Source organism: Corvus hawaiiensis, chromosome Z (assembly GCF_020740725.1).
Source record: "Corvus hawaiiensis isolate bCorHaw1 chromosome Z, bCorHaw1.pri.cur, whole genome shotgun sequence".
NCBI classification, from domain to species: domain Eukaryota; kingdom Metazoa; phylum Chordata; class Aves; order Passeriformes; family Corvidae; genus Corvus; species Corvus hawaiiensis.
In genome coordinates this window covers 22,055,534-22,177,429 of record NC_063255.1, presented here as the reverse complement: position 1 = coordinate 22,177,429, position 121,896 = coordinate 22,055,534, and the positions used below count along the sequence as shown (strand labels likewise).

General features: G+C 43.5%; 2 protein-coding genes across 3 annotated transcripts; both read right to left on the bottom strand.

Annotated features, from left to right (window-relative positions):
* Positions 1-2,582: 2,582 nt before the first annotated feature.
* Positions 2,583-19,824, bottom strand: LOC125320464 (urea transporter 2-like). Of its 2 annotated transcripts, none has more exons than XM_048292833.1 (9): positions 19,782-19,824; positions 10,865-11,027; positions 9,961-10,150; positions 9,434-9,562; positions 8,152-8,344; positions 6,381-6,528; positions 5,649-5,783; positions 4,652-4,701; positions 2,583-3,631 (listed from the first exon to the last, which is right to left on the bottom strand). In XM_048292833.1, exons 2-9 carry the CDS (start codon positions 11,010-11,012, stop codon positions 3,455-3,457), a joined length of 1,170 nt encoding a protein of 389 aa, XP_048148790.1. In that variant the 5' UTR covers positions 11,013-11,027; positions 19,782-19,824; the 3' UTR covers positions 2,583-3,454. The 2 variants fall into 2 exon arrangements, with proteins under 2 accessions (XP_048148790.1, XP_048148789.1); XM_048292832.1 differs by lacking the exon at positions 19,782-19,824 and adding an exon at positions 16,997-17,094.
* Positions 19,825-27,894: 8,070 nt separating this feature from the next.
* On the bottom strand, positions 27,895-68,525 carry LOC125320465 (urea transporter 2-like). The gene is made up of 9 exons (XM_048292835.1): positions 68,432-68,525; positions 39,544-39,736; positions 37,511-37,700; positions 36,961-37,089; positions 34,453-34,645; positions 32,705-32,852; positions 31,101-31,235; positions 29,794-29,843; positions 27,895-28,534 (listed from the first exon to the last, which is right to left on the bottom strand). Exons 2-9 carry the CDS (start codon positions 39,707-39,709, stop codon positions 28,265-28,267), a joined length of 1,281 nt encoding a protein of 426 aa, XP_048148792.1. The 5' UTR covers positions 39,710-39,736; positions 68,432-68,525; the 3' UTR covers positions 27,895-28,264.
* Between the last annotated feature and the right edge of the window lie 53,371 nt (positions 68,526-121,896).

The following is a 121,896-nucleotide window of genomic DNA, read 5'->3' as shown; positions in this document are numbered from 1 at the left end:
GCATTTCTTTGATGTAAAGACAAAAAAAAAAAAAAAGAGAAAGGTTTCAGTAATGAGATAAATTAGTTCTGTTAGCAAAGACAGTGTTTTGAACGATAATGGGAAAAAGCATAATATGCGTGTTCTGACTGACTTACATGTCAAATCTCCAAATAGCTGTTAACATGGGAAGAATAAATTCTCTGGATAGTGTAAAATGTAGAATTAATTCTGAACGATGTGCAAAATCTTTCTAAATGGCTGGGACATGGCCTTAATCTTTGGTTGTTTTTCAGTTCTGTGCATATGATTTCTTTATGGTACTGCCAAAATGTCCCTGTTGCTCAGCAACAGCAGGCTGGAATACCACCAGTCAGAGGAAATCTGCTGATTTACACTGGACATAAATTATGTTCTCTTATTCGGGTGCACATTTTGACATGAGTGAAAGCGGCCTTTGTAGATTTGCCTCTCCGGGCATGGTCCTGGGTGGGAGATCTCAGTTCAGACATTAAAATACCCTTTTACACTATGTTTTGGTAAAGCATAGAAACAGAGAATGGTTTGGGTTGTGCTGGACACCTAAAGGTCATCAGTCTAACACCCTACAATGAGCAGGGACATCTTCCACTACACCAAGTGGCTCAGAGACCTGTCCAACTGGACCCTGACTTTTTCCAGGGATGGAGCATCCATCATATCTCTGGGAAACCTGTGCCAGTGCCTCACCACCCTACCCATAAAAAGTTTCTTCTTTTTATCTGGTCAGAATTGATCCTCTTTTAGTTTAAAACCATTGCCCCTTTTCCCATCGCAACAGGCCCTGATAAAAAGTTTGTCCACATCTTTCTTAAAGAGATCTTTAAGTACTGAGAGGCCACAATAAGATCTCCCCAGAGCCTTCTCTTGTGCAGGCTCTCCTAGCCTGGCTCCAGAGCAGAGGGACTCCAGACCCCAGGGCATCTCTATGGCCCTCTGGTCCTGCTCCAGGTATGTTCTAGATAGAACACGACCTCATCTAACCCCAGTCTGGGGGCCTGTCCAGCATCTCCCTAGGAATGAATCACTGCCTGGTCTGGAGGAGGATTTTGTAGCTCTGCTTACAGCTCTGTTGGCCCAGTGCTATGCCTTGGGCTGATCCTGCCTCCTGTGCAGAACTTGCACCTTGTTTAAGAAGGTTTGATGCAGCAAAATGCCAAAAGACCGAGAGAGCTGGAGGTGTTCATCCTGGAGAAGAGAAGGCTCTGAGGAGACCTTAGAGCCCCTGCCAGTGCCTAAATGGGCTCCAAGAGAGTTGGAGGAGGATTTTGGCTAAGCCTCAAATGGCAGGACAGGGGGAATGGCTTTACACCAACAGAGGGCAGGGTTAGATGGGGTATTAGGAAGGAATTCTTCCCTGTGAGAGTGGTGAGGCCCTGGCACAGGTTTCCCAGAGCAGCTGTGTCTGCCCCACCCCTGGAAGTGTCCAAGGCCAGGTTGGACAGGACTTGGAGCAATGTGGGATAGCGGGAGGTGTCCCTGCCCATGGCAGGGGGGTGTAACAAGGACCCTTTCAACCCAAATAATTTTGTTATTCTATGATTCTGTGATAAGCACAAAGAGCAGAACTTAAAAGTTTCCTATGGATCCCACACACCCTGATTTAAAAATTTTGTTTTCCTATGTCTTCTACACTACTTGTCTAAGAGGTAACCTATCTTTGGGAGAACTTAATGATAACAAATAGAGAGGAACTTATACCGAACTCAAAAAAGTATGAATGTTTGTTTGAGAAATTAACCCCACAGAATATTATGTAGATATTTATTAAGTTAATCATGGAAATGCTACATTTTACAAGTGGGTGTCAGTCATACAGAAATACTGTTGAACATCTGAAAACCTAAAACTTCACCAGAAGATACTGCCAACAGTTCATCACAAATATTTTACACTCAGAACTTTGTGATGTATGCAAAAATACATGGTTTGGGGGCTTTTTTCCCTTCCCAAACTCAAAAATAATGTTAGATTTTATTTCACCTGCTACAAGAAAAACAGGTTTCGATTTGCTTTTCCTGGAGTGATGTCACTGCGTGTAGGCTCCTGTCAGCTGAACGACCTGAGCATATGCAATATTTTTGGTGAAGGTATCAGCTTCAACATGAGACAGAGTATGTCAGTGAGCCAGGCAGAAAGGTGGCACAGTTAATGCCTGTTGAGGTGATCAGCACTGCTGGGTGCAAGGCCAGCTTCCCCCTTCCCTACCTGCGTACCCTGGGAGCCTGGACAGAGGCGGCACATGGCTGGTGTCCTGCAGAGCTCTGCTGGAGTGGTCCTGAAACATCTCCTTCCCACTGTGAGGCAGAGAGAAATGGCAGAGCAGCAGCTTCACAGAATCACAGAATTGATGCCAAGGCCACCACTAACCCATGTCCCCAGGTGCCACAATCTCAAGGCCTTTAAAACCCTCCAGGGAGGGGGACTCCAGTGCTGCCCCAAACAGCCTGTTTCTAGGCTTGATAACAATTCCTATGAAGATATTATCCCTAATATCCAATTTAAACCTCCCCTGGCACAACTTGAGGCTGTTTCCTCTCATCCTGTCCCTGTTCTCTGGGAGCAGAGTCTGAGCCCCCCCGGCTGCCCCCTCCTGTCAGGGAGTTGTGCAGAGCCACAGGGTCCCCCCTGAGCCTCCTGAGCTTTAACAGCAGGCTGGGACAGTACAGCATTTTGCTGTTTGATATTCGTGGGCTGAGGGAGGCAGCGTAGGGAGAAAGGTTAAGAACAGCTCAAATTAGTTCTATTTGTGCATTGACTGAACAGACCCATTTTACTGCATAGAAAAGGGGCAGCAATGACTCTCTTGCTGTCCCCTCCTTTGCTAACCCATCACCAAGTTCAAGTATTAAGAGAAATCATGAGATTAAGACAAAAATCACAAAAATCATGTCTGTCTTATGTTTGATGATTGCTAATGAACATCTCTCTCCACGGGGTTTCAGAGGCCCTCCAGGTAGAATCCTTCACAATCTATTTTTTACTTGGCAAAGGGTGCTCTTTATTCCATTTCTCTGCTACAATGAAACTCTCTAAGATGCTTTGCTGTCATAAGCTAGTTTTAGCCATTAATTTGAAGTCCCCTCAGATGCTGAAAGATGCTCTTTATTTCTTTACGTCTGATTGCTGTGTCTTCAATTTCACAGAGATTTTTCTTTTCCGCTTATAAGTCATTTTTCCTGCTGCTTATAATTCAAGTGTCTTTTCAGACATGTGTGCTTTAAAATCATTACAGATTGATCTTGGGAAAGATCTTTCCAGCAAAGCACAGTCCTACCTAATAGAAATCTTCTTAATAGAACAAACAGATGCGGTGGAAAAAGTCTCTCCACGCAGAAGGTGGTGTTGGACTTTGTAGCACACAAATCACAGTCTGTTGGGGAAATACCTCGTGCTCTTGCCTTAAAATCTGCTGAGTATCTCTATTCTTGTGTCTCTATGCCTCACAGCAAGACCTCTCATGTTTCTTCATCATCAGATAATAAGCTCGGTTGGCTTCTGGGTAGGTGACTTTGGAGAGTGGCAGCTTTTGGATTGCAGAGTGGTTTGTGGTCATTAGCAGGAAGGTCAGTGCAGACAAGCAAAAGGGCCAGGTTCCTGATGGCACCCCAAACTGCAAAGAAAATAACAAACCACCTATTTACTACATGTCTTTGGTTTATTTGAGTAACATTCAGAGCCAGCCACTTTGGAACAGGGTTTCTGAAGCAAGTCTAGACTCGGTTTTACATTGAGTCTTTCCTTAGGGAGACTGAGTTTCTTTATGAGGTCTCAACATTGTGCACTAGCCTGCAACATCTACCAGCTCTGGCGAGAGGGCTGCCTGCCCTTTGTGCATCTGCCATGGTCTTGGGCGGACATGAGGTAGGAATGGGTGGAGATGAGACAGGAGAGTGGATACTGGAAACATTCAGCTTTTCCCTGGGCTTTTATACTGACTGACTTCTGGCAATTGGGAGAATAAGTTAACCCAAATTTAATGTTTCTTTACACATGTGCAGGGCCCTTTTTTCCAATTGCTTCAGGCACAAAGTAAATCTCTGAAAGAAGGGAGATGTTGTAGCAGTCTGCCAGTGCCTAAAGCGGGTCCAGGAGAGCTGGAGAGGGACTTTCGGCAAGGGCCTGGACAGGATAAGGGAGAATGGCTCTCCTCTTCTAGAGGGCAGGGTTAGCTGGGATTTGGGGAAGAAATTATTGGCTCTGAGGGTGGTGAGGCCCTGGCACAGGCTGCTCAGAGAAGCTGTGGCTGCTCCATCCCTGGAAATGTTCAAGGATAGATGAGGCTTGGAAAAACCCAGTCTAGAGGAAGGTGTCCCTGCCCATGGCAGGGGTAGAACTGGATGAGCTTTAATGTGCCTTTCAACCCAATCTATTCCATGATTTTGTGATCTCATAAGTGTCTAGAGCTGAGCTGCGGAAGTTCATGCAATCTCTGAGGATGGAAAGTGGTACATGATGATTCCAAGTGGCCTGTTCCAGTGGGAATCACACCAACCTGCTGGGCAGAGAGTAACCCCTCTCCCAGACTGTTTCTGCCTTTGCCTGAATTTTTCTCCATGTCTTGGTGTTTTGTCTGACAAGCCAGGGAAAAATTCAGCGTTGGAAACCAGCCCTTAGCTGATACACTACTTACCACAGACAACATGTGGGTCACTGCTGCTCCCAGGTAGGCACTGAAGAGAGCTGTGAAAAAGAAAGGTAGTTCCTGGTGAGTTCTGTTGCTCATGGAGTAGAACAGCAAGGGCAAACATCCCTCATTCTGCCTTGGGTAGCTCAACCAATGACTATGACCCTTGTCTGGACAGTACCCTGCTAAACCCTTTCCTTAACACTGTGTCCCCTCCAACCTGGAGCTTATGGAAAGGGCAAAACAAACAAACAAGCAAGCAAACAGAAAGAACTGGAGTGATGACAAATGTGCTATGGTATCACAGGCTTTTGAAAAATGCACTGACATGGAAAATATGTAGCTTGATGGATAGGGTTAAATAGGAAAATAACCCTTCCACCCTCATCTGTCCTGCCTCCAGGGCTTGAAGGTAGGTCAATGACATATAGAGCTAAACCTTTCTTATATGAGCACTGAATCAGCAATAGCTTCACTCCCAGCTCACTCCGATACTGAAATTTCATATGGAATTGCCTTATAAATAATTCTTCCGTCCTGCTGTGTTGCCCAGCTCATGCCTTTGATCCATTTGAAGAGAATGGGGAATGTGTACTGTCTAACTACAGCTGCGGACAGATCTTGAGCTCCACTCTTCTGAAAGATTAGGCATGTCCTTCTTCAAAGAAGGAATTTGAGCTGGTATCTATGGCTGGAAGAAACCAGCGTAATTAATCCAGCAATGAATGAACAAACACAATTAATGACTCAAAGCATCTGATTTCAAAGACCTTAGTTAACACACATCCACTGATCACAGCTCTTGCTTCAAACATAGCTCTTGGCCGAAAATGAAAGCACAGGGTATGTTAAAGCCATGGCTTCAACATCCAGCTTCACCACTCGTCAGCCTCACGTACATCCATCTGCCTGCCTGGAGGTGCTCATCTGGCTCCAGCCCACCTCTGCTGCAAAGGCATCCTGTCTCACTTCAAGGGGAGATGAAAACCTGCCGGGTACCTACCACAGGCCATGGCCAGGAGGTGTGTCTGCCAGGTAAGGGCCAAGAACATGCCCCCAATGGCAGCGCAGGACAGGGAACTGTTGTAGCCCCACAGCCCCGAGTAGATTTGGCTAAACGGTGTTGCTAAGCTCAGCCCTGGAAAATAAAGTCAGAGATGTGTCATTCCTCAGCCAGAGAGATAGAAGCGATGGAGAAGTGGCATGAGCACAGATTTTCAAGGGTTCTAGCCATCATTTGTAGATGGAGTTGCTGTTTGTAGTCATGTTGCTACAGTCTAAGGGCTAAGTCATTTTAATATAGCAGAGTCATGGCAGAATTTCCCTGTTGCTCCTGAGCTGAATTTAGTGATGACTTCAACAAAACATATATGGGACTATGTGTGAATCTTAAGGCCCTGAGGCCTGCACATTCAGGATGATGGCTCTGACTTCCATTGATCTGCCCCTAAAACCACCAGGATACACCCAGAAATTAAGTATTTCATGGTAAAAATTCATCTCAGCACAAAAGACACTAATTTGTTCTGAAGGTTTCTGCCATCATAAAACAGGGTAAGAGAATGGGGAAGTCAATCAAAAGAATTCTTAAAACAGAAGGCTGAATATATTTTGTTTTCAAGCAGCCATTCTCCAATGGGTGAAATACTTGTGATTTTAAGTGCTCCACTTATTGTAGCTTCTGTTTTATTCTCCATGCTTTTATATAAATCTGTGACACAAGCCAAATCATTACCTGCCATCATCCCCACTGCTGAGCCGATCACTGCATGGACACAAATGAGTGGAGAGGAGATAAATAAACCAATCAGGAACATTCCCCCAGCCCAGGGGTTGTCACAACCATAAACCTGACCCACGCCGACTGGAATCGATTGCAGGAGCTGTAGAAATTAAAAAAACAAACCAAACAAGACAATTTGTTATCAGATTTGCAACCTTTTTTTTTTTTTTTAACTTGTTTTTCTTGGCCAGGCTCATATTTGGCATTTGTTGGATGCAGTCTTTCTTTCTAAGCGGAGCATTTGGACACGTCTCGGGAGACAGCAGGGCATTTCCACTGGGTTTCCCCTTCAATGAAAATGAGTCATGGCTTGTTCCCTAGCCCTGAGCTCCTCTGCCAGGTTTTTGCTCTAAGATCAAGAGTAAATATTTTGTGAAAGGGTTTAATCATCCTCTTTACATGTGCTGCTGACTTGACCATTTTTACATATCCATATGGACCTTGACAGGGAATCTAGGGGATGGTTCCCTTGGGATCCACTAGGAATATGAGCAGGAGTTGCTGGGCTGGTGGGACAGAACCCAGATTGGTCACAGCTTAGAGGTGGTTTTGAGGCACTATTCTGTATATAGTCCCCATAAAATTATGCACCACGGCAAATGTTCTTTGAGAAATGTCACTTGTGGGTTTCCATTGAGTGTAAATTAACTTCCTTTTCTTAACCACTTCCTGGGAACCTCTTAAAATAATCAGCTGTACCTTAGAAGAAAATAGTTACTCTGGTATCTGTATTGTTTATGGTGTAATGCAGGAAAAGAAAATATTTCTTTGGAAAGGTCCCACTTAAATATAAATTAAAAATATGTCAATGAGTATTTGTACCCAAGCTTATAACCATTCTACCATAGTAATATCTTCTTGCTCATGTATAATCAGAAAAATGCAATTTTATAAACAGGTTATATCTGAAAAATTAATATTACCCTGTGAGTTAACTGGAATTCTCAGCACAACCTTAGCTATGGGGAGATGATTAGTATATGCATAGAAATAGAAATGGGTAATTAGATTCAAGAGAGTTTGAAGATTATGATATATACACTTAGATCCAACTGCAAATGAAAAGATCCTCATTTTCAAGCTATCAAAAGTGTTAATTCCTAGAATAAACCCTTATATTTTGGATAATACCCATCTTCTATATCAAATTTTGTATTGCCAGGCCATAATGCACTCACAAAGGAGGTGGACTTATTGGAGTGAGTCCAGAGGAGGGTGACAAAGATGTTCCAGGGCTGGAGCCCCTCTGCTCTGCAGCCAGCCTGGGACAGCTGGGGGTGTTCAGCTGCACAAGAGAAGGCTCCAGGGAGAGCTCAGAGCCCCTGGCAGGGCCTAAAGGGGCTCCAGGAGAGCTGCAGAGGGACTGGGGCCAAGGCATGGAGGGACAGGACACAGAGAATGGCTTCCCAGTGCCAGAGGGCAGGGCTGGATGGGATATTGGGAAGGAATTGCTGTCTGTGAGGGTGGGCAGGCCCTGGCACAGGGTGCCCAGAGCAGCTGTGGCTGCCCCTGGATCCCTGGCAGTGTCCAAGGCCAGGTTGGATGGGGCTTGGAGCAACGTGGGATAGGGGAAGGTGTCTCTGCCCACGGCAGGGGGTGGGACTGGAAGGTCGTTTAAGGTCCCATCCAACCCAAGCCATAGGAATTTATAAAGGCAGATAATACATTTCTATAGTGTTTTTAATTGTAAGTGAAGGAGACTGTTATCCTGAAGACATCCTACCAGTGTGATTTCAGCATCTGCCCAGGTGATATTCGGTGCTGCCGTGGCAGGATGAATGACAGTTGTAGGGAAGAAGAGGTTGTGTGGTCCTGAAGCAGCCAGATAGAGGGTCAAGGCCAAGTTGAAAGGCAAGGTGAGAACAGGCAGGTCCCACTTAGAGAAAACTGCACTTAAAGCGCTGGTGAAAATAGGGCTGAAAGAAGAACAAAATGGTCTCACTAGAAGCTTGTCAGATAGGCAAAAATCACACCAGAACCACATCCAGCCCTAAACCCATCTCCAGAAAATTTGGTCCATTTAAAATAAACAAAAAAACCCACTCCCCTCCTCATAACTGTTTAATTTTCTCAGTCTGACTAATCAAATCAGAGATTAGAAAGGGTCACTCCATAAATTTCCTACCCCCTCTAAAGGCAGTTATCAATGTACAAATTCCTGTCGTGCTATGTCAATATATATGGTGAATTTGGTGAGCATGAAGGAGACAGGATCCAGCACTTTAAAGGAGTTATTCCCCCACTCAGTCCTAGTGTTTACCTTTTTCTTTTTAGCACCTGAAGTGGACTGAGACTAGGACACCCATGCTGGGTCTGAGTGAGCTGTGAATGTGCCTGTGTGCCCTTGCTAGAGCTTGTGGATCAGCAGTAAAAGCTGACATCAAAGGGACTGTAACACCACATGAACTTCAGGCAGACAAATTACACGTGTGGTTTTAGCAATCTTCAGATAGACATTTTGGGGTCAAAGATCAGGTTTCAACATTTTTTTCTGTCCAAATACCTAGCAGATTATGGTGCCATATATATGAGTAAAATATTAGTAGTTGTTTGTTTTGATTAGTGTCAACCATCATGTCTAGGGACCACCGAACTGTTTCTGTGCCTGGAGAAGTAAATTTTCATGACATTTTTATATGGTGACTTAAATAGATGAAGCTCTTGTGGTTGATGATGGTAGGAAATGGTGAAAATAATGTTCCTCTTGAAACAGAAATGAATTGATGCATCACAGCAATATGACTCACATTTAGAATATTGAATTACGCATGATCAGCCATTGATTTTTGTTTTCCCCACTGGATTATTTGTGATTATGTGGGTATTTTTATTTGTTTCTGGATTACATCTGAGTTTAAAAGTGTAAATAATGATGCAGATTTAGCAGTGCATATGTGTTAGTTTTGTTCCCTTTCCATTGCTGCCTGCACAGAAATGCAACAGCTCAGTCTCACTTGTGGGGACTCTGGGGCTGGAAGGAGAAGCAGAGGAGACATCTGACTTACCAGGTCATGGACACCAGTGTCACTGGCAGGAGGAGCCACCAGTTGTAGTCACCATCAGCAGAGAAGACGGCCATCAGCAATCCCACCAGGACCCCGTTGTACCCATACAGGCCTGCTGCTATGGCTGATCTGTGTGGAGGGAACAGCTGTCTTGAAATCTTCTCCCCTGAGGATGCTGTGCTCACATCAGCCCTCCCTCCCCACCCAGCTGTGGCTCTGTGTGGGGACGACCTGCTGGGACATTTGATTTTGCACGCTTGGGTTAGCACTTCCCCCTTCTGCAGGTTTATCCACTGTCCCTCTGCACCAGGTGTGGCTGCTGGGAGGATCTGTCTGGTCCTACCAGACCAGATACACAAAATCATAGAAGATTTGGGCTGGAAAGGACCTTAAAGATCACCTTGTTCCAACCCTCTGCTGTGGGCACGGATGCCTTCCACTAAATTCAAGCTTTTCATTCACATCACACATCTAACACATAAATCAGCACTGAAGTGGCTGCTCGAGGTGGAAAAGGATGGACTTACCTGTCCTGACCAAGAATAAGTGCTGTTAAAGTTGAGACAACTGTTCCCACACATCCTGTGAGTGTCCACCATGGGTTCTGCAGCAGGAGGCCAGCAAGGATGACCAGCCCACTGAGGGGATTGTTGACAAACATCACCTGGGATATCCCACGCAGCACCCAGTCAAGGAGCTGGATCATGAGAGGTTTGTCTGGAAAAGATCAAATTAAGTAGTAAAACAAGCCCCCTAAATTCTGCAGATGGTACTGATTTGGGATGTATTTTTGAAACTCAGGAAGAGTTTTGGCAGTGGGACTTGGCACCATGACTGAAGCAATGAATCAACGAGACTGTAAAACCTGACAGGGATTTATTATGGTCTGCACTGAAGTCTTACAGCTGGAAAACTGAGATGAACAGCGAGGTTGCCAGAACCCTGTGTTATAAAGTACCCTGGACCAGATTCATATGAACCAGCTAATTTATGATGTCTGTGGCTCAGATGGCAAATAGTGTGTGTATCCCACTGCTGATTTATTACAGGGACCAAACACACCTACCTATGTGTAATTTAACTTCACAGTGGCATTAGGCTTGACAGAAACTGCTCAGCTGAAAGGACCTGGAGTGTTATGAAGAATGACAGAGCACAGAATAACCATCCAGGACTATGTTCTGTGGGACTAAACTCGCTTTGTACATGGCATGTTGGGAGGTAAATGTCATCTCAGACATCCCCAAGATTTAAACAGTATGTGGATCTCTGCACAAAGCTGATTTCTTCCCCTACAAAATGGACATAAATCAGGGTAGAGGTAGTTTCTGTACTACTCTAACTTGAATCACATCCCTGAGAAGTTACTACTCCTTTCATGTACTTTTTATTTGGAATTTGATGTCATTAGTCACGATGAAGTAGGTTTACCTTTTAGCCAGGTTCCAAAATCCTTCATGTCTCCAGTGAGGTAACCCACAGCTCTGCAGAAACTCTTCCCACCTTTGCTCAGTGGATTCTGCTTCACTGGCATTCTTTCCCCCTTGGTTTCTATCTTGACATCAACACAGTTTTCCATGCTGATCTTCTGAACCTTTGGTAAAATGAAAGGGGAAAAAAAAGAAAGCTCATCACAATGTCTCTTTGGTCTGATCTTTACCACATAACTGCTCACCATGTGCTACTTTGGAGCCAGAAAGAGGAAAATCCTTACTCTGAACACCTAATTCTTATGTCTCCATGAGTACATTCCCTCTTCATGTGCTCTGTCCTCCCAGATTTCCATGCAGTTATAAGAAGATGTTTCATTTATTAAGTTTCTCTGCTGCTTAACCCATATTTCCAGCTTGAACTTATCCATCAGGCATCAATATTAGGCACGTAAATTCAGTTTCATAATCACCTATTGGGACCAGTTCAACCTTTCTTGTGAGCATGGGCTTAGCCTGGGGTTGTCCACGGTGCCCTATTCCATTACTCACATGCATTCATACATTTCTTTTTCTCATTTGAGTTGTACTTTTAACTGCCCAATCTTTAGAAGTACCCAGCATTGATTCAAGAGTTTAGCGCCCAAATTCACAGTTCTTGCTTTCCATTCTGCCTTAGTCATGTCACCTTCTTCTCTGCTGGGACAAGATAGGGGACCACATGTTGGAACATGCGTAGTAAGAAACCCTCAGGGACTAATGAAAAGAACACTTACTGAATTTAGCAGGTGCTATAAAAAGTTTAAATAAGGTAGGGGACTGTTATAGGCCCAGCAAAGGTGTTTAGGCCTAGATAAGGTGTTTGGGGTGCAGGGCTGGGAGATGGGGTGCCCTTCGGGACACACGTCCCTTGGATAAGGAGCTGCCGGAATACCTTTGGCACCTCATACAGCCTAGAAAGGATTATTCAGGCACGTGGATCAGAGGCTTACACCTAACAGTAAAAAACAGTGTCTACAGCCAAATCAGTGTTTGTCTAAGAACCAATTCTAAATAGGAAGTCAGCAAATTAATAAAAAACCCTGTTCCTGCAGCATACTCTGTTTACTGAACTAATTCTTGGTAATTATCCAGCAAACACCAGACAAAGTGTGTTGTTGTGTGAATACAGAACCAGAGGTGCTTCAGGTTTCACTGGTGAATAGCAGCTTGTGCAAGAAGCAGTGAATTTAGGTTGGGAGCTGATAGTCTAAATAGGATGATACAGACACAGAGATCTTGTGTTAGTCCTTGACTCACTCAAAACTTTACTAAAAAACATCGTGGGCAGCTGGGGGAGAGAACCCATAGTTCAGAAACACAGGTGCTGAGAACTTAAGCTGCTTCACCCCTGGGCATTGCACTTCCAGACCCTCCAGTGTGGTTAATCAGCTCTGGGTCTGTGTAGGGGAATGCCTGGTTAATGCACATTCTGGCCAGTTTCTCACTCTTATGTTACTGGAGGGCTGGTGGTGACCTTACAGGAAGCAGTAAATATTGGCATAAATAAGAAATGGACATTTTCTACCTTCTGGAAGAGCCCAGCTAATACAAGGACAGGTTTCATATGAGAGGTTGATTAGAGGACCAGTATATACAGAAAAGTGTTGAGTTTGGCTTTTGTAGGACATGAAGGTAAGGATTTTAAGGAAGGCAAGAAAAGAAAAGAGAGAAGAGAAAAGAGAGAAGAGAGAAGAGAAAAGCGAGAAGAGAAAAGCGAGAAGAGAAAAGCAAGAAGAGAAAAGAGAAGAGAAAAGAGAAGAGAAAAGAGAGAAGAGAAAAGAGAGAAGACAAAAGAGAAGAGAAAAGAGAAAAGAGAGAAGAGAAAAGAGAGAAGAGAAAAGAGAAAAGAGAAAAGAGAAAAAAGAAAAAAGAAAAAAGAAAAAAGAAAAAAAAGAAAAAAGAAGAGAAAGAAAAGAAAGAAGAGAAAGAAAAGAAGAAAAGAAAGAAAAGAAAGAAAAGAAAGAAAAGAAGAAAAGAAAGAAAAGAAGAAAAGAAAGAAAAGAAAAAAGAGAAAAGAAAAAAGAGAAAAGAAAAAAGAGAAAAGAAAAAAGAGAAAAGAAAAAAGAGAAAAGAAAAAAGAGAAAAGAAAAAAGAGAAAAGAAAAAAGAGAAAAGGAGGAAAGAGCATTGCTGGGGATGGTGTCTTGATGCAGGAAGGCTTTTTTTGGCTCTGTTATAATTTATTATCTTAATTCATTAACCTTTACTTTTTTCATACTTTAGTCTGGAATAAGTGAGTTGAATGTACTTTCAATTAAATCAAAATTTCCAGCCAAGATAAATGCTCTCCATTTGGTGAAAGTGCATTTACATTTTCCTTTTAAAGGATCTCCCTCTTTATGTAACTTGGGCTTTTGCTGTTGCTAACATGTAAAATGAAGTGCTGCTGCACAGCAGAGTGTTACTGTGTGACCCATGCTGGCGTTCCCTGGGTGTTTCCCTGCGCACTGAGCGAGGAGCTGTTTGCACTCAGGAGTCTGCAGAACAGGGTGTAATGTGCATGTGAAGTGCTGGAGTCACAGCCCAGTCCACTTGCACAGTGGAGGAAAAAATTGATGAATCTGAGGGCCTGAACTCACCAAAACTTGATGTATTGCTTTGCCATTAAAGGCAGTTAAGTGCATGCTTAGGGCAGTAATGCAAGTGTGAGCTGGCCGTGCTCCTCTGCTCTGGGTTTCCATGGGCAGAAATGAAGCCAGCTCACCGCAGTTGGCACGGCAAAAAGACCAGGTGATCTGGTGACTCACTTGCACTAACCTGTCTCAAACCTGATACTCAATGAATGCCCCGCGTACCAGAGTATTCAGAGACACAAAGGCTGCGGGGTGATCGTGGTTACCTTCTGCCCAGCAGTGCTGCTCAAACTCGTGTTCATTATGTCACAGAATCATAGAATACTTTGTGCTGGAAGGGACCTTTAAAGCTCATCTAGTCCAACCCCCAAGCAGTCCCATTTGATCTAGGGATGTGTCTCTCTGGAGAGGAACCACTGGGAATTCGTCAGCTCTGTAGTACATGTAGCGAGGACAGGACAAGGGACAATGGCTTCAAACTGACAGAGGGCAGGGTTAGATTAGGTATTAGGAAGAAATTTTTCCCTGTCAGGGTGGTGAAGCCCTGTCAGAGATTGCCCAGAGAAGCTGTGGTTGAACCGTCCCTGGAAGTGTCCAAGGCCAGGCTGGACAGGGCTTGGAACCACCTGGGATAGTGGAAGGTGTCCCTGCCCATAGCAGAGGGTGGGACTGGATGAGCTTTAAAGATCCCTTCCAACCCAAACCATTCTGTGATCATTTATGCTAAGGGAGAATGAAATCAGTATTGAACAACCTCCTCACCTGCAGAGCAGCTGGCTGGAAATGAGTGTAGGCCAAGAGAACCTTTGGTTTTGGATGGGGTCTTCATGACACAGTAAAGACCCAGATCCAGCCCCACTGGTTTCATGGCCTCTCTGAATCCCATCCCAGGCACTGTGAGGGGGCTACATCCTGTGTGAGGGGACTGTGTTGTCACCACAGCCCTGAGGCTTTTCCCACCTGTTCAGAAATGCAAAGTATGAAGGACTTGTGTCGCTGTTGTCTCCAGGGACACCGATAATCACCACATGGAATTCCAGGAATTATTTCATTAATTATCCCCTCGTTTATACAATTTGGTTCGCAGTAGAGAAATGACATTATTGGGTGCTTGACCCTACACCTCCCAGAGTGATTGGCTGAATGCTACGATGCCTATTTCAAAATATTTTCTTCAGTAAACCAAAACAAGATCGTGCAGGTGCAAGAGAGAGAGTTAGTTTACAGAACCGTCTTTCACTGTTTCTCAGCTAAAGCATGAGAAAGGAAAACTTCACAAAATGCTTCAGCAGTGGGAAAATTCCTCTGCTCCTGCTTTTTAGCATCCACAGACTTGCACTACTGCTACTGAGATGTCCGATGAGAGTGTAAAGAAGTAGTGAAGCACTTGGAAACTGGCACCAGCATAATAGTTTTTAGGCATTTTTAGTGATTTTACAAAGCAGTACCTACCATTTATATGCTCAGATTAATGATTTGTTAACACATTACATTGTTTCAGGGCATAGGTGATAGCAGGTATTTAAGAAAGGAGAGAATACAAAAGGTGTCTTATCTCAGAACTGTGGAGATGCTCAGAGAATCTTAACACAGCGAAGTCTGAATATTAATGCAGACTGAAGTGTACATGTTCTGATGGGGATTCCATGTGTGCTGGTCTGCAGCAGGTCTTTTGAAGACCTGCTATTAAAGTTGTGCAAACACATAATTTTCACTGAAAGTGTTATTTTTTCTTAGTGCACAAAGGAAGGAAATGGAAATAATTGCAGAAGGAGTGTTCTGCTGGAACAGACTGCTTGGCTCCCGCAGGGGGGCAGGTTTGGTAGGTTTTTTTTTTCATTCCTGATTTCTACTAGTCTGGGAAAAAGTTTTTTTTTAAAGACTAAGTCCGGTTCTCAGACAGACAGCTTGGAACACACTGCCTCATCTCATGTAAGCTCTGGAGAGGTGTTCCAGTCTTGTAGCGCAAGCTCTCAGTAGTGGTTGGTGTGCAACTGGTGAGATACAGGAGCAGCAGCAGAACCCAGGCAGAGCCAGTCTGAATGCACTTTTCGTCTCAGTGGTGCAAGTGCAAGTGATTTGTAGTGTGCTGTGAGTGCAGAGAAACTACTTAAAACTATTTCCATGGGAAGTGAGAGCTTCCCATGAAACAAAAGAGAACACATAAAAGATGATTCTCTTTTACAAAGATTAAATCATCACAGGGCCGAGATGTTAATCTATCCTGTTTTTTTAATCATCTTTTCAGAGTTAATAAATGTCCTGTAGCAAAGTACTGATGTTATGCAACCCCGTGTCTCCCTAAATCAGTTTTCCTTCCACTTGTGTGCACTTCCTCCCTGTCACGCCATACCCACGCATCTCAGTCATGCCTTGTTAAAGCTGCCGTGGAGCAGGCTCCGTGCTGGGGCTGCACTCCTGCAGCATCTGGCCCTGCAAATACTCCTCTATTCACCTGCTGAAGAGGGAAAAGCCTGGCCACACCTTCGTTTTGTGTTGTGCATGGTAAGAACAGTGTTGTGCTTGCAGCTGGGAGAGGGACAGTGTCTTTAATTTGGCTAATTAATACTCCCAGGTAATGGGTGCTTCCAAGCTGGACACTGGGCTTTTACCTGTGAAAATGCAGCAAATTTATCTAGTGCTTTCTCTTCTTTCTGGAATTTTCCTCTCTCCCTGCCAAAATTCAGGTTTCTCTGAGGGTTTAATTTATGGTGAGGTATTTGTTTGTCCAAGGACCCGAGGACCTGCTACCGCACAATTGCAGCGATTGTCTCTTGCATTCTCTGAATTGTTGCTGTGAAGTCTGCGGGCAGCCAAGCTCTGTGTGCAGCCTGTTTTTAGAGGAATTCCTGCATCCAAGCACAATAGCAGGAAAGGGCCAGACTCTCAGCAGCTCTAATTCCAGCATAGCCCGTGTAATGTTACTAGGGGTGTAGTAAAGCTGGATTAATATTGTGTTAGGCATAGGAGCACAAGCATGCACAAGCACAATCCTCGAAACAGGTTATAATGCACTTGACCCCCACTGGAAAAAAAGAGTTCAGGTTCTCCCATAGAAGATATATTTCAAAGTATTAGTTCAAAAGAAAGCTTACCCCTCAGATTTAAATATTCATTAAGCCCACATGCAATTCAGTTTTCAGAGATCTGTTTCCCAGGGGCAGAGAAATACAGAGACACTATCACATCAACTCTGTATTTTTACTCTCTGGGCATTTTCATTTGGCAGAATAGAAAGGCAGTAAAAGGAAATGTTAAAGAGTTCTGGCTATTTCTTTTTCTCTTTTTCTTTTCTCCTTCTCCTCCAAGGTTCAGCTGCCTGGGCTAAGCAGTACTATTAAATCCTCACCCCGCTAGCAGGTTGTTGATAACTGATATTCTTGTGCCCCTCCTGAGCTTCAGATGTTCTCCTTCAGCAGGATTACTCAAATGCTGCTTGCCAGGTGTTTTGAGGGAGAGGAAAGACCCAAGTAAGTCAGTAACATCGTGCATTAGAAGGAAAGAACAGAGTGCTCTTACCTCTCTGATGAGCTCAGGAGTAGCTGTAGGTTTGCTGGCTAGGACAGAAGTAGGGAAAAAGAAAATGTCCCACCAGCTTATATAGGCTAGCATGGCTCCTGTCCTGATATTACTGATTTGTTTCTCCTCCCACTTGGAGAGCTCCAAGTGAATGTTAAGAAGGTTCCCCTTTGAATTCTCCACCTTTCCTCTTGCTCTCTCCTGGGTCTCTTGCCAACAGTCTATCCAAATGTCCTCTTCCCTGATGTAGTTTTCTAAAAATTATTTTATTTTATTTATTTTTTAAAATTAATTCTCCTTTAACTCTGCCTTATCTCCTCCTCTACCACTTAAAAGGACTGAGGGCTTTAAAATGGACTTTCAGCGTACCTGAGCTTGACCTCTCCAGCATTATCCTCCTTATCCAGCACAAGTTAGCATCTTTCCCTATCAAAATTCTGACCTGGGAATGTACAACACAGCATTTTGTGTTCAGCAGCCTGTCAAGTTTTCCTGTTTCTGGGTAGTTTTCAGAAGCAATAGTCTGTTAATGAAATGCAGTGAAAGACCTGGTGATCTTCCATTGTTTAATTGATTTTTATCAATTAGTTGAGAAATTCAAGGGGTATTTTTCTTTCTTTTCCTTTTTTAATTTTTTTTTTTAACCTGTCCTCCCTACCCTGCTGGAGGAATCTGAAATATCAGAAGTGTGGCATATTTGAGAGGTTTATAAGGCTGTGAAAGTGCTGCAAAAGGCAAAGAGGCTGGAGAGGGTAGTCTTGAAGAGTAACATAGGAGAAAGGGCAGAGAAGGAGCTGGTGAACTTAAGGGACCTTTTAGGCTAATTTAAGCCATAGTAAATTTAGGACTCTTTCCCAGTGATGGCTGAGAGAAGCAACCTTGCAAATTGAGCTGGGTGCTGGAGAGAATGATTTATTGTTGAACCAGAACCCATCTAAACTTTATGGCTTTGCCTCCTCCTGCCCTGTGGAAACAGTCTTAGCATGCACATGAGCTGGAGTGATTTTATTCTCACTGTGCTCATTCCCAGGGTGCATCTCTTTTGATGGAGATGTTTTTAACAGCAGACTGCAGTTTTTTCTCCCCTAAGAGGAGGGCATCTGATACAAGCTGTCAGCTCAGCATTGCTGCAAGAGCCAGTCTTCCTCTGATCAAATAGGCAGCAGCTCTTGTGAGTGAACCAGACACTGCCATCCTATTCCTTTGCACCCAGTAGAACATGAAATTTTGCAGGGGAAGCTGCTTCACATGTGCAGTCCACATATTTTCCCTTTACAATTAATTTCTCCTTGGGTTGCCTTTGGTTTCTTACCAGCGAGATGAACCCTTGCATGTCCAGAGAAGGGAAATGCGTTGGGTAATTTGGATGGGAGAGCCTCACAGGAGGTCTGTTCAGACTGAGTTTTAAGCTTCACACCTCTCATGTTTCAGGGATGCCCAGGCCTGGCTTCAAGCTGTTTAAAGCAACATCTTTTCAGCTCTCCCTCCAAGGGGTGCAGCACAGAGTGCAGACGGGGCTCACTCCTGGGCTGTGCTGCTTCCACCTGTGGAGCTGTGGGGTATTTCTTTCCTCCAGGGAATCACAGATTCACAGAATATTCTGAGTTGGAAGGGACCCACAAAGGTCATTGAATCCAGCTCTTAAGTAAATGGAATACAGGGAATGAACCCACAACTTCAGTGATATTGGCACCATGCTCTGACCAACTGAGCTAATATCAGGGTCACAGAATCCCAGAATGGTTTGGGGTGGAAGAGACCTTTAAGCCCATCTCATTCCATCCCCTGCCATGGGCAGGGACACCTTCCACTACCCAGGTTGCTCCAAGCCCCGTCCATCCTGGCCTGGAACACTGCCAGGGATGGGGCAGCCACAGGCAGGGCCTGTGCCAGGGCCTCGCCACCCTCACAGGGAACAATTTCTTCATAATATCTGAACTCAACTGCTCTCTGTCAGCATGAAGCCACTCCCACCTGTCCTGTCACCACATGTCCTGGTACAAAGGAACCAGATTCAGGACCTCTCTGTCTGATTCTTGTGCCTTAATGGAGTATTTGACAGGTTGGAGTGACACAAAAAAGGCACTGGCTGGCAGGTCAGTGATGGATGTCTTGGAGAGGTGTATTGTTTAGATTATCAGGGCTGGTTAATAAGTAACAGGATCACAGTCTGCTGATGCCTGCGTGGGAATGAGGTCCCTGGCAGCAGCCTGCTCTGGGCTAGAGGCAGAGCAGGGAAGATCTCCAGTGCCATGTGACAAAATCACTGGATCCCAGGTGCAGCCAGCTCCTGGAGAGGAAGGATGAAAGAATACCTGCCTGCAGCTGTGTGCCCTAGGCAAAGCACTCCTGGTTGCCTGAGGACTGAGATTCCCTCTGTATAGGATTGATGTGGAAAGGTGGGAATGATAGAAAACCTCCCAGGTGTAACTCAGTGCCAATTCCGGCGCCCATCACTAACGTCCAGGGTGGGCCACTCAAGGATGTAGGTATCCTTTGGGGTTCAAGGTGGGAAGACTGGAGCAGCAATGGCCATTCCTAGGCGAAAGGATTGCGATGTGCCATGTGCTTGTCACATAGCTGTCACCTATCACCTGCCTGGGAGTGGGCCACCAGCTCTGGGTGACCATGTAAATGTGTGCAAATTGAGCATGCCGGTAGCACAGAGGACTAGAGAGCTGCCTCTTGATTTTAGGCATGTGTGAAGACCGCTTGGTGCTGAGGACAAGGCAGCTGGTGTTGGTGTCTGGCAGCTAAGCTTAGGAGGTCTAAATCTGTGACTTACCTCATCAGTTCTCTGCTGGCAAAGCTGATGAATGTTTCTTCTTCTGTGCTCTGAGGGAAGGTGTCTCTGAGAACATCCCTTGGACCAAGCCCAGTGCTTGACATGGTCAGAACAGGGGCTGGTCATTGGATCTCAACCAGACGCAGCACCAGAAAAATGCTGAATGATCCCTGACTGGTTTAGCTCGCCAGGCAGGAGCTGTCTGGCTGCATTAGGTGGGTACAGAGCTTGAACTGGTCAGCTGTGCCCGGAAAGATTCTAATGGCCCTAATTCAGCTTCACACACTTTGGCTTCACTCCTCTCTCAAGGCTCAGTGGCCTTGAAGAATTAAAATTACTTGGTAGCAGATTGCCTTTTACTGCTGTTTTTGTCTGTGCTCCTTGACTCAGGTTTTACCGATGGGACTAGGTCTGCTCAGGGAGCTACATCAGCTCTTGGACTCCAACAAGTGCTTTAAAATGGTGTAAATCCGTGTGTGGAGCTTTGCAGATTGCTAAACCCTGAGTCCTGGTCTGCCTTTGCTAGACTGGGTGTGAATATGTGATATGTGACCAGAGTTGTGAGTGAACGGGAGGGATCCCCTCCCTGGCAATGTTGACAACATTCCTCCTAATGGTGCCCAGGGAGATACTGGCTATCTTGCCAAGGACACTTTGCTGGACTGTGGTCACATTGGTGACCACCAGGACCCTCCAGGCCTCTTCTGTCATGCTGCTTTCCAGCTGGATATCCACCAGCATGTATGGATGGAACTGTTCCTCCCCAGGTGTAGGACTCTGCACTTCTTCTGAAACTTCAAGGGGTTCTTGTCAGCCCATATTTTCCAGCCTACTGAGGACCCTCTGGATGCCAACACAGCCTTCTAGTATACCCAACACTACTCCCAGATTTGTGCCTTCCCCAAATTTGCTGAGGGTGCACCCTGCTCCGACATCCTGGTTATTAATTAGGAAGTTAAACTTATTACACCTGGGTTACCCCAATAATTACTGGTCTCTACTTGTAATTTGTGCCAGTGATTATAACCCTTTGAGCCCAATCATTCAGCCAATTTTCAGTCCAACTTGCTGCCCACTTATCTAGCCCATACTTCATTAACTTGTCTGTGAGGATGTTATGGAAGAGAATGTCAAAATGAGGTGATGCTCCAAATCGGCTACAGTGAGGTAAGGGACCTTTGCAGCTCATCTGGGATGAATATGATCAAACCTAATGTTTCACTTCCAGAATTATTGCCAGTCTGTGGCTCCTCTGGAGGTGTGTGGAGAGCTGGCAGTGGTAATAGAAGTATGGCAGGAGTGGGAGAGATCCACACAGTGCATTGAGAGTGAGTGGTGCTCAGCCCAGGTCCTGGCTGAGGACGCAGCTCCTCTGGCCAACTATGGACTGACCTGTCCCACAGCCAGAGTACCTGGAGGAGCAAGGCTGCCCCCATCAGCGTCCGTGGCCACATTGCTTTTTATCTCGTTCCTACGAGCGAGTGAAGAGTAGAAAAATCTGTTTCAACACAGAGCACCACAGGGTCTGTCACAATCTTGGACTTGTTTGCTGAGGGAAATAGTTTTGGGTGCATACAGGGTGGCTCAACAGCCGAGTTGATATGGGCAGCTTCTATCCCTGCATTTTGGCCCGTAAAATTCTCTAGAGAAAGCTGCTGTTTGGCATTCCTCTGAGTGGCAGTGGGACGGGGTTGGGTGAGTGGCTGGAGCAGAGCACTGGCTTCTCCGGTGTCCGTCTCCCTCTCGTGGTGTGACTCCAGCACAGCCACATGTGCAGCTTTGGAAATCGCAGCGGATCTCCCGTTTCAGAGGGCTCACAAGCAGCAGTTCCCTGGCCCGGGCACAGCCCAAACTCCTTGTGCTTTGAGCCTACCTGCTCTTGGTGATGTATGCTCCCAAAATTGTCCTAATGCACTCACATCAGTGCCCTCTTCTGCCTGCTTTCTCTGGAGACCCACTGTCTTCTCTGTCCACCTTGACAAGCTCTCATGACTCACCTTCTCAGCCCGTGCAGCTCCAAGAGTGCATAAGTGATATCTGGAAACCAGCTTATTGATTAAGAGCAACAGTCTCTGTATCCTGGGAGAGGGTGAAGAGTGGGCTGTAGTTGTCTTACAGCTAGAGTAGTGTGGAAAAAAGCTCTGCTCTGTGATGGCAAGTAGGTGCCAGCTTCAGGCAGAGGTGCAGACTCTCTTCCTGCAGGCTGATGCTCTGAGTGCTGGGGTAGAAAACAACTCCTCTATTTCAGCTGCAAGTTTTTCAAGGTATTTGTTCAAAATGTTGCTGCTAGTAGGAGTGGGGAATTGTTTGGAAAGGAAGTAGTTAGCCAAGGCCAACACATGCAAAGGACTGGAGGTTCAGCAGCTTGGGGATGAGGACCTGACTCCTGGAACCATCCCATTCACCAAGGTAGAAGTGCCCATGGTGTCCAGCTCAGGAAATGTGTCTGAGGCTCCAGGAAAGCCAGGCAGCCATGTGTGTCATGAAACCCAGTGAAATACAGGTCAAAGAAAAGCCTAGTGCGTTGCTCTGGCAGGTTCCACTTGTTTGGTTTTGTGTCCCCTTCCCTTTTTCCAGCCAGGTGGATCATTTTTCCCACCAGCCATGGACATTTCTCTGGGCTGGCCTGGATGCCTGTGGAGATGAGATTGAGTCGCAAGCCCTGGGACTCAGGAGCTGAGAGAGAGAAAAGCTCTCTGGTTCCTGCACGAGTCTGAAGCCCAGGGCTGTTTGTTTTTCTGGTCATCTCTAGCGTGGCAGACTGAATCAGCCCTATTAGAATCACAGCATTACAGAATTGTTGTTCAGAGAAGACCTTTGAGATGATTGAGTCCAGCCATTATATTGAAACAATCTGAAATACTGGAGGGGTTTGGAAGCCCGAGGTTGACTGTATTGCTGTATTTCAGTAAAGATGGGAAAATGAAACTCAAATAATTCTAAGTTTCAACTTCAAACCCCTAACCTGTTCTCCTGGCTCCAAGGAAAAGCCCAAATTCAAAGAGGCTCCTTTTCCAAACCTACCTCAAGGCAGCAGGATCCCGTTAGAAATGCCAAAGCTGGTCAGACTTGCCTCTTTTTTATGACACAAGGCAAGGTGTTTTTCTGCTTCTTCATTCACTTTTTCAGTTTCAGAATCAATTCACTTAACTTCCCTGCATCTACTCTCAGCTTAATAAACTTCCCCACCCTTTCTTCTTCCCTTGCCCTGATGGTAGGGCTGTGAGTCTCACCCAGGGCACGGCTGCTTCCAAGGAAATAATCCATTCTCACAAACCTGTATGTTGTAGGAGATGAATGTGTTAGGCCTTAACATAGAGCAGAATATTATAATTGTTCCAACAAGAAACTTCCAGCCTATAAATCCCAGCGATTACTACTTTCTTGCCAAGTATTTCTTAATAGAAGTGGAAGATGCTTTACATAGCATGGGTTGCTGATCAACAAGAGAAAGAGGACTGGGAGCATCAAGAAATGAAGCACCAGACGGTAGAAACAACTGGAAATTAATAGTCAGTGCAATGGATAGAGGGAGAGTTACCCTGGCTGTGGGTGGTTATGGAATTTTGCAAGCAGTACTGTGGAGCAACATTTTCATGCACAAGCACAAACAGGTATAAATCCCTTTGCAGTAGAGATGCACATTTGGGGGTAGGCAAAAGAAAAAAAAAAGTCATATCTGTCGAATAGCTCAGTTTCTGCCAAGGGAAAATGCCCTAAACATGATTTAATTTGCACAAGTGAATTAACTTTGCTTGGCTGCAGTAAGAAACCATCGCTGGCTGACAGTTTGTTGTCACCTCTGACTTTTTTGTTTTCTCCAAAGATGGGAAGTCTCTACCTGATTTCTGGCTGAGTAGTTCTGCAGAGCAGAGATTTTTGGATGATAGAGCAACAGAGCTGTCAGCACTTGGATGAAATGAAGGAAGTGGGGAAAAGCAATGTCAGGTACAGGATGGGGTGTGCAGGGAGAGAAAGACTCCAGACCATCCTAAGCTGCACAGGTCAAGGAGGCCTCTGTCCCTCTGCTTTTGCCTTTTGCAATTCAGTGTACGGCACAGTTTAATTTGCAGGTGCTGGGATGTGCTGAACAGCCCCAACACCTGTGCATTTTGGGTGGTGGTGCAGTTGGATTTTTTTGGAAGGGCTTCTGCACTCACTTGGTGCTTCAACCCTGATGTGCTGTGTGAAGATGCACATTTTGGGAGCAGGGATTTGGGTCTGCGTCAACTCTCTATGCAAAACGCTGCCCCTGGAGATGGATGTGAGGATGCAGTTCCATGAGACCTTAGGCTATTAAATGCCTTGAGGTAACTGAGTGCACTAAACAGCTGCTGAGTGAGATGTCAGATACCTAAACTCACTGCCAGGTAAAATGCAGTGGAAGAAACCTTTGCTTCCCACAGAGCCATCCCAGGTCTTTTTATCCCACCACTGGGATGTGTGAATTCCAGCTGTGGCAACAGCTGTAGGAGCTTGTAAAAGACCCCCTGAGAACTGTAAAATCAACTGCAGTCAAGGGCTTGTTTCCTGTTTGAACTCCTTCCTTCTCCCAAATTAAAACTGGTGTGGAGGAAGAGGGAGTGAGGGAGCAGCATTCAGCAAACAGGTCTCCCTCTCAGAGTGGTGGTATTTCTGTGACTCTGGAAAATGTGATCTACAAAGAACCGAAATCATTCTGCAGTGCTGGGCAATATGTCTGTCATTGCAGACTGGAGATGTCTGGCATGGACAGACAGAGCACAGACCAACTCCCCAGCAGCTGGATATTTTAAGGAATTTTCTTATTTGGACAAGTTTGAGAGTTTTGGGTTTTTCAGCTTGTAGAGAGGCCCTGTGTTGCTGGAGTGCCCCTCTGGAACATAGAGCCCTTCCTGGTATTTTCTGGTGCCTGCTGGGCTGCTGGCTGGCTCCCTGTGCCAGCAGCCTAGGGGCTAGGATGGGACGCACACTCTCCCTGTGTCTGATGATTGCAGGCTCCTACCTGCACTGAATACTAGCAGGTATGGGAAGAAGAGATATTGTGTTGCAGAAAAAAAGACTATTTTTATTTTAAGCTTACAGCAGAGTTGAACAGGGAGTAGGGCCCAGGCTCTGCTGCAAAGCAGCACTGGTTTCTTGAGAGTAGATAAGAGCAAGGAAATCTGTTCATCAGGCTTTAACCCACCATGCTTTGCCTGGCCTGTGCAATGCTGCAGCCACTTCTCCCCATTACTGTTTGGAAGCACAGCACTGGGTTTTCCAGGTCTGCAGCTTTGGGCGTCCTCCCTGCTGTCACCACCTCCTGTTGTGGTCTCCACCTGTGCTGCTCTTCCCGTCTGCTCTTCATCCCTGTGGTATGTGAGGAGGTGGTTGTGTCTCAAAAAAGATCAGATGATGGAAACCGATTTTAGACTGGATATCAGGAAAAACATCATTGTGGAAAGGGCTGTCAAACACTGACAGGCTGCCTGAGGCAGTGATGGAGCCCCTGTCCTTGGGGGGATTTAAAATCCGTGTGGATGTGGCCCATGGGAGCCTGGGTTAGTGTCAGGTTCAGCAGTGCTTGGGGAATGGTTGGCCTTGAGGATCTTAGAGGGCTCTTCCAGTCTAAAGGATTCTGTGATTCTATGAATCAGGAGGGAAACTTCATGCTCCAGCAGCTAGGATGCTCCAGTGCAGGTCCTCTGCTACAAACAATGTCCATGGGAAAAGCAAATCCCTTCCCTCCATGTTCCCTCCTGCAACTTTGCTAATTGTTCATGAAGAGTCACTAAGTGGTAAGTCATCCTGGAACCACCAATACCCAAGCCAGCACATCCAAAGGACTTGCCCCAGCTTTTCCTGTATGAGTTCTGTGACTGATCTTGTCAACAGAAGCACTGAAGTCTACAGAAGAGCGAAGATGCATTTTTTTTTATTTTATGGGGTATGAAGCAAACACAAGAATAAGAAAAATTATATTTGGAGCAATAAGGTAAGCATTTTTCTTGGAACCACATAGTGCATATACTATTTTTTAGACTGAGCACCAGTTATAACAGAATTGTCTTTGTTCACTGGCGAGCTCTCTTACGGTTCCTTCACTTTGCTTAATCTGTTCTGCCTTTTAATTTTTGAAGGCAAATTTTTAGGAGGTTGGTTCTTTCATGTGCTATGGCTAGGCCAGGTGTTGGTTTGTACAGGAACATTTATTTAACATTATTTAAGGTGGAGGTGAGCTGGGTTGAGTGGCGGCTCTAACTACAGAAGAGGCTTTTTTTTTTCCTCCTTTAATGGCCATATTTGTTTTATGTTAGATCTCTGGGAGCTGTCTCAAAATTATTAGTCCCACTGAAAACTATACATTTTATCTCTCTTAATGAAAATTTTTATAGAACTCTATAGGTATCAGGCTGCTGGGCTACCACTGATAGCTTCAGTTAGTGCTTTTATTGTCTGCTGCTCCCTTGCAGGAGACACTTGATTTGTCTTGCCTGTTTTCAAGAATTATTAGTACTGGCTATAGTTACTCAAATTCTTTGATTAGCTAGAGACTTAAAAAAGCTATTTATACTCTATTTTTTATGGAAGGCTTCAACTCTAGAAATTGCTTTACTAATTGATTTCAGGATGGATTTTCTTGTGGCTGAGGAATTAATGCTTGCAGTGGCACTTACATGACAAATCCTTTCCAATAGCCATATTGTGCCTGGGCTTCACTCTTGTTTTTAGGAAAACAAATGTGTTGGGCATAACTAACTGCAGTTGGGGTTTTTCTTCACATATATGACTCTAGCATTATTTTGCAGTAGTTTTTGCAGTAACTTTCTATTGCTGCTATTCAAATATTTCTCTAACGCTGGACTGTGCATGAGCTAAATTAAACTGTGCATGAATAGGCTCTTCTAGTTTCTATGTGCTTCATATTTCATTGACTGCTGTAGAAGGTCTTCAGGCAGTTGTGTGTTACCTCTTGTGTTGTTCTGCCTTTCTTTGGCTCTCTACAGCAGCAGCAACAGGGGGATGTCCCTGATCTTGCAGTTTGTAGTGACCATGAGAGACTGTTTCACTTGCTAGCGTTGGTTTGCTAAAGTCATGGCTCAAAGAGTGTCTTGGCAGACAGAGGAGGAAGTAGGACCTAAATTTTTCCAGAGTTCCTGGAATGGCCTCACCTGTTTAACAGAAACCAATCTGAACATAAACAACACCATGTTTTTTGTCTCCCAGGATGAATTCAATCTTGGATGCTGCTCCTAGGGGACATCTAGAGGGGCAGGCAGATGCTGCTGCTGCTGGATTTTTGGTGATAAAGGCACAAATAATTCCATGAGCAGCACACAGGCTCACCTTTTAAAAAAGTGGGGTTTGGAGCTGGGATCCCACCTGCTCAAAAATGCTCACATGCATCTGCAAAACAGCCCTACATCACGAGGCAGAGAGGACAGTGTCTGAGTGTTTGTGGTTGCACAGTCCCTTTGGATTTTAAATCTTCACATCCTTTGGGTCTGTGATTTCAAACTGACTACATACAACAACTTTAGATTGAGGAAGCCTTTCTGTCAGGCTTCCTTCACAGAGGTTTTGGAAAAGGTTCCTGAGAAAATCCTCCTTGGAGCAGTTGGAACTTCCCTGTTGTAAGGGCTTGGAGGAGGCATAAAGTGGCAGTGGAAACCTTTCACTTGTTAATTTCTCATGGTTGAATGGAAAGTATCTGCCCCTCTAGGAAAGGGAGAGAAAAAACTGCCACCAGCAGTAAACATTTATCCCATTCTTTACATGAAGTTTTCCTGTTTCCCACTGGATGTGTGTAGGGATTCAGACTTGCTATCCTGCAATCAGCAGGAGAGAGAAACCTTCTATTTGTAAGACAGAAAATTATTCAAGGAGAAGAAGAATGTTTGATCGCTGCTAGCTAGTCACTCTTCTAGTCTGATTAAAGCATATGTATTCATTGCCTTGGCACTTAATGAGGAGCCAGGAGATGGCACTGAAAATGCTACAGGATGTGCTCTGTAAGAGTATTTACCTGTGCGTGTTGTAGCTGTAAAGTGGTATTAAAAGGGTTAGATACTGATGGCACACAAGAAAGGAAGAGAACAGTCTGTTTATTTCACTTTCAAATATACATTTTCTTAATTTGAAGTGCAGCTCTTGACTTAGTTCTTACATTATTTATTATTATTAGGCACCAATGCCTTCTCAGCATATTTATTTTGTTAAATTACACCTCTGAAATTAAATGCCTTTCATCAGCTTTAATGTTCTTCTGCCTATTCTTATAATTATCATTGATAAGAGGTGACTTTCAAGTTAACAGCCAGTGGATTGATAAGGCAGCTGTTATTATGTTACCTGAGTGCTTTTTGGAAAGCTTAGCTCAAGGGCAAACCATGATTTCTCCAGTGTGGAATGCTGAATCCCCAGCCTGCAGATGGCTGGCAAAAGTGGTCTTTGTGGCTGTGCTGTGCCTGGGTGACGTTTGACAAGCTGCCCCCAAATTGCACAGCTGTGTGTACCTGAAATCAGTGAGCGTGGCGGCTCTTGGGGGTGCACAGGGGGGTGCCCCCAGTGCTTATTTTTGAGCTGTCAGAAGGTTTCTGCTCCTTTCGCTTCTGCTCTTCCCTCCTGCTCTCCGAGGCCCTTCTCTTCATCTTCAGGTAGTAGATCCGGTTGGCTTCTGGGTGGGTGACTTTGCAGAGGGGCATTCTGTAGATGGCCGGGTTTTCTGAGCTGATCAGCAGGAAGAGGAGTGCGGAGAGGCAGAAAGGCCAGGTGCAGACTGGCAGCCCGAGCTGGGAGGGGACAGAACAAACACAGGGGTGCACTTTGGTACCGCTTTTTGGTCTCTCTGCTTACATCTGCCTGCAGCTAAATTCTTGCGTTTGGGACGCTGGGAGGGTCTGTGTTTTCCCTGAAGGCACAGTGGCTACCACATGTCAGTTCAGCTGCCCACACAGAGGTCTGTAGCTCACCTGGGGTGTGTTGGGGCTGCACAAAGCATCTGACACTGCAGACCTCAGCCCTGTAAGAGGTGCAGCTTCAATTTTGGTGCTGAATGGAACCTGGCACCAATGCTGAAGCAACTGAATCAGGCTTCAGAGCTCTGGTGACTGCAATGAAAGCCAAGACACCCAGCTCACACGCAGACACTTGAATTCTCTAATAAAAGAGCCAAATTCTACCCTCTCTGCTCTGTGAAATGTCATGTATTGAGGGTATTATTCATGAATATTCACTCTGCCCAATGATTATATGTCACTGCCATCACATCCAACCCTCAGCCCTCTCTGTTCCCCCACCTCTTGATCTGAATTGAGGTCTGCCAAAAGCAAGATCGCAGGGATAAAAAGTGGATGTCCTTCCTGATGCCTCCCAAAAGCAGGTGTGCTTAAAGCAGCCCATATGCAGGGACCTACACGGTACTGAGAGGGTGCCAGATGAAAACATTTAGTGCATGGAGCTGCTAGTTCTAATCCTTTTTTTCTTTTAAGTTAGTAAATCAATTTAATTATAATATGGTTTTGTTTTAATCTCTCAGATCTTAAAGAAGAAACAAAGCCTGGCATTTCTGTCTTCACTCCTTTCTTGATTTGTCCAAATATAATAACTTTGTACTTAAGAGAACAGTCTCCCCCTCATTTTAGTTCTCATACCCAGTTCAAACTTCAGTAATATCTGTGGGCAGGGTTGGAGAAAGACTTTGAAAGAAGAAAATGAAAATTTAGATCATTTGGAATTGCTGAAAGATAATTTTCAACTAAGTATTTAATCTCAAACCATATGCTGTTGCTGTAACTCACATATACATGCACAACCCTGTTGCGGATAATATGCTCCAAAGGTCTTTGAAATCTTATTATCAGATATATAAAGTCTTGAGGGACACAATTGAGAGTTTGCACAGCTGGCTGCAGCATTCTCATTTCAGTGTTGTCAAAGATGACATGAAGAATTTTGAGGCATTTCCTTAACATTATATCGGAATGAATCAAAATGCAGTTAAAACAAATAAACAAAAGAAACCAAGTAAAACACAAAACCCCATACTTACCACAGAGAGGGCATTAGCAAGAGCTGCTCCGGAGTAGGCACAAAATAAAGCTGAGAAGAGAAGACCAAAGAGAGCTCAGGATGAGAAAAATGTTGCTCAATTCTCCAAAGAAAATATAAAAAATAGCCACATTGTCCAAATGCACAGCAAAATATCCTCCCAGCTACCTGGCGTGAGGGTCACTGCTAGAATTCAACAATTAGTTGAAATGTCCCAAGAGAAAATGGCCTCAAGATGCACCAGGGGAGGTTTATGTTGAATATTAGGGAAAAATTTATTCACACAAAGGGTTGTCCAGGCCTGGCTGGACCTGCCCAGGGCAGTGGTGAAGTTCCCATCTTTGGAGGGCTTAGCAGCTGTGTGGACGTGGCACCTGGGGACATAGGTTAGTGGTGGCCTTGGCAGGGCTGGAGGCATGGTTGGACTTGATGATTTTAGAGGTATTTTCCAACCCAAATGATTCTGTGGCTACATTTCACTCTCTCTGCTCTGTAGAGATGGGTGAGGAATGAAGAACATGGTTTTGTCAAGAGCAAGTGATGGTGGCATTTCTCTAATCTTTAATTTCTATTTCTATTATTTGGCATGACCTGACCCACATGCAGTGGGAATTGCAGAAATTCTTCAGTAGAACTGGACTTTCAGAAATTCTCTGTCCTATGGCTTCACACCACAGCCAGTTAGCAGGGGGACTCCTTGCCCCTGGATGCCAGGGATGGCTGAACAGGAGGCGAGGTCAGGTACCCAAAGACTAAGTCAGAGAAGGAAAAGCTACTGAGAAATCCAGAAACTGTCCTCAGGACACTGAGATAAAGATAACTGGAGCCTGGGTAAATCTTCACAGGAATGTCTTAAATGGCAAATTTCTTGTCTTAAACTCTTCCCATAGTGCCTGGTTTGGGCTCCTGTTGGAGGTGGGGTTGTCAGGTGGGTGGATTTTAAACTGGCCTGATGCAACAGCTCCCTTCTTATGACCCACTTCCTCCAGTGATACATATAATTATGAAAAGGCTGCTTCCGTGAAACTGTTGAGTTGCTAATTTGTTAAACATGCTCATGGATTAGCTTGTGTTCATCTCACAATCAGTGCTTCCACCCTTTCTAGATGTTTCCATGCTATCAGGCTCTAACACTCTTCTCTCTGTACTCGCACAGTCAAGCCCAACGCTGATGCCACCAGAGAAACAACTCTTGCACAGTACCTGCTCTTGGGATAGACAGAGCGATGGTTGACTCCAAACCTGCACTCCTCATAAGCTGCCTGGCTGCACAAATTTTTGCCTTCCCTTTATGTAAGGGATACTCACCACAGGCAAGTGACAGCAAATGGGTCTGCCAGGTCAGGGCGTAGAACATGCCCCCGACGGCGATGCAGGCCAGGGCGCAGTTGTAGTTGTGTAAGCCAAGGTAGATGCCGTCAAACGGGGATGCAATGCTCAGGGCTGCGAGACAAAGGGCAAGGCTGTGAGGTCAGGCGTGAGAGGTACCTGCAGGAGGAGTCTGTCATCTCTTCCTCATAACATCAATGGGTTTATCTGTGCTCACACATGCACATGAGCACAGGAGGTTGAAGGAGGCTCATTATTTTGGAGCTCTGATAATGTCCCTGCAGTGGAATTTGGCCCAGTCTCAAAGGTTTCATTCAGACAAAACTTTCTGTGTATTCACCGAGTGTGATGTATCCACACACACAGGTGGAGGATCCACCCAGAATCCAGGCAGGACCTGGGTGTCCTCCTTGCAGAAAGCTGTGCTCACACACTTGTTTAAACCTCATACATACCCTGATTTTGAATATCAGAGGCACAACTTCATGCCTTTGTGGGAACAAGCAGAGTTTTCCATCTCTTCCTAGTGACCTTTGTGAGGTATGGTCTAGTTACTGGAGGTGGTCACTTCATCTGTGCAGTGGAAATTCTCCACGGGGATGGGAGCTGAGGGTCTGCTTCAAATCTGACCTCTCAGAAACTTCTGCAGGATTTCTTATGGGATTCAGGAGTAACAGTGAAAAGGAGAGTTCAACATGTAGTGCACCGGCCACCTTCCTGACAGTTGTAAGATTAATGCATTTCCTGCTATATTGTCCTCATCTGTTCTCTGTTTTATCACCATGCTTGTCCCCAGAAACTTCCCCCTGACCTTTCCCTTCTAGACTGAATGTCACACCTCTACAAGACCTGCCATATGCTCTTAGTCATACAAATTGTGGACAGTCTTGTTTAAAAACACAAAAACAAGACAGCTCACATCTTGTAAAGAGTGCTTCAGAGCACAGAGCACTTGTTGGATCACTGCCTTTTCCAAGGAATCAGACTACACTTATTCCATCATCTGTTCTTATTAAAATCAGCCACTTAAGTGGCATTAATGTTTTCTAACCTCTAGGGTCTGCTTCAAGTCTCTTAATATTGTTTCTCTCTGGTTAGTGGAGAGACAGGATATTTTTAGTGGCCTTCATTTAGGTATTTTGAGAAATCCACAGCAGGATTGAGCAAACTGCATCCCAGAAAAGTCTTTCTTTTCCTTGGCTGATTAGTTCTGAGGCAGACCTTTGCTTGTGGTGGTAATTTAAACAATTGTGGTGGCAAGAGATCACTTCTGAAACTCTTTCTCTATGTTTTCTTGTGATCTCTATGGGATTCATCACACCCAGTGGCTGAAGGGTTAAGCAAGGTGGAACAAGCCACTTTCCTGAGAGACAAATCTAATAACAAATGCAAAGTTTAAAGAAAACCTGCTTCTGTTCTTGCCTTCACTGTGCTGCGTGACCTTTAGAAAGAGCTTTCAAATTTAGAGAGTTTGAAAAATGACAGTCTTGTCCCAGCTACTGCCAAGACTGTAAAGTCTGAGCAGAATCTGGCTTGGCTCAAGATACCTTAGCTGCAAAAAAGATTTGGTCAGTATTTCTTACCTGCAAACATCCCCACAGCTGATCCAATTGCAGCATGTAAACAAATCAGTGGGGAGGAGATGAGCAGAGCCACAAGGAAAATGCCTCCAGTCCAGGGGTTTCCACAACCATACACTTGACCAACACCAACTGGGATGGATTGTAAGAGCTGCAGCAGGTGGCAGAAAAGGGCTTGTTATTGTCTGTCTGTGCCCTGAGGGACACAGCAGTTTTTTGTCCAGGCTATTGGCTGAAAAGGGAAGGAAGGAACCCTGGCTCTGAGTTGGACTCTGGGTAAAGTCATAGAGTTATAGAATGGTTTAGGTTAGAAGGGACCTTAGAGATCATCTCATTCCACCCCCTGCCATGGGCAGGGACACCTTCCACTAGACCAGGTGCCTCCAAGCTCCCTCCAACCTGGGCTTGGACACTTCCAGGGATCCAGGGGCAGCCACAGCTTTTCTGGGAAACCTGTGCCAGGGCCTCACCACCCCCAGAGGGAAGAGTTTTTTCCTAATATCTAATCTAAACTTACTCTCTTTGAAATTGAAGCCAATTCTCCTTGGAGGGAATGGCTTCAAATGTCCCTCCAGGCTCTTGTAAATAGTCTCCCTCCATCTTTCCTATACAATCTCTCCTGGTATTGGAAGGCCTTAGTTAGGTCACTCCAAAGCCTTCTCTTTTTCCAGGCAGAATAAACCCAATTCCCTCAGCCTTTTCTTATACAAGATATGCTCCATCCCTCTGCTCATCTTGGTACCTCCTCTGGACTGGCTGCAGCAGCTCCAGGTCCTTGTGCTGTTGTTCCCCAGGGCTGGGGCAGCTCTGCAGGTGGGGTCTCACCTGAGCGGGGCAGAGGGGCAGAATCCCCCCTCCCCTGCTGCCCACGCTGGGGATCAGCCCAGGGCACGGGGGTTCAGGGGCAGGGCAGGTCCAGCTCTCCCCCACAGAACCCCCAGGTCCTTCTCCTGGGGCTGCTCCCTCTGCTTATCCCAGCCTGGATTGATCCTGGGTGTTACCCTGACCCAGGTGCAGCTCCAGCACTTGGCCTTGTTAAACCTCAGAGGTTCCCATGGGCCACTTCCCCAGCCTGTCCAGGTCCCTCTGGATGTCACCTCATCCTCCAGGTGTCAGCTGCACCTCTCAGCCAGGTGTCATCTGCAAATTTGCTGAGGGTGCCCTTGATGCCTTTGTGTCATTAATGAAGATATTCAATAACACTGGTGCCCATATGGAGCCCTGAGGGGCACCACCTGTCCCTGATGTCCACTGGGACTCTGAGCCACTGACCACAACCCTCTGGATCAGTTACCCTTGTTCTCCTTTGGGAAGGTGACCCTCCAGAGAGCTAGACCTAGACATGAGGGGACTGGGTATAAATGAGTTTCTGGCACTTTGAAATCCTGATGTTTCCTCTGAATTTTCATATTGCCACTGACTGTGCTGCTGATGCTTCTTCAACCATATCTGGATAGCAGGAGGGCATATCCAGATGTGTTCTGGATGTATACTCAAGACTCGTTTTGGGACAACCCAAGTTTGATTGGAATGAGAGGCTAAGGTTTTCTGTTCCCTAAGGCTCCACCAACTTTTCTGCTGGATCAACAAGGGATTCTGTGGCACTGCTCTCTTTGCACAGAACCAAGCCATGTATTTCTGTGAGTTGCTCCTGACTCCTTCTGACCCACAGGAAAGTGTCATCCAGAGGTGAAAGCCTTCCTGCTCACTTTTTCAGTGAAATACCATAAACTTGTAGGTGTGAAGCTTACCAGTGGCACGTTGATGGCAGACCAGGTGATATTGGGCACTGCAGCTACAGGCTTGATGAGGGTTGTGGGGAAGAAGGGGTTGTAGTGTCCTGTGGCTGCCAGGTACAGGGTCACCACAATGTTGAAGGGCAGAGTGAGAACAGGAAGGTCCCATTTGCTGAAGATGGATCCCAGAGCACTGGACAGGACTGGGCTGAGAACAGGAGAAGAAATACAATTGTAATTTGTTCATCTCAATTTATAGTGGTGAAACATGGTCACAAAATGGTAATTTTGGCAATTAAAAGCCAATACTGTTCCTTTTAGCAACTCTAGGTGGTGAATCCCTTAATATGCGTCAAACAAAGCGTTATAGAAAGCTGTTCATCTTTCTGAAAAAAATACTCTCACATCCATGCATGCATCCAATACAATGTTTGAGCATGGACAGAGACAGGCAATCTGACTTCCTATTCAGCTGAAAATTTGAACAAGAAACAGAAAAGGAGATTTTGGGAATGTCACGTGAAGAACTCTGGAGAACTTTAGATGGTCTAAAAAAGCTGCTGTCTTGAGGAGGCAAGAGGGAGTTGGAAATTACCCAATTTGCCTTTTTTGTTTGTTTGTTTGTTTGTTTTGTTTTTTTTCTTTAACAGTTTGAAAGGTATCAGGGGATGGCTCTGGAAGAGAAATAGAGCAGAAGAGGTGATCAAAGGGGATGGAAAATCTTCCATTAAGAAGGGTGGAAATATTTACTATGTTAGACACTAATTTTGGGGACTATGAGGCCCAACAGAGTATAAGATGGAGCCACCACTGTAGCAGAGCTGGGAAAGGTGTTGGTACCAAACATCACTCAGACCTTGACTGATGTCATTTTGTGCTGCCCAGGTACCATCCAAAATCATACAGCATTTCCTGAAAACTGAGACTTGTTTTTAAAAAGCTTGATTGAATATTTTTAGCATCTAAAGTACTTGGGGTGACACTCAACCTAGAGTCAGAACACAAAAACCATGTAAACCTTGAAATACCATGACCTTTTCCAAAGTTCTTGTCTGTAGAACCTGGGGTAGAAACTTTGCCTGACCTTCTTGGGGCATTTCCACACTGCCTGATTTCCACTTGAAGTGTGTGTCCTACATGGAGGACTTTATGGGAGCATGTTGGCAAGGTGATATCTGATTTTCTTGGGGCCCAGAAAGCTCAAGGAAGAGAAGAACTGGCCAGTCCTTGGTGGAAATGGCCTGTGTTCTCCTTCCAGCTGAGCTCTTCCAAAAGAGGTGAGCTAAATAGCTCTTATGGTCAGCTCCAAGTGGCAGTGAACATTACAGTTTATAAAAAATCAATTTAAAGACTTTAATTTTTCAAGGAGCTGCATGTGAGCCCTAGAAGGTCATTAAGCTGGTTATAATAAAAAAACACCCCACCCAAATTATTTGACATTTCAAAAGCAACATCTTGTGTCCTGCTGTATAGATACTATCAGTGGGAAAAAAGCTTTGTTCTCCCTGTGTAATCTCAGATGAAGCCTATTCTTTTTTTGACAAGTTTGGTTCCCAATGGGGTTTACAGATTTCCTTGCTTGCAGCTGCAGGGAAAAAAAAAATCAGTACTTCAGTGAAAATGGTGTCCTAATTTCTGTGCTGAAATACAAAGCTTCTGTCACTTACACATCTTGTCAGGAAAAAAGGAAACAGTTAAATAAATGCTGACTTCTAAAGCTGAAATTCAAAGTATCAGTTAAAAAATCATTGAAGTGTCTGATTTTAAAATATTTCAGCTCTACCCTCAAGTCTTGTGAACTAAACAATGAAGAAAATTTTAAACAAAAAGCCTCAAGGAATTCTGGCAGATAAGACAATCCAAACATTCTCGCAACATGTCCTGGGTTTTGAGAGATTGTTACAAGATGACCTTTGCTGAGAATGACTAAAGAAATGAAATATAAAACAAATCTGATCTTAAAAGCAGTGAAAATCCAATAATGGCTTGCATCTTACTGCTTACAGTGATTAAAATGTTACTATTAAATTAATTTCAGTTAAGGCTGTTAAATAGATTCTGCAGTGCTGTTCTGATCCATATTTAAAAATGGCAAAATTTAATCCTGGAAGGACATAGCCTGTCCTTTGGAGCTACTTGGAGGAATTAATTTTGCTCATGACCGGTTGCATATCTGAGAAGGGGAATATTGAATTCAGGATGAGCACAGGGTTGATTTAGGGCCTGGATGAGGAAGAAGCATTGTGGTGTTGGGTGCAATGACCTCCAACCCGCGTATGTCGTGTTTCTGAGGGCCATTTTCAGAGGACTGGGGTGGGGCTGCTTTGCCTGTTTGCTATAATCAGTGTTTCTGTGCCCTCAACTCCTACCACAGCCCCCACGAGCTCTGTGTGTTGACGAACACAACTCTCCAGTGCCATCAAGCCTGGAGTTACTGGTGTAGGGCAGAGGGGGCCTCAGTGTGTCTGAGCTGTTTGTAGCCAGACCCATCCTTTGAGAACTAGGAGGAGCAGTGGCACTTACCAGGCCATTGATATCACTGCCACGGGGGAGAGAAGCCACCAGTAGTAATCCCCTTTGTCAGAGTAGACGGCCATGAGCAGCCCCACCAGGATCCCGTTGTAGCCGTGCAGCCCGGCTGCGATGGATGACCTGTGATGGAAGCAATTGCAACGTAGAAAGCTCTGCTGAGGGTGGCCCATCACTGGGACCCACTGAAATGCAATTTTAAGTGTCCTGCCCCTGGTGAAGGGATGAAAAAACAGTGCGATTACTGATGTACTGCCTTGCAGTGGTGTGTGGAAGGGGAAAATTTGGGGACTGCTGGATGATGATGGTCTAGGGGCATCCTTGTGGCTCAAAGGACCTGCACGGTTGTGACAATGGCTATCAAAGAGAGAGAACTGTCTGTTTTCAGGAAGACAGACAGACACAGGGACAGGCCAGCTCTTCTTGAGCCACAGCTCTGCCTTCACCTGAGTCTTCTAACAAGAATCAGTGACCCATCAGTGGGCTCCAGATATCACAGCCATCAATTTTTGTTAAGTGCACGAAGACACAAGGTGCCACCTACCTGTCCTGACTGAGGGCCAGCGCAGTTAAGGTGGACACAGTGGTTCCAGTGCAGCCTGTGAGCATCCACCAGGGGTTCTGGACGAAAAGTCCCACTAAAATGATCAGCCCACTGAAAGGGTTGTTGACAAACATCACCTGAGAGGTCCCTCGCAAGATCCAGTCCACCAGTTGAACCATTAAGGGCTTGTCTGGAGGACATCAAAGGAAAACACTGTTAAAAAGGCATCATTTTAGCAAAGAACAACCTCTGCAGCCCCTTTCTGGGCACAGAGCAGAGGTGATGTGTTAACAGTTCTATAAAACAAGGCTCTGATTAGTTGTTGTCTCATATTTTGTATCTGGCACTTGAGAATTAATAGGGATGGACTGGGCACTGCTGTAAAATTCATGGAGGGACAGAAAAACAGGTGATTTATTTGTGGTGGTCAGAGAACAGTCAAAGGATTACTTTCATGGTAGATCACTTTAGGTTCTGCTATAAATCTAATAAGGAGACAGATTCTTTTTGGTGTATAATTCAAATGCAGAGAAGAACTCTGAAACTACTTTGTACATATATAGGAAAATAAGAAAAGGAAAAAATTTTGCTGTTTTAGGAAGAAAATCAGCAACCCTGAACATGGAGGTATGGTGGATATAGGAGATGGGGTCAAAAGTGTCTAAGAAGTATTTCAGGAGCTAAAGAACCTAAATTAGAAAACAGTAATTATAGCTTGGACTGTACTCAGGGCAAAGAGTCATTTCCAGAGGACAAAGAGTTATTGCTCTTTAGAGAAGGTTATTGAACCTGGGCAGAGCAAACAGACACCAAGCACAGATACCTCAGGTGAGTGCAGGGGGAAGATGGGATGAGGCCACTGCAATAACTTTTTGAAGCTGGTTCTCCTTCTGCAAATTGACTTGAATTTTTCTTCTGCCTCTCCTCAGGGAAAACTGCAACCATTTCTGAACCACTGTCTGTTATTAAAGGATGGTACAAAGAGAATGGACGGGAAAGGGGAGCTGCTTGCATGCGCAAGATATTCAGATGTTCGTGCAATGTGCATATGCAACTTTTATCTTCTTCAAGATTTGAAATTAATTGTGTTAATTAGATTGTTCATTAGATGCAGCATAAGGTACGAGGGTTCTTTCTGAATATGGGCAATGACTTATTCCTAAGAACTCGTTCCAGGCAGCATTAAGGAGGAGGAACGAGGAGGAGGAGGAGGAGGAAGGGGCTCCTTAGAGTAAAATGACCAGGCTTGTCTGAATTAATTTTATTTAGTATTTGGTGTTGAGGTATTATTATTTATATATTTATTAGTATTTGGTGCTGATGCAACAGGCATCAGCAATACACTTAGTTTCAGACACAAGTATTATCTGCAAAAACTCAAATATAACCAGAGGACAGTGGCCAAAGCTTTCCAGAACATGGAGTAAGAAAAGCTGTCTACAAAGTGTGGACGACTGGAGTAAAGAGAAAGGAGGAGATATTCTCCTGTGTCTGGGGATCACACTGGCCTGGAGCTGTACTGCTAACAACCCTAGCCTTGACAGAGGGCCCACAGCCTTACACAGCCTCTCAAACCCTCGCTGCCAGTAATTGGACTGTCTGCTCATGCATTGTTCCTGTCTGGACAGTGAACCTTTGAGATCAGTCTTGGCATCTGTTTTATGGCTTTGTAACACCCGCAGTGCTTATTGCTCCCCCAAGGCTGGGAACTCAAGAGTCTCTGCCTCTATCAGGAGGCAATTCCCCATCATCAGCCCACATGTGGATGAGAGGCAGTGGCTGATCCAAGGCAGTTACAGATGAGATTCATCCCCCACTTCTGATGTGTGATTCTGGGCATCGCCATGTGAGGTGATAATAATGACATGTAACTGATTAAGATTCTTTCTGAGAGTGAGATAATTAAAAGGCCAGAGTTTGCAATGAGCTTGGACCATGGTCTGCCTCAGGGGTTGAAACACGCTTCACTGGGAGTACTGTTGGAAATATGGATATCCCCAGCCAGAGACCTCCAAACACCTCCTTCTGCTTACTTTTCATCCACTCTCCATATTCCTTCATTTCTCCTGTGAGATACCCAAAGCCATGGTGGATCCAGTTTCCACCTCTCCACGGCAGGTCCTGGGCTCTTGGCATCTCCTTCTCGTAGAGCTCCCTCTCACTGTGATGTTCAGTCACAACGATCTCACCGAGGTCCATCCTCTTTTGGGTGATGGTAAAGGATGACTGTAAATCACAGAGACAAAGTCTTAGAAAAGCCTTTTGGGTTGGGGCCTGACAACCTTGTGAACCCAGTGATATGTTTTATCAAAGATGAGATGTTTATGGAAAAGGGATCTGACAGATCCACAGCTGGGAGTGGTGTGTGCTACAGTGGTGATGGGGACCAGGCAGTACCCTGCTGCTGCCAAGGAGCTACAGGGGGAAAGAGGGATGTGGCATGGGTGCCTTGCAGCACCCCACCCTCACTCCAGCTCCTGATACAGCCCGTGGCAAGCTGCTGGTTGGACAAGGGACCTGACATCTGCCAAAAAACTGAGTAGTACCTGTGTGATGACCATGCTTGCCTGAGTGTACCTACAGTGGCAGGTGCTGAGAAGGGAGCCTGCTGATACCTGTCCAGCAGTGAGCTGGAGGGAAGCAATGCAAATTGCCAGGACAGCAGCAGAGAGTAGGGGACAAGAAAGTACAAGAGGAGAGGCTGAACTGTGTGTCCTTTTTAATGTTTTGAATTGGTGCTTTTGTATATCACCAGAAACCTGTGATGCTCCTCATTCCACATCTGCCTTTGATAGACCATCAAGAGCAGCCTGGGGTAGCATCAAAGCTTTGCACAGAAATCAGCATCCACATGTGGCTTTTGACAAAGGTAAGAACACTGGCTCAGGGCTGCGTGCTCCTTAGTTAGCAGGTGAATATTCAGCAGGAGTACGGGTTTATTAATCTTCCAATTATACTTGCAGGGCCTTGCTCATTAAAAAGTCTATTACCACATAAACCCTAAAGAGAAAATACACAAATACACTGCACTGCAGCCTGGTGAGGTACACTGCAGGTCACACCATCAAAATTTCATCCCCACTGCCTGAGGGAGCCTGGCATCAGCTGTGTGTTTTGCTCTGGTGATTTTGATATAGTGTGGCTGGGTTTCTTCTAGGTGTTGCCCCAAAGTGGGCTGTGCTGTGAAGGGCTTGCCCCCTGTTTAGTGGAATATAGGCACCATCTTCTGGTGGGAGCCTGTTTTTGGGTAGCTCAGACAGGCTGGCTCTCAGCGTTGGAGCCTGCAGCAGCAGCAGGAAGGGATGCTTGGCTGCAGGAAAGGCTGCTTTGCAGAGAGGGACACTGATGGGCAGATGGCAAAAGTATCGGTGGCCCTGGATGCTCTCAGAAGAAGGTCCTTGAGCACCAAAAGCTGCTTTCCCTCCGCCCCTGGTAGCACGATGCTGAGCGCAGCCCTGCACGCACGTTGCGCGGCGCCTGTTCCCCAATGCTCTGGCTCTCTCTGCCGGCAGCTCGTCCCCACGGCAGCGAGAGCCTTTGGGATGTCCTTCAGCATCGACGTCAGCCTGAGGAGGGCTGCACCAGCAAGAGAGGCTGTGTGGAACCGTATTAACAAACCCAAGCATCACTCATTTGTTTGAGCCTAAGGGAGGAGGATTATAGAAGATAGAAAATGGTCTAAAACAACAACAACAACTTGTGGTTATGCAAGGAATAGACACCTACAAACCTTGAATCAGATAATCAGGGAATGGTTTGGGTTGGAAGCAACCTAAAAGCCCATCTCATTCCACCCCCTACCATGGGCAGGTGTCCTTCCACTATCCCAGGTTGCTCCAACCTGGCCTTGGACACTTCCAGGGATGGGGAAGCCAGGGCTTCTCTGGGCAACCTTTGCCACAGTCTCACAGCCAAGACTTTCTTCGTTATATCTAACCTAAATCTCCCATGTTTTAGTTTAAAATCATTCCCCCTTGTCCTGTCCCTCCATGCCTTGTCCCCAGTCCCTCTGCAGCTCTCCTGGAGCCCCTTTAGGCCCTGCCAGGGGCTCTGAGCTCTCCCTGGAGCCTTCTCTTGTGCAGCTGAACATCCCCAGCTGTCCCAGGCTGGCTGCAGAGCAGAGGCGCTCCAGCCCTTGCCCAGGGGTTCTTCATGGTGTTGTAAACAGGGAGGTTTTGAGGTTTTGAAAAGCTGTGCTCAGTGCAGGAACAAGCAAGGAGCAAAAGAAGAGAGAGGGAGTGGTTTTATTGTCCCTCTTTATTCTTTTGATTGGTTATCTGATTCCGGCCAGAGCTGAGTCCAGTCCCTGTTTTCATTTTGAGGCAGCCTTGGTAACAGCCATTTTTGGCTTTTCCTTGTGGCAAGCCAGGAAGACTTTGGTGTAGGGAACATTGATCTAGAGTTCCTCTTCTCCTCCTGTGTGTCCTCTAGGCTGAGGGAATTTGCAGTGGTTAGATATTGGGAATTTACATCCCCCTGAGGTAAGAAGTGCCCAGGTCCTACTGGAAAACCAGATATTTCTGCCTGGATGTATCCCATGAGCACTGGGGCTTTGTAAGGTAATTTCCTTGGGTGTAGCTCTGGGCACCTTCAGCTGGAAGTCAGGCCATCTCAGCCCACAGCTGCCAACAGAAAGCTCCTGGTATTCCCATGGACAGCCTGGGTGCTGCAGTGAGGGTACCCAATAATTTTTGGGAGGGACATGGGGTCTGAAATCAAGAGCAGAAGCAGGGAAGAGGCTCTAAAGCAGTGCCAGGCCAGCACCTGGCTGTCCTGAAGGGTGCTTTTCTCCAGAGGTTAATGGTCATATTTAGCAATTGATCTGGTAACAGAGATAACCCTCTGGTGAGCACTGTGCTGGAATCACCATCCCTAGAAGTGATCAAAAGCTGTGTGAATGTGGCACTTGGGCACGTGGGTTGGTGGTGGCCTTGGCAGTGCTGGGTTATTCTTGGACTTGCTGGTCTTAGATGGCTTTTCCGACCTAAACAAGTCTATGATTCTGTCTACTTTGTTTATTTGCTCATGTTCTCCCTGGAGTGTTTCCAAAGGATTTCAAGGGGTGAGGTGGGCTCAGAGAGCTGCACTGGATCCATGTAAAGGAGACTGGGACATCTCTTGTGGTCTTGAAGTCTTAGGGATGCCTCAAAAAAGAAGGGTGAGTGGTCCCTTTGCTGTGAACAGCAACCACCATGAGCTGTGCAGTACAGCTGTTAGCAGCAGGGAGAATTAATGCCAAGAGGTTGTGTCTAAGTCATCACAGCACATGAAAACTTATGCTCATTTTAAACCCCACCAGGAAAAATTACTTGTGGGTTTTACAAAGCAGAAACATGACTTCAGAGCTTCTAAATCCTGTACTTAACAGGACTGCACAGCTCAATTACCTCTGAAACTGAGATGTGGGACCTGTGTATTTTTAAAATTCTTGTCTTGCTCACATCATTTAACTGTCAGGGGTTAAGGGCAATATTGTCATATTAGACCCCTTTCCAGTCAATTCCTCTCTGGAGAGAGAAACTAGTCTCTCCAGAGAGTGATTGGTATCTCTTTTACCTAATATACCTAGCTGAGCTGCGAAAAACGAAAGAAAAAAAAGGGTGTTCTGCCTCTCTTTTTCCACTGGCTGCAGAGGGAGCCTGGTGGCTGAGCTTTTAGAGGCCTGTTTGCAGGCAAGAAAAGTTCCAGCCTAAGAGATTTTGCCAAGGTCAACCTTGAAGTTTTTGGAAGTGGGATCTGTAGTCCCAGGCCAGTGCTTTTAAATCACTGAGCCATCTGTAACACCCTGTAATCTACATCAAGTTGGGCATCAAAGTTCTGGGACTAGGAAAGAAAGACCAACTAGACCATTTTTATGATTCCTGTTTGCTTTCTTCTTATGGACTGGAGGGAACTCAATCTTGTCTTGAATGAAGCACACTCACCCTCCTCAGATGGGAAGGCAACTTGAGACATGGCTGGAGGAGAAGGCTGAAGAATTACCAAATTTGGGGCGAAAGAAGTAGTGCCAAAAAAAAAAAAAAAAAAAAAAGATTTGGGGATGCTGAAAGCTTTTGTGGTGAATTGTGGGGCTTTACATAAGAACAGCCCGAGGGGCTGCAACAGCTGGGTAAGATCCTGGAGGGCTGTGATGGGCACAGTGATCCCTGCAGGATCACTTCATCCTGGAAAAACACCTTTTCTTCCCAGAGAGCACCTGTCAGTCTCTCGATGGGCTGGTGCTCAGTGGTACAGGCTGCATGAATAATAGAGAAATCATTTTAACAATTATCTAATTAAGGCTAATGAGAGCCTGAATCACTTATGGCACACCTAGGGCTGATGAGGAATTCCTTGAGAAAGGGCCTTTTGTTAGCAAACACCGATTCATCAGTGTGGTAATGAGCAGTCCTGCTTGTTAAGAACATTTTCCAGACTACAGGGTAGTGCCAGGTGGTTAGGACTCACCTCCAGACCTACCTGTGCCTGCTCATCCCCCAGCAGACAGCGGCTGCAGCCTGCTTTTGAGGCGCAGGGTGCTGACAGCACAGAGATGTGTATTTTTTAAGCCTCCAAGATCAAGATCTGGGTTTCTCTTTGGCTTGTGCTGCTAAAGAAAACGTTCCAAGCATAGCATCATCACGCTGCTTACAGTGCCCTGGTGGCCTCATGCAAAGAACAAAACCACCAATTTTTTGGTCAGAACAGTGAGATGGTGCATGACCAGCATGATGGGTGATGAGTAACCCTTGAGCCAACTTCTCTACAGGGCTGCTGTTTGTGTTGGGAGCTTGGCCTTGTGCTAAGGTACCTGAAGCCAAGCCTGGATAATTTATCTTTCCCCTTCTGTGCTGAAAGCCCAGTCAGAAAACACGCTGACTTCAAGGGATGTGGCCTCACCAGGGCCTTGAAAAGAAACAGTTTGCAAAAGCACATTTCTCTCATAAGAAGACATAAAGGAATAGAGAAGAAATACCATGTACAGCTAGAGGAAAAACTTTGGGATGGTGACAGAACGCTTGGCTGAGTCGTAATGACTTTACCAAGTGAGGCTCTACCAGGGATCAACCTGTGATGTCGAAAGCAAATGAATAAAGCAGGGCATTTCAAAACAGTCACTAAGGATGAATGCAACACTGTTTCTGAGAGTAGGTACAAAACCCTCAGCCACAGACCTTTAAAATAAGAAAAAAAGAACAAAAAACCAAACAACCAAACAAAAAAACACCCAAAAGGAAAAAAAGGTGCGCAAGTGACCTTGTTTCCTACAACAAGCATTAAATGAAGCCACATCCCAGAGCAGTTCTGCCATATCTTGTGCTGCTTGTACAGCAAGCACAACTACAACAATTAGCAGTTGGGATAGTTTAATGGGGCTAAATATGATTCTTACATCCTTATTTAGATAATCGGCTTTTACAACGTGGTCTTTCTGTGTCTTTCCCAGTCTCTGTACTATGTAATGCAATACTTTGCTCCAAGGCAAAAGTTTACGACTTCTTCTTTCCCCCTCTGCTGCAGCAGTGTCTCCCACTCTGGCAGCAGAGGCACAGAATTTATTTAATGGATTTTACTCATGTCTGTGGTAGAAGCTGTGCTGGCACCATTTGTATTTGGGTTGTCTGCACACCTACAGTCACACACACACATGCACTGTGTGTGTAACTGCGAAGGAGGAGGCTTTGGCTTCCTTACCACGGGTCTCCTGAACGGTGTTGCTAGAAAGGGATTCATGGACTCATAAAATGGGTGGGTTGAATGGGATGTTAAAGCCCATCCTGTCCCACCCTCTGCCATAGGCAGGGACACCTTCCAGGCCTTGGACACTTCCACGGATGGGGCAGCCACAGCTTCTCTGGGCAACCTGTGCCAGGGCCTCACCACGCTCACAGGGAAGAATTTCTTTTTAATACATTATCTACCTCTTGTTCTGTTCCTCTTAACTCCCTATAAATATTTAAAGGCTTATATCTATGTCACCTCTCCATGGCTGGCATGGAATGATTGGTATCATCTCCAGGAAGATCACGCAGTTGTGTGGGACATCATCATTGGGATGGGATGGATTTACTTCCAGAAGTGTCTGCCTCATCCTTTTAGTGACACAGAGAGATTGAGATGGGACCTACGAGGGTTGGTATGTGCAGTGTGGACGTCTGTACCTGAGCATCTTGACTTCCAGTGAAGAGCTGGTCAATGTATGCATCTAGAGCATGATTCATCCTCTCCCATCCTACACAGATGAATCATGTCCCAAATTCTGTCACATTTTCTGTCTATAATGGGAAAGACAGCTCAGATGCACACAGCTGCACCATGTGTATGCAGGGAGAGGGGTGATGAGTCTCAGCTAAATGACTGTCCTAAGGTTATTCAGGAACTCTGTAGCTCACTGGGATATCAAACAAGGACACCTTCATGTTTGAACTGAGTGCCTCATATGTGAAGAATTTTTAAAATGCTATCTGTTTTTTAATAATAAAAATAGTCAGGTCAGGTAGATATTTTAAGACACAAAAATCCTGTTTTCCTGCATAAGGTTTCAATTATAAAACCAGAGGGGAAAACAAATAGAGAAAATATGAAATATAAAAACTGTAGCTTCTAAACAGAATATTTTTCAAAGGTTTCCATGAGGTGTTGGCTGTTCGGCAAAGCAGACTGTAAAACAATTTTACAAGCCACATTTATTCTAAGAGCTCCACTTATTGAAGTACAATTCAAACTCTTGTTCTGCCGGCCAAGTTCCATAAATTAAACACTTGTCCAATAACACATACCTCTCCACTGTTTCTTTTTGGCTTTTGTGTTTGTGTGTCTCTCTCACTCCTTTTATTTTTTTTTTATCCTTTGCAAATGGAAACAAAAAAGGTTTGCTTGTTTTAGGAAAGGATTTAAGAAGCAAAGCAGTAAAAGTAAAAATAAGGTAAGGAAAAAGAAAACAGGTCAACAGAATAAAATGAGGCTTTTGTTCCATTATTTTGCATCCTGCTGACACTGATTTACAGCTAGGGCTAAATCTGTGGTGTGAAGCCGTGTGATGTCAAACATGCAACTAAGGCTGTGCCTCTGGATAGTATGAGAAACCAGCCAGGTGACCTGACAGCTAGGAAGGGAGGTTGGGTGTGTGTCCTGCCTTCAGAGAGAACCCAATATCCTTCCCTTCTCTAGAGTGTTATGGCCTTAGAGCTGCGACCATCACCAGGACCAGCCTTTTCTTACAAGAGAAGGGACAGACATTCCTGTCTGATCTGGAGCAGGAATGGGCCTGCAGATATGTCAAGAAAAGCCCTGCCAGCAGTGCTTCTGGGATCACTGTGCCTTCCCTTCCCCACTTTTTTCCTCTTTCTCTCTGCTGTCACACACCATCAGCTCTCGCTGCTCTTTCAGTTTGGTCTAGAGCCTCATGTCCAGGCTGTGTCTAAGTCTTGCGGATTCTTTCATTGAATCATAAATGTTGGAACAAACCTCCAAGGTCATTGAGCTCAAACTTTGACCGATCCCCACCTTGTCACCCAGACCAGAGCTCTGAGTGCCACATCCAGTTGCTCCTTGGACACCTCCAGGAGTGGGACTCCAATGTTTACCAACCCTTTCTGTGAAAAGTTGCTGTGTCCTCTTGTCCTGTCAAATCACTTCTCCTTTAGCACAGGACCTGTCCTGGTGGTTAGACCCACTCTGTTGTGTCAGCATCTTCCCGAGTGTAACTTTGGTGTGACCCCCTGTCTTCCTCCTCCACACTGACCATGAGCTACATGTCTTAATTTTCAGAACCAGCCACTGCTCCGTCTCATCAGGGGGAAGAATTAACTCCTACATCCCATAACACTGCCTCTACTTGCCAGAAGTATTTCTGAAGCTCCTCTCCTGTGCTGGAAAGTTTAGACATCTTAACACGAGCTCCAATGAAATTAAAGCCTTCTTTAATCCAGCAAGTAGTGAGGTGGAAACAATACAGCAAGAAACGACAATGTCTCTGCTTTCTTATTAATTCACAGTGGAAACTCGGGTAAGCCAGCTACTGAATGTCTTTCATCAATTCAGAGGTGACCTCTTAAATGAGAATAAATCCTTTTAACTCACTATAGTGATTCAGGGTCTTACTCTGTAAGGCTTGAGTGTGATGGTCATGGGCAGCCAAATGTGAATCACTTTGCAGCTGCCAGAGAAATTACTGCTCTTTATTGAAGGCTAATACCTCTGCTGGGCTGAGGTACTATAACTGATGGGTGTGAAAGAGAGGACAGGGAAGGAAATGTGCCTTAGGACATTTTAGTGTGGAAGAAGGCAGATTTAATTTGGCTTCTGCTGAAGGTGATTTTAGGCAGCCTGTTCATGTTTCAGTAAGGTTGGAGGCAGTCTTGTGGTCAGTCTCAAAAGCTGGGACTGAACAAAAGATGGTAGGGACATTAGCTCCTTCAAAGGGGCAGTGGTTAAGGGTGATGATTCCTGCTTCAGCTGCCCGCCCAATCTGCAAGAGCTCAAAGAGGGCTTTGAACAAGGAAGCTTTTCTGGTTTTCTGTGTGGCTGCTTAGGTGGTCCCATGTGGTTTTCTCACATCAGGGCAAGGCAGGGTTGGAGCATCTATGACTCCATCACTGCTCTGCAGACAGGTGATGGGTGATCTGCAACACCTGTGCTCCAAGATCAAACGACTGATGTTAACATACACTGAGAAACTGTGCTTGTTCTATGCAAAGTTTCCTTGTTTCTAAACCTGTAAGCTCTTCATCTGGGGTTGGATATCCTGTACAAGCCTTGGGGAGTTGGCAAAGCCTCTTCATTGCGGTGTGAAATACCCTGCTGGTTTTTTGTAGCCTATCTTAGCAAAGCTTTGTCTGTAAATATTTTAACTGCAAGTACAATCACATGGTGTCTGCTGTTCCTGGGCTGATCCAGCTGAATACTGGGGTGTCTTTAGCAATGCATGGTAAACCACAGGCTGTAAAATGCTAGGTGCTGTTCACAGTGAATTAAAATGTCAGAGCTTGGCCATTATTTGGTTAATCTTGGGACAAAGCACTCAGCATTTTAATATGGTAACCGTAAAGGCATTTCCCCATATAGTTCACATTGCTTGCTCTTTAATAGAAAGTTAATGGGGATTTTCTTTTTTAGATAGCAACAATTTATCATGTGTTTCCCTGGTAACTACAACATCGTGAACCTTCCCTGAAAACTCCATTGGGATTCTGCAATGTTTGTGAGCATAATGAATGGTAAGTGTAAGGCAAACCCATTGAATCACTTTATTTTAAATTCTGGCAGAGACATAATTTCCCACAGTTCATAAACATTTACAAAAAAGGAGTTTACATGAAGAAAAACAGTTGTTTTTATCACTCAGATCAAAGAATACGTTTATCTGGATGTATGGATGCGTTTTCTGCCAGCTTTTGATAAACTCAGGTGACAATCTTTAAGAGGCTTCACAGACTAATGCAGAACCTTTGAAGTCTGCAGCTTTGCTCACCTGAAAACGCAGACATCACTTCTGCTCTCTGTTCTGTGTGAGTCTGAAGTTTGCACTTCAAAGATTGTAAATGACAGGACAAATTTCCCTAGCTGCCAACTCCAGACTTACTGGAATAAAATGGGACAGTGTGGTGTGTTGCAGGATACTCAGGAGCAGGTTGGATGGGGCTTGGAGCAAGCTGGTCTAGTGGAAGGTTGTTCCTGTCCATGGCAGGGGGGTTGGAACTAAAAGACCTTTAAGGTCACTTCCAAATCAAACTGCTTAAGGATTCTCTAATTTGGGGTGTTGTCTTCACACCCCTGTGGCAGCTTAGCTGCTCCTGTGCCATGGGATTGGTGTTTATGCACTGGACAAATGGCATTATGACTTTTAGAAATGCAGTGCAAGGGACTCTCTTAATGTTAATGGTCTTTTCATCAGACCTAAGATGGCAGAGATGGAGAGGAGTGAGGTCTGCAGATAAAAGCTTATGTGATGGTGTCTGACTGTCATCTCAGGTCTTATTCCTCCACAGTTAATACAACATCACTTATATAAACAAGAGAAGAGTCATATCTATCAGTCTCAGTGGAGCTGCTCTGGATTCTTCTTGTTGTACATAAAAAATGTTTCTGGTGCTGTTTGCAAGCTGGGGCTTGTTTACTGCAGGAAGGAACAAGATTTCTCTTGCTCTTCCTTTTGTGGAAGATTTTGAAGGGCTGTTGCAGAACAACCCTGTTCCTTTACAGAAACTTCTAACCAGAAAAAAATTAAACTGATATAATCTTTTTTTTAAGTTTACATCTTTCAAAATGTTTAATTTTGCTTTATTTTTTTTTAAGATAATATTATTTATCTACAATATCACACGCAAGTGTGCCCTCTGGCTGTGAGGCCAGTGGGGACATTGCTGGCTCATTATGAGGCTGCCTGGAGTTGTGTCAAGCGTTCTCCAAGGTTCAGCCTTAACCATGGATGCAGGTGTTGCTATCCCCTCTTTCCAAACATGCTCCTGGTCCAGGACTTGAACTAAGATCAGAATCTGCCTCCTATCTTCTGGGGACTGACTGAGTTATGGATTTAAAAACAGTCTCTGGGTTAAGATTTGGGAAATTTAGCCTAGCACATCCCAGTGTATTGATTTATCTTCTTTTGTACACAGGGCATTTTTCACTCATTTCACTTGGCTGTGTTGGCAGCTGGGGCCAATGGATGCCCGGTCCACAGCTAATGTTGGGAATGGGGTTAGTACCCATTGTACAGGGGATAAATGAGGCCAGAATCTATGTAATTGTATATTTTAGGCAAAATGTCCACATTCGTGAGGAAAGGGAAGGCAGACAAAAAAGAAAGAGCATTTTGCCAGATCTCCTTCTGTGTATCACTTGCAAGTGTGAGTGCTGTGAATTCCCCAGACAAGGCTTGGAGACGTGTTCAGTTTGAGCTTCCAGAGAAAAATGTCTGGAGATCCAGCGGAGGTCAATGTTTGGCTCTTCCAGAGGAGAGGAAAGGAGGGAGTGAGATATAGGGACCTGATTAGAGTCTGTGAAACAGGGAAGTGGAGACAAAGTCATAGCCAATTTCTGCAATTAACACCTAGTTGTTCAAGTGGAAAAGAGGTAGAAATGTGGTACTGGTGTCTCTGAGTAAGGTACTCCCAATTTCACCCTGTGTGTGTGAATAACATTGGGTTCACTCTCATAGCTGGGTGGGTAAACCGTTTTGGGGATCACCTTTAGGCCGAACAGAGCTCACTGCCTGAGGCTGGGAGTTAGTTGCAGGTGCAGAAGTGATTTGGAAGAACATGGAGGCAGGTATTTGGAATTTAAAATTGAAATGTAATCATTAAAGATTTTTTAAAATTAAAAAAAAATCAGTTGTCTAACTGATTCATGATTTGTGCAGTTTGAGCTTTTTTTAAAATGTTGTATTACTAGTTTTTGTTTAGCTGTAGGAGCATGTAAGAAGATAGTGTTCAGGTGGGGTTATGAATATAAAATGAGTTACTGCAGAATGATGGTTAGGGTTGAATTTTGTTCATCTCATAGAGAAAAGCTGTGTGCTGCTTTGTAGATTTGGCTGCCTTATTCTGAATTTTTTCTTGGCATGTACTCCTGCCCTTATATCAGGGATAACCTCTATGAAACTGGTGGCTACAGAGCTACACTTATTTTCAAATTTGAAAGTCCTGTGATGGAGAACATTGATATCACTTTGTTTGAATACTTTAAGCTCTAGCCTCTTGTTCTGCTTTATGCCTTTTTCATTCTCTGTATTATTAGTAGAAGTTATTTTTACAGGATTTGAAGGATGCATTGCAGAACCTTACTGCTGAACTTTGGCACGCTGGTGAAGGAAAATACAGAGTTTGCATCAGCTTGTTTTACTCACAGTAAATTTTCACCCTGAGGAATATGCCTTATCTGCAGCCAAGGTTAGGTTTAGTGCTGGGTTCTACTGTAATGCTCAAAATGCAACATTTTGTTTCAATGAAGGCTTCCAGCTATGTGGAGGAAACATCTAACTAGTGTGAGTTATTTAAATGCCACACTCTTAGGCTTGTGCGACCCTGAGTGCTTTCTGCGTAGCCAGTTCTTGGGTAATATAGGATTTATGAGACCAAAGGAGGCTTAATGAGGCTTACAATATAAATTTGCCAGTTGTACTGAGTCCAGTGCAAAGGTTGGGATTAGTTTGGAGGTCATGAAAAGTTGATTTGGAAAGCCAGGCTGAAGCTTGCCTGATGTGAAGGGAAGAGCCAAGGCCTGCTTCCACTTGCTTTAAATCCTTTAGTCTGAACCTCATCTGAGGTGGGGTTAGACTTGGGGTTAGACCCCAGGGTCCTTGCTGTGGACCAAAATACCTTTCCACAAGGGTGCTCTGGGATTTCCTGTGTTTCCAGGAAATCATGTGTGAAGAAACACACTTTAAATAATGTTGCCCTTGACATTAGATATGTCACCTCTGTGCCATGGTTATGTTTTCCATGGCTACAGAACAAGTCAAATCCCATGGCTGATTCCCGTGCCCCATCATGAGCAAACACTTAGTTTTTCACTATCAGAGAGGAAAAGGTTAGATCTCTTTCTCTCTTTGGATACAAAAGAATAATTTTAGAGAGAAAGATGCCTTTTATTGCTAAAAAAGCTGTTTCAGGTCACTCCACATCCAGAAGTAACAGCTGTATTTAGCAGAGTACTTTGTCAGAAGAAAATAAAAAAAGATCAAATGCAGAAAGGGGAAATAAAAGAGTTACAGTCTGCATGTTTTAAAGCCTAGTTTAGCTAAATTCAGTGATAATTTTTCAAAGGAGGAAAGTACTGCAATAAAACATTTATTGTGTTTTTGTGCTTGTTTTCATTCCTTTGAGAAAAATGAAACAGTTTTAAGACCCATTCTATACTAATTTTTTTCATAGTTTTTCAGTTCGAGCATTAAACAAACAAAAAAATCAGTTATTCACACAGTTCTCATTATAGATTTTACTAGAGGAAAAAGTTGTAGCCTTCTGGACCACCTGACCCATTCAAGAAGGCATCATTTGGTTTAAATGGATACTGGCAAGGTCCTTAATAAGGATATGAATCATTAAAGAAAATCAGATATTTGGAATTGAAATGAGGGAAAAAATTAAAAAGATCTGAGTATAAAAAACCCTAAAAGACATGTGCTAGGAATAACTCATCCACATGACTTGTGCTCAGACCCATTTTGGCAGAGAATTTCTGAGGCCTGAGGCAAAAAAAGGATGTTTGTGCAGCAGAAGCCATCTTGGAGGCTGTAAAGTGATTTGTTTCTACTTCCTTGTATCAATTTAAACAGTCAAATCAGCTTTACAGCTCTGAAATAAACACAGTTGGGAGTTTATGTGAGTTCAGGATGGTGTAACTGTATGTTTTGGACATGGTAGGGAAAGGAGAAGAAACATTTGCATCCAATTTGCCAACATGTTCCTCAACTGACATATCAATGAGCCGGTTGAGGTAGTGGGAGAGAGAAGTATTTTAAATTGTAGTAGTGCAAGAAGCTGAGAACATGGAAAAGGGAATTAGTTGTGAAGTTCAGCAGTCATTCATAGCCAGATACAGGGGATGGTGTGAGGGGACCTTGGGCACTGCTGTTCCTGCCTTTGTCCTTGACTCTTGCTGGAGGTGGCTGCTCCTGAGACCTTCCTCCAGTAGTGACTTGGTGCAAGGGACTTTTGACTCATTGGAAAATGGACATGCACGAGGCAGAGCACAGGTGACCTGTGGGTTGCATTCAGCCTGCCAAAATATCATCCAGCCTGGCAGCTGCTTCTCCCTGACTCCTGTCCCAGACACAATGAGCTGCTCCACCTCTGCTGGCAGCTGGTTCCTGGCTGCTCCTGTTTTGGGATGAGACTTGATCAGAAAATACTTCTCTTAGTTTTCCAGCCAAACATGGAAGAATGTCTTACTTGTTTTCTGAGCTGAAAATGAGGGTGGCTGAAGGGGGCATCATGATGTTATCAGACCTGTATTAAGTTCATGCTTTTCTGCAGTAATGTGAGTGCCTGAATTCTCTGGTTCCAGTGGGGTCGGTTGACGATCAGGATCTGTCCAAAGCTCCAGGATTCGTGACTCAAAGGCATGAAGTCCCTGCTCAAGCCCCGCTGAAGTCTGGGGACTCATGGATTGCTCTGTTGTCCTCTCTGGATTGGGCACTGGAACAGGCCACCTACTGAGATGAAGCTTTTGGCTTTTCTTCAGTTTTAAAAGTAATTGATATGAATTGTGATAATGACTGGTTTGTAGATCTCGCCTTTGGCTATCCACAAAGCTGCTTAGAGAATTGCAAACTTTATATGACTGCGGATATCTCAGCCGTGTTGCTGAACTCAAGGGCAGCAAAACCTTCAGGTTCAGGGATTTATTAGTACAGAGAAACTCTTCCTGCTTCTGAAAGCCTCTTAAAATATTTTATGCAGCATATACTTACTTATCCCTGGACTTTCTGAGCATGGTACTTCTGTTGCCTAAGGCCTCAGTCAGCTCTAGAAACAACCCTGCCCTTGCTTCTGAAAAGTGCATGAAGTGCCTTGTTTCATGATTTACAGGTGGGGAGCCTAAGAGTAGGATCATTTAAGTCTGACATGTTTGCTTGTGATTATGGAAATATCTGTAATCAAACATTTTAACAGTCAGTGCTATTTTCTAATCTCTGTGTGTGCAGTCTGATGTCTTTTGAAGGCAGCAGGAGGCAGGAAGGCCTCACAACAGGGAAAATTAAGCCAATTATGTCTGAGTAGATGTAAGGACTAAATGCCCCAATTTTAACCTACCCACTTCAATACCTCTATCATTCAGCCTTTCCCTCTGCAGTGAAATGCGAGTCACACTGCTGGGAGCTTGGGGCTGGACCTCAGGGAGGGAGATGGGGGTTTAAAGAGCTTTTCAGCCCTTCACCTCTGTGCTGACAACCTCTTCCAGCACCAAGGGAGGTGTCTTGATGTCCCATGGATGGTATGGTGGCGATTTGCCATCCCAAGCAGGGCTTAGCTCTGATCACAGGATCACGCAATGGTTTGAGCTGAAATGGACCTTGAAGACCATTTCGTTTCTACCCCCTGCCATGGGCAGGGACACCTTCCACTATGTCAGGTTACTCCAAGCCCCATCCAACCTGGCCCTGAACATTTCCAGAGGTGGGGTTGGGCTTGTGGGGTGAGCTGCCATGGTTAAACCCTCTGCTGTGGGTGATCCTCCCAGGGGTGGGCTGATGAGTGTCAGTCCTTTCCTCCTGCCTGTTCAGACTGGGACCCAAGATCCTCTCCATTGTTAATGACAGCATATTTTGGCCAAAAGTCCTGTCCCTCCTGCAAGACTGCTGCTGTGTGTAAAGTTTATTTCTGTATCATGGCTAAAGTACCTGATGAAATTTATAGAGGTCAGCACAGATAAGTATCTCACAAAAGCCCTGTTGTAGAAGTTTAAGTGGGTTTAAATATCCAAGCAATCTCATGTGAAAAACTTAGTTTCAGGGATTTTGGTATTGCTATTGGTTAAATAGGTTTCAGGTCTTTATTATGCTATTGAAATACTTGAATCACCACTTGAACTAAATGAAAGCTTACTGTGTGTGCATATAATTGTTTTTCTTGCTACCTATTACTTGATTGGGGTTGAGTAAGGTTAGCAAAAGCATTAAATTAATTTTCTTGTAAAGTTATGCATTATGAAGTAAGAGGTATAAAAGTTACATTATATGTGGCAAATATCTTGGCGGTTTGGTTTATAGACTTGTTTATATTTTTATTTTAATGATTATTGCTTTCTTCGTGTCATTTCCACTTTTGAATCTCCATACTCATTACATTTTTATTATCTCTTTTATAAAATAAATGGCAGCAAACCAGAGAATTTTGTTCTTGAAATAAATAGATCCAAATATATCTCTCGATAAATTAAATGTTGTGGCTGCAAGAAGGACATTTCTGAAGTCACCAAGCTGAAGGCAAAGCCGATTAATAGCTGGCCTTTCATTTTTGTGGACCACGGCATGCAGCACATCCATCTGACTTGGCAGATTTGAAATTTTCCAAGACATAGCTGAACTACATTTAAAGATATGTCAGTAAAATTAGTGCTTGTGGAAGGCTACAGATCAACAGCCCTAGAAATCAAATTTTCGTGAGCTACATGTAAACCCCACTGAAATAATTTTGAACAATTTCTCTTGACTTCAGTGGGTTCTGTGTGAAGGTCTCTGCCACCACAGCCTTTTCAAGGACTAAGCAAATTTTGGCCAGTGATTATCACTGTGGATCTCAACTGATGCATATTCCCAAACATGTTGTGAGACCTGTAGGTGTAGCCTGTTACTATTTGGAATCTTTCAAAGCACCAAACAGAAGCGTGTCTATTGTGGAATCACAGAATTGCAGAATGGTTTGGGTTGGAAGGGACCTTGAAGATCATCTCTTTGCACCCCCTGCCATGGGCAGGAACACCATCCACTAGACCAGTTTGCTCCAAGCCCTGTCCAGCCTGGCCCTGAACACCTCCCAGGGGCTGGAGATAGAAAATAGGAGTTTAATTTGTATATCTGCAGTACAAGTGCAATTACTCTTCATAATCTTGTGGGTGAAGGGTCTAGAAAACCTGTCAGCCGCTGAGGGAACTGGAGGTGTTTGGTCTGGAGAAAAGGAGGCTCAGGGGGCACCTTCTTGCTCTCCACAACTCCCTGACAGGAGGGTGGAGTGAGGTAGGGGCCGGTCTTGGCTGCCATGTCTGAAGTGGAAGGATGAGAGGAAATGGCTGTAAGTTCTGCCAGAGGAAGTTCAGAAAGATATTAGAAAAAAAAATTTCACTGCAAGAGTGGTCAGGCATCGGAATAATTTACCCAAGGAGGTGGTGGAGTCATCTCTGGAACTGTTCAAGAGGCATGTGGATTTTAGGGGTGATTGGGATGGTATTGGTTGATGGTGGGACTATGCGTTCTTGAATGTCTCTTCCAACCTCTGTGATGAGTCTGTGATGAAATTAACTGGTACTTTTCATACGCAGCCTCTGCTCTCTGTAAAAATTTTTTTTTTGTGTATAGATTCTGTTTTTAACAGCCTTTATTTTCTTAATATAATTTTGTTGTTCTGAAACATATCTCTATGCAATTGTTTCATTTGGGTCTAAAGATACAGTCCCCACTATATATAAACAACAAGTCCTGGGCTACCAAGTCCTCCTCCTGGTTGCCACCCATAAATCCAATTTATAACCTCATAGATAAACCCTTTCTGCATCTAAGAACCAGCCAGGTTTCTCCCTGGGTATTTCCATGTAAAATCTGTTCCAGAGCTTTGTCAGATTTGATGTTAATCACTTGCTTCAAATTTTCTCTTGTTCTCCCAGTCTTCTTCAGGCTCACTGAGAATATTGAGCCATGGTGGTAGTGAGACTAATTGCGTTGTTAGGAATAACTGAACTGATTGAAATCATCCCAGTGGTGTGAACAGTAACATTTGGTAGCAGTCAGGCTGTGGTGTGTTGAGCTTGTGCCCGCTCAGCTGACCAGGTTTGCCTTGTATTGTGCTCATGCTTTTACATGTTTGTCTGTACCAAACTTTTCCTTTGTTCCATGTTTCCATCCCAAACTATCTTGGAGCAGAGCCATCTTTTTGGACTGAGTGTGCACAGCATGTGGCCTAGTGGGCTTTATTATTAAGGCTTCCAAAAGGAGCCCAATATGAATAGTAAGAATAATGTAAATAATACTGAAGCATATAAGCTTGTTAGAACAGCTAACATAAATCCTATATGTAAAAATAGAACACCAGCAAGAGAGTTCAAATTAATTTAAAGTAGGGTGGTTTGGGTTTTTTTTGGTCACTGGAATTTGCAAATGAATGGGGAATTGTATATCAAAACCTAGCATTTTCCCTTATAAATTTTCTAAAAGGGAATTTTAGGAAATAACTGTTGAACTGTGCCATCCCTGTTACTCCACGGCGAACACCCCTCCAATGCATAGTAAGTAGGAAGCCAGTAATGATACTGTTGTTTTGAACTCTCTTGTTGGAGTTCTGCCTTGGGCAGCAGGGTAGGATGTGGGATCTGGTGCCTTGTGTGGTGGACAAAGCATTTAATTGCATTTAAGCAATAAGCAAAATATTTATTTTTACACAATCTTATTGTTGTTTGAGAGGGGGAAGAGAGATTGTGATCCAAAAGCCTCTTAAATGGGATTTGAACTGATGAATAGCTGTGGTTATCGAAGTGAGAATTTACAGAGCCATTGGCTATTGCTGCCAATCCTAATGATAGTATTCCATCAGGTAGTGTTATTTGCATGGTGGTAAAAGCTCCAGTGTTCATCATGGAGCTGGGGGGACTGTAATACACTGCAAGAATGCAGAACCAAGAGATAACCTTTCCAGAGGTAAGTAGGATTCTGGTTCCACAAAAAGACTTTGATCCAAATTGAAACCATGAAGAAATGAGGAGAGAGCTTAGGTACAGAAGTGTGTGTAATCCATTCTTTTTTGGGGGGCTTTCCATTTATTTTAGAATCATGGAATCACAGAATGGTTTGGGTTGGGAGGGGCCTTAGAGAGCATGCAGTTCCACCCCTTCCCATGGGCAGGGACACCTTCCACTAGACCAGGTTACTCAGGATCCCATCCAGCCTGACCTTGAACACCTCCAGAAAAGGGCAGTCTACAACCATTTTTTCCTGTCAGTCCAGGCCCATGTCCCCAGTCCCTCTGCAGCTCTCCTGGAGCCCCTTTAGGCCCTGCCAGGGGCTCTCAGGTCTCCCTGGAGCCTTCTCTTGTGCAGGTGAATACCCCCAGCTCTCCCAGGCTGGCTCCAGAGCAGACGGACTCCAGCCCTGCAGTATCTTTGTGGCTTCCTCCAACAGGCCCATGACCTTTTATATGCTTTGTTATAGAAGTAAAGAGTAACAAGGTTAAAGACCTTTGTGAGTTCTATGGATTGTGTTCCTCATAACCACGGCATCTCTGGAAACAACCTGTAAATCCATGTTGGTGAGGCTCTGGTCTGAGATGGCTCACATGGCTGGAGAATTTGGGAGCTCTGGTGCTGCGTGGCAGGATGTGACATCTTGGCCAGGGATGGTAATGAGAGCACCAGGGAGCCTGATGTCACCTCTGGTTCATGTTCCTTCCTGTGTCAGGGGGCTTGGAATGACAGGCACTCAAATGCACGTACACTGGCCACTGCCACCAAAGGTAGCCCTGCAAGGGGTGTGTCCCTGCCAAAAGGGCTGTGGTGGGTGTAACCAGCAAGGGCTGGGGTTGGAGTGCAGAGGCTAGGACAATGCCAAGGGTATGCCAAATTTTATTTTCCCTCAGCTTGCTCACTGGCTATCCAGTAGAATATTCCCAGGCCATTTCTGTCTGTTTCTTTTAAACAATCCTCCTTGCCAGTAAATACACGCTTCCTGTAGCTGCCACTTTTTATATCGAATTAGTAAAGCTTATTAAGTCCCCCATTATTTTGTTGCATGATGAAGAATACAGGTGTTTTTCTGCATAAAATGTTCACATGACACAGCAGGAGTAGCACTTTAAACCTAAATGGCATGCACTTTGTTATCTAATTTTTGCACATTAATCCTCTCAAGATGTCTGTTAACACAAACCTCACTAATTAACTTTGCTTTAGTGTCTGCAAATGTATGCTTCAGTTTTTTTAAAGGAAACTGGAAGACCACAGAGTATTGTACTATGAATCATAATATCAATGACATTTAAAGATATGTAAAGTAACTTAGCTGGTACATGATATTGAACTACACCACACTAACCTCATCAACAAAAAAGTCATATCTCTGATACACCCATTTTTGTTTATGTTCTTAGACAATTACTGCTGTACCAAGACTTGCGAAAATATCTTTATTTCAATGTGTTTTTGTAAGGAAAAAAGAAGGGATTCTCACCCAAAATAAATGTCTAAAAAGATGTAGAAGTCCAAATAAGTTACTCTAGACTTCCTTTTTAGTAAGTAGAGATATACAGGCACCTACAGAAGGTAAATCATCTAATTTAAACCTAAGAGGATTCACATCTAACCCTTATGCAAACAACAATGTTGAAACAAGCTCAAGTTCAAAACTATTTATACCAAAAAAGTGAGTACTTAAGGGACTTTAGGCATTCCTTTCCCTTCTTATTTGGAATGGGAAATAGGAGACGGCCTGTTGTCTTTGTTTTGGCATACCTGAGGCCAGTGAATGTGTCAAACGTGCACTGTGGTCCTGAAATTTAAGCCTTTATTTCCGTTCCAAAGGGATCTGGAATTTTAAAGTTACAGGGACAAATTTCTGAATATTTGACTTGCAAAGCAATTTCTAGTCTTGACTTGATTTGTTGCTTGCAATAGAACTGTTCATCAGGAAATCTGAACCTAATTAACAAGCATCCAGCCTCCATCTTTCTGTCATCCACTGACAGAAAATGCTCACAACAGAAATGGGAAGCCTTGTACCAAAATTGTGAAGAAATGTTCAAATATAATCACCACTTCTACACAAAATCTTATGAATTATTTGTGGATTTCGTGGAGCAGAACTTGGTAGAGACTTTGGACAGAAAAGGATGCACCTTATCACAATTCTTTCTCAAAAAATTGGAGTTAAGACTCCCATGGACAATCTTAACCACAGACATACAACTTAAATCCTACTGTTAGCAATATTATCTTAAACATCATGGGTTATTTATTGCATGGTAATGTTTTTTACAGAAGGACTGATTAGCTGTTGGAGCAATCTACCAGAGAAGGCTCTTCTGTTGAAGATCCCTCTTCTCTTGAAGTCTTCATCTCAAAACTGGAAGTCAACATTGCTGTGTTCAATACAGCAGCTACAGGATGAAGTTTACAGTCAGTATTACATGGGCTGAGTGCTCAAAGGTCCTGTCTGGCCTAAGCATTTATGAATCTCAGTGTTTCTAAAGTACCTACAGATCCTTGAATAAAAGATGCAGTTGGAAGTACAGCGTATTTTATGGGAGAGCTCCGTCTGCCTCACGCGGAGGTAAGGAAAACCTCACGTGGCTGCACGGTGAGCTCAGGTACAGCCACATTTCATTAAACTTATTACAACTTTCAGCCACGTGGGTGCCTAGACATAAATGAGCAAGGGCAGGCCAGCTTTACTAAAATACATATTTTTCTCACTCTGACAGGCACGCAAGGGGCCGCAACTGCCCGTGTCTCGAGGACAATTTTAACAGCAAGAGCTTTCTCCTCAGGGGACTGCTCTCACTTTTTCATTTAGAAGAGGAGAAAAGAAACCCAATCCTAAACATATGATGATTTTATTATGTGAAACTCAATAGGAAATGAAGTAAGAATATCAGGCTGCTTTCAGTTTCCTAGCAAGGGATTTTGTTTTAAGTAGGAAGAGGGGCAGCTGTGTAGGACGCTCACTTCCCTCTACCTAAACATCAGGACCTCTTTAATTGTTGGGGTCATTGGGTGAGTTGTGTGGTGCAAAGACAGAGAAGGCTTGATGGGAACTCCTGAGCTTTAATCCAGGCTCTGCTGTTTTGGAGAGGAAGATTCAGTTGAAGAAGCAGAGGTTAAAGCACTGCAGCAGCTCCTGGTTGTGTCTTGGCACGCACACAGGGATGCCTGAGTGTGTACGTGTGTGTGTGTCTGTGAACACCATAAGCAAGCCAGACAAATTCCATCTTCACGGACAGTTCAATGGAAAGTTAGCTCGAAAATGCAGTATATTATATTTCATGAATTTAATAGGGTTTTCATGATTTTACAAAGTGCTTCAACCAGACACTCATGGCTGGAGGCTGCACAGCAGGAGACCTAAAACACTGCATCTGTGTTTTTCAACTCTTGCCAGAATCTATTGAATTTGATCCGGAATGACTATGCATCTTTGGAATGTACATTCACTTTTCTCTTGCCTTATCCAAATAAAAGAGGGAGATGGGGGGGTTGAGGGGGAGGGAGAAAAGAGTCCTATGAGAATTCCATATGGAAACACTAAACTAGCATTATAAAGGATTTCCTATAAACAAAATTACGGTCACAAATTTTGGACTTGGACCACATTTGAAACAAAGGGCCCTTTGTCTCCCTCTTTGTAATATATTATTTTATCTATGTTAACACACGCATTTTTACTTTTTTTATGGCAATAGATAAACAGATGTACACGTATACACTCATGCAAAAATGAATGTATATATTAGTTTGAGGTCCAGTTGCAATTTCTCGTAATTTTTTTTTCGATTGCAGAACTCCTAACAAGAGCAAACTTTAATCGTTCTGTGCACTAAATCCCTTGAAAATAAATATCCAGGGCAACTTCAAAAGCCCTTAATTAGAAGCACATGTGTGGTGTTACAAATTTCTGGCTGAGGCGGCTGAGTTGTAATTTAACGTTATGATCTGCCATAAATATTATCCATAATGAGCAGACTTCATGTTACACTTCTGTACGTCAGATAACTGCAATATTTTTTGTCTGCTTTTGTTCAATCACTGAACCTTAAGTGAGGTTTAAAATTAGAAAGAAAGGAAAAAAGAAAGAACCAGTTTTCCCACTGGGGAGCTGAATATTTCTGTCCTCCTAGTTGTAAAGAAAGCTATTGATTTTATTCTGTTTTCTTTGCTACAGTTTAAAAATGTGGTTAACAGATAATAACTTGGAGATGATGGGGGAGGTGGAATGATAAGGATTGGAAGTTGGTGAGATGATGGATTTTTTTCCATAACTTTGTGATAGCAGCTTCCTGGGATATTTGCTGTGTTCCCCACTCCCAAAGCAAACTCCAAAACCCCATAAGCTTGTTTCTACATGAAAATCTAAACTGTTTCTGGCCTTGTGTTGTATCTGAACCAAGTCTATCACTCTGCAGAAACTTGATGGTTGAGGATAAAACTTCCTGTGTCAATTTTAGGCAGTTTGTGAGTTGGTTCTGCAGCCTTGGCACAGACTGAGCATGATTATATGTACGTGTGTGTGTGTGTGTGTGTGTGTAAGCAGAGGGTAGTGAACCAGACAATAAATTTACAGTGCAAATGCGCAGCTGTGGGGATTATGCACTGGTTGCCTAAATGTGTGTGAAAAAATGCACAAATAGCATGGGGCTGTAGAACAAGTCCACAGATTCCTGACTCATATAAAGAAGCAGTTTGGTTTGGACTTGGACCAGACACATGGGCCGAGTGTTTTTTGCCTTGAAGAGTGCCCTGGGACCCTGTACCTTTTTAAAATGACGGCCTTTATCTGGTGTGTCTGACTTCAGGCATCTGAGTCTTGCCTTGGCAGGCTGTTCATGTGGCCACAGACATATCTTTTTGTTCAGCCTGGAGAAGAGAAGGCTCCAGGGTGACTTTATTGCAGCCTTCAAGTACCTAAAGGGGCCACAGGAGGGCTGGAAAGGGACTTTGGACAAGGGCCTGGAGGGACAGGACAAGGGGGAATGGCTTCCCACTGAGAAAAAGGCTGGGTTAGATGGGATATTGGGAAGGAATTCCTGGATGCAGGGAGGTGAAGCCCTGGGACAGTTTGCCCAGAGCAGCTGTGGCTGCCCCTGGATCCCTGGAAGTGTTCCAGGCCAGGTTGGATGGGGTTTGGAGTAACCTGGTCTAGTGGAAGGTGTCCCTGCCCATGGTAGGGGTGGCACTGGATGAGCTTTAAGGTGTCTTCCTACCCAAACCATTCTGTGTTGATTCTGTGACCCTTTTAGCCTGAATGCAGGGCACAGGAGTGCTGCTCTCTCCTGGGATATCTCTCTGAGACAGAAGACATTGAGTGTCCTCAGCCTACACTCCCTCCAGCAGAATGAGCACATCCTGTCTCTTCTCTCACTCACACCAGCATTTTCACTGGAACTGCTTTTCTGCTTGATTAAAAAAAGAGAAAAAGTACTTCAAGAGTGGGTAAAAATCTCTGTCCAAGTGCCTGGGGTGAGGACATGTCTCTGTCAACTGCAGCATCTCAACATAAAGTGTGGCTCCTGCAGCTACATGCTCAAGGAGCAATTCAGAGCAGGGAAGTGGTGAGCAGAGATACAGCAGCTCCAAGCTGCAGGCACCAGAGGCCCAGATATAAATCAAATAGGTGGCTGGAAGCAGCACACTCTGTGGGCATGGTAACAAGTGGTCAGACGTCTGTGTGGTATTGGTACCTGTCTGTTTGGTTTTGGCCAGATTCTCTGGCTGCTGACACTGCTGCTGGGGAGAGACTGGGGTGTCTGGGATTATAACTCCTCCCAGGAGATATCAGGCTCTCATAGGAACAGTATCAATTTTTGTGGCAGCAGGAGGAGCTGCAAATCCAGTTCACTGGGGTTTCCCCCACAAGACTTTTTGTCTCAGCTCTGTCTCTCATTCCCAAAATGCCTGTATGCAATTTTTGCCTCTGCCGTTGCAGAGCCTTGAGCTGGATTACATCCTATCAGTTCTCATAGCTCATATCAGATACCGCAAGCTGCAAGCCAAGTCCATTCCCTGTGCTACCTCCCCTCAGCCCAGCTGAGTTCACAGGGATGGATCTGTACGTCTCCTCACCTCCTTTCCCTTGTTAGGTAGTCCAGAACAGAAGCAAGGCTATAAACCTTCCAGGTGACAGGTTATCTCCAGAAAGGTTTGCCAAATTACTTTATAAACTTCAGATATGTAGGGGAGAAGATAAAAGCTGTAATGTTGCCCTTCAGAACCCCATGGTGGATGTGTTGCTCAGTCTCTGACTGTGTTGGATGTATCTGACCAAATATTTCATTACGATGGCAGAAATAAAATAGCTCTAATCTCCCCCTCCCCTTCCACTTCCATCTCTAGTTTCTGGATCCACAAGTGCCAAGACATGGAGAATCCGTTGTCAAGGTATTTCTACCAGGGATGATGGAAATGCCCATTTCTCTGTGACTTCCAGCATCAATCTGGAGGGTCCAGATAATGCTTGGGGACCTCCAGAGCTGTGTTTCTGAATACAATCAGCCCTCAGAATCATCTCCAGTAATGCTTTTAGAGGCACATTCAGTAGTTTGGGCTACTTACCAAACCAAATTTAAACCAAACATAATGCTGGAGAAAAGTTTCCCAGCCCTTGTTTCAAAATGACATCTAACACTTCATGATTTGCTTCCAACCAAGGATCATGAAGTTATTTAGAAGTATGAATCATTTCAGTGTTTCGGAGCAACCCCTGAAGGCACCCACAGCCACCACCACACCTCTGTCTGACCACGGAGCCTCAGGTGACTTTCCCAGCATGGACTGGAGCAATGTAACTCTGCTGGAAGTGGAACCTCTCTCTGTTGTGACCTTATTTGACATCAGTTATTGGGGTGTGTGCCATTGTGGGTGAAATAGGGATTATCTGACGCACTCCTTCAAACATGAGCGTAGGAAAGCTGTATGTGAAAGATGCTAAGAGATACTTAAAGTGAAAAATACTTCGTAATCAAGGTCAAACTCTAGTAATAAGTTTGAGCCAAATAAGAGCTCAGATTTCATGTGGCTGCACTATTTTTCATCTTCATTTCTTCACCTCCCTGTAGTTTACCCTGTTTGCCTCCTAAAGGTTGTCCTTTGGGATAGCCTTCAAACCAAGCAGTCTGGTAATGATGGTCATGATAATTCTTCCTTTAGGCTGGCTTGCTGTCATCTTTTCTTAAATAAAACACAGTTCTCTGTCACAGCCCAAAGAATTAATATCCAGCTCAACACAGTAGAGTACAGTTTCTCTGACCAGCTGTCCTGAACCCGCAGAGGTCAGTCATGCCCCTCAAACTGCTAAAGCAGCGCCGTGTGAGGGGCAGGGGTCACCTGTGAGCGTGTGCAGGGCTGTGTGATGCGCTCAGGACAGACGAAGGGACCTGCTGCCCCGGCCGCTCATTTTTTCAGGACGTCGATAGGTGGAGCTGAAGAAACAACGCAGAGCGTGCGAGTGAAGGCATATATGGGTGTGTTTGTCTTTTTTAGTGTGCTGGGAAGGCACTGCGCTTGTGAAATGACAGAAGTGTAGCTGTGCAGTGGAGGGAGGGCGTGAGGGACACAAGGCTGCTGAAGAGAATGATGGAGGAGAGACGGAAAAGGAATGGAGGGCGTAGAAACCTACATCTGGGACAAAATACCTTTTCTCTTGTCTACAGGCCTCCCCAGGGTATATTCTGCATCTGATTCAACTTCTACATATAGAGCATCAAAATAGACTTTATTTTTCCTGGTAAATCTTGCACAGAATGAATTCTAGCATATGATTTTGCATATCTAGCTTAGATTAGACAATCACTCAAGAGCTTTTTGTGTCAGAGACGTCCAGCTTGAGATGATCTAGAACTCAGTTAAAGGCAGGTCAGGTGCACTTAACACGTCCCTCTGCCTAAATAAATCACCTTGTGAAAGGAGCCTTAGTAGTCAGTGTAAATAAGGATTCTCATGTCATGGTTTGCTTAGTCTGCTAATCAAAACATGTAGCTCTGAGCACTTACCATTTAGTGCAGCTTATGAAAATCAAGCGTCATTATTGCTGTCTGATACATTATCACCCGCAGCCATATAATGGGCAAAATGTTCCTGGGCTGGAATGAGTGCAATTTATGATTCTAAATTGTTATGTATAAAGAAAGAAGAGTGCAGCTGGATATTCATTAGACACATTCAATTTAATGTATTGAAAACAGTAAAGAATATGTTTTAATTAATAAGCCAAGTGCACATGGCAATGGAATATGTAAAGAGAGCCCACAGAGCTCTGCAGCTCTTACTGGGGAGTGAAATGGCAAAGCTGCTCCTTCCTCTAGAGTGAGGTGACCTGTATTCTCCTGCAGAACACAATTCACCTGCTTTGGTTGTCACAGCTTTATTGCCACATTTAGAGGATTTTGCCCCTCAGAGCCATACAAAAGACATCAGATGTTTTTATGCACCTCAGTGTTTGGACTTTCAGTTTGAAAATCTGTTTCAGGAGGAAGATAGTTAGCATATTCCAAAAATGAGGGCTTTTGGTCAAAGTGCTTTCAGAAATGGCACAAAAGAAGGGTTAAAAAGACATTAAAAACATTGCAAGTGTTGCCTCTGTGCTGCAGTGTTGGAAGGAATGAATAGGAAAAAACAGTACATCATCAGCAACTATGAAGTTCATGTCCCTAGATGACCTTCAAAATCAAAGCTGCATCACTGACATTTCCCCTAAGAGTTTGAAAATGTACTGAAGATATCAACCAAATGATCTCTTTCTTGTGAGGTCTTCTTAGGAAGACCTAAAAATAGAAAAACAGTAGCATGAACAATTATTAAAGTTAGTCTTTGGAATGGAACTTTCATTCTAGCTCAAAAATCTTGATGAAGAAATTTTTGGCACCTGAAATTTACCAGGTTTTTTTAGAAGCCAGTAAGTGAATCACCTTGGAAAATCTGAACAAAATTTTCTTGGCTGCCATCATGCAAAGGCAGATGAAATGTATTTCCAAAATATAAGAAATTTTTTATGTGATTGTTAATTCTTACTAACTAGCTCAAAATAAGCCAATATTTGCAGTTTGTAATTTAAATAGAATCTTCTTGACTCTTACTGAGTTGATAATTTGTTATTTGATAGAGAGGGAGGGGGATGGGTTACACTGTTATACTGTTCATATTCATCCCTAGGAAGGGCCTTTCCTAAAAAATTCCACGAGTCAGATGTGACCATTACCAGCCAAAACTGGGATCTCTCACTGCCAGGGCCCACGGAGTGAGGCCGCTTACATCCCCTCAGGGACTGACTGTAAAAGGTGAAGCCATTTCTCCTGAAACACTGTGGGTCACACCACTCACGGAGTGCATGCTGAAGGGAACAACCTCGATGCCCATGCCCTGCTTAACCTTTTAGAGATTAAACCATGTCAAGAGAAGCTCAACATGACCCATCAATGTCCACTTGACCCCCTAAAGCCAGCTGTATCCTGTGCTGATCCCCAGCGTGGGCAGCAGGGGAGGGGGGATTCTGCCCCTCTGCCCCGCTCAGGGGAGACCCCACCTGCAGAGCTGCCCCAGCCCTGGGGAACAACAGCACAAGGACCTGGAGCTGCTGCAGCCAGTCCAGAGGAGGCCACCGAGATGCTCCAGGGCTGGAGCCCCTCTGCTCTGCAGCCAGCCTGGGACAGCTGGGGGTGTTCAGCTGCACAAGAGAAGGCTCCAGGGAGAGCTCAGAGCCCCTGGCAGGGCCTAAAGGGGCTCCAGGAGAGCTGCAGAGGGACTGGGGCCAAGGCATGGAGGGACAGGACACTGGGAATGGCTTCTCAGTGCCAGAGGGCAGGGACAGATGGGATATTGGGAACAAATTCTTTTTCTGTGAGGGTGGCGGGGCCCTGGCATAGGTTTTCCAGAGAAGCTGTGGCTGCCCCTGGATCCCTGGAAATGTCCAAGGCCAGGTTGGATGGGGCTTGGAGCAATGTGGGATAGTGGAAGGTTTCCCAACCCAAACCATTCTGTGATTCTAAGGAGAGAAAGCCCCAAGCAGAAGCTTTGCTACCACAGGCAATGTGTGCACACAACTCTCCCTTCTCCAAGTAGTAGTTGTAGTGAGAAGTGGTGGCTTTTTAGTTATAATATAGCTCTTGTACCACCCCATCTTCCCATATATCCTGCAATGAACTAAATAGGTTTTCATCTGGAGAAATAATTGCTTCTTACAACACCCTGAAAGTGACCCTTGAGGGTGTCTGAACTACAGGGTGGACTGAGAGCCTTACTACAGCCTGGATGTGTTCATAGTGCTGCAAACCCGTGACAAGGATCCTCCACCTGGTGTTGTGTCTGCCAGGGTGTTTTCCAGTGAAGGTGTGTGATTGGCTGTGCTTCCCTGCACAGTTGAGAAACTACTTTGAAAGGCAGCTGGGAAGGAACCACCTTCTCTGCAAATTAAATGAGTTTTTGGCCTGAATGAAAGTGTCTGGCCTAGCAGAGAGGTGAACAGCATACTCAGATGAGAGACTTCCGGGGGCAGGAAGAAACACCCCCCCACACACTCAGGGAGCCTGAACTCACCAAGGAAACGTGGGATGATTTTGTCCTCTGGCAGAGTTGAGCCTGTCTTCTTCAGCCTGCAGTGTGTTGGTAACTCAGGATGGCTCCTGGTCACGTCTTCCTAAAGCAAAGAGATACAGGAGTCTGAAATGTTGGACAGCCACAGAGCAAGAGTGACCATAGGATCATAACATCAGAGAATGGTTTGTGTTGGAGGGACCTTAAAGACCATCCAGTTCCAACCCCCCCTGCCATGGGCAGGGACATCTTCCACTATCCCAGATTGCTCCAACCCCCATCAAACCTGGCCTTGGATGCTCCCAGGGATCCAGGGGCAGCCACAGCTTCTCTGGGCACCCTGTGCCAGGGCCTCAGCACCCTCACAGGGAAGAATTTTTTCCCAATATCCCATCTAACCATACACTCTGGGCAGTGGGAAGACATTCCCCCTTGTCCTGTCACTCCAGGCCCTTGTAAATAGTCTTTCTCCATCTTTTTGTCATTGCCTTCAGGTATTAAGAGCCTCAATTAGGTCGCACCAAAGCTGCCTCTTCTCCAGGCTGAACAATCCCAATTCTCTCAGCCTTTCCTCACAGCAGAGCTGCTCCATCCCTCTGCTCATCTTGGTACCTCCTCTGGACTGGCTGCAGCAGCTCCAGGTCCTTGTGCTGTTGTTCCCCAGGGCTGGGGCAGCTCTGCAGGTGGGGTCTCACCTGAGCGGGGCAGAGGGGCAGAATCCCCCCTCCCCTGCTGCCCACGCTGGGGATCAGCCCAGGGCACGGGGGTTCAGGGGCAGGGCAGGTCCAGCTCTCCCCCACAGAACCCCCAGGTCCTTCTCCTGGGGCTGCTCCCTCTGCTTATCCCAGCCTGGATTGATCCTGGGTGTTACCCTGACCCAGGTGCAGCTCCAGCACTTGGCCTTGTTAAACCTCAGAGGTTCCCATGGGCCACTTCCCCAGCCTGTCCAGGTCCCTCTGGATGTCACCTCATCCTCCAGGTGTCAGCTGCACCTCTCAGCCAGGTGTCATCTGCAAATTTGCTGAGGGTGCCCTTGATGCCTTTGTGTCATTAATGAAGATATTCAATAACACTGGTGCCCATATGGAGCCCTGAGGGGCACCACCTGTCCCTGATGTCCACTGGGACTCTGAGCCACTGACCACAACCCTCTGGATGCCACCATCCAACCAGTTCCTAATCCATCTAATAGTTCTCCCATCAAATCTATCTCAATTTAGAGAGAAAGATGTTGTGGGGGATGGTGTCAAAGGCTTTACAGGAGATCAGTAAATAAAAGGTGAATGTATTTATAGGGCAGCATACCAACAACTTGTCTAGGTGTAAAAAAGCTTTGAGAAGCACCAGGGGCCCATGGGATAAAGCACCCTATTGCTGGATCCACTGTGAGGGTCTGACAGGTCCATCCCCAGGAGGTAAACAGAAAGTAGTTCCTTTCTGCTGGGCTTTAAAAAGATTTCCCCAAGTCAACACAGACACTTTGGTGCCTTTCCTTGTGTACAACACACCCGGCCTGCACTCAGAGGAGCTGTGGATTTCTGACCCAAATGCTCACCACTCATATTTCAGCACAATGAAACAGACATATGCTTGTGGAAGGAGTTTCTTTGCATAGATGGTCCAGAAGAGTCACAGGTCTAAAAAGTCTCTAAAAGGTTTTTTTTTTTTTTTTTTTTTTTTTTCCCTTTTTCTGTCAAAATATGATGATTTTTGGAAACTACAGTTTTAATGGAAGAAGTGTCATCTTTGCTAATATCTTCAACTGAAGATATAAGTGGGAACAAGCTGTTCCATGAGCAGCAGAATTAACAAAATCATGTTTCTTGTGGACATGTGTCTCAGGTTTGAACTTTCTGGTTAAACTAGGGTGCCAATTTAAGATTTTCCCACAGCTGTGATATGAATAATGTCTCTGCCCAACACAGATTCTCCACACTCTGATAAAGGGTAACTGGAGCCTCTCTTATTCTGTCTGGTGCAACTAATCAAGTCCCTGTCTTCCCCCAGGCTGTAAATTTTCATGAAACATGTACAAGTCTAACAAATTTTGTTGAAACAGGTTCAAAAGTTGTCAGGGGGACACGAAAAGATGAGATGATACACACATAAGTTGGATCATGTAAGTCCTTGTTTTCTTTGGAAACCAGGGTAGAAACATTCTCCACAGGCAGCTTGTAAGGCAGAAAATGGCTATTTATGGAAATCTTTGCACTCTTTTCTGTCCTATGAAGGGATAAGAAAGAAAGGGATGTCGCTTGGCTTCTCTCCTCTGTATTATTTATGATGCATAGGAGAAGGAGTGTATAGCGGTAACCTACAAGGGTTTTTCAGCAATTGTCCCTCTTCCTCTTACAAGTTTTCTAAATTCTTGTTGTGCATCCTTTTGACAAACAGAACCTCAACAATAGCCTTTCATATTTTCAGTTCTAGTATTTCACTGCTTGTCCTTGCTGAGACTTTCAGTGAATACTCTTTGAGCTGTTTTGCAAAGGCCGTGTGAATCAATTCAAGTGCCCATATTTAAATTTTAAGACAGGTTTTCTGAAGACCAAAGGTTAAGCACTGGTGTTACATAAACACTTAACAAAAGTTCCCCCTTCAGATACTTTTCTTTTTCTTATCTTACATTTTAGTAGACTGTCTGTCATCAGAGAGTACTTTAGAGTAGACATAATAAAAATACAAAAAATAAGCTATTTAAAAAAATCCATCCATTTTCTGTCTTTATATAAAAAAGAAACATCAATGATGCAAGCTCATTTTCCCACTCACATATCCTCTTTCTTACCTGAAGGAATGGTGGAAGACTTTGGCTGCCCTACCCCTGGAAGTGTTCAAGGCCAGGTTGAACAGGGTTTGGAGCAGCTGAGACAGTGGAAGGTGCCCCTCCTCGTGGCAGGGGTGGAAGTGGATGATCTTTAAGTCCCCTTCCATCCCAAACCATTCTGTAATTCTATAACAAAGTTTGAATATATCATCTCAAGACAATGTCTGCTCAAAGCCTATTAGATTTATTTTTCTCTTCTTGTCTCTCTTCACTAATTCAAGACAAAGGAGTGATAAAAACATCACTGTTTTGATTTTCAACAGGCCACTCTTCCTAGAAGCTGGACCTCAAAGCTCCATGTGTCCTGGGTGCACTGCAAAGGCCAAACCTACTCCTTATAATTTCCGCTCTTTTGATTTTCAGACTGTTTTTTTTTAGCCAGTCCTTGTTGTGGCCCGTACCAAAGACAAGGGAAATATTTATAGTGCTGAAATCAAAGGGCCACAAGGCAACACTAACAGCACTCCATCACTTCCTTTTTCAAGGGAGGGATGTAGCTGCAGACTTAAAGATCACTCATCACGATAGGAATATTTATCTCTTGTAAAGCCTTTATGTTGCAACTGCAGGGCAGTGAAATGAGCACTGTTTTTTTTGCATGATTCATAGTTTTTCATTATCCAGTTTGAAGATTGCTGATTGAATCAGCACACTGTTTTTTTTTGATGGAGACAGTGGTGCACAGGGCTATTCCTCAGGCTTCTTCACCCACTGTTTCTTGAGCTGTCTGTGCACTCAACCTTTCATTTACTTATTCTATTTCTTTTCACACAACTCCTGTTTTTGTGGTTCGTGATGTTACACAACAATTCAGAGGGGCAGCTCAGATCTGTAGGTACCCACAGCTCTGGTGCGTCACCATATGTCCTCAATGGCTCCAGGCTCTGAACCTAAAATCAGAGGATCAGCTTCATCAATCCCTAAGATCCTCTAATCTGGGTTAGTGTTTGTCTCAGGCCACCCATATCAGGAGAATGACAAAGACAGGGCAGGAGAGTTTGACATGAGTTGGGGTGGAAAAGCTCTGGGAAATGTGGGAGATGCAGGCAGGAACTGCAATGTGGATTGTCACCTTACACTGAAAGGTTCAAAGGTGCAAAATCTGCAGGGCCATATCAACTTCTACTTCGTGTCTCTCATTTTCCTCCTGCCCTCCTGCACCAATAACCTGTCCTGAGGAACTGCCTCTTTTGCCTGTGCAGGGAGCTGGCCCAGGCTGCACCACCTGGTCGTGGCTGTTTCCTCTCCCCTCTGTGCCAGCTGCTGAAAACCTGGCAACAGCTCCATGGAGTGATGGGAGCCTGACAGAGGGGATGTGAATGGCTCGCTCTTGATTGACAGCCCCTCCACAGAGTAGTGTGTCAGATTAATTATCTGTATTTCAGAAATCCCTGGAGATCCCATCACAGGGTGCTGTAGAAACATATCATGAAGTTCCAGCCCCTTTTTCCTGAAATGGCAATCTGTCTCCAAGATAAGAGGCAGCAGGTGGAATCAGCTTGTGGGCGGCAGTAAGGAAAGAAAAAAGGTTTTGAAGGGTTTGGGAAATACACAGACACCACAAAGTGGTGTTTCCCTTTGGCTAATGGCATCAGAGTTTCCTCAGTGTCCTCTGAAAGTAGTGGTCTCCAGTAGCTGACCACCAGCCTGGGTCTTGTTCCCCATCTGGGTGGGTGTGCTCCAGCCATGAGGTAGCAGAGAGCATCATGTTGGATGAAGGCCCAGAAATTTGGGTTCCAGTGCTTGAACCTGCAGATGTTCACTCTGTTGATATAGAAATAAGGCTAAGATTTTTTATTATTATTATTATTATTATTTCCAAAGCAGCTGTCAAAGCGAATTTGAGAAAAGGCACTTTTAAGTAGTGCTTACATGAGGAATTACTCATGGAAAATTCCTCCTCTGAACTTTTCCAATTTCATTAACAAAGGAATGTTTACAAAGCAAAGCCCTGCGCTAGACACTGACATTTCTAAGTTTGAAATTGCTCTTGTAGCAGTTGAAATGAAGTTCATGGATCTGTTCGAGACCAGGTACTACATCCAGGTGGAACAAGGACCTACTTGTGGCAATCAAGAGAAAAAAATATTCCTTGTGAGACAATGTGGCAAGCACTGAGACTATGAGTGAAAGCATCTGAGACAGCCTGGTAAAAGCAGTTCCTTGAACAGATTATTTTCTGAAGTCACCATTACTTAACAAGAATAAAAAATTATTTTTATCTTGAGCAAATATTGGCAATCTGTAAAAGAGAGATGAATCATAAAATGATACAATCATGGAATGGTTTGGGCTGGTAGGGATCTTTAAAGGGGAAGGGGTCTTTAAAGATAATTTGGTTCCAAGCCCTCTGCCATGGGCAGGGACATCCTCCACTAGACCAGATGTCTCCAAGCTCCATCCACCCTGGTCTTGGACACTCCCAGGGGTGGGGCAGCCACAGTTTCTCTGGGCAACCTGTGCCAGGGCCTCATCACCCTCATAGGGAAGAATTTCTTCCTAATATCATAACATCAATCTAACCCTGTCCCCTGACAGTGTTTCCTCTTGTCATTTCCCCTTGTGCTATCAATCCATGCACTTTCCAAATTCCTTCTCCATCTCCTTCTCTCATGTGGTTTATGGACTGCCAGTGCACATTGATGGATCATATTGAGCTTCTCATCCATCAGCACTCCCAAGTCCTTCATCTCAGAGATTCTGTCAACCCATTCTCTGTCCAGCCTGTGTGTTTTGGATTGCCCCAACCCAGCTGCACAGCCTTGCACATGGCCTTGTTGAACTTCATCAGCTTCACCCCAGTCCAGCTCTCAGGGCTGCTGAGCACTATGAATGTCATATTGTTTGTTACCAGTAACTATTCAACGTCTGCCTTGAGGCAGAGGTTTCTTACGCAGAGACAAAATTCCTGATAGACTTTCTGGCCTATAATAACTAACATAATAGTTTTCTTTTGTTTTCTTGCTTTTTGTAGTTCAGCCAATGCTGCTCTCCCAATATCCTTCTAAATTATCTTGTTCTAAAAGCCAGCCAGCCTTAAGGACCATCCTGTGTCATTCATGGGCTCATGATCTCTAAGGGGTAGGTTGAAGGTTTTCTTTTATCAAGTACCACATGCTACTCCCAGAACTGAGCAGTGATTTGAACTTTCACATCAGATTTCGCTGAAGGGTGATGAGAACATTCTGCAAACATAAGGACTCCTGTGCCCATTTTGCTAATGGATCATAGAGATCGAAGGGCTCACTGAGGCCACATGTCAATGGTGTCAAACACAGAAGCACCATTTTTCAGTCTATAATTTCCAGATTCTTCTGGTCTCTATTATTTATCAGCTTCTAAAACTCATCTCGCCAAAGCATATTCAAATTTAATGAGAAGTGAAGAACTGGAATACCTCATTTATTATAAAGAAATTCTTCCCTGTGAGGGTGGTGAGGGCCTGTCACAGAGTGCCCAGAGAAGCTGTGGATTCCCCCATCCCTGGAAGTGTCCAAGGCCAGGTTGAACAGGGTTTGGAGCAACCTTGGGATAGTGAAAGGTGTCCCTGCCCATGGCAGGGGGTGAAACAGGATGAGCTTTAAGGTCTTTTCCAAACCCTTCTGTGAGTCTATGATTTTATAACTATTTATAAAATCATTTTGATTGAGATTTGGTGTGAAACACACAATACCTGTGATTTCTAGTAGAAATGGATAACAGTCATGAGAGTAAGAACATTTGGCAAAGTTTTTGTTCATAGTACTTGTAGAAAAAGGCAGGCAAGGATCTCCTAGCATGAAAAGCAGATAAATAGGCTTCAGGGAAAGAAAATTTCTCAATGTCACCTTCCTAAGAGAAACTTCTGAGACGGCAAATATAGCTTCCCTGATGCTAATACTATGCAGAAATGAAGCTTGGGCTATGTCACCAAGATACTCAGCAGTTATGAGGTGTATATTTTAGAAGATCATGTGAGGAATTAAGCATGAAGATGCCATTTAATTATACATTTATGCACTTGCCCTTTTTTTTTTTTTTAAGCAGACTCTTTGCTGAGCATTTACTTCTCTGAGTTAATGACAATAATTACATGAAAATCCATTCAGGCTTCTCAAGATGCTGAATTTGCAAACTGGCAATACAAATACTTTAATGCTCATTTAAATACACTGTAATTGCACTTGATTCTAAGTAGTGGCATTTTAAAAGCCGTGCCATTTGTAAATATTAGATGTCCCCCTCCCCGCCCTCACTTTAACATCAACCCTTACTGTATCTGGTTGATGTCAGTCTTGATAAATTATTCTACTGAAAGAGCTGACCATTAAGAATAACATTTTCCATTAAAAATTAATATATTCCCATGCCACAGGTCCTTGCGTAAGCACAATACAATGGTCTGTATTGTCTGTCTGTCAGCAGATCCATGTCTGATTTGTGGTTTACCTAGATCCTACAAAGTCCTGAGAAAAATACAGTTTTGATACATGTCATTCATTAGTAATATTTATATTACTAATGTATTACAATATTTCCCCACTGGCAAGTGACACCTGCAGTCTGGTTAACTGTCAGCCAGGCTCACAACACGAAAGAAAAGAAATGACTTTTCCTCCTTATTGAATGAAAGCACCCAATTTTTGCTGCCTTTCCCTCAGCACTTGGTTTTCTGAAGGGATTTCAAGTGGCTCCCTGGTGGTTTGGTTTAGGTCAGGCACAGCTTTCTGCAGCCCTGGGGAAAACTAGAGCAACAGGAAGAAAGTCATCAAGCCCAATTCCTTACACTGCAGGTCCTGATTTCACATCTCTCTGCTCAGAAACTCACTGGGTATCATGCAAAAAGCAGTTAGAGTTTCTCCCCTCACCTTCCTTTTGCCATGATGGACATCCTAGGACCTAATTTCCTGTGTGCAGGAATGCAGCCTTGGAAATTTTAAACTTCTCCTTTTTTGGCAATATTTCTCTTTCCTTTATATTACTTTTCTGTGTACCTAATTATTGTAAACGTGGACAATTTTTTTATTCCATATTTTCAAGGAACACTATTTTGCTTATGTACACATTGTCTGTGTATGAGTTTTGTGCCAACCGTTTAAAAGATGCATTTTCTTTCTCCTTTGCACTTCAAGCTGTTCGGAAAAGTCTAGCTGAATGATGCCTCACCTGTGGAAGTGGCTTCGCTCAAGTGCTAACACTTGGCAAAACTTACTTAATATTAATGAGGTTTTGTTTCATAAGGCTACCAAAGCAAGTCTTAAGTAATCTATTTGATTATTCTCTGTTTTGATTTTTCTAGTTTTATGCTGGTTGGCAATAATGCAAAAACCCAAGAGAATGTGATGCAAAACACTTCATTTTGTAGGAAAGAGGTTTTCATTATTTTTGTGAGGCTGTTCCCAAATGGAATGAAGACAGCTGCTGAGAAATTAAACATTTTGCAACTTACCTTCTGTAGAAAGAGAAAAGTGAGAGCTACCTGTGAGGTCAGGCCAAATATTAAAAGAGATCTTTGTAATGAACATATTCTAAAGAGAAAATTGACTCTCAGTCAGCCCAAGGATCCTACATTTTCCATTCTATTATGTTAATAGATACAGGAGTGAAATATCTGTCTCTCTTTCTTTTTCCCCCTTTTTCTTTCCCTTCTCCTTTCCCTTTTCCTTTCCCACATAGGATTTGTTGCTTTCAGGGATTACTAGCCCCTTCAGTTGGATAGTGTCCTGGACTTTCATTCTAACTACATATTTTATATGAGAGCAAATCAGAGTTTGGAGTCAGCCCTGCTCACATGAAGCTGAAGATCCATCAAATATTTTGTTCGTAGAAGGTGCACTCTCTGTATGACTAAAATCCCCCAAAATTTCTTGTTGTGTGAGGCAGCTGAAACCAATACGGTTTCAAAATTATGTTTAAGTCTAATCTAAAGAAATCTGTTTCACAGTGAAAGTAAGCAAAAATGTGTGTTGTGTGGAAAAATTTGCCCGACAATCTACCAGCCCTTGCACATATTTCATTGAAGTTCATCTGCCCTAGCTCAGAGATCTCTAAGAGAGATCTGAGGAGGTCACCCAATAACTGAAGAGCTATCCTAGGTAGAAGGGGTATCAATATAGTATGTTTCAAGACATATTCTTAAATCGTGTTTTACATAACTGCATAACCTTTGTGTAACTGTTGTAAATACATAAAATAAAAATTCCGTGTACACCTTCTGTTAAGAGTTATTGCAGTTTTGCTCAAAAGCTCATTCCCTTGTGGATAATTATTGCACCACACACCCAGAAAAGTGTCCAAATATTCCTATGCCCCACATTTTCCATTCTTTCTTCTAACAAGAGAATTGTCTGAAAGACTGGTTATTTTAGCAAAATGAAACACACTGATATGACATGCTGATACCCCACATATTGGGAAGAATGAAAGGATCTGCTTTTCTGTGAGAACTCTTTTGGTAAACTCACATGCTCAAATGATTAAACCCAAGGATTAAAATATCTTTTACAATGTGTAATTTTTTTCCTTTCTCTCAATAAGTTTAACACGGGAAGGGAGAACAGAGGAAGAGACAGAAATGAGCTTATATTCTTAACTTTCCTAACCCATATTCCATTCCAGAACTATAAGATGTGATAAAGATAGGTAAGCAGATTAATTTAGCAGACTTCCAGACTTCTGAAGCAAAAGAGGGAGGCAGAAACATTTTATCATTTCTGACATATGGAGCATGTAGTTCTGACTGCAATATGGAATGGATGATCAAAGTCATGTTTTCAATAGATTCTAGGAACATTTTTAGCCTTAAAGTCATTAGTAAACTTCAATTTAGGAGCTGAACCCTAAAACCTTAATTTGGACAAAGCACTCCTACTTGGGAGCATAGGAACTCACTCACAGGTCAAAATTTAATATAATTCTTGAACCAGGCATCTCAATGTCTTGGAGAAAATGACTAAAAAATACTTAGAAAATACCTTCAAGGGATGAGGATGAAATTGAGAACTAAGCACAGGAAAAATAAGAACTAGGGCTTTCAAAGAAAATTGAAGCTTTGGAGAGCCTTCAACTATTTTGATTTATATTTAAACATTTTAGAGATTGGAGCTTTGATTAGCTGAGACCCTCTCCAATTCCCCTTCAGATCTGATTTATGGGCAGGCTGAATCTCAGTAAAATGAAAGCTAAATGAGGTGTTCTTTAAAATTACCTTTGAACACTTAAAGAAGGTAAGGAAGAGGGCAACTTGGCTGGGGCTTACATGAAGGGGAATGGGATATGAGTTTTTTAGGAGCTGAAGTATTTTGAATACTGGAGAGGGGGAAGGAGCGGAAAGAACAGGATGTCAGGGTGTTTCTGATTGCTACATGTGATAGCAGTTATATATACATCACTTTTGACTGGGAGATGCACGAAACTAGACTTGTTAGCACAAACAAGGCTGTTTGTGCATATGTAAGATGGAATTTGGTGGGGGTTTTGGTGGCTTTTTTTTTATTGTTGGGAAGAAATTTTTTTCTCAATTTACTGAAGAAATGGCTTTCTCATTTTGGTGTTTACAATTGATTGTCTCAGCCTATCTAAGGTTATTCTGGTAGAAATTTTGTAGCTCCCAGGAAGCAGCTAGATACCTCCAGGTGAAATTGTGCAGGGGTGATTCACGGTGAAAGACCCCACTGGCTCAGCATAGAATTATAGAATGGTTTGGGTTGGAAGGGAACTTAAGGATAATCATGTTCCATGCTCTTTGTCATGGGCAGGGACATATTCCACTATCCCAGGGTTCTCCAAACCCAATCCAACCTGGCCTTGGACAGGGATGGGGCAGCCACAGCTTCTTTGGGCAACCTGTACCAGAACCTCACCGCCCTCACAGCCAGGAATTCCTTCCCAATATCCCATCTAATCCAGCCTTTTTTCAATGTGAAGCCATTCCCCTTTGTCCTGTCCCTCCATCCCTTGTCCCAGGCTCCTCTCCAGCTTTCCTGGAGCCCCTTAAGGTATTCTCTACTCCAGGCTGAACAACCCCAACTCTCTCAACCTGTCTTCCTAAGACAGGTGCTCCAGTCCTCTGACAATTTCTGTGGCAATCATCTTGGACTAGCATCCTTTAATAATATGGTGAATAGAAAAAGTTCTGTACATGACCATGGTCTTTCCAGTCCTCCTCAGGTTTTGCTTTTCACGTTGCCATTCTATCTAACAGATACACACTAACTAACACTGGCATTATCAGAAGCCAGCCAGAAACAGATAAAAGTGCCCCTTAAGGCTGTATCCAGGTCTACAAATGTTCTCAGCCCTATTTTCCTCACAGCTGCTGGCGTAGGAACTGGCTCTGCTCAAGGATGTGCACTTTGTGACCGTGGCACACAAAGGGTCAGAGTCTCACCCCACCAAGCTGCTGCAGTTGTCTCATCCCTGCAAGAAAAATATCAGGTGCAGAGGAAATTGCACATGATAATTGCTTGAAAACATGTCTCTTAAATGAAGTAAGGAATGTGTCATGAGCAGATGATCCCTGTGAGAGTGGTAGCTGCCAAAATCGTGAGTTAGGTCATGATGTTTGTAGAAGATTTTAATATTTTGCAGCTGGAATGTGCCTATAACGACGTATTCCCACCCCACATTCTTGCTGAGTTCGAAGGCATGGATACAAATGATTGCTGACTGGCTCAAAAACTTCCTTTCAGATACTGTGGATTTGTGTCTTGACAGCCTTTATCATGGCAAGGCAAACTGTCAAGGTATTATGAGTGCAAAAGATTGAGTCTGACTGTGGGGGAATGTTTAAGTTTTCCTAGTTAGTTAAACAGCCGCAGGGCATCTTGGATTGGGTTCAGCTTCATAGCTTGGACATGGATCTCAGTTATCCTCTATTCTTGGCACTGGTCTTTGCCTGCCTGACAGCCTAGTGATGGGGATCCAGGATCTTCAACTATATAAATCTGTTCCTGCATAGGTGTCACCTCATTCTGCAGTTGCATGCTCAGCATTCAAACATTTCCCCTGGTCGTTTCTCACTGACAACTGTTTCTTCCCAGAGGGGAGCAGATGAGCCATGGCAAGCCATTATCACTCCTCTAAGATGATGCTGAGTGAGCTTCGACATCCGTCCTGAAGATAACCGTGGTCTTGTGCAGTCAATGGCTTGGGTCTTTTCCTCTTTGCCAGAATATTGTCCCAGGAAGGCAGTCTCACCCTTATCAACACGAATAGCTCACATGCATACCCTGGAATGTGCATATGGGTGAGTAGAGGCCTTCTTGTGATATCTGTTGTGTTCCTTGTAGGGTTTTTATTCCAGACACATGCAACAATTTTGCTGCCAGTGATGTGGCTGTTCACAGCCAGTTTAAGAGAGCCACTGTGTGCTGAGGAGCATGGTTACTATTTTTGTAACTATTGGCATCAAATAATAACTTAAATGGTGTTGCTTCTGGAATTAGCCGGATCCCACAGTTTTTCATCTTTATTCTTGAGATATTTGGCTTCCCCTGTCTCCCTAATCGCTTTCTTATGTGTTAAGTCAGGGTTGAGCCTTTGTGACGCAGAGCACTCTTTCATGCACAAGCCATAAAGTCACACAGAGTTTCATCATGCTTCCAGACAGAGAAATGGCAGCTTCTTAGGAGAATTGCATTGGGACTGAAACCTCAGTGCAGAAGTTCCCCCTCTCCACAACTCCTGGGAGACAGAAAAGGCCCTAAGAAGGTCACCAGAGCTTCCTGCCTGCCTGAATGAGACCCATGGCTGAACCAAAGAAGGAGTTGGAGTAGAGGAAAAAGATCTGTGCAGGCATGCAATATCCAGTCAGAGCAGATGAGGCTGCTAATCCTGCTGTCTCTGAATGGCAGGTGTCACTGGTATTTCCTTTGGAAACCTCTCAGTATTGGGGATGTCTTGTGTCCAGTCCCAAGGAGGCTGCTGCCAATCCCAGGGAGCACATTGCAAGTGGTGATGGGGCTGCCTGAATGGCAACACACAGAGACCCCCACGATGATGTTCCCTGTCTGCCACCCACTATCACACACGGAGACTAAACGGATGTCTCACTTCTCCAAAAAACTGGATTGCTTATTTCTTTGCAAAGACAGGATAGGCAATAAAAGGATTGCAAAGACAGGATGGACACCACCAGTCTGTGGCTGGAGAGTATGAACTGGGGGTATCTAATGGCTTAAGTCGTCATGCCATAAGCACTCCTGCAGGATAAACAGGAAAAAAGTAATGCCAAGGAAAAGTTCTGAAGCAGTTCAGAGGTTTTAAGAAGGAGAAAGTTGTGCATTTCTTTGTGCCTCAGGTCAGCAACTAGCTTTGTCTATCTGCACTCATTCTCACTTAGCTAACACCCATTCAGCAAAGAATTTGGCGATGTTTAAACCCATCCCTGTTCAGCAAAGCACAGAGGCAAGTGCTCCATAGGAAATATGTACTCAAATCCTTCTCCTAGGCGTCTCTTTGCCAGCCTGGCCTCTGCATCCAAATTCTAGCTGAAACTGAACTGATGACGGGAGGTTTGGCTGAAGGATGTTGCTCAGAGTGGTATCACAGTTTGAAAGTGTACAACAACTGAAATTTGAACATAGGAGCTAAACCTAATCTCTGATGCAGGTGCAAAATCACCATCCTTCTTCATCTATGGAAACCACCTTTGCTGGAGCTTTACTAGTCAGGATTTCTGACTAGTTTTATGCAGGAAAAACCAGAGTGATTTCTAAGGATCTCTATTGCATTCACACTGAGTTAACATAATGGAGGTTGTTAAATTGAAAAAAAAGAGATACTTCATATCTGGTCCCAGGTGCAATTTCAGATATGTGCTGTCTGAAGCTGGAATGTCTGGATGTGTGGAACAAGGCTGCTACTGCAGCTTGTCACTGCCTGGGTAGTGAGGGACAAGGTGAGTATATGAAATGGATGTGTGCAGGCACAAAATCTGAATGCTTACAGTTTTTAAAGGTGCAAAAGTTCAATCAGTGTAAATTGCTGTGGGAGTACCAAGTCTAAAATAACCGAAAATTGATTCCCACTTACTTTGGAAATATCCTGGTGAACTGACAATTATTTTTGAACAGCTCCATGACTACTGAAGTCCAAGGAAGTCTTTCTACTGATTTCAGCATGAGCAGAAGATTGCTGGATAATTCTAGAAGATCACCCTCCTCTCACATTCAAGTTGTCCAAATTAAGTCAGCACCTTTCAGGTCTTTCTTCTCCTTGTCAACCCCTGTCCTAAAAGACATAATCTCCCATGATGTGCTGCTTGAGAACAGAATGAGTCAAGTGGCAAAAGGAAGGTGAAATCCTATTTTCAGAGTCCAGGCTATCAAAGATTAAGTGCACACTCAATGTTAGCTATTTACATATCAGACTTTTCCTATGATGGCTACAACTGCCTTCAGACTACACCTCCCTCTCAAGAGGGAGCTGCAAAGCTAAGATTTTCCAATGAGTAGTTCATAGACAGCAAACATGTGCAGACCTATTACTTCTCTTCTGATATATACAGTTACTATATTCTATATAATACATATAGCATGTATTTATACTATATATATATATATGAGACTATATTCTGATGTATAGATGTACTGTTGAGCCCCCAGTCAGAGGAATGAGCAACACATTCCTCCCGCAATGACCATCTCATCTTCTACAAAATGCCCCAAAAACCATAGTTTGAGCACTAACTGCATCTCCCTGCTGTGGTTTAAAGTTGTGTGACAACACAAAACTCTGATGTGGTGGCCTGGGTCATGATGTCGTTGTTACATGCCAATTATAACAATAAAATAGCGACAGCTAAACGTTAACCAACGGCTGCACTAAGAATAGGTTGACTGAAATGTAATGACTATGCATCATCATTAGAGAGCTGCTGAGTCTCAGAGAATCTCTTCTAATGAACAATTGGATAATCACCAGCAAATGATGACTTTTGCAATTGAATCTAAAAGATGAACTCATTGATACCGTTGGATTATTAGGAGCTTATGTATTGATGTTCAATCATTCTAATAGATGTGCTTTTCTTATTGTAGAATATGACAGTAAAAGTGCTGTGAATAGTAATTTCCTAATAATAACCCTAATGATGCTAATAATACCATAATCTTATTTAATCTAATTTAAATAGACAGAAAAAAAGACCTACTTAGAACCACTCGTCTTTTGTTGGTGGAAATACTCTCAATATAAAAATTAAATTTCTTTCCAACTCCTTTGGCACACAGAAATCAAAGCCACTCACCACTTACAAATCAGGCAGGAGTCCCAAATCTGTAAAATCTTTAGGGAAGCACTACTGTGTTGTGTTTAATAGGAATGAATTTTAGCATCTGCTTACGGACTTTACTGAACTGAGCTTTCTCAGGCTTTTGAGCAGGGACTCAGTTCTAAATGAGATTAATTTTGCATCCATGTTTGGATGTCTATTATTACCTGAATCAATTTAGTTTGTAATGAAGCCTCAGAAAATGATTGCATGAGTTAACAGAGAAGAAGAGAGTGTAGATGAAGGCATATGGCAAAGACACAGCTGAGATCAACTGTCTGGCACACCAAACTCCCAGCATATAGTAAATTTTCTTGACTCCACAAGTACTTTTAATACCCCATATCAGAGAGAAATCCTCTGAGAGCATGTCACCCAGGAATGGACTTCCCTCAACAGTATTTAAGATAAACTCCATCACCAAATATTTTCACTTGGGTCCACCGTGAGATTGCAATACCTTTGCTACGTGTATAAACACTTAAAATTTGACAGAGGTAATCCTGTAACAGAAGAATTAAATGCAACCCCTTTTTTACTGCTAGCCCTGTTTCATCTGTGTGTTATATATGTGGTTTTATATTTCAGTCATATCTTCCTTTGTGCAAACAAAGTCAGGATTTCTGTGTTTTGCAGAGCTGACGTGTCCCTGGGAATAAGAGCTGGATTCTCTTGTGGCTAACACTTCAGTCTGAGAGAGAACTTCTGGTTGCAAAATTTTTATTGGTGGCAATGAGCGAGACAGGAGAAACAAAATCTGAATTCTGGACTATTTGTGAGGCTGACTGCCAGGCTAAAAATACCTTTCCTGCTCAGCAACACAGATGAGTGGTCAAATAAACAAGGTAGTTGTCATTTTCTCTGAAAAAGTCCCTTTTCAGAGTAAAAAAGTAAGTTCAAAGCAAGCCAAGCAAGTTTTACAAGGGAGGGTTAAATGCCATGATTGCTGAAAAATTCACTGTTGCTGGCAGTGGTGTCTTGCTGGAGATACCATAAGTGGACTCAGTGGTGATGATTTTGTGTGGATAAAAATGGGACTGGATGATTACAGGAAGAGAAGTGAGGAATGGTGGTGGGATCCTGAACTAACTTAACCCCAAACCCCCCACTCTTCTTTACTACCTGAGCTCCTAATGGTTCAGCAGGAGCCAGGATGAAGGCTATTAATTCCAGAAAGATCTGGAACTGCAGGAGCTTGTGCACTCTCAGTGTCCAGGCTGGGGGTGTTTGGTAGGCAGGGTGATATCTGGCTGTGTCCTTTTACACTGAAGGAGATGAAATTCTGAGTATTCCCAGCTGGAAACCTTTTACAGTGGGAAAGGAAGGAGGAACACTACCCATTTCCCATAAAGAAACCGTTTTTCAACCAAGTAATTTTGGAAATAGGCGGGTGCATTATAAATCCCCACAATGCTACTTCTCTGGAAAACAGCACAGAATATGCAATTTTCTGACAGAAAGTCAGCACCTTTTGTTACTCTCAGTTTTTCAACCCCAGCATTTGCCTGCCCACCAACCTCGGCATCAAATGAGGAACATGCCCATGTGCAGGAGAGGATTGCAGTGCAGGTACCAGGTTAGATGACTGTGCTCTGGTAAACCCTGCTCAGCTCGCCTTAAAAGTGGCCCCCAAAGTCACTGTGGGCAACTCCAAACTAGCTCTGGCTTGTGCTGCCTGTTTGTGGTGTCAATGCCCAAGAGGATGAGCAGGGTGTGAGGCTGCCTTGGGCCATGCCTCAAATGTATGGAGTGTGGTGGTGATGGGACCTGTCACAGCACAGTTCCCCTGTGAGCATCTCCCCCCAGGAGGGTTTGAACAGACCACAGGATGATTGTACTGCTCAGTTTATCCCTGGGAGCACTGGGATTTAGGTATTCCTACCTGTCTTTGCTCCTGCAGGGTGTAGTAGAGGTGAATGTGCTCCTCTGGGATGTCCTTGCTGCTGAGCGATCCCAGGGGGACAGACCGACAGAGTGTTAAAAATAAAATTAAAGGAAGGCTGCAAATGACAGAAAAGTTGAAGACAGGACTTTCAGAGAGCACAGTTTGTCAGGAAGACAGCTGCTTTTTATAGCATGCCTGGCATGGCTGATGGCAGAGACATTTGACATTTAGCTCTGATTGAGTGGCAGGTGAGGAGAAGGCAGACAGAGATACAGTAAGCAAATCACTTGGGAAGCAGAATTAGGAAGGGGCAGCATTTGGGGAAAGCTGTGCTGCTTTGGCTGGACTTCTTGGCTGATTCACAGTGCTTGAAGGGCTGGATCCAAAGTCCCTTGACATCACTCTTCCATTCCTTCATGGAAGGAAAAAAAAGAAACTCATAGCTCCAGAAAAATGAGTTTCCTTCCACAAGGGCCTGCTTTCCCCAGGCTGTCAGAAGTGCCTGTGTCCAGCTCTCCTTCCCCAATGAGGCAGAGCAGGATTTGGTCCTCAGGGGTGGCAGATGCAGGGACAAGGGACAAAGAACTCTGAGGTGGCAGTAGTAATTTCTGGGGTCCCCACCTTTTCCACTGAACTGCTGTTGGAGAGAAAATGGGGTGATGTATGAGGGGGATTACATCTAAGGCTGTCTTTCTTTCCCCTTGACGTAGGGAAACCCAGCCTCGGCACAAGAGTTTGAGCAACTGGAAATTTGCTGAAATGGAAATGGGCCTTAGGGTCTTATTTTCTCCATTTGCAGAATGTGGGTGCCAGCAGGGACCTTCCTCCCACTTCCTGAGGTGCCTTTGGAATTACCAAGGGCTGAGTTTTTATTCTTATCACTAGATGGGACTTACCCCCTGCAGGACAGATTTTTGTCTGTGACACCAAATGAGCCTATGGCTTTTGGTTGCTACCCTTGGGCTGTTCGTACACCACACTAGATCCCTGCCAAGCACCTGGAACAGGATAATACACAATGTTGTTTTTTCTTTAAGTGTTTAAATACTTTTGCTCTGTTTCCAGCCCAGCCCTGATCTGTGACTCGTAAGAAATAATGCTGGTCACTTGGAACTGGGGAACCCCACAAAAAACTGGGAGTAAGTCTCTTAACATCTACTACTTATCACATGGACCTACTGATATATTTGTTCCAGACTTGCTTGAGCTCCATAATTAAATTTACTATATTTATGAGGTCTTCCTTATCTCCAAATACATTTCCTTCTTATTTATTGTTCAGGAGACATTTGGCAGAAGTAGTTAAGTACCTCAGTAATTTACAGTCATCATTAATTTCATGACTGCCAATTTGTTAGTGTTTACACCTTCTGTACAAGTAGGCAAAGTATTCGATACAGTAAATGAACTTATCCCAAAACATTTTTCAGGCTGTATTTGTTAGTGTGAGTCTTTCTCTGTCAGTGCAAGGATAAACTGTGGGACAAGAGAGGACAGTGTGAGCACGTGTGAGATAATTATCTAGGATCAAAGATATGAGGGATTCCATCAGGCAACTCCTTTTTAACCTGTGTAAGCCTGAAGATCTTTGTCTAGAAGATAAAGACAGAGAATGCAAATTACACTGAATGTTGGCTTTGGAAAAGAGAGAGGTTTGTAGACAGAAATATTATTTGCTCAAGTATTTTCTTTTAAATAGGAAAAAATAAATAGTGCTTTTTATTTTCGTTGTTTTGAACTGAAACATTTTGAACTGTGGACCAGACCCAAAATGGCTGAGGAGCAATTTTGTTTCAAACTCTGTTTGACTAAGGTGCTATGGCACTTCATGCAAGCTGTGATTTGAATATTCATCATCTCCCATAGGCAAAACTTCTCCCACCAGGTTTGTGGCATAGCTGCTTTTTCTTTTTCTCATCCATCTCAAATTCAAAGTGTTGAAAAAGTCCTACTGCAGGCCAGCTGTCTGGAGGCTTATGTGTAATTGTACTCCTGCTTCCAGCAGAGAGAAATCTGTGTAGTGCTAGGAATGATGTGTTGATGTTGAGTTTATACCTTGTCACAGGCTCAGTATGTATCTATTGGAAAATGCATCTACTTTCCTTACGCTTTTCTTTCCTTCTGAGAAGTGGGAAAAATAATTCTGGGCAGAAATTTCTTTCTGAATAATTTTTGGGTGGGGGTACAGAGGCAGGATTTCAGTTTTATTATGATTTTCCACCTAACATCTTATTTTAAATGAATTCAGCCCCCAAAATATTTTGAATATTGAGCCACAGGGAGATTGGAGTTTACTGCTAAACCTTCTGTAATATATCAATGCTTTCTCTTCTTACTGAAGGAAAGTTGAACATTTGGGAAATCTCTGACAGTGAAGTGTTAAGGGAGGTGTAGTCTTGCTGGTGAGTCCAGCTTTCAGGTGAGAATGGGATGGCAGGCAGCAAAATACACCGCTGAGACCTTCATGACAATCCTCCTTTAGTAAAATATATTTGCCTCTTAGTAGTGCTTCTAGTACAAAATAAATTAAGAAAGCTCTTTGTGGAAAAGAAACTATTGTTAATTAAAAATTACTCTTCATGAAAGCATCAGTTTTCTAATCATAGAATTTTTAAGGTTGTAAAAGCCCTCTAAGATCACCATTAACCCAGCACTGCCACCTTGTTTACCACTAACCCTTGTCCCCAGGTGCCACATCCAGACAGCTCTTAAAGCCCCCCAGGGATGGGGACTGCCCTGGGAGGCCTCTGCCAGGGCTGGAAAACCCTTTCTGTGAAGAATTTTTTCCTAATATTTAATATAATCTTTCCCTGGTGCAGCTGGAGACCATTTCCTCTCCTCCTGTCCCTGTTCCCTGGGAGCAAGACCCCCCCGGCTGCCCCCTCCTGTCAGGGACTTGTGCAGAGCCACAAGGTCCCCCCTGAGCCTCCTTTGCTCCAGCCTGAGCCCCTTTCCCAGCTCCCTCAGCCGCTCCTGGGGCTCCAGCCCCTTCCCAGCTCCGTTCCCTTCCCTGGACACACCAGTGCAAAGATACTTGCAGAGGAAATACATCCATAAAACACTTGACTTTGCTATTTTGCTTCCCATTTTCTGTGTTTTAGTATTATGAATACTGCAAGAATTTTGGTTTTCATTTGTGCATCCATTGTATTGCTAATGTCTTAATTTGATAAATAATACTACTACTAATAATAACACCAGTAATAATGCTCCTTTGTCTGATAAGTACCTGAGAGCAGACGTTATCCACTTCAGGAGGACCATGAATGGAGATTTTAGTTGTTCTCCCTCCTGGGTCCCCTGGAGCTGCTGGAAAAGGTGAGAGTGGTCTGTGCATGCAACACGAGGGAAGCCAGATGGGTGATAATGAGGCAGAGATTCCCGGGACAATAGATAGCTTCAGAAACATTGCAAAGCTCTCAAAGCGTTTCCTGAGATCCTCCAGTTCCTAACAAAAATTATTGGCTTGCTGCAGGAATTACTGGGTGAAAACCCATACTCGCCATGATGTTAATGTAGGGACAGATGCTCCCAAGGGTTCTTTACAACTAAAGAATCCAAAATCCACTTAATACAGCTGTGCTTAGCCCAATGTTTACTCATAATAAAACATCATTAGAGAGACCTAGCCTTGAATTAGTGTTGGCTTTGTTCTGATGAAATCTGGCTGTACAAAGAGTATTCGGAGAGCCGCTCTGGCAGAAACACCCACCGTTGAGAGCTGCCAAAACGTGCTCCGCTTCACAGGCGAGGTCCTGCCCACGCCTGGGGAGCACTGAGGTGATGAATAAATTCACGACTTGCCGGAGAAACAGCTTATACTTTTTCTTTTTGCTCCACTGTGCAGAAAAGCCAGCTGGAGGCTGCAGTCGGTGAGGAAATCTGGGGTCATTCCTTGCTCTGGGCAGCATGTCGGCCGTGGTGTGTGCTTGTAAGAGAGCTAACAGAGCATCCTGCGTGGTGACCCATCTGGCCTGCTCCTGTGCAGGTAGCAGGGTTAGTTCAAGACAGCAGAAATCCACTATTCCCACCTCAGCTGTTCTGGCCTTACTAGCCTGCACTATTTTTGCCTCCTTCCTCAAAGCTTTTGTTGTTTTAGGGTTTTTTTCATCACTCAAGGAAAAGAAAAAAATAAAGAAAACCTCTTAGCTTGGTTGCAAAAACCTTTCTCATTATGGTCTTTTATGTTGGTAGAGGTCTGTTTATATTTGTGTTAACTGCTTGTGTAGTTTAGCTTAGGCCTGTTAAAAGTAATTAATATTCAAAATGTAGAAATGCTCACATAGGACATTACTCACCCTCTGTAGGAAAGTAATGAAACTCAGTGATTTAGACAGATCTTCTGAGAGAAAAAAGAGGGAGGAACCTGAAGTGCCCACATGCATCCTTTAAAAATTATTTCAACTGGAATGAGTCAAAATAAATATTGCAAATTGCACATCTTAGACTCCAACAAAAGTATGCACCTACCTGCAGGACAGAGATCAGAAGTTACTTGGGCAGCATCGATAACTAAACATGGGGAAGGAGGAAGGCAAGGAACATTTATGGCAGATTTCAACAGGTGGGATAGTTTCTTGCATGCAAGACTGTGGGAAGAGCATGCTGCTCTGAGATCTGTGTCCAAGTAGTCAAAAGTGAATCATTGAGGTTGGAAAAGACTTCCAAAATCACCAAGTCCAGCCTTTGAGTGATCCCCATCTTGTCAACCAGACCAGAGCATTGAGTGCCACGTCCAGGCAGTTCTTGAACACCTCCAGTGGTGGTGACTCCACCACCTCCATGGGCATCCCCTTCCAATGCCTGACAACCCTTTCATTGAAGAAACTCTTCCTCATGACCAACCTGAACCTCCCCTGGTGCAGCTTGAGGCTATTTCCCTCTGTCCTGTTGTTAATTGCCTGTGAGAAGAGACCGATTGTATCTTTATCCCAAAGCACGCATGGGGAGGGATTAAAACCTGAGTATTGATTGCATAAAGGAGAAAAAGGGATCACTTGTTTTAGGGAGGAGTGAAAGAGAAAGTTTTTATAGTTGCATAACCCAAAATTAAAAATTGAAACAATTTAAAAAATATTTTTGAATACCATTAAGTGTGTCTTAAGGCTTTGCATGCCTTAGGTTTTATTTGGGCAATTTTTGGAGGTGCTAAGGAGCAGCAGCATCCACTGCTTTGAGCTCGAGTTGAGGGATGTCAACACTGTGAGAAGAACAGGGCAAAGTGTGGCTGAACTGGGGGTATTTCCAGGCAAGGGTTCTTGAGCATGTTCACTAAGAGATCCCTGCAGCACGTCAGAAAGTGACCATCCTCAGCTCAGTGCTGTCCTGGAGCAACTACAAATGTGGCTAGGGTGGCCAAGGGATGTAGCAATAAATACTGCTCACTCTACTTGAGGAGATTGTCCAAAGCAAGGAGAGAGCTAGACCCAGCATGTGGTGCAGCCACTGTCATCACGAGGAACCCATTAAGGTTAACCTCTTAAAGATAATGCTGGTCTTTCTTGGGTTGCCTCCATCTTCCCCTAGAATTTTTTCAGTAAACCTCTCTGCACGTCTCACATCAACTGGTGTTCTCCTGTCCACAAGACATCGTGAGATTATGTGTTGGAGATAATATCACCTAACATCCTCCAGCCAGTATCATCACTGTTAAATTTTACATGGCAAATGTTAGATATTTTATTTAACGGAGAACTTCCCTTCACCCCTGCCCACAGATGATATTTCTTCCTTCCATGAAGAATGATGGCAAACATTTCTGACAATAATTAATTTTCCGTTAATTATTTTCTATTTCTGTACAGTGTGTTCTTTTTATTCTAGCTCTCTTACAAATTTGGCGTTGAGACCCCTTCACCCTTTCCATCGATTCAAGTACAAGGTTCCATTCTTCATTAAGGCTATTTTAAAATCTGCAAAGAACTGTTTTCCAGATGTGGATATGCACAGACAGTAATTGCACTTCATGATCACTTCCAGCTGCCCTAAATGCCTGCCAACAAATTCCCATAAGGAGTGCATGTTTTGTGCTGCAAATCAGGGAGAACATTGTAAAATGATAATGTGTTGCACACTGCGGTACCTACAAGAGTTATGGACTTTATAACTGAACTAATTGGAATTAGGCTTTACTGTAAAGGTCAAGAAAATTGCAAAGAAAGGCAATCTTAGTAAATTAATCTGTTGGGTTGTTTTTGAGTACTATTGAGCACCTGTTTGTTTGATAATGTTTTTTTTTTTTGGTGAATTATATAGTTGAATACCCTGTGGATGCCTTATAAGCTTGCATAACATGGATATGGCTATCTCGTATTTTGAACTTGGACATGTAATTAGATACCACATTTTCTTGTACCAAAGAAAACATTTGCCTCCTGGAACTATTCTGGTGTGACCAGAACTTCTAGCTATGGATCACATGTTCTGCAGGTGTTAATAGCCTCAGTTTCATTGATACCAGTAGAGATATGTACACACTGCTAGAACTGAACTCAGTACTGTATTTTTGTTATTTCAACAATTTAATTTTTAAATAGGTGTTTATATAGTTCCATAGCAGTTTTCTCCCTTTTTACTTGCACAACCTTATGATTCTTGGCTGAGACACAGTTTAATGAAAGAAGATCAGCAGAAGACATCATTTATAACCTCAGAGTGAATAATAACATCCTAACCAGCAGAGCAAGTGCTTTAGCAGCCTTTAAAAAAGTCTAGTGGAAGGTGTTCCTGCCCATGGTAGGTTGGAATGAGATGGTCTTTAAGGTCCCTTCCAATCCAAACCATTCTGGGATTCTATTAAAGCAAATAGTCATTCTTGAGCCAGCGATCTTCAATTTTTTCTACCTTATTTTTTGACTTTTTTTTTCTCAGTGAAGATGTGGATTGCAATTTTGCTAAGTTCTGACTACAGGTTTTCTTCCCTTGGTCAGCTTTTCTGTTGCCGCCTCCTTAGGTGTAGTTCCCACATACCCTAGAGATCAGATGTCAAAAACTACTCCATTGACTAAGTCTGTGTCTCGTGAGTGTTTATCTCATAAATTTGCTTGCTACAAATACATTAAAGCCTTACTAGAGGTGTATTCAAGCTGCAGTTCTTTTCTGGGAAGTAACTCGCTACCAGTTTTCTGTGGTCAGGATTCCAGGATTCAGGCCTCCCAGTAGCAAGAAACACTGTGGCTCAAGGTGCTTTCTGTGTGAGGTAGATGTAATATTTATGTGGGCAGTCCCTATGATTGCTCCTGATGAATATACATCTGAATACTTTTCTAGCTGAATGAAATGTCCTAGCAAAAAAAAAAAAAAAAAACTGCTTAAGTGTCAGAACTACAATTAAGAAAAAGGTAGGGGAAAATTAGACTTCTAAACCCCTATTTCAGCTGCCCCAAAAGTGCTGGTAAGCTTTGTAAACCTGGTGAGCATTTGGCAAGCCCTGTCTATTGCTGGGTGTAAGACAAAACTGAAAATGGAAAAGTTAGGAAATATGAATTCCCTAAGGTTTCTTCAGTGTGGTACCTAAAGCAGCTTAAGAAAAGGATATCATTATCCTGCTACAAAGTTAATCAAAATCTGTCAGCCACATAGGGCTGTCAGCGTTCAAGAGGGATCTGGAAGATGCTCTTAGAAATATGTTTTAGTTTTGGTAGTCTTGCAAGGAGTTGTACTTGATGACCTTATGGTTCCCTTCCAGGTTGAGATGCTCTGATTCTGTGATAGTGCAGTTTATTTTAGAACATGGCAAGCGAAGGAGAGGGGATGATTCCAAGGTAGGCTGTAGGAGGGTTAGGTACTGTAGAGAAGTCTACAAGGAGCCTCCCTCTGCTTCAATTCTCCTGCTGCAAGCAACATCTTCCCCTGATCCATGTGCTCATCTTGCTCTGATTGCAAAGCCAAAAAGGGGCTTGAACAGACTCATCAGCTCCAGAAGTGGATGACTCCTGTCCTGCCAGCTCAGTGCACAGGTGTCATGGGATTGCATCAGCCTGAACACCTCACAAAAATATCCCATACAAAGACAGAGGCACCTGTGGAACAATCTTGATTATACTCTCTCCTGCTCTCATGAGACCATGCAATACCCTATAGCATTGGAACTTGTTCCCCTGAACAAGAACAGACCATGGGGCTGCAAGTGTCACCTCAGCATCCTGAAGTGCAGAGGGAATAGAGTCCTTCCTATGAAGTCACCAGACTTTTGAGTACTTTTTACACAAATATACACACATGGACCCACCTAAAGGCATTATCTTCACTCTGACAAAGCATCTCTCATCATCCTCTTAATTTCCTGAAGCTTTTCGTGATCTTCAATATATTGTATGGTAACAAGATGCTAATTTTTCCTTTACTAAATGTGAGATCCTCATAATAGAATGTACCCTGTTGGGTACAAAATACCTCTTCCAATGCACAAACAAATCAAGGCTAAAAGGCAGATGTCTCCATCTGAGCTCTTCATCTTTGGTTCATTTTTTTCCATATTCAATGGTGAGAGGTTCTGAATCATCAGATTTAAAATTAGAAGTATTGTCCTTTGGAGTGCTTCCAGTGAGTAGGGTGACCAGCCAGGATGACTTTTACATTTGAAACCTGTAAATTTGACCACCTACATCCCAAGCTAAGTTTCGTCACTAGGAAGAAGTGGTAGATTCCACCAGAAGCTTCTTCAGGACTCCAAGGATTGGTGCCTAGGAGTAGGCAGCAGGAGCAGTTTGATGATGCTGATCCTGAAGTGGGTCCTCCAGTTATTAATTGACTGGTACAACATCTTTGATAGCTTCAGCAAGCCCTGGTCATGGCTGGATGCCTGATATGGAGCCCAGTGTGGTGAACAGACTCTCAATTGACTCTTTGTTGGATTGTATGGTGAGCCCTGTGCCTCCATGTGACATTATCAGCCTGACAATGCAGCTGCAGCAATCCTTTCTCACTGTAGGAGGAGGTCTCTGGCCACAGCAGCCCTGTAGGCAGCCCCTTGCCACTTTCTAGACAAAAGAAAGTTCTTCTCTTTCCATGGTATTTGTCTTGGTAGGTGGGAAATCACTTGTAGCTGGGCACAGGAAAAGGAATAATTACCTTTTTTATGAAGTTTTGTCATAACTGTGCCTGTATATGCTCTGGGGTAAAAATTCTCCAAAAACATTATTTTATTGTGCCTCCATGAACAATCCTTCATTCACAACCCTCCCACACCCAGGCATTCACACATGACCAAGGTTCACAGCTGAAGATACTCACTGGTGCACAATTCATCAATGACTCTTTTCAGCAGTGAGCCTTTCTGATGGATTTTTTTACTCTGCTCTCCAGCTGACCCAGCACCTCAGCTATCCCGGTGTCTAGCCCAGAATCTCTTGGTTTTCTCATCTCCCTTCTGTTTAAACATATCTATTTCTTAAAGTTAGGGCTTATTGAAATTTCAGGAGGAAAGAACTCCTGCCAAGAAATACAGTTTTGTCAAACCTAATTTTTGGCAAGAGAATGTCAGCTCTACATACGTGCATACACAAAACTTTGCTGGTGAGAAATTCAAAAGAACAAAACCATTTTGAGTGATCATTTCAAAACAAGATGAAATATTGTGTTACAGTACAACCTAAACTACCATTTTTTTCTTTTCAGTGAAAGTCCCCCACATTTTTATAAATCATCATTTTGGTTTGAAATGTCAACCTGAGATAATTTTCCTTTTGGGTTTTCTTGGAAACTTCTCCAGCAAGTGAATTTTTTTAAAAGCCTACAATCCAGGAATGTTGGGGTTTTTTTTAGGGAAAAATGTTTTTTCATTTGCTCTACTTCTAGTTTTCAAATTCCATCTCAGGATTTGCCATACTATCCTGGTATAGAGCTACTCTTCACTACAGAAGATTTTCCTGTATCTTGTATTCAATGTAACTAATAGCTACAAGGGCAATATTTTATTTTACACTCCACTAAAAGGGGCAAGTTAAATGATTTTGTTCTGGTTATGCAGAAGTCTGACACAGAAAAAAGCAGAAAATTTTGTGCCTTAGGTGGCCTCAAGGGATGGAGATCTATTACTGGCTCAAGCACTCTTCCTGCAAAGTGGAGGGGATCTGTCTGAGTGGAAGGACAATTTTAAAGACCTGGCCTTTTCAAGGTTGATCTTCAAAGTGTGCTGCACTATCACAGTGATTCCTCTGCTGCCTTTCTACCTCCCCTGCCTGCATTTCTGATCATGCCCCACAGATCTGTTCATTTCAGCACTGCTGTACAAGCTTTGTCAGGCCGCAGGGCTTTGCTAGGCTCACTGCCTCTGGCCTTTTCAGCTCCACGCTGCTTTAGAAAACAACTCTTGCCCTTTGCAACCAGCCTGAAAGCCCTGCAAGGCTGTTGGTTTTAAAGGGGGGTTTAGACAGTAGCTTTTTTGGTCTTTCTTGATAAACTACCCCCCAGTCATAAGTAGAAAAACACCAGGGCTCACCTGTTTTCTTGACCTTTCTCCAAGAATAATCGATATGTGCAGGTTGTCAAGCCTCTGTGGTAGTAGAGAGGATGTTTCATATGCTCAGCCCTCTTTTCCTAGCTGGAAAACCAAAAATTGGAGAGCCCTAAGGATCCCCTCAGAAGATTTCTGCAAGGCCCTGTATTGCACCAGTCTTCCACATCAAGGTATGTGAGGCTAATGCCCAAAATAACAGCTCTCAGGCCATGATCAGAATCGTACAGAAAGCACTTACCACTCTTAAGCCAAAATCAATGGCAAATTTTTTTCCTTAGCTCAAGAGGACAAAACTATTTGTTTCGCCATCACACCAGCAGGCCATTCCTCGAGATGAGCTGCTTCCATCAAAGGCAGCAGCGCCTGCAGAAACAGAATTAACTTAACTTCACTAGCCTCTAATCATAGAAGGATTAGGTAATTCTATCTGTTCAAAGTGGATAAACAGTTTCAATTGCCTACCATGGTAAGTGGGTCTGTTTTAAATTTAGAAACCTTTCATAGCCTTCAGATAGTGTCTTTCTTATGACCTTGAAAGCAGCAAAATCCCTTTTGAGGCCCTGCCCATGTTTTGATTCTTCCTTATGGAATGATACTGAGAAGTTGCTGAGAAGTTGGATATTTTTGCCAAGTGCTATGTCTCTATTAACGTAAAAATCTATATGTAAAGTCATTTGGGCTGTACTTTTGTCTATTATTCTCTCTGAATTAAGGTACCACCTTGCCCTCCCTTCCTCCCTTCCTCCCTTCCTCCCTTCCTCCCTTCCTTCCTTCCTGCCTTCCTGCCTTCCTGCCTTCCTCCCTGCCTGCCTTCCTGCCTCCCTTCCTTCCTTCCTTCCTCCCTTCCTTCCTTTCCTCTCTTTCCTTTCTTTTCTCTCTTTCCTTTCTTTTCTCTCTTTCCTTTCCTCTCTTTCCTTTCATTTCTTTCTTCTGCCTTTACCTGACACAGTTTGGTTTTCTGGTCTGCTCCCCAAACCCCTGTTCCCAGTTCAACAGGAACCTCCCTCTCCACAGATCATGCCAACATATTATTTTTTTACATCCAATCCTCACATCCCTCTCTTTACCACATCTCTTCAAAAAAATTGTAAATTATCCTGAATATATTGCTGATATTACAGGTCCCACTGTTTTGGGTGTTGTGCAACTTTGTATAAGAAATGGCCTTCACCAAGGTCTTTACAATGCAGAGAAATAAGAAAAATAAAGAATAAGAGGAACCAATGTTATTACATTCCTGATTGAGATAAGGAGCTAAGATACTTCCTGACTCAGGAAGCAGCTTATATCTCAGGAAGTGGGTGAATGCTTGTTTAAGTTCTGTTAGAGTCTGTGGACCCTGAGAATGTATGTAAAAACTTTTTAACTGCTGTCTTGACCAACAGCACCCTGAATTATCTCAGGTAACAGAAGGGGTACGTGGCTGAGTTGGGAAGTCAGTCCATGTTTACAGTGACCTTGTCAAGTTTATCCAAGACCACTTTTGGTTTATCTTTTTTCTCCCCCTCGCTTTTATTTTAAAAAACTCAGTAAACTATTATCTCTAGGTGCTAAGACACCTTTGAACATTTCTCTGTTATTATAACTACTCTTTTTTTTTTTGAAATACAGTATTTTGAGCTTTAAAATGGAGCAAATAGTGCAGTCAAGAACAACATCTGCAATCACAAAAGCTGCACAGATTTTCGTAGTCAAAAAATTTATGACTCAGACAATGGGTTTCAATTTTAAAATATAAATTATAATCCCACTAGGGATCATTTTTACAGAGCAAAAATACTCTTTGACACTGCCATGGGTTTTTATTAAAGAGTTTATAAAAGGAAATCTTAAATAAATACAGCTGGTGCAAGCTACAAGCAGGACTGGATTCTAGATGACAAAATTATTCAGATAGATGGATAGTCCCAAAGTTCCTTTCTTGACAGAGTTTGTAACCTCGATAATAGGGGAATTACACACAGGAGTATCAAAAAGAAACTGTGACTGGGGAAAAGGAAAAAGATATGGGACACAGTCTGGAATTTTCAAGGGTCAGTAAAGCAATCAGATGACACTGAGCTGAGTGATGTCATTGACACCCAACCCTGGGTTGTTCCCCAGAGATGTTGTGGATTCCCCCATCCCTGGCAGTGTCCAAGGCCAGGCTGGATGGGGCTTGAAGCAACCTGGGATAGTAGAAAGTGTCCCTGCCCGTGATAGGGTGTGGAATCAGCTGAGATTTAAGGTCCCTTCCAACCCAAACCATGCTGTGATATTATGATCATTGCATGTCAGGATTTGCCACAAACTGATGCTAATGGAGCTATGTGTTGTGTGTTGCAACTATGGCTCAAACATCTACCTGAGGGCTGTGCAGTATATTTTTAACCTTTTTTTTCGTTGTTGACAATGATTATTGATGCTATGATGCTTGCTTTCTGCAGAAAAAAAAAATTTGTAATTATCTTCCAGACAATGTATAGGACCCAGAAACCCTGACATTTGAACATGTTCTCATGACATTATTTTCTGTTTCCTTACACTCTTATTTTCTTCTATTATCTGCTGTTTCACACTGCAGTTTGGCCAGAGGTTGTTCTGACACAAGTTTCACCAGGAAGAGAGAAAAAGGGAATGAGAAAGATATACATGAACAAGGTATCTTGGCTTTTCCAAGGGAAATGGAACAGGACAAAACTCTCTGTTATAACTTGGGTTTTTTTTTGGCTTTGTAATTTTTCTTAAAAATTCATATTTTCTACAAAGGTAGTACAAAAGACTAAATCTTCTTGGACATCCCTGTTTATGTTAGCTTGGTGCCTCAAAGTTTTGGCTGCTCTGAGACAAATTTGTGGCAAAACCCAATTCTTTTCCAGTCACCTGTTCAGCCTTATTAGCTCAATTATTATTCCCTCTTACAAGTGGAAAATTCATGAGTGTCTTTTGCAACAAGATTTCATTGTTGTTTTAATAGAAGCCTTTTCTTCTTTTCTTTTGCAATCAGCAAATGTACCAACTATTCTAGAAAATAATAGAGGATATTACAAAGAGTGAAATAAAATGGTGGATTCATTACTTAGGTTCTCACACCTTGTTCTGAAGCTCATGCTCACTGGTGAAGAGAAACAATGCCTTGGGAAAAGCTGTGTGTCAAGATAAAAATGTCCATTTAAAGTTTGAATTCCAGATACTAAATTGCTAAAGTGAGTTTCTTAGGAACCACATAAAGACTTCCACATGCAGTGACTACTTAGCTAGCAAATGAGAGTAGAGCAAGAGTCAGAATATAAAGTCTTTGTCATCTCATCCAAAAGCAGAAAGAAGGCGAAATTCACATTATTTTTTCTCAAGTGTACTTTGCCAGTGTTAGTCATATCATGCTAAAACTTTGCCCTTCTCTAGTGCCGGTAATGGTGAAATCTGAAAGCATTTCTGAGAGCAATCCCAGACCACCTGTCTACAGAGATAAAATCATGCCTGGGACACAGCTCATGCATCTCTATCCTGTGCTAGGTGAGGTTTTTTCCCCATCCTGCCCCTATAGATCAGCTGTGTTTGGGGGTGGTTGATAGTCCATCAAGGAAGACTACTCATCATGTGAAATCCTCCCCAAACTTCAGTGATTTGAAGAATGAACTTTCACTGTTTTTTCCCCAAGCTCCTTTGCCAAAGTGTTGCAAGTCAGACAGAGAGCCCAGGAGACACTTCTCCATTACCTAGCGTGACTCTGAGCCACGTGCATGCTTCTTCACCTGAAACACATCCTCACATTCAAAATAGGAGGTCAAAAATACTTCTTTTACCTTGTTTTTTTTTTCTCCCCTGCTCCCCTGATAGCTCTAAGTGGAGTCCATGCTCTACAGAAATAACCCCCCATTAAACACCCACACCAACCCACAAGTGCAGCGAGTTCTCCCACCCCAGTGAAACAACTGGGATGGCCTTGCCCAAAAGGCCAGTATTTATTATTTAGTGTCTTGCTCCTCTTCCCCAGTGCTGCTGCACTGCATTTCACACCAAGCTCGGCACAAATCCTACGATGGTTTCTGAGTGTATATGTGTGTCAAGGCTTAGAGAGGAGCGCTGAATTTCCTAATACTAAAGGGCCCATTTCATGTTATTTATGACCTCACTAGTGTCGAAACAGAGACCTATAAATCGTAGGCATAGGCGCACTAATTCTAGCAACAGCAAGTTTTAGTCACATGTAATTAAAACATCCCAAAGTCTTTCAGCTGTAATGTATTTCCAAATGACACCACTGGGACAGGGGGAAATGGGAAATGAAGGAATCAGCAGTATTTCAAAGCCGTGGCCATTGTTAACTTTTGGGGCTCTGTACAGCGCTGGCACTGCTGTCAAATCTGCAGGTTTCCTGATGCTGTTTTCTATCACATATTTTAAGGATGATGTAATTGATTTCCAGAAACAGCAGGGACATTCAGATTGCTGGGATACCATCAGGAACTTCAGGAGGAACCTGATGTCTGCACTGAAAAATAATACCATCAAATTCTATGATGGCTATCAACAAGTTCTGTGATGGTACCTCTGCCTGGATTAGATACACTAGAGAGGGGAAAATAATTTTCCCTCCCTTAGAGTGAGCTAAAACTGAAGCCTGAGATTTCTCTGAGGTTTAAGAAAGTTTGTGATCTTCTGATTTTATCGTGACTTTTTGTCAAACCTTAGGATTAGCTGTTTATTGTTCACGGTAATGGGGGAAAGGTGATGCAACCTGAAGAGAGCAGAATTTCAAATGCATGCAAGGGATTTGTTATAGCTAGCCCAGGATTAACCTATGAAATTCAAGCTGCCATTGTTGCCAATAGGTTGGAAAAATACACCAAAAGTACAACAGGCCTCTTCACTAACGCATAGCTCACGGCCATCAGAAGAATAAACAGAAGCCAAGAGTGACAGCAATGTGTATTTTATGCAATGTTATTTGCTCTGCCCAGCAGATGGCAGAGGTTTGAGCTTCATACGTGTGGTGGGAACATTTGCAGCTGGATTGAAGGGCTTGCTCTCAATTTGGACACAATTTCTGAATTCAAAGCAATGGTAGAGCCCTGGACAGCCTGCATCCAGGTAATCTGGGTGATCTGGGATGTTTTGTCTCTCAAACAGGATGTTAAACTACTACTTTGCTGGGCAAAAGCCAGCCCACAATTACCTGTGACTGGAAAGCCTCCTCCATGGGCAGACTACTCCATCCCAGTTTTCAAAAGCCAAGAGCTGGCTCATTGGACCTTAGACTGATCTGGTGTGTAGACAACTCCTACACTCTTTTCCAGCCTGGATCCTCAGGCAAGGGATGGTGCTGGCTGTAGATCACAGGAGCAAGTGACCAGCCAAGCCGCGCTCCTTCTGACACAACTTTGGAACAAACTCTGGACTGGGGCACTGCTGGCTTGTTTGAGCTGGGAACTCATGCTGGGAGAGGCAAACAGGACCATGGATCCAGCCCTGTGCAGACCCTACCCTTGTCAATCCATCGGTCAGGTTGTTTTTTGAGGGATATGTTGCTCTGTTTGCATCTAATTTTCTGCTATTGCCTAATTTTAGTGAGCGTAGCAGAGGGAGTAAGTTAAGAAAATATTAGTAATGACAAGAAGGATGAAAGGAAAATATTATTTTTGCGGCCAAAATCCCAGGCCTGCAGATTTCTATGCTGGCTTGTTTCCTACCTTCCATTTTTCTTATTATTGTGTCCTTTTTCTCAACCATTCCCTGTATTTCTTATCAGCAAATAATGAGCAGTGGCTGAGACATACTGTTGGAAATGATCTCTTGAAGGAACTTAAAGTAAATGCAGAGCTAATCATTGTGTATTTAGACTGAATTTGTCCTCTGAATAGAACTCTGGCGGTGGAAAGGCAAAATGTTTCTGTGGCAGGTGCTATCTTGCTCTGTACAGACTATCCTAAAACACTCTCCCACTGGGTCAGATCTGTGGTCCATCCAGGGCTTTGGAGGCCAAACAGGACCTTCTATGACCCCTGGGAAAAATGGAGCCATGCTGCTCTGTCAAAGGGAGCATCCCATGGCATGAGCTGGGGGGCAAGGAGTGTACAAATGGAATGGTGCATTGGGTCAAGTTAGAGAGACATAAAATGCAGAGTCAGGACCCCCGAAAAGGCAGGAAATGAGAAAGTGAAGAGAGCACTTTGGATATTCCTGTGGTTTTGAGAAAAAGTTGGGCCTTTTCATCAAAATTCAGACATCTGAAGAAAAAGGTGTTCTTATTACTGTTATTTAGAATAATGACAAGAGGCAGTGGTTGAGTTGGCTAAGATTCAACAGAGGTGAAAAAGGCTGTTATATTGTAGTGCTTTTATACCTTTGTGATTCATAACCCTACATGGGCTTCTCTGCCTCACGAACCTCTTGGAAAAAATTGTGGGGTTTATTATTTTGTGTGTGAGATTATATTGGGTTTCCTTTAGAAGAAAATGGGGAGGACGAGGGCAGAGATGATGAAGAACAAGATGTTCTATGCTCCTGAACTCAGTGGCTTTGGCTGGGCTGCAAGTAAAAGTTCAGCAATCCTTATGGGGTTAATGCATTTTCCTAAATTCCTGGAGAAGTGAAGTTTTCCTGAAGGTGCCCAGTGCCGTCCCCTTTTCTGGGCAGAAAAATTACATTAGTGTATTCCAGCTATGTTACTTTTTCATGAGACACAATGCTCTCAGCTCATATCTATCTGCAGTTAGGGACTTATGCCTTTTTCTGTTTATGAGGTCTTTGGATTTGCTATCTGTCACCAATTCATCTGAAGGTTTTGTGATCATCAGGTCTTAGATAATTAATATCAGGAGACAGATCAGAGCTCCTTTTAGACTTCAATTTCCTTTTCTTCTCTCATATATTCAAATGTCTGTTTACAGAAATACTGCCAAGGTCTTCTCATCAGTCAGCGTTTTGTGCTTTGGTGTTGATACTGGTGATGCATCACAGTTACAGTTCTCACTCTGAAACCCATCGAAATACGGTGCCAGCTTACAAAAACTGCTAAGAGCAGCTTGGGATCCAACGAGCAGGATTTCTGTGGCCTCAGCTTAGTCATGTAAAATGTAGATGCTTTGATGTTTGTTCAGTGGCTTGACTCCTTTTATAGGTGATAGAGAAGCATCATCTGGTTAATTGTATTCATTTTGGACAACTGTCCCACATGCTCTTCCTGCTTCTCTGGAGAGCCACAAAGAGCCATCACAGGATGATTTAGGTTGGCAGGGACCTTAAAAATAATCCCATTCCACCCCCCTGCCATGGGCAGGAACATGTTCCACTATCCCAGGTTGCTCCAAGCCCTGTCCAACCTGGCCTGGAACACTTCCAGGGATGCCACAGCTTCTCTAGAAAACCTGTGCCAGGGCCTCACCCCCCTCACAGACAGCAATTCCTTCCCAATATCCCATCCAACCCTGCCTTCTGGTACTGGGAAGCCATTCCCTGTGTCCTGTCCCTCCATGCCTTGTCCCCAGTCCCTCTGCAGCTCTCCTGGAGCCCCTTTATGCCCTGTCAGGGGCTCTGAGCTCTCCTTGGATCCTTCTCTTCTCCAGGCTGGATGCTCCCAGATCTCGGAGCCTGGCTCCAGAGCAGAGGGGCTTCAACCCCTCAGAGAAGCTTTGTGGACTTCTCTGAACAAGTTCTTCTTCACAACCACTACAACAAGAGCTCAAGTAATTTAGATTAACCTCCCACTTTGACATGGTTAAAATTAGGGCATCATGAAAAAATTGTGGATGCAGGAATTATCTCTATTCTCTTTTAGAAGTACAGTGGGAAATCAGATCGGATAGAGGCAAATTCAAATTTTGTTGCTTTTATATGCTGAAATATTTTTAGCAGCAGCTGAACTTTTAAGATTCTTTAAATATCATTTTCATTGCTAAGTCATTGAATTTTCTCACTGGGAGAAATGAGAAACTTGCTTGTTTCTTGACTACCAATTTCACCGGAAGGCAAGAATTCTGTTTCATAAGAAATATCAAGTTTCAGATATTTTTGGCTATCCTTCATCACAATGACTTGGATGAATTTCCAAATTTGTCATAATAGTAATGGGTGTAAAAAAGATACCTGAGAAGCTAACTGATCCTTTGCCCGTAATTTTGGGCAGCTTGTGTTCACATCCATGTGCTAATTCAATTAGACTTTGATTGGAGAAACACTGGTGTAGAAGCCTTAGTTCAACAGACTCATTTTACACACACAGAGAACATCAAAAAACCCCAAAACAACCAACCACACCAATAAATGCAAGACACAAAACCCAGTAGTGAGAAAAATAAGCACTAATTCTGACTTCAGCTGGTTTCATGGTAACTTGTGAAGATCTGGAAACTGATTTTTGGTTTTTATGCAAAAGTGCGTTGAGCACCTGATTCCCAGGGTTTTTTTTATCCACAAATTTTACCACAAAACAAGACATGGAACTGGAGGAAAGAGACAAATAGGTCTAATTAAATTTTTGAGGCTGAACCTATCTTTATTTAAGACCTATAGTCTTGTATATAGCTGCCTGTCATTTGGATGCAGAATTAATATTAAACATTAAGTATTAAGCAAATCTTTGTTCACACACCTACAGCCAATTGCTGATTATAATATTTTCCTTGTTTTTCTTTGCTGAGAACACGTGTGCCCCACTCCAGGAAGCATCACCCTGGGGATCTGCTGATGGGGACACCTCGGTGCTCCATTTCTCAGTGTCCTTGCTGTATGGCCTGCAAATCAAGGTGGCAGATGTCTGCTGCTGAGCTTGGCTTTTTATTTTTTTTTCCCCTCCTTGCGCTGCATCACTTGGTATTTTTAGTTGCTAAATGTTGCAGAGACAGCTTTTTCAATTAGAAAAGTGACAAACTCTGCAAAATGAATTCCAGCACTTGGAGAACATCAGTATCAATCTCCAGTACTTGCTCACTGACTTTGCAGAATGGACTTGTTTTTTTCCCTTGAACTGAATGCTTTGATCTATTTGCCTCTAAAATAAATAAACAAAATAAAACACCAACCAAGAATGTTCCCATTTAATGAGGCTTAGGAAAAGGCATGTGTTCAAATCCATTCCTGTGCCTCAGCTGGGGTGTGGTGGTAGGAGAATTAAGAGAGTTAGCTATGGATACAGAGCTTTTATTGAAGGCTGCCAGTGCTTTTATAAACTGCTGTGTGGTTAGGGAGTCAAAAGTGTCCAGTTACGATGCACATCTACCACTGCTTACAAAATCCTGTGTGCCTTATGCACACTTATCCAACATCAAAGAATCAGAGACAGATCATCAGTTTTGGTCCTTCTCTTACATTATACAAATTGTCCAGTATTAGCCTTGATTTAAGAATTCAGAACTAGCAATGCCTATAGGATAGAACTGATAAAAGAAACCTGTGATGCAAATAAATGTCCTCATTTCCAGGTACTGTTTAAATGCTAATGGAAAGTGTTCTGAGAGTTTAGATTATTTTCATTTCTTAATGCAGTTTTATCTTGGTTCTCCCTTTAGAAAGTGCAAGAATTGATACAATCTCAGGCAAATCAAGCCAGTGGCAAAACAGAATTATAATACTTGGGAATTATTTATAATTTTTACAGTAGTGAGTTTAAGAGCATCCAGTCACTCAGGAGAAGTTTAAGAGATGCCTGTACTGGAGGAATCACCTGTTAATAGTCAATCTGTTTCACTCTATAAGTCACCTGATCAGAAGCAGATTAGACAAATTTAGGTAAGCAATTAAAAAAAGGTCAAATTTGTAACCACGAAGGCAGGAACGCCTTATATGAAGCAAGAGTGGCTTCCTCATCCCTAAAATACTTAGATTTAGAGGGAGATATTGTAACTCAAATAGAGGTTGCAGTGCTCCTCTCTAGGCCCAGGCTCTATATTTATTACTTTTTACTGGTTATGAGCCTGGTATTGCATAGCTGTAGCATTAGAGAGACCTGGGGGAACCTACTCCTAGGGGAAACACCAGCTGAGAACCAGGCATCAGAGGGCAATCATTACTTAAACAATTACTGAAACAATTAACACCATCAAAAACCTGAGCTAATTATTCCAAAGGTGCATATGAGTTTGGGGCATCTTTTAACAGGCTGGAGACAGGAAAATCTTTTGGATGTCCCAATCAAGACCAGGATGTTTTACCACCTTTGCCCAAAGTCCACCAAATCTACCTTTGCTATGGGGTTTGTTTGCTTCAATGTGTAGGCTTTAAGACACGTATTCTGAGAGAGTACAAGGAGGTGGACTCAGGAACCACGGGCTCTACCCTGATGGTTTGTTTGTTGGCTCTTCCTGAGCTACCTCTGAAAGCTGTAAACTCTCTATATTTCAGGGCTAGGTGTTCCAGGACAAATTTTTGGGATTCATTTACAGGCAAGGAGGAAAACCAAACAACACACTCAGCCCAGTTCAGCTCAATTCAACTCAACAACTCAATTTAACTCCACTAAAATAATTTTGGAACACCCCTGTGAAACAAAAACTGTGAGCTCCATACTTCTCCACAAAGTAGGAGACACTGATGTTAAATTGCAGCTGGAAGCCAGCACATCTTTAGATCTAACTACTCAAAACTGCTTTAAGAAAGTCAACAGGTGACCTGGGGGATAACCCACTTCTGATCACTCACACTTCTGATCACTTGTCAGGAACTGTGAAGCTTCTCAGGTCGATTCCCAGCACTTCCAGATTTTCAAAACAATTCCTGATGAGATCAGTGATAAGAAGGACAAAGGTCTGTCAGTGGGGAACATGCAAACCCAGACCAGCCTGCCCCTGATGGACTTAATAATAAGCATGAGGACAGCAGAATCTTTGCACCTATCACTTAGACAAAATGCTCTTCCCAAACTCTGAAAATTTTAAGTTTTGCTGTCAAAATAATGAATGCTTGTGTCCATTGCCTCTCCATCATGCCTTCATCAGTGTTTCTTTGATGGGATCATCTGAGTTAGCTGCAGTAGCCCAAGGAAACTGCTCTCCCTCTGAAATCAAAAATGGAGTTGGACTGCCCTTAGGACAGAGAACAGAAGAGAATGAGTGTTAACAAGTATTAAAGGGACTCATTATTATGATCAATGCACCTTGACACATCCTATGAGTCTCTCAGTTTCTTTCACAAACAAAGAAAAACAGTCTGAGCTGCCAAAGTCTTGACTTTATCTAAACAGACAGGAGAGGGATCAGACCTCAGTGGTCTCATTGCACAGCAGCTTTGCTGAGGCACTGGTGTCCTTCTCACCTTCTGTGGAGTGTTTCTGTTTTGAAATACTGCTGAAATGGATGAATGTAATTATTGGGTAAAAGTTGGCTGGTCAGAAAATTCCCATGCATAATCCTGTATTCATCTGATGAATGAACATTTGCTGTTACCTCCTTGGGCAGGAGCCTGTCACAGGAGCAGTGTATGCTCTGCTGTGTCACTGTCACAGCTCCTGCCAGCCAGTAACTCAAGAGCCTCAGATCAATAGCTGGACAATGAACAGAATGAGGAAAAAAAATTCTGTCTACACTTTGGGGTAACACTTAATGCAGCTTTACAAGGTTCTGGGATTTTTTGTATAAACAGGTCCTTGTTTCTCAGAAGTAAAGATACCCAATACTCTACCATGCCAGATGAATTAATGGCAATGCCTGGAGCTTAAGGGAAATTGTTTAAAGCAATGGTGACAAATCTCAGTTTTGAAATAATTTTTTGTTCAGTGAGGGACCTCCAGATTTCCTTTGCCTCACTCCTCAGAGAAGTCTGTCTGTTTCTCAGGGCTCTGCAATTCAAGTGTGTCTTTGCCTTGTTGGAAGATCACCTCTCTCACAACCTGACATAACATCACAGGAGCTCTGCTACAGAAAGCGCTAGTTCTTCAGGCATCTTAAATTGAGCTAAAATTTGCGTAAGTCCATGGGATATGCCAAGTAATGCCAAGCGGGGAAACTTGTATTTCACTTTTCAGAAAACCAGCCTGATTTTCAGCAGAAAGGACATGTGTATATTCTGAAAATCAGGTGCCATTCAAGTATTTTGTTGAGAAGGCAGGATAAGAAAACAGTGACTACCATTTGAAGTCTTGGACTGTGAAACTGGGGGATTATGGAGCTGTAAGGAAGCAGAAAGAGCTTCCCCTTTAGCCCTCTGAATACTGCTTTTAATTAAAAGTTCAGGTTTTTACATTGTAGAAACACCAGTGTTATGGGCTCACCAAGAGAAATAAACTCAATGGTCAGGTAAGTATCAATATAAAGTGATCCTTAATGAACTCAAATAAAGTTTATTCTATAAAATATCTGCTAGATTTAATTCTTATATCCTGGTGCGTGTAAATAAAACCCCTTTGAGATACAAAGAGCCATAAGGTGAATGTGAGTGAACCCAAGTGTTTTTTGACATCGTGGGTCAACCTTTGACAACATTACCAAGAGAAGAACTTGACCTATAAATCTGGAAATAAAGATGGAAATGTGGTCAGTTGTCATTTGGAACAAAGCACTTTTCAGCAGTTAAATGGCAACCCCTGTGAGGGAAACTTGTGTGTGAAGCTCAAAAAATACTTAGAAGAGGATACATCTGTCCCAGTATTGTCTTCTGAAAACAGCCAGATGCCTAATGTAGATTAGCCATCTAATTTTTATAGACATGTAAAGATAGGTGAATATGCCAAAATAAATCATTGCAGCTCTGACTGGCACAGTCTGTCTCTATATATGATTCAACAGCAGCTGGAAAACTGCATTTGATTAACATCTCTGTATTGCCAGCAAGTTGTTGAGGAGCAGAATTGCTTCATTTTAGTTGCCCTCTTCTTATCAGAAGGCTGTAGGCATGGATTTATAGGGAGAATTAAAAGAATCATATTCATATGTATACAGTGGAAGAGGAAATTAAGAGGAGTTAGGAAAACCCGAACTTCAAGAGATGTTAACATAGAAGGAGAACAACAATTACTTGGCATGATAACAAGGGTAAAGCTAGCAGCAAGATAATTCAATCAAGACAGAGAAAAAGTGAAATTTCAAGAGATTTTACAGGGAAGACTTTCTCAGAGAAAGACTTATGGAGGCATGGAATAATTTGAAATCCCCGAAAAGAAACATTTCAAGCCAGGCAAAACAGAACATCAACAGATATTCTGATGATAACTCTCACAAGAGAAAGAAAATTGCCTGGACAGTCTAACTGGTTTCTTCTCTATCTAAATTCTGTAATTTTGATTTCTGCTTCCCGATGTGTGATGGCTTCAACAGGGTAAGTCCCTTTAACAGTAACTATGATATTGTGGTTAATTTGCCTTTGGCAGGGCTGTTACTCCTTTTCTACAGTAAATGCCCCACACTAGGGCAGACACCCACAAATCAGCTGTGCCCACAAATGCACCTGCCCTGGCTGTCACTGCAAGGACAGCCTGTCTAGACTCAGCATTACCTCCAGACCAGACCTAGCTCTGGCTGAGGCTCAGGATATAGTGGTATCCTGAATTCATTCTTGTGGACTCCACAGGAGATACTCTTTTTGCTTCTTCAATTTTTTTTTTAGCATCTGGTCACCAGGGAACAAATGCCATTGATGAGATGTTCACTTGCTGAGTGCTTGGCCCCTGAAGAGCCATTCATGTGCCTGTTGTGCTAGGAAGCATTTGAGTCCTTGAAAACAGCTGTGATAGCAGAGTCTCTGCTGGAAAATTGGGAAAGATATTCCCAAGGAATGAGAAAATTAAGCCAGAGAGACATTCAGGTGAAATGTAATCCTTAACAAGATTTTTGGTGCAGCAGTCTCATTGTAAATGGGGGACTTTGTAGTATCCCCCAATTAACACTACATGGAAGAAGAAATATGGAGTTCTGAGGGAGACTCCAAACAGTTTATAAATCTGTGTCCTTTTCAAGAAATTATTTAATCCAAAAAAGACACAGTTTTTGAAAGCATTCACACTGAAGTGCTGTTCCATATGAAATATTTCAACACAGGAAATGCCAAAGCAATTCCTGTCAGTATTTTTTTAAGAAATATTTTGACTTTTGTTTCAAAATATATATATTTTTTTTTTAATTTAAAAATTGACCGCAGTGAACAGGAAGAAAAAAAGAGTAAATAAAAAAATCCCTACATAGTCTCAGGACACAAGAAGAGGTTTATTTTTGGAGTGAACAAATTCCTTCGAGTTGACCCCAAATGAAGTTCGTTATTATGCTTTCTTTTGCCGAGCTGGAAATCCTGAGCGTACTTTCTAGAAGACCTGCTCAGGATTTTCTCTTGGATTTCTTTTAGGCCACTGAACAGAAGAAAATAGAAAAACCAACATTCTGTCTCTGCTGCTGAATATATTTCAGGGAACAGTCTTGCCCTGGTTGGAGATGACTCTGCATCTTTCTTATCTCTGTGACTAACTTCCAGACACCCAAATTGCCTCCTAACATATGGAAGATATATGGGCAGGATTTTTTGTACAAGCCAGACTGCAGCAGATGGGTGAAATATACAGCACTCTGTCTTTGATTTAGGAGAAATAATCTACTTTGCATTCATGGAGACTGCATGGTTTTCCCATGAAGTTTCTATGCAGGTTGACTTCTCTAAGGGCTCTGCTAAAATTTCAAATAATTTTTAACTTGATTATGCTAATTTTTTCTCCAGTCAGGGAGAATATAGTGTATTTGATATCCATTTCCTCTCCCTTGACCAGCTCTATGACATTTTGTGCTTTCTCAGAAGAGCACTAGAGTCTTAAAGCCAGAGAAAAACTTCAGCTCTTCAGGTTTCTGGTGGAACAAGCACAAAGGGAGGCTGGAGAACACCCCAGGCTGGTTCACAGAGGACTCCGTCACCCACACAGAGCAGGAAGTGTGAATGCTGTACCTTCTGCACACAGACAGTTACCTGTTGGCCCCAAGGATGGCTCCCAATGACCTCCAGCTCTCAAGACAATGCCTTAGTTCAATTTCTTACCCAACAATGACCTGGCCCCTGCAGGGCTGTGCCTGTGCTCTGACTGTGATGGTCACAGAAACATTTGGGTGGCAGTCACATGGTAGTAACAACTCTGATGTGCTATCACTCAGGACATGACCCTGAGTTTCACTACTCATAGGCATGAGAGGCACTGAGAGGCCCATAACCCACATCTGTCTGAAGATCCAGGTGTTCCTGACCCCCAAAATTCAGTTACAAATGTCTGTAAGATGTGTATGAGCCAAGGGCAATGAAACTCTTTCAAGCTCAAATTACATGTGGCCGCTCCAAATTCTAATTTCATGGCTCCATTTTTCCTCTCTCTTCTCACACCAGAGAGGTGAGATACTTTTCAAGATGCGTGGGAAAAAAGGGGAAAAAAAAGTAAAATAAAAGAAGATGACACTCAAATCTATCCACCTGTGCTGGGATGTGGACTCCATGGACCCTCTGCTGAAGGAATGCTTTCCTCATGCTTCAAATAAGGACATGAGGGGAAAAACAAGGCTGACCCTGTCTCTGTTCAGTCTTGCTGGTGCCGTCAGTGTTGCAGAGCCAACCCATTTCACAAAATGAGCCTTTTCCACCGTGGTGCCCTCTGTGTTTTAGAGGTCTGCTCCCTCCCACACCAGTAAACTCTTTTTTTCATGCTCCTTGGTGCAGCCACACGTACCCCCGCAGAGCAAGGGCAGGGAGCCTCAGCGTTGCACTTCAAGGGTCAAAGTAGGCTCTTGCCAAACACGCTGGAGTTTCTTTTATTTATTTTTGTAACTTTCTTTGGTTTAATTTTCCATGCTAGGCTATGCTGCAGGAGAAGGCAGATGGACTGCAGCTCTGCTCTGTACACCAGGTGGCCTCAGTGGTATGTGCTTCAGCCCTGATCATCTCAAGGTGCAACCATCACTCCTGCCGATGCCCTTTTTGTTTGCAGTGATCTGAGCACACTTTACAGTGCAGTGAAACAGAGCCAAGAATCGTGCAACAGGAGGAAATACAGGAGATAAAACACGTGCCTGGATGGGATTGATATCAGAAGGCATCTGTTAAACTCACATAATGTTTATATGAAACAGCTCTGAAGACAATGAGTACTGCTGTGTTGTAGCTACCTGGAGGGACAGAGAGTTGTTATCATCTTCTCTTAGAATAAAGTTCTTAAAAAATAAAAGCCTCAGCCACAGGCAAGCATTTTGCATGTTGCCACATAGTGATTTATTCATCAAAGAGGAGATGGAAGAACCAACAGGTGACTGATAAACCTGCTGCATGGCAAACTGCAAGAGGGTCTCAGTGAGAGGCTGATTGTTCCCATGGAGGGAAGATACTGGTGGAATTTCTCATCTCACTGAACTGATTTAAATGTACACAAAGCAGGAACACGCTGATTAAATCTGCTGGTGACATGAAGTTAGAGTATGCTATCAGTGCAATGGAAAATTGTGAGTCATAGAAACTTGGCAAGGCTCAGTCATACAAAATGTAGCTTGTCCACCCATGGTGGCAGTCATCTGACTAAAAGCAAATTTCTGTGGAGGAGTTACTCACCATGAATTCTCTTTGCTGCTGGCAGCGACAAAAGCACTTTAAACATACTATCCTGTCTTTCTAGAAAAGATACCTAAGGTACGTTTAAAGGACTTTGCACTAAGTGTAGCTATCACTCACTCTTGATGGTAAGGACTCCATAAGGAGCCTGGATCAGCTGCAGATGCATGAACTATGCTCATCTAGATGCTGCAAGATTAATCACATTTGGCTTTAGAGGAGAATAATAAATTCTCTGCAAGATGGTGTCATCCATGGGGAGGGAGGGATAGAGGAAGGGAAGCTTTCTCTCCCTCATGCATGGAGACCTCTGATCTGATTTTCAAATTGGAAAAAAAGGAAACAAATAAAAAAATAGAAGGTAAGCTATGATCCTAGAGTGTTCAGTCAATGTATTTCCTGTACTGAAAGTCTTTCTAAGAGACAGAAATGAATAATGACTGAATTTCCACCAGGAGCAAGTATGAAGGGTGCCAGTGGGAAGGGAAGGGAAGGGAAGGGAAGGGAAGGGAAGGGAAGGGAAGGGAAGGGAAGGGAAGGGAAGGGAAGGGAAGGGAAGGGAAGGGAAGGGAAGGGAAGGGAAGAGAAGGGAAGGGAAGGGAAGGGAAGGGAAAGGATTGCCGTGGGATTTTCCAGATGCAGTCCGAAATCTCTTTAAGAAGATTAGCCTTCAGCTTGTGAGTCACCTTTTGCTTTCCTCAATATTATCGAAGCTAGAGACATGTTTTCACTAATTTTTTATTGGGCTGTCTCCCCACATACCATGCTGGCTGCATCTCCTCAGTATTGCTTCTTCCCCTGCCATGCCTACAATGACCGGGTCAAGCCGTGTCTCAGACCTCAAGCTGTCCCATTCCCTGTAGGCTTTACCAAAGATTGCTAAAAGAACTTCTCTGCATGGGGATTAACTGGGCCCAATCTGGGCCAGGGATCAGTGTCACCTCCTATAGCTTGACTTTTCTCCTCCTTTTTTCCCTTCCCTGTTTAGCCTTTCAAAAATAGGAGAGGAACTGGAATGCTGAGAAATCAGAGGAGCCATCAGGATTACAACTGCTTGACAGAACAGAGTCTGGACTACATGACTGGAGAGACAGAAAAATCACAGAGAGATCTGAGAGAGGGAGGGAATGAGGAATTAAAATGATCAACACCTAGAATTAAACCATCAGTTGTAAAGGTATCTTTTCAGCTTTATACCGGCTAGCGCTTGTTTTTCAATGCCTTAGAAAGCCTCGAGCAGCCTTGAGAGGTAGCACGGGCAATCTAGCACTTTAGTAGCTCTAAAATCGGTACCTGAATCAGCTGCAAAGCAAATACCATCAGCAGAAGCAAAGAGGGAGAAATATAGCTCCCTGCTCGCTCAATTCCCTGCAGTTAGAAGCCTTCAAATGAGACAGACGACCAGAGATGTTTACAGGAAGGTAGCTGAGCTGAGAGAGGGCCTTTGCCTCCCCTCGACCATCTTTTTATTCGGAGAAGGGGCAAGGGGATGACTGGGGGTGGACCCGGGGTGAGCGGCCAATCAGACACTGCTGAAGAGTCTGAGTTACATTTGGCTTTGCCCGCGCTTGGAACAAAAGAACTCGGAGCACATGTCTTTGGGAGGGGGGATGGGAAGCTCAAAACAGGCAGCAACAATCAGTCAACAGAGATTAATTGCAATGGGAAGCATGGCAGGGCTATGCAATACATGGCATATTCTATTACAGCAGCAGGAAAACTCTCCTTTCAGGAACTGGTTAGTGGCCAGATAACTCACATTGCCTAGAGAAGCTGTGGCTGCCCCATCCCTCGAAGTGTTCAAGGTCAGGTTGGATGAGGCTTGGAGAAACCCAATCAAGTGGAAGGTGTCCCTGCTCAAGACAGGGGGTTTGGGAGTGGGATGAACTTTACAGGTCCCTTCCAACCCAAAGCATTCCATGATTCTGTGATTCTAAGTTGGTTAAAACATGTGAGATAATTGAAACTCTGCGTCCCCAGGTTTTTTAAAGGAAAACCACAATCCTTCCTCCTACTTGAACCCTTTGTGTGTTTTCCAGAGGGCAACATGACAGAGGACAGGTGGATAGACTGCCTCAGGCCATCCCTCACTCATCCTTCACCTGCCATGGAGGAGGGCCAGCAAAGACCAAGTGGTTGGCTTCTAACAGGACAAGGTTCAAGAAGGGTTTGGCAAAAGATGAAGTAAATGGATGTGTCTTACAAGAAGGCAGAGGACAGTAGGAAAGGAAGATGCAGTTGGGAGGTGGCAGAATTACTTGTGGATGGTGGGAGGCACATGGTTGAGTTTAAGTTCAGACATGCAGCTCAAGACTTAGACCAGAGACCACAGCAAAGGCCTGGTAAGGAAATGATGAGTTGGATACGGGGCAGTGGGGACAAACATTTTTCATTATTGTAAACTAAGACTATTTTTTCCCTCCTATACTGCTTAATTGATCTCTGGAACTCATGACTGTAAAGTATTACTGGGCATGCAATTTTGCAGGAGGAAAATATAGTTGGGAATTCTCTGAGTTATCTCACAGAGGACAGATGCATAATGGAAGTACAATAGAACATAAATTCTCATACTTCGGGGTATACAATCATTACTGCTGACAGGTTTATATAGCAAAATTAGTCCATAATTGCTCAAAGGGAATTCTTGTGTCTTCCTCTGAGAAACTCTTGGAGGAAGAATCTGGATTAAAAGCAATGCTAATTGTATCCCGCACAACTCTTCCTATATCTCAGTGAATCTTTTCCTTTTCTGACTGATATGATATGGAAAAAAATTCGTATCTCTTGCAGGTTACATAAATTTCAATAAGAACAGAAGCTTAACTTCTGTGAATGGGATTCCTGGGAAAAGCAGTGAGATCCAAACAAAAGCAGCTCATGAGCTGTTTTGCAGGGCTGTCCTACCTGCAGGCATCTAATGGAAGTGCAGTCGTGCACAGTCAGTGAACATCTCCCATAAAATCAGTGCCTTAATTGCAGGGTCCCCCAAGACTTTTTTACAGGATCCCCTGAGACTTCTTCCACTGAGGTCCATTTATCTTTGTAGCATATGTCCAGATCTACAGAAGATAGAATTGGTTTTTCCTTTTTTTTTCTTCCCTTCAATTTTACTTGAAAATCTATAATTAAAGATTATTAATCCCAGCATGCAGGTTAATGTTTAGCGAACTGAGTTTGAGGCAGACACATCTCAAGGTTCATAGGAAAGCCAGTTCCCCTGGGAGTGTCCAGTAGGTGCTGTTAAGTGACTCTTTGGTGCCTGAATTTTTAGGTGCCTCAGGTGGCAGATATTCACAGCGAAGATGAAGGGAACCACATTTGATTAGCCTGTGGGATTCCTAAGGTTTGAGGAAAGAAAGTAGACTCTTGAGACCTCAGGTGGTGTCTTGGACGAGAGATCCTGAATTCTGTGGCTGTGCCAGCTAATAGAGTGAAATGTCTGAAGAGGAAAAGAATAATTATTCTAAAGGATGGTAGGAACATATGATGGAATTCCCCATCCTCTGATAAACATATCTACATGCAAGTGATCAAATTGAAATACTTTTGGTTCATAAGCAGCTAATCTGCAAAGAACTCTCTCCCCTGTTCCTCCCATTGCCTTCACAACATTATTTTCATTTCTATCTAGATTTGTTTGCTTGTTAGTCTGTGGCCTTCCCCTAAGGATGTAACTGCAGATGGATGAATTATTTTATTTTATTAAATATTATTCTTGGCTTTTTGGAGATGTTTTTTGTTTTGCTTTAATGATTATTCCTTCTGGTGTTATTTCAGTTTTCAATTACAACTTGTGTGTGTATGTGTCTGGTACACTACCATTTCGTAAATGGATGTATGCACTTATTGTTAATTGATTCCCCAAATAAACCCAAATGCTTGCATTGAAATAATGTATTCTATTTCTTGCATGCCACTGAGCTGGATGCCTTCCAGTTTGGCATCTATTGCTGCTCTGGAGATGGACATTTTTCTCTCACTCCCCTTACCCCTGGAGTGAACAGAGATGGTGTTAGGTCAATTTTCTCTGCAGACCTCATATCATTGGTTGATGTCTCTGGATAAGGGTGGCCAAAGTTGCACCTCTAAGTGTGTATTTAGGCATCTAGACAGACAGTTGCTTTTAAAAATACCCCAACAAAACACTGAACTCTCACCAACCCACACAGGCTTCAGTGAGGGTTTTCTTCCCTGAAATCAGGCCATTATGAAGGGTATTTTTCAAAACCAGACCTTGTTGGCCTATATCTGCTCCTACCAAAACCACTGTCTGCTTGAGAATTATAGCAGAAATGAGAATTAATCCACAATTGGTCCTTTAGCCAGTTTCGGCAATCTAACTTTTTTTAATCAGGCTTTAGCTAGAAAACACAGCTGAAATCCCTGATGGTGGGACCGTGCACTTCAGCAGGTTTCAGCAGGTCATCTAGTCCCTCTTTAGGCCAAAAGAGAAAGATAATCCCCTTTCAACTGTGATTCATCCCACATATTGCAAACATCTATCTTAGGAACAGATGAATCATTTCCTGGAGGTGCTTCTCTCTCTCTCTCTCTCTCTGTGTCTTCTCTCCATTCAGGAAACCTAAAGCTTAGCAAGACTATAAATTGTAGATAGCTAAAATGGGGGGGAGATGAATCCCACTGTGCACTGAGAATCAATGACTGTTGATTCATTGAATTCTAACTTTCTAATGCTGTCAGCATTTCTGTTTTGACAGTTTGGAATTTTATATTGCTAACTGCTTCCTCCCATTTTTTACAAATCCCCCCCTCCAAAAAATATTAAACTGGCCCATTGAGCTGGTATGGAAATCTGTGATGGGAATTAGTTGGACAATCGCAGGCAATTTCTTGTTGTTTTAGACAGTGAGGGGTTTCATGTTTGGTCTTCAGCTGCCAGAATGAGTCAAGTTTTCCAGAAGACATAAAAGCACTTGTATCTGTTAGAAAGAGTCCAGAGGCCACAGAGATGCTTTGAGGGCTGGAGCCCCTCTGCTCTGCAGCCAGCCTGGGACAGCTGGGGGTGTTCAGCTGCACAAGAGAAGGCTCCAGGGAGAGCTCAGAGCCCCTGGCAGGGCCTAGAGGGGCTCCAGGAGAGCTGCAGAGGGACTGGGGACAAGGCATGGAGGGACAGGACACAGGGAATGGCTTCCCAGTGCCAGAGGGCAGGGCTGGATGGGATATTGGGAAGGAATTGCTGTCTGTGAGGGGGGGCAGGCCCTGGAATGGATTTCCCAGAGCAGCTGTGGCTTCCCCTGGATTCCTGGCAGTGTCCAAGGCCAGGTTGGACGGGGCCCTGAGCAACCTGGTCTAATGGAAGGTGTCCCTGCCCATGGCAGGGGGTGGAATGGGATGATTTTTAAGGTCCTTTCCAACCTAAACCATTCTATGATTCTATAAGGGAGGATCCCTCCCTGCTGGTCCTGAGAGGATAACTTAAATGCAACGCTGCAGTTAGATCAAGGTCCTGGTGAAATACCTTCAAAGAAAAGGGAGCAAAAACTGGGGAGGAAATAGATCAAACCATCCAAGGCATAAGTGTCCAGGGCTCACCTGTGCTGAGAAACCTGAGCTAGCTCCCACTATGGAGTACATCTCACCATGCAGAGGCAACAGCTGAGGTCCTGGAAGCACATCTGGGCCATGACCTGGGCTGAGCAGCCTGCTAATTACACTGTCCTTTCAGCAGGATTAATTATCACTGAGCTGATAAAGCACACATGCTTTTGGCTGCAGTGCTGGCTTGGTTGGGACTTCTGAGTGGTGGTGTGTTATATACTGCAGTCAAGGCTGCAGTCATCAAGGAAAATGTTCTGATGGTGATTGTATAATAATGTGTGTTGATGTCAATGGCTAAAGAACTGGAAGGGAATATGAAAAGCACAAGTAGCAGCTTGCTGAAAATAAACTGCTCATCTCTGTGAAATTCTTCCTGGTTTAGCAACAGTTTTTTTAACCTGTAAAGTATAATAATGTCCCCATAGAAGCTAAGAACCCCCAGAATGATTTAAAAGCTGTTAATCCTTCATATCAAAGTACAGTACAACATCCAAAGATTGTTGAGCCTTAATATAAAGGGCTATTCAGTATTACCTGGTTATCTACTGACAAAGTTGAAAACATCTTGTCATCTTCTGGCTGAGCATGGTAATGTTTTAGAATTGGAGACACATAAACAATAAAAAACACAGGATTGTACAGGGAATTGACAAAGGAGGTAATTTATCTTGCTCCAGTATTGATCATTCCTCGGCCACAAAATGCAATACAGAAATGTCAAGCATTCTGGTGTTTCTCAGTGTGACCAAGTTTTCTGATGTGATCATCTGCAGGGAGCGGGTGCCTTTCTGAATGATGCCTTCTTTATAGGTGGTACAGCAGTGTGGGAATGACAGCATCAGTAAAGCCCAACCACCCATTACCCTCCAATCCTGTCTCCAAAAGAAATTTAGGAGAAATCATTCCCAAAAGTTGCAGCTAGGGGTTTAACACGTGAAAAGTGAAATATGAAAAATCTCTTCCTAATTCCCATGCATGTGTGTTAGTGACACTAATTATATCATGTGACAAGATTAACCTAATTTGAGTTGTGCTTTTCCCTACATCTCTTCCTTATTCAGTGGCTGACATGCCCTAAATAAAATATAAAGTCAATCAAAAAACAAGGAACAACTAGAAAATCTTGTCAAGACTATTTGCACAGGGAGGGTACTTATGTGCTTAGGTGGTTTGAGTTCACTCTCGTAGACCTGCAGGTGGATGAGTCCAGTATTTTCATCACAAAATCCTTGAATGTTTTGGGTGGGAAGGGACCTTAAAAATCATCCAGTTCCAAACCCTTGCCATGGGCAGGGACACCTTCCACTATCCTAGGTGTCTCCAAGCCCTGTACAACCTGGCCTTGGACAATGCCAGGGATCCAGAGGCAGTCACAGCTTCTCTGGGCACCCTGTGCCAGGGCCTCACCACCCTCATAGAAAAAGAATTCCTTCCCAATATCGCATCTATCCCTGCCCTCTGGCACTGGGAAGCCATTCCCTGTGTCCTGTCACCGTCTGCCCATGCAAAAAGCCATTCTCCCAGGGACACTTTTGCAGTGACTTTGGGGGTTTCTGACCATATGGGTACAGTCAAGCTGCAGGCAGCCATCCTGCTACCCTTTACTTGCTCCTGACTGCCATGAACTAGGCCCTACTCACCAAAATAGCCCCTGCCCTAAAGCCAGTGCATGTGCCAGCAATGCTGCTTGGATGATGCATCACTGTCTGCAGAGGCTGGCGGCTGGGACACCTTAAGAAATCCCCCAGGATTTATTCTAATGTCCACATCTGAGACCAATATAAGTAACCTGGTGCAAAAAACCACTGACGCAGAGCTCTGCTTAATTTCTTAGTTGGCAGACATAAGCATTTGGTATATGCCAGTTGCAAGGGCATTTTGGCAGCCAGACTTTTTGCATCCATTTCCTTTTGAATACTTGTAAAGGTCGTATCGGTCTTGACTACTCATTTATTTCCTTTCTCTCACTGAATTTTTAACAATGACAGGCATTCAACCAAAGCTCTGGGCTCCTCTACACTGCATTAAAATTCACAATGTCATTTGCTTTCAGTAAATATATTCAAATGAGCTGCCTTCAAAACCATAAATGACTCACCATACAATCAATCATAATTGCAGGACCCTGAATTTCTCCTCTACATGTTGTCCTTTAGTGCCCAGAAGAAACACATGATGTAACTGTTACCAGAAACTGGTTGTGGAAAAGAAATTTGATGTGATCATTTTTATTCTCTAAGGAAAACTTGGTAAGTTAAATACAGGACCAGTTTTGGCTGGAAAATGAGAGAGATACTTGTAAATTTTATATTACCACTCAGAGCTCTGAGTTCCTGTACTTAAGAAAACTTATCTTTCTAATAAATTATTAAGTTTCAAAGTGGAACATGTGCTTCTCTCTTAGCTTGCCATAAACCTCCCTGAAAATTTTAAACATACATATTCACATGCAGAAAGTCTGCTTGTTAAAACAGTACATGGTTAAACTTCCAGCCAGATAAGAATGATCAAGGTATTCCCTGACATTATGTAGTGTTATGCCAGGGAAATAAAGTAATATAAGTGCCTAATTAAAAATGATCCAAAAGATTTTTGATTTTAGTCTCATTTTTCTCACAACTCTGAGCAGTAAAAAAAAAAATATGAAAAAGAAAATATTAAGGATCTAATTAGTCCTTACAGATAACAGTGGAACTACTGCCTTCCCCTGTGCTCTTGATAAGGTGAGGAGTAGGTTTATCACTAAATCACAGCTATAAGAGTTAGAAGAGATCTATTAGAAATCCTCTTTATAAGTGTAGAATTTTTCCCTCCAACATACCTTCTGAGGCTCTATTTCGTCAAGCATTTAATGTCTCAAAACAGTGAGGCTCCAGTCACTTCCCTTGAGAGATGACTTTATTACCTAGCAGATCTCAGTGTGAGGGACTGAGTTCCAAACTAAATTTTACTTTTCATGTTGCTAGAGAGTTCCTCTGTCTCAGCAATGGCTGCCTCAAACCCCTTGCCCTTTATCGTGTGTTAAATCCGTCCTGTGTTCACACAGATTTGAACCCAGAGTTCGGATCCAGGTTTACTGACTTTGCTGCTTGAATCCATGCTCTTTTCCTCAAGGCTGGTTTAAGTTTCTATCAGCATTGTTTAACCTGCTGGCAATTGATGGATCTGTTCCATGGAATGGTTAAATTCCCAATAGTCAACAGTGTTCCTCTACAGCAAAGCTGACGAGATATAAGCGACAAATACTCTTAGAAGGGCAGAAATATGGGGAGATTGTATCTGTAGAGCTCAGCTGTAGATGTCCCTAAGGATAAAATAAACAAGTACAATGCATATCAGCTTCCCCCTCTGCCTGTCTCATGCATTACTTGTCTTCTTTGGGTCTCATCCAAAGACCTCTGAACTGAATGGAAAACTTTCACTGACTTCAATAAGATTTGGGTCAACCCCTTAAGGGCTGTGATTTTGTCTTCCCTAAGTGTGTGGCCATGTTTCAGTGGGATACTTCAGCACAGAGCTGCCTCCAGTACTGGAGTGATCTCAGGGCTTTTGGTGACGTTTTTCATACACTAAATAAGAATGTGCTTAACCAGGCTGTTGATTCTTCATATTTAATACAGAGTGGGCCCTATGGAATGCCAAACATAATAATTTTAATATTACTTATTTTATCTGTATCAGATGTATCGAAGATGCATGTTATATGGCAGTAACTCAAAACGCGAAGCCAATTACTCTGCTGGTATCATCTTGTATATTTACACTGCTCAAAAATGTGTCTTGTGGCTTTATAACAGCTTGCTAATACAAGATTCTTTCACTAACCTGTCTCAGAACACCAAACAAAAGCAAAATCAAATAGAAATGTAAACTTCATAGCCTGTGATATATGTAGATAATATCCAGTGAAAACATTTTTGATAGAACAATTTTATGTTTAAAACGAAGGCTGATTGAAGCTGGAATATTTTGTAGGAACACAACTATTTCAATGACATTTTTTATGGGA

What these genes read in the sequence shown, in the direction of transcription:
- LOC125320465 (XM_048292835.1), bottom strand. Translation starts at nt 39,709, where the DNA reads ATGGACCTCGGTGAGATCGTTGTGACTGAACATCACAGTGAGAGGGAG. An exon ending in ATATGGAGAGTGGATGAAAA is followed by an intron (nt 37,701 to 39,543) that starts GTAAGCAGAAGG and finishes GATGTCCTCCAG; the next exon opens with ACAAGCCCTTAATGGTTCAA. An exon ending in AGCTGTGGGGATGTTTGCAG is followed by an intron (nt 31,236 to 32,704) that starts GTAAGAAATACT and finishes TTTGTCTCGCAG; the next exon opens with CCCTGAGCATTGCATCCCCG.
- LOC125320464 (XM_048292832.1), bottom strand. Translation starts at nt 17,089, where the DNA reads ATGCTAGCCTATATAAGCTGGTGGGACATTTTCTTTTTCCCTACTTCT. An exon ending in CTTATTCTTGGTCAGGACAG is followed by an intron (nt 9,563 to 9,960) that starts GTAAGTCCATCC and finishes CCCTCCACACAG; the next exon opens with ATCAGCCATAGCAGCAGGCC. An exon ending in CAGATGCTGAAATCACACTG is followed by an intron (nt 6,529 to 8,151) that starts GTAGGATGTCTT and finishes TAATTTCTACAG; the next exon opens with CTCCTGCAATCGATTCCAGT.